Below are 144179 nucleotides of genomic sequence, written 5' to 3'. Positions count from 1 at the left end.
TATGTGTGCATAGGAAGCTCCTTATCAAAAGGAGTCAGTAAGAAGTTAGAAGAAGATGAAGCATGCATGAATGCTCACATACATGCTTGCTGTAATTCACTGCGCAGAACCAGATTTCTCATACCTGAGCTTGTTCCCGCGATAAAATAGGGGACTTTTTCGCGATGAAACTGCCCCAAACTTTGTGGGCACGTAGGGGAGGTCAAGTAGGTGGACTGTTAGGGCTCCCTTCGCTGAAAACAGTGCTGTACACAGAGTACAGTGGCTGGAAACAGAGAATTCCAGCAACCAGTCGTGAGAAAAGATGTGGTTCCTTCGACTTTTCGCGATGGAACTCTTCCACGAGCTTGCTAAGGCTGCGAGAGACCTTGCTCTAGATGAGGGGAGCGCTCTGGCTCCACATGCGTCGCAAGGGGCTGCTCTCGAGCTCCAATGGAGAGCTTCAGCGCGACGAGGAGGCTCCAGAAGGGGGAGAGACGTGCCAGACCAGCCCTGAGAATGAAGGGGGCTGGTCTATTTAAAGGAGTCAAGAAGGGGGTTGGGCGCTTTCTTGCATACTTGGAAGGGCTTTAGAGAGAGAGTGTGCCATTTGGCACACTTTCTTTTAACTAACTCTAACCCTTTAATTTAAAGTTAGGCCTAGGCCATTTTAAAGTGTGCCCCTAGGCCACTTTTAAAATGTGCACCTACACACACGTTAGGACACATTAAATATGGACCCTACTGCTAGGGTCATTACACATTCTCCGAGTCAGTGCCACACTGCACTACCTCGTCACCACCAGTTCAGACTTGTCCGGCCAGGTGCTCGGGCCAAGTGCCCGCCGGACATTTGTACTGGATTTTTAACTAAATTATCCTAAGGCCTTAATAAAATATTATAGGCCTTAGAATAACTTATTCTAGGGACCCCATCTTATTCTTGTGCTTGCACTGATGCGCGTATTTTCTGAGCCTAATATCTGAGGCTACAGTTACCCCTTTAATGAAGCTCCGATTTTCCAATCCCTGGTAGCTTCAGGGTATCTGTTCTACTAGGGTCCCCCACTAAGATGTTCTAGCCACTCATGTGGCACATCAGAGGCCCTAGTACTATTGTTCTGCTAGGATACCCCCCTCTAAGATGTTCTAACCAACAATGTATCAGGGGTCCTAGTACTATTGTTCTGCTAGGGTACCACCTCAGATGTTCTAGCCAACCTTATGGCACAACTGAGGCCCTAGTATTCTAATGTTTTGCTAGGGTACCCCCTGAGATGTTCTAGCCAACCATGTGGAACATCTGAGGCCCTAGTATTCTAATGTGCACATAACTTTAACAAGAGTACTCTTTGCTAATAAATAATTATAACCAACAATGTATCAGGGGTCCTAGTACTATTGTTCTGCTAGGGTACCACCTCAGATGTTCTAGCCAACCTTATGGCACAACTGAGGCCCTAGTATTCTAATGTTCTGCTAGGGTACCCCCTGAGATGTTCTAGCCAACCATGTGGAACATCTGAGGCCCTAGTATTCTAATGTGCACATAACTTTAACAAGAGTACTCTTTGCTAATAAATAATTATAAAAATTATTTATAAGTCTGAAATAGTTACATCCCGCTTGGTTCTAAACAGTTGACCTCAACTTAAGAGCATCAACATAACTGCGCAAGATGTCTGGGTAGTCCTTAAGATCTAACTCAGTCATCCACTTTGCATCCAAAGGGGTGTAAACTCTCTGAGTGTGGCCCATCTCATGCAAGAGATGAGGCTGGCCCATCTGATCCGGCTTTGCCTGAGGGCACACAGCGGACGGTTGGGCAGCGGGTCATACGGACTCCGTACAAGCGTCCGTACAGTACGGCCGTCACATATCTCCAAATATGTGACGGGAAGTAAAATGTTGCATCAACAATATCCTCACGTTATCCCTTTTTCACAATAGGTAAGATCTGCACCTAAAGTCACCACCAAAGAGCATAACTTTCCCACCAAACACTATATCACTTTGCATAATGTCTTTCAATGTCATGTCCAATGCTTCATATGCGTGTCAATGCATCATTGGAGCCTCATTCCAAATGATTAACCTTGCAAGCTTCAACACCTCAGACGATATGCTATTAGCTTTAATACCACATGTGTTAGAAGCATTGAGAACCAATGGGATTTTGAAACGTGAGTGTGCTATACTACCATTTGAAAGTAACAATGTAGCTATTCCAGACGATGCACATGCTAATGCAACTTGATTCTCTCCATGTAATCGAGATAGCAAGGCATTATAAAGATATGTTTTGCATGATCCACCCAATTCTTCAAGGAAAAATACACCACTGTGGTTCAAAGAAACGACCTCAAGGATAGTATCAAATGCTCTTGATTAATAGCTATTTAGACTCCTTTCCATGGAAACAGACAAATCAGCTTGTTGAACATAATCAAACATCATCTCTTCCATTAGCAAACCATTTTTTATAGTAGCAACACTTGATCTATCAGGAATAGGCAACCCTTCAAAATCATGAGCCGTTTTTCCATATTGTTGTAAGAGGTCTTGCATGTGCAATAGAGCTTGATTCTTTGCTATAGAATGATAAACACCAACATCACCACACCCTCTCTGGTAAGGTATTAAATAAATCATCTGAAAGTTCAGTAGAGAATTTGTTCCAAAGTTGTCTAGGAGATATGGGCTCACAAAAAACCAGTATAATGATAAATAGTTGGTGCAGTTGGAATCCTGTTTTTTGAAATGCAGCTTCTTGAAGACACATATACCACTCCTCATCACTCTCTCGCATTCCTCTGGCTTCACATGCAGCCTTAAAATAGGGATATAAATGTCCATTCACTGTTTGTATATCCTCAAAAGATTTACAGCCTTTGCACATTGTGAGTAACATGTGTAGGTAATATTACTCACCTGCACTCGGGCTAACATTATACATACGTCTAATCATATTTTTCCTTTTTCTTTTAGTCCATTATTGAAGCGCTATATTCCACACCCACTTGCAAGGAAAATCAACATATATCAAGATATTTGCATCTTCATACAATTGATTAGCTCTGAACCATTCGGTGAGAGGAGTTCTTTGGTTTTTGTCCCAACTAATTACATCACACAAATCATCATGGTCATTAAATATCACATTATTCTGCATTAGGAGATGAACATGAAACCTTTGTATATCTGGCTTTTCATCATGTAAGTCATATTAGTATAAGTGCTAACATGCCTCTGCTGACGCGGACACGTACCGTGCATCTAGATATTGACTAACCTCGTCAATAATCCCATGTGTATCTTGCAACTCTATAGTAGCTCTATCATGCCCTTTGTATATTTGTATACATAATTATACAAATACTTCACTGCTGCTGTAAATGGTAGAGCATACTTCTATGTTAATATGGGCTTTGTATCTCATAGAGAGAAAAGGGTTATATGGGACAACCCATTGCCTATCCACCCTATGATCATTTACTTGGATGAAACTACCATCGTCTCACCGCATGTAAGTTGGATACCCATTGTCATCAATGCGATAGTAGTCTTAGAAAACTTTTGAGGGTACAGATGCTTGCAACTCCCGTTAACCATGCAAGGAGAGCGGATATTTAGTTCCCCACATGGTCCATGGACATTACAATGACTGATTATGTTGTGCAACTCCAAAAACATCACCTTATTAGGAAGTTTAGCACATACCAACATATCATAGTGAGAAATCTCAGACGGTTTACATCCACTTTTCAATATCAATAATATATGTGCATGTGGCAAAAGTATCTTTTTAGAAATTCAATAACAGAAACAAATCCCACTACCTTTCCAAATAATGTTTTTTTCACCAATAAGTGTATCATATCCTTCTGCTTCTCATAAAATACCGGTGCCGTTAAGTCAGGTTGGCCAGCCTGACCCAACACCTGACCCAACAGTAAAGCATTGCTTATTTTATCCCACTTAGGATTGCAAGTAAAGGTAATAAAGAGGTCAGGTTTACCTATCTTCTTAATAATTGCCATTGAATATTGATGCATATATCGAGGCTCCCCAGTATATAAAGATGGTAATAAAGAGGTCAGGTTTACCCATCTTCCTAACAATTGCCATTGAATCCTGGTACAATTGATGCATATATTGAGGCCCCCCAGTATATGAAGATTGTAGAACTACCTTGCGTCCAACAATGCTCCCAGAGACTCCATTCACCCCATCACTTAAATTAACCATATTTGCAAGACCTTGGTATACTTCATCACACAATGCTTCTAGTTATTATGTATCCATACTAATGTTGATTCTTCCATGCTACTATATGCATCAACAATGTACTTTTGCAAAAGCCACCGCGTAGAAGACAGGCATTGGTTGTTAATCCAATTTTGCATTAACAAGCATGCTCCTCCAATTGAGGACATTAATAAGTGTCATGAAATGGCACTATAAAAGTTGTACATTATGAGATATTGGCCACCCAAGGCCTAGTTAAGGAAGTTTTGGATGCCCTAGTGTGAATAAGGGCCAAATGTATATAAGGCATTTTCTCATAATGAAAAGACATAATCCCCTTTTGTGCTATAGAGAGCTCTTCTTTGTGTCTTGCGAGAGATTGAGAGAGATTGAGAGAGAGAGAGAGCATTCTAGCATTGTGCCTCTTATATACTTGTGTGGGAGAGTGAGAGAGAGTGATTGCCTTATATATGCGACGGTGTGAGCGACTCTATGGTGATAGCGTGGAGGTGGAGCTTGGAGGTTTGGAGCTTAACAAGTGAGATTGGAGGCCTCAAGGGACTCAAGTTCGAAGCATTGGTAAGTGCCCTACGACGGTTGTGATCTATTACTCATTCTTTAGGTAAATGCATTGAGCTCCCTCTTGGAGGTGTGGTACCCCATAACATTTTTGGCGCCGCTGTGTCAGGGAAACACCTTTGTTTCTTCCTCCCTCCTGGAGTTTCAGCTCCCATTGCATAAGATTCATGATTGCCCTTGCATTCTGGTAGTATATTGTGTAGAAAATGAATGGATAAGATTTGTGTGGAAGTAAGAAATTGTGTGAAATTAGTTGTGTTGTTGTGTATGTGTGTGGTGGAGTGGTCTTAGAATAGAGCTTCATTGTTTTTTCTAGTTAATTTTGATATTTGCATCATTGGAAGCATCAACGTGAATAAGCAGGTTGGTGTTATGTTTTCTTCTTTTTCAAAAAATCACAACAAAAAATCACAAAAATCAAAAAATACGGTGCCATTGATTGTGCCTTGAACTTGTATTCTACTCCTTAGATGTGGCACAATCATTTTGGAAACGGTTGGATAAGTATTTTGCACCCAAAAATCATAATAGTCGACGCAAGAAGTTTCCATGTGAAAAACGTTCATGTCGTGAACCATTTTTTGTGCAACTTCACGCCGCAAGCCGCTCCCGACATCAGCGCCGCAATTAATGCCGCTCCTAACACCTATGACACCACAAGGTTTGACAAGATTAAGAACCGTGAAAGTGTAGAAATTTGTTCACGCCGTGAACTTTTTCAGAATTCTCATGGAGTGAACCAATTTGTTCATTACGTGAGCCATTTTAGAAGACCTTCATGGCATGGATCCTTTTTTGTTCACGACGTGAACTTTTTCTTGCAAACTCATGATTTAGTCCAATCCAATGCACAAGTTTGGAATAGTCACAAGCTAAGGCCACGAAGGTTGGGAAAGGAGGGACACCTACAAACAAGGACGAGGAGTTCTGACCCTAAGAGCAAAAAATTTTGAACACGTGAAAGTGCAGAAAAACATTCATGACGTGAACTATTTTCTGACACTTCACGTGGTGAACTATTCTCTATAATCTCACGGCCTCAAAAATAGATCGATAGAATCTGATCAGAACTAAATTAGGCCACCAAAGTAGCTTATCAAATCATACATACATGCACTTAAGATCTGAAAAGCTCATCGGAGACGATCTTACACTTGATGATAGTGCATCGAATCAACCAGGATTTTCCTATAAAAAAAGTGTGGGTTCAAGTCACTCAGCAAAGCACTCACCTGAGTGTCTTAAGGAACCTGACCACCATGGAAACTAGTAGTGAAGAGTCCATGGAAGAAGGGTTGAGGTACTCTGGGTTTGGGGGAAAGAGAAGAAACAACCCTCCCCAACTAGGTCCAATGGTATCATTGATATCACCCGGGGATTTTTTGGTCTCCAAAACCAGTCATGAGATAAAGAAGCATAATCTGCGGGCATGGGTCCATCAACCAGCGCTAGACTTGGTCCAAGACAAGAAGTGCCCATCCAAACATCAAATTCAAGGTTGTCGAACACTGGCACCCCCCGAATGAGACAGGACATGGAAAGTGCGGCCAAGACGGGTCAAGTATTCTTCCCCACCTTAGAGAAAGTAGAGTTAGATCTCAAAAGGAGCTGGAACGACAGCTTGCTGCGAGAGTTGAGCTTAAGGAAACAAGAGCTCAATACTCGAAGGGCCAGAGATGAACAAAAGGAGATGGGAAGTTTAAACCTACTCCAATCATGGGGTGAGGAGCCAGAATTAGTCATGGAAAAAAGTGAGGAAAAAATTCCAAACTTAGAACCCATAAATGAGGAGCCCAAAACTGAGGAAGGGTTTGTAACCCTAGAAGAAGGGGATAATCTAACAAGAGTGGCGGGTGAAGTGGAGGACCGTCTATACACCAGAAAAGATATTGAGTAGATGATCAATCATCCTACGTTCCTACAGGACATGGAACTTTTAATTCTACAAAGGCGTACAGAGGTAACTAATGATGAGCCACTCCAAGGTATAGTGGCAGGTTCATCCCATGGACCGAAGATACCTAGAAGAGCGGACACAAGAAGAAGACGAGGTCTAGGAAGGGGGGGAACAATTCCTCAAAGACCAAGGATGGATCCAACCATTGACCTTAATGCAACCACAAGGATAGATCTGTTAAACATGGCGGCAAAGATGGGCCGAGGAATGGTTAGAGAACTAGGCACTGCTCTAGAATCTCGACCCTCCCAGATAAAGCCACATATTATTTCCAAACTCGTCCAAAAATTCTCTGGGGACAGAGATCCTATCCAGCATGTGAAGCCTGCGGGCCTGTCAGTGGTGTGATAATGATTCAAGCTTTCTCACTAACCCTGGAAGGAAAAGTGCGTCAGTGATTTCGAACCCTCAAACTTGAGAATAAGGTTAACTTCACACGACTTAAGAGTGTTTTTGTGCCCAGCTTTGCCCAAAAGTGGTGATAGATGGAGCCCTGTGGGCACAATTGCATAATATTGAACAAAAGGAAATGGAGTCGATAAGAGACTATGTGTCTCTCATCGACTTAAGCACTTAAATTCAAGGTGCAAACTACGGGAGAGGTTATGTCACGTAGGCTGTAATGCCTGACCGACGGCAGACCGGATGGCCATGTCCGGGGTTCAGTGGGAGAGGACGCCCATGCGGAGTCATGGGCGGCCAGGCTAGTGTGGACGGCAGGCCACACACTATATAGCTTGGGGGATGAGGGGCAATCCTCATTCTTCCTCTATGGCTGGGTGGTGAGCCAGAGGCCGTCCCCTCTTGTGGTAATGCCCGTAGCGGCGTTACGGGAATGTAACATTGGTACCATCTATCAAGAAAAATTCCAAACTACTAATAACCACATTATCAATCCACAGATAATGACTGAGCTTGCTGCGAAGCCATAGGTTGCTAGATAATTGATGGTAATTACACAAGCTCAACAAGATTCTAGAGCATATGCTTGTGAAAAGATGTTGCATGATTAGATTGGCTCTAGTTTATTTCTCCTATGGCCGTAGAGCTTTCCAACGAGAAACTTTAATAAGTTGGTGATGCAACATAGTAGCGTAGTCTACAAATATCTAGTAGCATAGTCTAAGAACTTGAGCTACTAGAGTGCTCTCCAGTACATTAGCTTCTGTGCTAATGACATGATGCAAAATCAAGGCATGAAATTTGCCTTAAGGTTTGGTTGAAATACCAAATCATGGCTTGTGTGAGCATAATCCTGTCTTTACAGAGGTCTGGCGTGCTGTATGCGTACGCACTTTGTCACAGCCGCGCCCACCTTCCTCGCCAGCACGTAATGCTAGTCCGGAGAGACTGGCCGTAGGAGTGGAAGGTAGCGAGGCGAGAGTTAGTCCGGAGAGGCTAGCCGAGTCTTTGGGGTATAGTTTTGAGCCGGAGAGCTCAGACGTAGGCCCTTCATCACCTTTGTTTTCTGACACGGTATCAAAGGATGATGCTAAACTTCGTCAGGGGGAGAAATATGCTAATTACTCCATTGACGACGGGTACTTACTTTACAAGGGTAGAGTATGTGTACCAACTATTGGTGACTTTCGGACCCAAATTCTTAAAGAAAGTCATGATCGTCCAAGTGCGGGTCATCTTGGAATTCAGAAGACCTATGCACTAGTAAAAAGACAGTTTTATTGGCCTACTTTGTTTAAGAACGTCCAGACTTATGTGTTGAAATGCAATAAGTGCTAGGTCAATAAACATGAACGTCTTAAGGTTGGAGGACTACTCCATCCGCTGGAGATTCCTCAAGGGAAATGGGAAAGCATTTCCATGGATTTCATTACCGGTTTACCCGAGACGAGTTGAGGGAATGACTCGGTGTGGGTAGTAGTGGACAAATAAACTGGCAAAGTTTATTACCACGAAGAAACTGTAAAAACGCCAGAGTTGGCAAAACTCTTTATTGAACATCTCTACAAGCTATATGGCCTGCCCGCAGATATAGTGTGTCGGATAGAGATAGAAAGTTCAACAGTCATTTTTGGAGGGAAATCTTCAAAAAATTGGATACTACTATGAGTATGAGTATGGTAGATCATCCGGAGTCTGATGGTCAAACTGAAAAAGTTAACCAAATACTCGAGGATATGTTGCGTTCTTATGTAAGTACGAAGCAATCAAATTGGAAAGAATATTTGCCCATATTGGAGTTTGCTTATAACAACTCCAAGCATTCAGCGAACGACTGGATTTACACCATTCAGGTTAATGTATGGATTCCAGCCGAGATCTCCGATGGTTGTAGGCCTAGAAAAGGAGAAGATTCAATCTGTCAAGGATTTGCTTGAAGATATGAATGATATGCTCAAAGCTACACGCGAGAGCATTCCTAGCGCACAGGATCGCGCTAAAACATTTGCCTATAAAGGACGCAGACAAGTGACCTTTGCAGAAGGTGACTTTGTATTTTTAAAGGTTCCTGCGCAGTCAGCAACCATAAAAACGGGAAAGTGTGATAAACTTTCTCCTAGATATTGCGGTCCTTTCAAGGTCCTTAAGAAGATTGGGGACGTAGCATATAAACTTGAGTTACCGGAGAGTTCTCAAGTCCATCCTGTCTTCCATGTCAGTAAACTGAAGAAATCAGTTTACGGGTTAGAGAACGTAGTTTCTCCAGAGATTTGGTGGACTTGATAGAGCCACCAAAGATACCACATGAATCTGAAAAGATTCTACGGTATCGTGACAGACAAACCCGACATAAAGTGTACCAAGAGGTACTTGAAAAATGGACAGATAGGGATGAGGTGTAGCAACCTGGGAACGCCGTAGTGCAATTTCGAAAAGGTTTCCCCAGTTTGTTTTCGAGGACGAAAACTCTTCTTAAGGGGGGGGTAATGTCACGTAGGCTGTAATGCCTGTGAGACCGACGGCAGACCGGATGGCCATGTCCGGGGTTCAGTGGGAGAGGACGCCCATGCGGAGTCATGGGCGGCCAGGCTAGTGTGGACGGCAGGCCACACACTATATAGCTTGGGGGATGAGGGGCAATCCTCATTCTTCCTCTATGGCTGGGTGGTGAGCCAGAGGCCGTCCCCTCTTGTGGTAATGCCCGTAGCGGCGTTACGAGAATGTAACAGGTTAACTGACGATCAGTTATTACCTTGCTTCCGGAGAGGGGTTAGAGACCACAAGATGCACAATTATCTGGTAGTAGCTTGACCAGCAACTCTTGACGCTTGTTGCAAAAAAATGAAGTAGAACTTAGTGGAGAGTACTATGAGGAAACTGCAGAGGTCACGCCTGAATTCTACATCCTACAGAATAACATGCCAGTACCTGTGTTTCAAACCACGGTACAATGGAAGGGCAAGGACATGAACTCGAACATGAGGAGAGGACTGCTACAACTTTTTGGCCTTTAGAGGGCCGCATCAAATCGCTGAGTGTCCAAACAAGAATATGGTTCATATGCACTAACCCCAATAAGTGACTGCTACACCCAATGACATGCTAGTACTCACTTGCACTAAATGTGGTATTGATCATTTGATCAAGGATTGTCCATACTACACAAGTGGTTCGACTTCCACTGCTAATCAGGCCACCATCCAAACCATTAGTGTGCAGCCTCGAAATATCACACCACTCAATGTCCTGACACAAGCCCAAGCTCAATTAGGAGACAAGGGAAAGAACCGAGCAGATGCGAATATTTCCAAAACTAGCCTCGCAGAGAGGAGAAGAGTGAAAAAAGTGGGTACAAGTGACACAAGGGTCACAATCCAAGATGGATCCGAAGAAGATACGATCGACACCGGATCCACCCAATCGAGAGAAGAGAGAGATGAAAGGATCAATCACAAAGGGCTGGACCTAGAGGAGCAAAGGGAGCAACCAACAACTCCTAAAGCAGTCGGTGAGTACCCTAATTTCGATGAGGAAATAAGAAAGCTTGAAGACACCAGGGCCTTAGTAGAAGAATGCCAAGGGCTTCATGAAGACAAACTGGGTCAGGGATACAATGTAATCACGAAACGAGCCAACAAGGGAAAGGGAATTGGACGTACCTACTCCAGGTCTAGAAGAAACAGAAGAGGGATCTTAAGCAAACACAATGTTCAGAATGTTTGAGGAAAATGTGCTGGGTGAGTCCATCCATTTCTTCCCTATGGTGGATGAATGCGAGAAACACACCTAGGGGGAATCCTCAATCTCCAAAGAACCCATAGACATAGGAAGTCTCACGGCTGTACTGTTCATGCCTGTACAAATTCCATTAGGGCAACTATTACGCAATTCACCAACCCTATGGAGGATGGACATAAAAGAATGGGTAGAAGGCGACTAAAGCCAGCCAATACTATAGAGGAGGTTCTGCCGCATGTGGCATAGAAAGAACCTTAAGACACACAAGGAAAACCCGAGTCATTAAGATACCAGTTAATCAACTGGGACGTTATTACGAAAGCGACGACACAAATGCTATAATTCTGATTCATCATAGCGGGTACCAGGCACACTGGCTATCTTGGATGGTGGGGCGGGGGTTAGCATCATCACAAAACGTTGCTGGGAGAACTGGGGAAAATCCGATCTAAAAAAGGCATATCTAATTGTTAAAATGGCTGCCGGAACACCTTCAAGGCCCATTGGACTTTTGGAGAATGTGAAACTCAAACTCTTTACGTTTTGCTACCATCATACATTTGTGGTCATGGACTTCCTGCCCCAATTGGACTCATATGACATAATATTGGGGGAGACCCTTCATGAGGGAATCCAAATTGGTGCATGATTGGGCATTAGATCACGTGTATGTGTGTAGGGATTCATAAATTTTAAAGATAGATATGAGAACATGAAAAGCACATTCCACGGAAGGGTAATTGTTCGGTAATGATTCGGTAATGATTCGGTCACAAAACGGAATGGACCACATCTGTACAAATATGCCAGCCTTCGGTGGAAAATTCCAAGAAAGAAGAAGAGGAAACAGAAATGTATGCGTCACTTCCTCCTCCGGACATTGCAAACTGGATGCATGTGCTAGCTACCATAGATGTGATGCAACCCAAGGGGACCCAGTATGTGGAATCTGGAACTGTCCCCACTACCTCTGTGTCTGTATGCTTAATTGGCAAACCATTGATGAAGCATCAGATGAGGAGATCTCTAGTATAGAAGGGACCATAACACAAGGCCGTACCAATGCTCAATGCCTCAGAAGGTGGCAAAAATAGAAACGATATATTGCCCGACAAAATGCCCTATTTACGAAGAAAACCCACGGATGCCCAGTGGCTGAGATACCTTGAGGCCACTAAGGTACATGATGAGTTTTCTAAGGATTGAGGAGTTAAGATATCATTGGAAGGAAGACACAAGGAGAGAATCACCCTTCAAGAGCTAGAAACACCTAAGCTTACAAAAGCTGGGTGTCGAAAATGTAATAAAGCTTTGGCAGAAGAACGTGAGACTAGAAAGACTGACTAAAACAGAAAGTGAAAATGAGGAAAAACCAGACTTACTCTCAGTACCCGACCACTTCAAAACCTACACTGTTGAGACGAACGAAAAGTGGTTCGACTGACGGAACCAAGGGTTAAGGAGGATGGGCTGTCCACAACATACGATGGCCTGACGGAAGTTGATATTGCGAGACCATGGGAGGAAGCCATACTCGTATACATTGCTAAGGATTTGACTTCGGCTGAAGAAGATGAGCTTGTTGCCCTCCTTAAGGAATTTAAGGACTGTTTCGCCTGGAATTACAAGGAGATGAAGGAGGTACCACCTGAGGTAGTGCATCATATGATTCCAATCATGGAAGGGTCAAGGCCAACCAGGCAGAAACCATACCAGATGAATCCTAAGTATGCGGCAATTGTAAAGGAGGAAATAGACAAGCTCATTGCTGCGGATTTCATCTATGAGATAGAACATACGGATTGGTTGTCACCAATTGTAATAGTGCCAAAAAAGAATGGAAAACTTAGGGTATGTGTCGATCTTAAAAAGGTCAACACAGCTACTAGGAAAGACCATTATCCACTACACTATACGGAACATGTTTTGGAGAGAGTGGCTGGTGAAGAAGCTTACAGCTTCTTGAATGGATTCTTGGGCTACAATTAGGTGTCCATAGCACCAGAAGACCAGCATAAGACATCTTTCAATACAATGTGGGAGACATTTGCATACAAGGTTATGCCCTTCAGTCTCACCAATGTGGGAGACATTTGCATACAAGGTTATGCCCTTCGGTCTCACCAATGCCCCAACAACATTTCAACAATTTGTGCATAGCCTTCAAAGACTACTTACAGAAGTGGTTGGAGGTATTCATTAATGATCTGTGTGCACTCTCAATGGTGGGGGGACCATCTAGCTTGCTCAAGAAAAGTGTTCGAGCGATGTTGATTATATTGTATATCCCTGAACCCTTTAAAGTGTTAGTTTTGGGAGTCAAACATGGTGTGATATTGGGACACATTGTCTCAAAGAATGGTATATCCATGGACGATAGCAAAGTCAAGTTGATATTGGAGCTGCCACTGTGCTCACTAATTACAAAGGTGTGCAAAGATTTATGGGCCACGTGGGGTATTACCGCCTCTTCATAATTTTTTGAAATCGCCAGGCCATTGTACAAGCTACTCATTGACTTTGAATGGACTAAGGAATGCCAAGAAGCATATGATCGATTGAAGCATGCATTGGCTAGCACACCAATTCTACGACCCCCCAATTGGGACCTCATATTTCATGTGCATATTGATGCATCAAACTTTGCTATTGGATGCGTACTAGTCCAGCTTGGTGAGTTTAAATTGGACTATCCACCAGTCTGCTTCGCTAGTTGTTAGTTAAATGATGTAGAGGTGAACTACCTGATCACAGAGAGGAAAGGATTAGCCATGGTTTACGCTGTCAAGAAGTATCAACATTACCTATTGGACAACAAATTCATATTCTTCGTGGACCATCAAGCCTTATTGTACTTAGTGAATAAGCCTTGCACCACACGGGAAGAATCACATGATGGTTGCTATTATTGTTGGAATTCGACTTTACAATCATGGTAAGAAAAGGAACACAACATGTGTTAGTCGATCATATGTAAAGAATTCCAAATGGGGAACCAGCAAAACTAGTGTCAAAGATGATCTCCCTGATGCTTGTTTGTTCAAACTGGACATGGTACCTGAATGGAGCAAGGAAATATCAGACTATCTAGCTCATGGTTTTTTGAGGAAATACCTTTGAACAAAGATAAAATGCGGTGGCTTATCAAGCTTGCTGCACCTTATCAACTGATTACGGGAGAACTATATAAACTAGGAAAAGATAATGTGCTAGAAGATGTGTGACAGAAGATGAGTTCGTCCACGATATTGGATGAAGCTCATTCACAGGATAGCAGGCGGGTATTTTGCTGCAGAGATCACGGCTCGCAAGGTACTTCAAGCAGGATTATGATGGCATACATTATTCAGAGATGCCATAGAATTTGTCAAAAGGTGCGAATAATGTTAACGTTTTGCTATCCCACAATAAAAGGACAAGATGCCGCTTACCCCTATTATTGTAAGACAACCCTTCAAAAAATGGGAAGTAGATTTTGTTGGACCTATTAGTCCTGCAGCACATCTATCACACAAGCCCAATATGTGATTGTGGCCATGGATTATTTCACAAAATGGGCAGAAGCCAGAGCCTCGAAGTGAGCTGATGCACGAACAACATCAAAATTATTATACAAGCAAATTATCTCGAGATTCGGCTGCCCATTAGAATTAGTTAGTGATCGCAGCTCACATTTTATTAATGAGGTGATTGATCATTTTCTTACCATGAGATTCTTAGTGGTCCATTGAAAATCATCACCTTATTATCCACAGGATAATAAGTTGACCATTATCCACAGGATAATGGTCAAGTTGAGAGTACAAACAAAATTTTGTGTACTATCTTGACAAAAACCTTGGAAGCAAGTCGAACGGACTGGGAACATAAGCTGACACCAACCCTATGGGCATATCAAACATCATATAAGGTAGCGACGGGATACGCTCCCTTTCGTCTAGCTTATGGTGTTGAAGCAGTAATGCCTATGGAATACCTAGTTCCAGGCTTAAGGATTGTAGTGTAAGAACGATTGACGGAGAATGCATTAGGTGAAAGGCTAATTGACTTAGAGAAGCTTGATGAGACTAGGCTAATAGCATCGCATGGACTCATGGTCGAGAAACTACGCAGGAAACATTGGTTTGACAAAAATTTGAAACAAAAAGAACTGGAAAAAACTGGGAACCTTGTCCTCATGTATGCTGCAAGAAGCACCATACTCAAGGGTCGGTTAGAATTGAGAGAATTTACGACATACAGATGGAGGGTTACGTCAATGGAAGCAAACTCAAAAAATATTTTGGACCACTGACCCAAGAGATGTTCTTGCAAGAACATCTCTTAAAACAACAAAAATAGCTCGCAAAAGGAAAAAATCCAGCAAGCTCAAGAGGAGGCTAAGGCAAGGGGAGGCCAAAGCTAAACAATTACTCCAGAAGAGAGACTGTTACATGTCAACATGGCTTCCTTGACTGTCTTGGATGAAGAGGAACTGAACATTGAGCTAGCATGACTTAAGGTGGAACTTACTACTATAGCTAAAAGCCATGCAATGAGCATTGTACAGATACGAGATGAAGTCATAACTTGATCTCATATGAAACATGGGTAGCATTAGATAGACCACGCCTTGAACCCACTGATGCACAAGTGTACAGTATCCACTTGACAACTACGAGAGCTGAGGGATTTTTAAGTGTTAACATTTCCATCAGAAATAATTCCTTGGTTGGAAAGGTGTTTGTCATGCATGTAGGTTCCATGGAATAGGAAATGATTCTAGGATTGATCCTAGATCTGTGCTAGCAAATGCAATATCCAATGGGAAAAGAGGACATCATTGTTGAATGAGGGCGACAAGGTCATGTCCATACCCTTATGGAGCCTGACAAATAGAGGAAAACAGATCATGATTGACGAAAAAATGACACCGAATATAGTAGCATCAACTCATAAAACAGAGCAAGTATCAGTCCCACAAAACTTACATAAACAATACCCAAATTCTCAGGGTACACAGAAGTGGGTGCCCAAGGTTCAACTCCAAAACCAACCCCACAAGAAGGAGAACAAGGTTAATATGGGGACAGCAAGAAAATTCCACAAAGAAATCAAAAGTCAGACTTGGCTTACACAAACAGATTAGTAGGACTCCAGGCATACCAATAGCCCACAAGGTTTCCATAAGCAATGGGTCCAAAAAGACTTAATGCAAGCACAAGGATACTACCAAGGCAATACGGCAATATGGGTACCCAAACCCCACTTAGTGGGGCCACCACCACAAGCAGTTTCGGTAACAAAGAAAAGAGTAGTAAAAGCATACAACATCAACTCCCAATCCATGTGGGAACTTCGCCAACCTTGGTATGGAGAAAAAAGACAACTCAACAAAATGGGTTGGGAATTACCAAAGCAATGTCAATAACCACTTCGGTCACAAAACTGAATAGGGAACCTAAAGGTAGAAACAAAGAAGTTCAGCAAAGGGACACAGATAAAAGCCCTCAACCACAAGACCCAATAACAACATTGTTTAGTTGGGTGGAAGGAAGCATCAAAAACTCCCACATGGAGCTAAAACGACTACATCAACAACTACCCAGAAGTGCCAAGGTGCCACCTTGGTTTTCATGGCAATAAAAAATGAAGGTATCCCATTGTTACACAATGGGAGATACAAGGTAAGCTAGGTATCATTCACTCACTATATGCATGTTTAAATGACAGAGCATGAAGGAAAACAAAAAAATAGAAGGTATCAATCTTGCACATTCATAATCTAAATAAGTTCATGCTGTGAATAACTAATCCAAAAATGTTCACGCCGTGAACTGATTCAAACAAGTTCATGTCGTTAGCCAACACTAAAAGGTTCATGCCGTGAAATAGTCATTTCTCACGGGCCAATTAAAAAGATGCCCATGTGGTTTTCTTTAATAAGGTAGTCGTCTTGCTCGTATAAAATCAAAATTCTTTCCTTTCTCGTCATTTTGCATCGTGTGTCCATCGCTTCTCGCTTGCGCTCCCACCTTTGATCGTCGTGCATCGTCCTTCCTGGATTTTCTAGCTATAATCGACTGACATCTATCGAGGTGGGAGCTTGGTCCATTTCCTTTTCGTATTCTTTTTTCTTTTTTACTTTTTGATTTTCATGTGTATGATCAATATCTTCTCGACAATTGTTGTACATAAATAACACCCGATTCGGTGGTTATTTTGAAAATTTCTTTACGGTATCATCACTTGCCACATGAAGCGCATTCTTTAATATAACAAAAAAATGGAAACCGATACAATAACAAAAATTTACACCTTCACTAAAGTTTCATGGAACTACCACACCTGTAGTTTCACGAAACTGAAGTTTCATGAAACTACCACACCTGTAGTTTCAACGGAACCTCAGTTTCACGAAAGTGTAATTTCACGGCAAAACTAATTTCACGACACATGATTTCACAGAACCTCACTTCACGGAACCTCAGTTTCACAAAACTGTAGTTTCACGGAACCTCACTTCACGGAACCTTAGTTTCACGAAACTGTAGTTTCATAAAACCTGATTTCACAGAACCTCACTTCACAGAACTTGATTTCACGGAACCTCACATCACGGAACCTCATTTCACGGCACCTAATTTCATGGAACCTCACTTCACGGAACCTCTCTTCACACGGAACCTGATTTCACGGCACCTGATTTCACGGAACCTCACTTCACGGAACCTCAGTTTCACGAAACTGTAGTTTCATGGAGCCTCACTTCACGAAACTTGATTTCATAGAACCTCAGTTCATGTTACCACTTTTCGCGGGACAAATTCTCACAACCTGTAGGTTCACGAAACTACCCAGGACCTGCACCTTCACGCCACAGCTTTCACATGTCACTTAACGCACCTTGTGATTACTCCTACACTAACACACTTCTAATTTTAACTAATCGGCTACCCATTAACAAAAAAAGGGGGACGAAATGGTGCCTACCCCACTAATTGGGAGACTGATGTGCTTTTCATGTACAAATGTCGGCCTCAGAATCAAAAGTTGTAGAGACCCCAGCTACCAGTGCTACAGGCTTCCCAGCCAGTCAGAAAAAGAAACCAGTGCAGATACCTAAGTTGAATTTTTTGGGCCTATATGCCCAAGCCTTCCATGGGGCCATCATCAACAAAGAAGCCCTTATGGTCCATGGAAAGGTTGCACTACATTACCACAGCCTAGAGTGCCTCCAAGTTCTGGAAGAGGCAAAAGTCAAGGCAAAGAGAAAGTAGGCTTGGGGAGAATGACGCAAATACTTCCAAAAAGCATCGACACAGAGCTCTGCACCAAATACATAATAAAGACCTATGATAAAGGCACCAAATGGGGCACTATCATGAAGGCTGATGGCACTATAATAGAGCAGCTCTTGATCACAAAACTCGGGGGGTGCACTACTAGAAAACCCTAGGTATCACGTGCGTTCAAGAGGTATTAAAAAAACCCCTTAACTAAAAATTTTCCCCCAATAAAACAACCCCTCTTTACTTATGAACTAAATGATTTTTTTCTAAAGTTGAATTAAAAAACCCCTCTTGTTAATGTAATTGTGTTAATTTTTCTCAATGTATCTAATTAAAAAACCCCTCCTATTGAACTCACGTGGTACACTAACATTTTTTGAGGTAAACCCCCCGAGTCACGGAAGAACTCATACGTGATGCCCTGCAGCTCCCGTAAGTCAAAGTCCACGCCAATGCATTCGACAAAATGCCTCTGGACACAATGCTAAAGAAGAGTTCTTATAAATCCAATGGGGCACAGTACGAGAATATTTGGGATGAGGCTATAGAGAAAGCCTGCAGGGCCATGTCACTGATGATGCAGGTCAAGATGGTGGATAGACACAACAGGTCAATTGCAAGCATCATAATTCAACCTTTTACAATGTCAAGAAGGACTTAAAACATCATCAGATAAAATGAAAGAGATCCTCGTAGAGAATGTGGAGAAGGATGCAAAGATTGAAAGGCTAGAGGAACTTATCAAACGACTCAAAGCAACGCCAAAATGGTGCTCGTCTCGTGAACGCAAAAAGACATTGGCTGGTATAGAATCTCTTGCGTTTAAAGGTGGAGCACGGAAGAAAAGGTTTCGTACAACAAAGTAAGTAACATAAACTTTCATTATGCACTCGGTGATTTAAACAAAATAATCATGCTTTGTGTTCTGCCAGGAATTTTCTGCAAGAGCTGTGTGGTTCTAATGAAGAGGGATGGAAGGATTTGGTCAAAGCCATTCTGAATACCAAGGATATTCTCTCAATTATTACTGACCCTCATCATCCTAAAATATGCCAAGCTGTTGTCAGCAATGTAGTGAGCGAGATTACCACCTCCATCGATTCTTCATTAATTCAACATGCTTGTGATGCGGCTAGAATCAGCATGAAAGGGTACCAAGCAATCCGTCAGGTTGTAAAAGATGCATTTCTAAGACAAGGAATCACTGGCACTTTATTTCCTACACTCAAGGTGATTCACAATGTCAAGCGTATCAATAATGATGATATGCAACGAGCTATAGGACAGTTTTATCACGTTGAGGACACACTAACATTAGACACAGGGTCGAGCAGAAAAGCTATGGTGAAGTTCTATGGTCTTTCACCAGGTGAGAACTTGCAATTTCTACTATTCATGTTTTTTAGTAGAAAATGAAGACGATTATTTTGTTTTGAATATTGTAAATTATCGTTTATTTGTTGCAGTTTTGGGGAGCACACTTTCATTTGTGCTCAAGCTAGATGAGTGCCAAATTGTGAAAGGTCGGAAGCTAGAACATATGAGCATTACGCTCATGAATGAGGCCATGATTTGTGCATGGAAAAAGACTACCAAACCAAGTTTTAGTGTGCAATCTGAGAAAGAGGTCTGGTGGCTTGGTGCATTTGAGGTACCGAAGGAGACACATGAGGTATTGACATGGATGTTTGAAAGGGGATGCCTCAAAAGGTCCCAAGAAAGGGAAGAAACAAACGACTCAACCAATGCAAGAGAAAGATTTTCCAAAGACAGTAAAGAGATATTCCCACTTTCACAATAGTGTTTGCCCACATATTATCCAAACTTTCTCGAAGTCTCACATTTCCAAATTAGTACACCACAAAAATGGCACTTATAAGCAAGGACTCCTAGTAATGAGTGAAGAGTACAATCTCCGGAATATGCCACTAGAGTTGCTGGGTGCTCAACATTCTGAGAAAATGAAAACACGTCTTATAGAGTGACATTTGGATTTAATACTTTTCACATTGTTGAAAGCAAAACAAATAGCTTGAAAATTATCAGGAACAATCTCATCTATAGGTAGCTCATTTAAATCAAAAGAAACAGGGCCTCCTACTATATCTTTATGTGCTTGAAAATTTTGATGTTCATTGATAGTACCGTAGCATTGTGAGTTGCTCTACCATAGAATTCTCTATGATCCTCCTCATTAAAGTACTATGTTAAATTAGCAGCAATTTGTTTTCGAATGCAAATCCTTGTCCGCAAACAATTACGGCGAGACACATGTGTTGCATTCAAAATTCGAAGCCGACAAACTTGGTTCAAACTTAGGTATATACAGCTCCTAACCATCTTCATCTCCTTCACAAAAAAAATAACAAATACTAATTTGCTTTTTACAAATATTCTTAACTTCAAGTGCCATTATCACACATGTGACCATACTCTCAGATAGAATCCACACAGTAACAGACATAATTATTAGAGATATTTATAATAGATAAGTGTGTCTAACATATACAATCCATCTCCTTATGACACTAATGAGTGAAAACCTGTCTCTGTCTCTGTCGAGAGAGAGAGAGAGAGAGAGAGAGAGAGAGAACAAAATTGAAAGAGAGATGTAAATAATTTGAGAAAATGGAGGATCCATAGATATCACCACGAAGAGCCAAATCTAGAAAGTTACAATACAATTTGTCCCTTGAGCAAAAACATCATTACGCTCACAAAATCTCTAGGGAACTACCTTGGTTTCCAACATACGGCTCATCTTTTTCATAATAGCATTGAGTCGATTGACGGATATCGTTAGACTCAATACCTCCAAGCCTAATCTGCCTACTTGCTCTTTTAGAGAATCGACTTGTTCTTTACATCCCTATTACATCCACCTAGACGTTCCCCAATTTCAGCATGCATATTTTTCATGAAAGAAATCATGTCTAGTTGGTTAGCCTCCATGCGACCACTAATATCAAGAACGCGATGGAGATGATGTGTAAACTCATCTCTTAGCGTATCTCCCCTTTGGCTACCACTTGCACAGATCTCATCCCAAAGGGCATCTAAGTACTCCTTGCAAGCAACCTAATTTTTCTAGGTGCGCTCGCATATGTCCGCTAGTTTAAAGATGTATAGAGCTTGATTTTCCAGATGAAGACCTTGACTGAGCACCAAAAAAAACACAACTATGGCATCTCCTCAAAGAAGATCGTATCTGACAATTTATTATTATCATAGGTCAACTTTAAAATGTATAATGCCATGTTTAAGCATAAATTTAAGCATAAAATACAATCAAACTTCACATCAGGAAAGATCTTTTGAACAAAGAGATACAGTGTTGTTGGGAGTTTCTTGCACTTTTGAAATCCAAGCTACGTTTCTTCATTACTCACAATTACGTTGCCCAATGGCAAGCACAACAGTTTAAAGAATGTATTCAAAATTTCCATGATGATGTGGTTGTATCTAAGATCGACTTTGCTGAAAACTATGCTTTTAAAGAGAATAATGAGATCCAGTCTATGCATTGGCATTCGACACACAAGTTACCATACTTGTACACATAACTTACTAACAGGAAGGCAAGTGAACTCATCAAAACTGTCCACTTCTTCATTTTAGATGACAGAGTTCATGACACCTTGTTTGTGTAACATTGCTTTATGTTGCACTTTGAATGGTTGAGAAGGGACAAGGGGTAAAAATTAAATCACATTGGGTGTGGTCTGATGGTGCTGCTTCACACTTCAAGGCATGCAGGACATTCTATTTTGTAACAAGGTATGCAGGATACAAATGAGTCATTTCTTCTCAGCATCAGGACATGGCAAGGGAGATTATGACAGAGCAAGAGCTATGGTGAAGAGAACATTGACACATGAACAATTAAAGCAAGACGGTGCTACCTTAAAGTGTGCTGCTGATGTAGTCGCTTACTTTAGGGACAACCTATCAGAGGGTGCTGAAGCTTGCTATTCTTCAAAAAACAAAGAAACTGTGCCCGTGTTTTTTGGGAGGTCAAAGTAGGAGATGTAAATAGGGAGGTAAAATGGAATTGTGAACCTATCCCAAAGTCACGCTCTGTGCATGCCATTCGTGCTCATAACCCACGGGATTCTATAGGACTTGCCATCAGACATTTGGCTTGCTTTTGTGATGCATGTATGCATGGTCGTTGGAATAGATGTGTTAATAAAGCACATGTTCCTTCCTGGGATTATCATATTTTGCAACCCTTGCCTGATTTCGAACCCCTTGCTGATGACAAAGATGCATATGATGAAGTGTCATATGAGGGACATCATGATGTGTTGAGCAATGCACTACAAATTGGTGACACTTTTGTAGTACAACCAGATGCTGCAACCAATACAAAGGCAGTTGACTTTTATCTCATCAAATGTATTGCAAAGAAGGATGAGACTGAAGACAATTATGTGGATGAATGGCAGAATAAAATTGCTAAAGGAACATATATCATCAAGGGTTTGTATTACAAGCAGAGAGATGCATATTCCTTTAATCTTCTTTCTAATATACCCATTAACAAAACATACTCGAGTGCTAACTAACATAGCTAACTGTTGACTAGCATGCCAATGAATAGGTGACTATTAACTAAACATATTTAAGTGCTAGCTAACATGGGTGGTTGTTGGCTAGCATGCTATAGTGAACAGGTGATTGTTGGTTGTTGGCTAGCATGCTATAGTGAACAGGTGATTGTTAAATAATATATTGGAAATTGTTAACAAGCATACTAGGGAGTGTTAACTAGCATACCGAATACTAATAACTATCATGCTTGTTAATAGGTGACTGTTAACAAGCATAGTGGGCATTGTTAACTAGCATACTGATAAGTGTTAACTAGCATATTGGGGACTATAAAATAGCATAGTGGGGACTATAAACTAGCATATTGGGCACTGTTTACTATTATGGTTGTTAATAGGTGACTATTAACAAGCATACTAGGCATTATTAACTATCTTGCTTGTTAACAGCAGCAGGTGACTGTTAACAAACATACTTGGCACTATTAACTAGCATACTGGTAAGTGTTAACTAGCATACTGGGGACTATAAATTAGCATATAGGTGACTATTGAATACTATTGAATATGTGACTGCTAACTAGAAAATATTGAGTGCTAACATAGGTGACTGTTGACTAGCATGTTAGTGACTGTTAACGAGCATACTAGATCCTATCAACTATCCTACATGTGAGCGTTAACTAGCATATTGGTGACAAATTATATACATATAAAAATGAAACAAAGGTCTTTACCTGCTCTCCAAACCACTCAAATGAGCACTACGTGGAATCACCATAGTACAATAGGAAAATATACATCGATCCCTAAGAGTGCATAATGATGTAAAGCACATTGAGTGATATGTGTGCTTACATGGAAATATCACCAACATCAGGGTTTTGTTGACGTTGAAACCCTGCCCACACCTAGCACACTTTCCTGCTACTACAGTAAGGTTGTCTATGGTGTGGGAGACCAGAGAAGGTGGAGATGGGAAGAGGCACACTTAGTGGCCCGCTTCAACTCTACTAAGTATCTCTACAAGCAAAGCATGCTACATTTCTAGCTCCTTGATTACATCATCCTGTATTAGCTCCATATCAACCTGCAGCCAATCAATATCAACCTGCAGCTCCATATCAACCTGCAGCCAATCAATACAGGATGATTACATCATCCTATATTAGCTCCATATCAACCTGCAGCCAATCAATATCCATATAGAAAACACACATAAGGCAGTCAATCAAAATGTACACATACAATAAATATAAAAACGAAAAAACTTATAAATTCACCTCAATCACAGATAGGTCCACAAAATCTGTTGATCCTTCTCCAAGAACCTGCAACATCGACTCCTGTGTTGCTAGCTACTCACTAAGTGTGGTTCTTGTGAGACGGATTGTGTTGTTTCCATTTATTCTTTTAATAGCTTGAGGGCTTTGGCAAATTTCTCCTCACTCAATTTCTGAACTTTTGCAGCCTCCAATTTCTTCTCACAAATTGCATATGCATCCTTGGCCTCTCTCATTCTTATTTCTATATTTTCAATTAATGCTTTCATCTTCAAGGCCTCAGACATATAATCTGCATGTGGGAAACTTAAGCTCCTGCTTGCTTCTGCTGCTCTTGAGTTAGGAGTTTCTTCAATTTGGAGTTGTGCCCCTTTGTTGTCCTCCACGGCACTGTCCACGCCACCATTGTTTACCTTCCGCCAGCAGCACGGAGAAAATGGCTATCAAAGTAGCCGCCTTTTCGAAGATCATTGTTATGATCTTCGGCAACAACAGCCCAAGCAAAAGACATTGCCTTTCCTGCTCTAACAACACTTGGACTGAACTGCAACACATGCTCTAGAAAATGAGACGTTAAACTCCATGTTCGTAGGATGCTTCTGGTATACCTTGTTGTAACATATCAAAACGTTCTGGAACTAATCTACTCGAATACTACTGCACACACTTGATCCGATATGCACATGTCTCCCTCGTGTGCTTGAATACTGACAACCAATCAGATTCAGAGACATCTGAATACTGACACAACCAATCAAATTCAGAGACATCTGAATCCCTTAAGAGCATTGGGTCCTGGCCTTCTATGTCGAGGCCGTACTATGTGTGAAAATCCTCTTTTGTTAAGCAGAAAGCGGTTTGAAGTGGATAATATACCTTAGGGGCCTTCCATCTTGCTGTAGAAATGACATGCAAGAAACATCAATATCAAAATTATATAAATGAGAAGAAAGAAAGAGAACACATTCTATGAGTTAGAAACCTACTTCCTAAGGACAACTTGTCTTTCTTCAGCATCTTCTCCTCTTCTCTGTCTGACTCCACCTCAATTGGAGGGGCTGCTCGGGCTTGCTTCGATGTTCTTTGGCCTGATGTTTCAAATTTCTTTGCTCGCTTTGGTGTTCTCTGCTCGGTTGGAGAGCCTGCTCTTTTCCTCTGCTGCTTCATCCTTTCATAAACAGAACAACGTAAGCCCCGCGAGTGGTGCAAAATGTTACTTTTACACGAGTAGGACTTATGATTCACATTTCGATTCCCTTACTCCTCGTCATCATTAAGAATAGTGGTAGAAAACTTGAAGTGATATTTCATACATGGTAAATATACTATTAAGATTTATCACATTTTAGGCTATTATAATATCACCCCACACAACTACTATATTCTATGCTAGTTAAAGAAGCTTTTGAATTGTGCTAACAAGCATGAATAACATACTACGTTAACTTGCTTACACCCTCCTACTATTGTAAACATTCTAATGTTTTATGTTTTTAGCCACTCAAATTAATCAAGAAACAATGTGACTTACATTATCTTATATTAGATCGTATTCAATATAAGTCTTTTAAAAAAATTATTATTTACCACTTTGTACATTGAAGTCAACAAACATATGGCCACTACATCTAAAGGTAAAGAATGGAAGCGTTTTAAGACAAGACTACACCACAAGTGTTATATGACAAGGGTGGATAATAATACTCTCAAAAATTGCATAAAGGGAAAAGTTATTTCATGAAATTAATTCAATTGAACAAATGTATACAAAATTAGGGATCAAAAATCTAGGGTGTGGATGAATTTTAGAAATGAAATATTTTAAGTGTCATAAAAACTACACAATTTTATCAAATTCTAAGTAGCGATAGATGTCATGATATGGCTTCATAGTGATAAATGTCATGATATGGCTTCATAGCATCCTAGGAAACTACTTTTCTTGAAATGGATAAATTCTAGTAATTTTTTGGAGGTAGTTCTATGAATTCCTTGAAAAAAAACTCTATAAAAAATATCAAGATTTTAGGTATGTATGTGTGGGGCACAGGTTCTCCTAGATCGTGATATTTGTGTTAGGTTCACTAGATAAAGGTTGATTATGTTGGTGTTTTGTAAAAAGAGAAAAATGTGTAGAAGGGTCATAAAGTTGTGGATGGAGATAGTGTGATATGGTAACATTTGAAGCCACTTGTGTGGCAATATTTATTCCACTTATTTGTGCGTGGTTTAGACTCTCGAGCTCTCGCCAGGTATTAAGATGTACCTTGTACTTTGATTAATAAATGTGAGATTTATTTATGATTTTCTATCTTGATTTGAAAGAAGGGAGGAAAGAGAGACACTCGTTAATGTGGATTCTAGAGACACGAGATGTCATTTACATGGAAGTCTAGACATGGGTGAAGGTCACCATCATGGAAGCTTGGGCAGGAGCTCCAAGAAAACATAGATGTCTATATCATAAAAGGATTCCGAAATTGTATCATGATTCCTCCTCAGCCGTTATAACTGACGATATCTTGTTTCTTAGGTTAAGAGGGTGGATCCAAGCTTGTGACGTCTATCCTTGGCATGCTGCCCGCTACATGCTTCCGTGATCTGATAGAACGAAGACGTTGGATTGGTTGTCTTGTCAGAGCCGCTTCTTCTTTGTGTGAAAATAGAGGTGCAGCAAAAATAATGATGAAAAAATAAGAAAACAATATTTTTTTTTAAAAAGTGTTTTTTTAAAATAAATTAGGTTACCACGTTGCCTTCTATCCATGCTTGCTACCCAAGGTTTTTTTTTTTGTGTTAAATCCTCGAGTGTTGGAAGCTAGCTAACCAAAAGTTGAGCCACATTATGAGGTGAGCCTTTTGTCAAGGGCAAGTGATGTTTTTTTTTCTTTTCTTTTCTTTAGAAAAAAAATTGTTGTTGTGAACCGAGCTCGCTTCAAAGCCCAAGACACAAAGAAAGACGAAGCGGCCTCTCGTTCTACTTGTCAGGGTTGACTCTCAGGCAGCTGGTCCACGTGGAGGCGCTGGCAGAAGTCACCAATGATGTGCTGCCACGCTAGAAAACCCCTCCAACCAACCAGATTCTATTTAACCTTTTCCCGCCGCCACAGCCACAGACTTGTTGCATGCTAAGCTAGCATAAGAACCACTCTCGCATTGCCTGGTTTAAAGATGTGAAATCAAGGCAAACACATCCCCTTGGTGTAAGAACCCTCTCCCCAATGCCCCAATGAGAAGGACGAGACCAACAAACCAGAGGCAAAAATGATGTAAGTCCAAGGTATGTGCCCCTGTATATCTTTCTAAAGGAAGCTTTTACAATTGCTTTAATCACTAATCTTGTACAAGCTCTACCCTACGACCTGTTAATCATAGTGATTAAGATAGAATCCACTTAATCTTGCAACAAATGTGTCCAAATGGCTTGTTGTTAACAATTTGCTTTTCCTCGAGCATTTTTTGCTTTCTTTTCAAATTGTTTGAAACCTTGTGGTGTATGGTGCACATAGGCCTACACTTGTAGACTGGGTTCGATTCCTGGCAAGTTGCCAGTTGTATTTGTACCATTATTTGTTAATTTTTGCACACTTGCACTAAGATTCCATGAAATACACTCTGCACATCAATGTTTGCACAAATGTACACTAAAGCTGCATATTCTACACCTTTTCTTGCTAAAGATCATGCACTAAAGCATTGATGTCTAGATCTATAATAGAACAACATGCTATACATCTTTTTAATAAAAATATACAAAATAATGTAGTCCACTATGTGTGCTTGCAAATAGTGTTTTCTTAATACTTTTTCTTACTGTCTTTACTGAGTGCGCAGTATATCAAGATTTACACTAATCTGTGTCTTTACTAAGTGCAATATATTAAGATTTACACTAATTTGTATAGATTAGTATTAATCCAATAGATTTATAATCTTTGTCTAACTTCTTTGCAAGAAAGTAACAAGATCAGAAAGGTTTTGATCAAGAATTACTTCTTATTGTTCTTCTGCATCAAGATTTGATTTCTGCACAATAAACTTTGCATAGTTTATAAGCTGCTATATTCTATATTGTAGATCTGCAAACAAAACAGTACTCTGCACTATAATCTTCAATTCTATACTGATCTTCACTATTCTTCAACTCTGCACTTGAAATTGTACAACAAACTGTAATTTGCACACTTTCTTGAAAATTGCACCCATATGTTTCACAATAACCTTCTTCTTGTAGTATTCCTTCAAGAACTCAAAAATTTGGCAATCTAGGGTTTCAGTCTTGAAGAAATAAAGGCTCTAAGGATTCATCTTTGAAAAAGTATCCTCTCTAAACAAGATAATACAAATTAGTTTGCTAAAAATTTTGTAAACTCTAATTTTCAAAATCAAGAAAATTTTAAGAAATCAAGATCAAGAAAATTAAGAAATTCAAGTAGTAAAGTGTATTAAGAATTTTTAAAATAGTGATTAATATAAATTAAAAAAATAATTAATATAAATTTCATTACTAATCTTCTCAAATCAAGAAATTAGTAAATTTAAAAATCATGTAAAAATAAATTTTAAAAATGATTAAGGCTCAAATCACTTTCTAATTATAACATCAAGATCAAAACCAAAAGATAATCTATAAAATAGATGAAACTCCTAAATTTGGCAAGAAAACACAAAATTTAGGGTTTCTAAAATTTCAGGTTTCACTAATCCGAGATAAGAAAAAACCTGAACTAGGATTATAGATCAAGCGCTTTAATACCAATGAAAGAAGAGATAAAAGACAAAGACTCGTTAACGTGGAGTCTAGAGACACGAGATATCGTTTACATGGAAGCCTAGAGACATGGGTAAAGGTCACCATGGAATCTTGGGCATGAGCTCCAAAAAGAGATGAATGTCTATATCATAAAAGGGTAAAAAGGGGTACAGTATCCATGAGCCCTATGCCTAATATAGCCCAAGGCCCCTAAAAGTATACATGTAAATGACCCTACACCCAAGTGCCTAGGCCTCATCACCCATGTGCATGTGCATACCAAATCTACTTCACTATACCAATGAAAGAGGGAATAAAAGAAAGAGACTCCTCAACATGGAATCTAGAGACACAAGATGTCGTTTACATGAAAGTCTAGACAGAGGTGAAGAGGATCATCATGGAAGCTTGGGCTTAAGCTCCAAGAAGACATAGATGTCTATATCATAAAAGAGTAAAAAGGGATACAAATCCGTAAGCCTATGCCTAATATAGCATAAGGCCTCCAAAAGTACACATGTAAATAACCCTAAGCCCAAATGCCTAGACCCCATCCCCCATGTGCATGTGCATGTGCGTACCAAATCTACTTCATTATATGATTAATGATTCATTATCTTAATTAATATTTTTTTATTAAGAGTTAATCTTCATTAGCATTCAATTATGACATTTATCGCTAGCTACAAAGTCCCTTAGGCTAAGCTAGTTCTTGACATGGTATAAGAGTCTCATGGGGATTGGTCTTAGCAAGAGATTTGAAAATGTGTAAACATTAAATTAGGGAGTGATTAGTTCTTTCTTAGGGTTATTCCTCAGCTGCAACTATATTCATTAGGGTGCGAGAGAGAGAGAGAGAGAAAGAGAGAGAGAGAGAGAGAGAGAGAGAGAGAGGGGGGGGGGGGGACAACCAATGGCTTCCCAATCAAAGAGAAGTTCTTGCATTGCCTACAATAGAGCAGTAGAAGAGCAGAGCAAAATGAGAGAGGAAGGAAGGTAACAGTACTAGAGCAACTGAGTAACTAGAAGTGTGCCTCTGAAACCAAGGAGGAGGTAGCTGCATACATAAAACTACCAACGTCACCGGTGCCCTCGAGTAACATTTACAATTATTTTAATATTAAAAGTTTCCTGCGTATATTAATATTACAAGTATGAATGCCTTTTTAGTTTATACATCAAGCTTAATAAATAGATACTTGCCTCATGAGAGAGTATTAGTATGTTTTTATGATGAGCGCTCTCTCTCTCTCCCCAATATAAGCAGCCCCACGCTTGTTGCTGCTCTCACTAAACTCAATCTCGCCCATTCACATCAATATCTTCCCAGAGCTTTTAGTAGCTATGGATACACATGCTTGCATCAAAGCCACAAAAGTAAGAAGATTAGAAGGTCCAATTTCTTTCTCTTTCTTGCCTTTCATGCCTAGCCCCAAAAGCATTTTTTCAACTAATAAAAATAAGGACAACTCCTCCATCTACTCAATTTTAGTTTTGAAAATGTATACTACATGTCGGTTTTTTAACTAAAATATCCAATAAATGAATCCTTAAAAGTAATGGCAATGAAAAATCTTACGCTTTTGTTCATAATGCTGGTCGATTAAAAATACACTAACTTGCCTTTTTTTTTCGAGCACTACCCACCCTTTCAACCCAAGCCCCGTTATTTCATTTTAAGGGCAAAAAATTGGACTAACATTTATTTGGGAAGAGTAAGCGCCCTTAGGTTCTTTTTCCAAATTGAAGCCACTTTCTTTTGAAGGGTAAAATTTTTGATGCCCTTATTTGAAGGATAAAAAACCCTAAGAAGGGTTCCGCAATCTTTAAAATTGAGGATTGTGCTCCCAGTCTTTGCTACTCCATTAACAAGAGTTGGAAGAAACTAAATTGACAATCCGAATGCAAACCAGAGGTTCTTGGATGTCTCGATGGCTATGCCTTGTCATGCTACATTTCACAAGCTTTTTAGTCTCACTAAAACAACTTGGAACTCCATGTATCAAGAGAAAAAGTTTTTTACACTAAGCCTACTATGGCTCTTACAACTCCAAGTGAGATTCCTTGTCTTTTCAAGAACCGGACCCCGTTCTACACACGTGGCAAGGCCTGATTGTACCACGTGGACGTCACACTACGAACTAAAAACTTAAAGTTTTAGTAACTATTTTTTATTTTTAAAAAACACACTTCTTCAATTAGGTAGCATAGGAAGCCCAATAAAGCCCCACATTATTCAGCCTAGCAAGGGGAAAAAAAGAAATCATCGTAAGAAAAGTTGCTTTTTGACGGGCTTCAAGCCCATTTTTTTAGCATTTTAGCCGCCGTTAAATACAATCAATTATTTTTTAGAGATCATTTTGAAAAAAGTAAAATGTGAAAAATTGGGCACTATTTTTACTAAATCCATGATTTTAAAGGGAGGCCTAACCCCTCGAAAATCATCTATGGAAAAAAACCTCATTGCAAAAAACCTATAGTTGCAATCTTTATTAAAAAAGTGGCATGCTCAATTAAGTGGCAATCTCCAAGAACATGGTGCAATCTCCAAGAACATCATGGACCCAAATATAGATGGCACTTTGAGATATCCATTGACATTAAAGTAAGTGAAGAAGAGCTAGAGGTAATGCAGAGCCCACACCAAGTTCCAACCCATAAAGACATAAGGGTTTGTGTAGAGAGAGAGAGAGAGAGAGAGAGAGCAATGTATGGAAAAAAGTATTTTTCCCAAAAGTGGAAAACCTTTATCTAAGAATATCCTTAAATCCGAAGGTTTTTGTTCTATAAGTTCTCAAAATCTGGAGGTATTTGTACCTTCAAGTTTTAAATTTGAGGCAAAAGCAAACTTATACTAAACCTGGGTTTTTCTCAAACACTGATGGAGAGAATAATTGACCAAGCACCTCAATGTGCTTCATGAAACACTGGGTTCCTTGCAAAACTGCTAATGCGCTCTAGCTATTAGTGAAAATAGTAGTGCTAGACGACTATCCAACACCTAATCAGCCATAAGACGTCTGAGCCACACACACTCAACTGTAGCTGTAAAAGTTACCCTATACTCAGCTTCACAGCTAGATGTAGCCATTATAGGTGGCTTCTTCCTGAGCCATGATATACATGAATCACCAAGGCGAACGCAAAACCCACTAGTTGACACTTGTGTGTCATAACATCCAATCCAATCCGAATCACTGAAAGCATGCAGTTGTGACTCACCCCCCTTTGGATAAAATAATCCAAAATACTAAGTGCCCTGTAAATGGAAAAAAACCCACTTAACATCGTACCAATGCTTCTTACCTGGGCTATGCATAAATTTGCTCAACTGTGAGACCGCATACTGTATATCTGGCCTCGTGTTGCACACATAAAGAAGGGATCCAATAGCTTGCTGATACAAACTAGCATCAAAAGAGTCTCCTGCATCTTGAAGACTAAGTCGAGTACCTATCTCTATAGGTGTAGCCACAGGTTTACAATCTTCAAGATTAAATCTCTTCAATAGCTTTTGTATATATTTAGACTGCAACATAACAATGCCATCATTGCACTGCATAAACTAAATACCCAAATAGTAATTCAAGGGCCCCAAATTTGATATCTCAAACGATGACTGCAAACCAGTCTTAAAGGTTGAAATCTAATCTATATTGATGACCAAAAATGTGTCCTTACTCTTCACATAGAGGGTACTCTTTGTTGGACTGTTGCAAAAATCATTTGCAACCAAGTATGCATAAATCTTCTCATGCTCTAGGAGCCTGCTTAAGGCCATAAAGAGCTTTTTTCAACCTGCATACTTTAGACTCTTCTTCTTTCACAACAAAACGAGGAGGCTGCGATACATACACCTCCTCATGTAAATCACCATTCAATAATACAATCTTAATGTCCAACTGATGTACATTCCACCCATGATGTGCTGCCAAAGCAATGAGACACCTAATAGTAGTCATACGAGATGTGGGTGCAAGGTCTAATCATCAATGCCCTTTTGGTGGGCATATCCCTTTGCAACAAGTCTGGTCTTATAGTGATCAATGCTACCATCTGCTATGCGTTGTACCAATGGCCTTCTTGCCCCCATGAGATAGATCTGTCAAATACCAAGTGTCATTCTTGAGTATAGAGTTATACTCATCCTTGCATAGCATGCATCCAATGATCATCATCCTATGCTTCCTCAAAGGAAACAGGTTCCTCCTCATTACATAAAGTAGAAATAAGAACATGATCCACATGAGAATAATCTGCTAGGTAAAGGAGTTGCCAACTTGATATCCCTCAATGTCTACACAAGCCATTTTGGCATACACCTAGATTCTTCAATGGCTGATCTCTCCTCATCCACTACATCCTCAATAATTGCCTCATCAAAAGGCTGATTTGGAGGCTAATTTTACACCTACAAATGCTGAATTTCAGCACTTGGTTGAGCATTCAATTGCTCTCCATTAAACAAAGGTAGGAGCGAATCAAACATGTCTTGTGAGCATACATTATGTTGTTTTTTGCATGAAAGCATGGACTTAACTGAGTTTTCGACAAAAACAACATCTCTACCTATACCAAAATCAGCTTTGAGGCTGGATGGTAGAGTCTATAGCCCTTGCTTTTTCTGAACTGTACCCCACAAATATGCATTTAATTACCTTATCATCAAGCTTACTGTGTTGTTGCTCAGACACAAGAGCATAAGCAAGATAACCAAAAACATGTAAATGAGCCACAAAAGGCTTCCTGCCATGCCAAGCTTCATAAGGAGTTTTAGACTGCAAGGACTTGGTAGGGCATTTGTTCAACACATAGTTTGCACACATAGTTGCCTCTAACCAAAAAACATGAGGTAAATCTCGGGTTTTCACCATACATCATGCCATCTCCATGAGAGACATGTTCTTCAACCACACCATTTTGTACAAGGCTAAGGCTGAAACTGACATCAAGTTCTTCTTAATGCCTCGAACATATAAAACTTTAGAAAGAGTAAATGCGTCCCCATTTGCAGCAGTGAGCACAACTCTGCCAACTCCTTTGATGACAGGATATGAGGAACCATTTGCACATGTGACGGTTCCTACACTTGGAACAGATTCCAGAGTTGAGAACAAATGTTTTTGTGAAGTAATGTCCTTACTAGCACCACTGTCAAAGTACCAGGAATCCGATTCTACCACTGACATACATACATCATGAACAGAAGGATCATAACTGCAATGTACAATCCATGCCCAATCATCTTGAGCAAAACTTGCAGATTCCTTCTTCTTTGGACTTGGTGTAGATACATCAAACCACAGCCATGCCCGGTTCTTTCTTTTTCTCATTCTCTTAACCTTTTCTTGCATTCATTTATGTAGTACCCTGGTTTCCTGCAATAGTGACACTTGCCCTTCTTTTTAGGCTTATCACCTTCTTTCTTTGCAACCTTACCCGAGGATTTTGATTTTGGCTTATAGCCACCATGCAAACAAGCTTTACCTTTTCCTTTCTGACTGGCAACAAAAGCTTAGTCACATAATAGATCTATTTTTCCTACACTGCTCTTCTTGCAAGAGTATTGAAGCCATCTCATCAAATGTAAGGGCATTTGGATTTTTCCTCATCATGAATCTAAGGGTAGAGGTAAAACTCTGATAAGAATTCGGCAATGCATTTAGAACTGTGGGCACCAATGTACTTATATCATCCACACTAGCGAGCTGCTCCTTTCAATCTTTAATTGGTCAAGAAATGAGTCTCCCTTATTCATGTACTGAGACTCCAACTGTTTGCGCAGATATGCAACACGCGCTTCATTGTGCACGTGGTATAATGCAGCAAGTCATCTCATGCCTATTTTGAAGTCTTACATGACCAAATATGAGGAATAATGCTTCGTTTCACAGAAAGTGCAAGCAATGCATGTGCCTATGCATCTCTTCCATCCCATCTCATTTGAGCAGCAATGAGGGTTACTGGTAGTGCATGTGGCGGAGCCACATCTGTATCAGATTCTACTTCAGATGTACCTGCAGCACCTGGTTGCACTGATAGTTATGAAACAGGACGAGTTTCACTACCACTGACCACATTCCAAAGGCCTTTAGTAACCAGTACATGCCTCCTCATATAGAACCACAATGGGTAGCTAGTCCCATCAAGTTTATCCTCAGCAGACAACATGTTGAATACATCACTACTGCGCCAGAGCCATGACTGTCTTCCAAATGCAAAATCTTTCAATACACTACAAGTACTCAGTATTCATTGAATGCAACCTCGGATCGCTGCTGAATCTGCAAAGTGTATGAAAAATAACATAAGAGTAGAGAATAGAGTGTTACTAGAGCAAAAGTATGATAGTCGATGTTGAAGACATTGTAGTTGTTGCTGCACACCGAATCTTTGTCACTGTACAACCCATACACCCAAAATCGAGCAGAACCAATCCAAAATGATGCTTCTCCAAAACGTTTTTGCAAAAACCTTAGTTCCCAAAACGCACCGAAATGGCACTGCGGACCCGAAAACATTCTATGCTTCTTATACATCACACTACTGTATATACCTTCTCCTAAGAGTATCTCAATCAGAGACAAAAAAAAAAGCAAGGTCGTAAAGAGAGAGACAAACTACTAGATCAAATGTCAAGGAAGCTAGTTCTGATACCAAGGGTTAAGGTTGCAACAATGCACACACACAAGATAGAGAAGCTTGAGAGCACACAAACTCACTAGATTATAACTAACAAATGTGTGCCAAATACAAAAGATAAGTACACACCCCAAAATGAGTAGATAAGAGGGTGTATATATGCACCGGAAAAAAAAAAGCCCTAGTGAGAGAAAAAGTGCCTCGACGGTCCAAAGTGTATTCACACACATCACTACCATATAATGCTACACAATACTACCTACCATCTATATAACATATATTGTATCATGTATGTTGCATTGTTTCATCTCTATATACTTGGTTTGATCTCTTTGTATATATGTATCTTACTTAGTTTCTCCATCTAATCCAATCCATGTCGAAGTCTCACTACTATGCATATACATGTATAATGTCATCTACATGTATAGTATGTATATAAACCGTGCATTTTTAATTACATTTTATATACTTGGTATGATATCTATATGTAACATGTATGTATCTTAATGGTTTTTTCTTATGACCTCAATTTGTACATTAAGTGTGAATCTTGTCCAATTTGCTACATTATCTTATACTATTGTATGTATGTATACTATTATCTTTATCTTGCATGGTTTGGTCTTCGAATGTATGCTATGTAACTACATGTGCTAACACATCTTTGTCATATAAAATCTTCAGGTTCCTTTGCACATTAACTCTATTCAAATGCATCACATCGTTAGAGTTTATATATTAATCCTTTTACGTGTAATTGTTCGAAGGCTTACATTTGCTTAGTTTTTGTGATGCAAGGAGTTTGAAGTTGTACACTATCAATGAAATATATGAGCCGAGACTGCAATGATTCTTCACAACAACAAAGAAGCTCAAAGAGAACAAACACACGACATTATATCATGTTTGAGCATCAAGCATTGAAGTTAGGCCTTGGAAAGCTTTTAACATGTTTCTTAGTGGCTCTGTCAAAAAGATCCTTCCAGTGACGTATTTGACTCTCCCCCTCCCCTCTGCTCCCCTCGCCGTATCTCTCTCTTCTCCATGTGTTTGTGTGTGTCTATGTCAATTTTCCCTCGGGTTTTTAACTTTGAGGGCTGCTATATGAATAATTAAAAATATGGTGCATAGTAATTTGGTAGTTTTTGTTGGTGGCTTTTGCGAAGGGGTTCCTCAAGTCTAGGTATTCCTTTGTTTTATTGTTCTATTGGTACATGAAAAAGTAACTATGCTAGTGTAGTTCAATTTTTATTGTACAAAAAACTGCTACCCAAGCATACAAGTTTTGGTATGTGTTGATGAAAACCAACAGCATGCTTGAAAATTTTTCTTTTATCTTTGAAGGTGCACTTCCACAGAGATCACTTCCTCATGCAAACTAAGGATAGATTCATCCAATAGCCAAGCTATCTGAGTGTTCACATGTGCCATGACATGCAGACTCCGACTGGCCAAATACACGTTTCATACCACTGCCTCAGAGTGGAGACAAGAAGAGCTGAGCAAGGCTTCAGAGCCAAGAAGCTCATACTGATAGGAGCTCATACGAAGACCTAGGGAGGAGAGGATCTACCGATCATGCCACAGAGGCTGAGACAGAGGAGCATTACGTCGTTGCCCATAATACTATGAGATCCACCGGGGGTTTCGTTGTTTGTTCCATGAGAGATTTGTTTGTTCCGTGAGAGATTTGGCCCTCTCCAAGATCATAGACTTCCCAAACGGACAATGCCTAGGACTTTTCCTGCTCAAGCTCCACACACAGAGGGCCACTTTCTTAAGAGACCTTCGAACCCAACCACCCGACCCCTCCCTCACCAGCCAACCATCACCAACTTCTTCTGACCGAAGAGGTGGACACCCATAAAATGGATCCCTTGAACCCACCTAGGGTTTCCTCAGACCCACTTTGCTCGAAAGGAGCTACCACACCAAACCTCCACATTCCAACGTGCTTGACATCCTAGGCCCCCTGCACGTCGACCACAATCCCCTCATCACTCCAGATCCAAGACATGCTCCATCGCCATCAAGCTACTTTCCACATGATGCAAACCATAATCGTTATCCCCATGCGTGGTATTTTGGAGAGAGCTATACAACCTAATGGGTAATGATGGTCCTCTCATGTTTCATGTTCCTAGTAGTCCATAATGAGATTCCCATAGACAGTTTTGTATCGCTCAAGTGAAATAGTTTGGTTCTCTTACTATTTTATTTCCATTCCATGAGATATGTCATGGACTTTTTTGTATCACTTTGGTCTAATAGGCCCATTGGGTCTTTAGTAGACGTTATGCCTTCTTTCTTTCTCTTTTCCATCTTTCTTTTTGCATGGGTATTTTCATACATAATGCAACGATTTTTCTTAAAAACAATTCCTTAGTTCAAAAACTAGGAAAAGTGAATCAAAAGCAAACTGGCTTAAATTTGGCAATCCATACTGTGCACCCCAATTTTCTTATCAACAATTTGAAAAGATCAGTTTAAATGTTTTTGAGACAATACGACAATTTAGGAAAATGAACTATCTCAACTGTGATTCAAATATACCTATGCTAATTATGCCAATCCTTAGTCAACACAAGATTTAGTGATTTTCTATAACAATCTCCACTGTGATTCATGTGAACAAGTCCTTGGCAAACCTGAAATTGGTTGTCCGTTGCTATAAACTTACGATGATGTAACGTTTCTCTAGAACAGTGGGTCATTCTTACCCCTTGTAATCATACCCACAACTTCAAAGATGAATCAATCCAATGCAAACCATACTTACCTCTAATTTTTATTTAAAAAAAATCTGCAGTGATCAAAACTGGACAGTGGTCTAGAAGAACCATTTTATTTCCAGAAGCTAACACTTGAAGAACCTGATTTGCAACATTCACAACTGCCTCACAAGAACTTGCAGTGTACGACCTCAATACAAACTTGTCACTGACAGTCACACCTAGCTTCTGTATAAATACAGAGATCAAGAAGGCCACCTCAAAAGTTTTCAAAAGAATGCATACCCTCAAAATGTATGAGGGTGAGCAACTTATGGCTCCGACCTGTTTACCCTTATTTATTGCAGGAGTGGTATCACCAAACATTGGAAGCACAATACACTCCAAATAATCTCAAGTCGCATTGATCCTCCACACTTGGTTCTATGCTGTGGCTCTCAGAGGAACAGATCGGTAACACACTCGCTTGACAGCACGCACAACGTCGTCAATCTGCGCCAGCCAGATAACCAGGTTCTCAAGTAAATGTTAATCGAACCTGATGTCCTTAGGAACCAATTTGATGAAAACAATATGCCTAAAGAAGCCTTTTGCTAGTACAAAACGAGGCAGTACCTGAGGCACAGCCATGCGTTCCAAGTTTGCAGCATATGGCATTGGCACATCAGCACCTGTTATCCGTTCCACAGGTGCATCTAAATACTCAAAACTTTCTTCAACAACACTCATGCTGTGAAACAACGTTCAGCTGTTAGGATGATAACTTGACCATTTACTCTCATTACCCAAAATTTATGCATTGAATCACAATTCTGATTCACATATCAAACATAAAATCTTGCACTTGCACTTTTGCTAAAATATTCAAGAAACAAAATGGAAGCCCAAAAGAAACTTTTTGCATCAAAATTAAATTAACGGTTTACAAATCTGAGGGTAAGGGTTTTTAACTAGCCCAGGCTTGAATCATCTTCTTACATATTTCCTACTCAACTGACGCCACAAAGCAAGTTCTATGAACAACAATCTTATTGTAACAACTTACAAGGGTAACCTCTAAGTCGGCCTTCATAACATTCCAAACGGCCCCATTGACAGTGTTGCTTTCCTCAAGACAATCTTCACCAATATATCCTCCCGAATATCCTCATCAAAACATGAGAGCTCTTGGTCTACATACAAGCTACCAAGACTGTGCAAACCCCCCAATGTGTTCATAGTAATGTCGTCACAAGTAGAGAGACAGTCATCAAATCCATGTGTGACCTCATCTGCATCTGTAATATGAGCAAGAAAATCTTGAATGATTCGTGTCATGTGCACAGTGTGTATCTACCGTGTGCTACACGCACACAAGACTAGCTTCGAGATTTGAGGAAGGCTGTCATGGTTGGGAGGTGAGTCAGGCCTACACCCCCTTGTTGTTTGTTTGTTTGCAGGATTCGAGTCTCGTACCAGGAGTGTTCCACGAGGAGATCCGGTGGGGATTTGACAGTGGTATCAGAGCATGCCTCGTGAACGAGCAAGTCGGTAGGTAGAGAAGATGAGGTCGAAGAAAGGTATGTGTTCAAAAAGCTTGCTGTTTTTCTGTGCATACTGCTGTTTTTCAGATTCAGTATGTTGTTTTTTTCATCATAGGAACCCGTGATGATAGTGACTGTGGTCTAGAAAGGGTTGTTTGCTTTGCAAAGAAGAGAAAAGATGTTTTTGAACTGTCTAAACAGTTTCAGGTGAGAGAAAACAGAAAAAAAAAAAGCACGCTTGCTTTTGGGTGTTCGCGAGAGAGAGAGAGAGAGAGAGAGAGAGAGCGAGAGAAGCGACTGCTGGTCGTGTACGGCTGGCCGGGTACTGTTGTACTGGTTGTTGGAGGCGCACGCATTCAATAGGCCAGGCCTATGTAGGCAGTCGGCCAAGCCTACGTAGGCAGGCGAGCCCAGGCCAGGCCTACGCAGGCAGGCGCCTAGGCCACGCCAGCAAGCGCCCAGGCCTACCCCGCCTTGTGGCCAGGCCTACGCAGGGGCCATGCCTACGTAGGCAAGCTGGCGTAGACAGCCACGCCAACCTATATACAGGCAGCGCCGGCAATACGTGAGGCGACAGGAGCAAGGTGAGCGACTGCAGGCTCACGCTGGTAGCCAACGGCGCTAATCCAGAAGGGAAGGAGAAAAAAAAAAGCATTCGGCGCTTTTGTTTTTTTTTTAGATTAAACTTTTTTTTAAAAAAAAGTTTAAAGGCCCCTCCAAGGTTTAAATGTGTTGTTTTTTTTTAAAAGAAAACAGAATATATATATATATATATATATATATATATATATATATATATATATATATATAAACACAAAAGCAAAAGCTCAAGTAGCCTTTGGTGATAGTTATATAAACCCCTTAAGTGGGCTTCTTGCCACACATTTGTGGTGGCAGATGCGCTCAACAGAAAAACCTCCTTGCTTGCAATTACCGTGGTGTCAAATCCATTGATCAGTGAAGCAAAGGAGAAAATCATGCAGGACAAATTCTTTGCCCCTATTGCTACCCTTTGGATGCAGGAAAGCAAGACTCCTTAGGAAATGAGTTGAGTTCTTGGGTAAAATTGGATGAAGGATGCATGTATTATAATAATCGGCTATGTATCCCCAATGATGGAGGGAATAAAGGGAAGAATTCTAAGAGAAGCCCATGATAGCCTGATAGCTGGACATCCAAGGTTTATAAAAACCTATATGTCTGTGAAGAAAAGCTTCTTTTGGCCAGGACTCAAAAAGGATGTACTTGATCATGTGTGGAAAAACTTAATGTGTCAGAGAGTCAAGGTAGAGAGAGTCAAGATGCCAGGGAAACTGCAGCCTCTAGACATTCCACAGATGAAGTGGGAATGTATCAGTATGGACTTTGTCACTGGATTACCTTCAGTGCAATCAGGTTACAACTTCATTTTTGTGGTAGTTGCGAGGCTAACCAAAGTTGCCCATTTGATTCCAGTGAAAGAAACATACACTGCAGTGGATGTTGCCAGAGTTTTCCTTAAAGAAATCTTCATTGCATGGCTTACCCAAGAGGATAGTAAGTGACAGAGATCCCAAATTCACATCGACATTTTGGACTGCATTCTTTGAAGCAGTAGGAACTTTCTTGGATTTCAACACAACTTATCACTCCGAAACAGATGGCCAAACTGAAAGAGTGAACCAGGTAATAAGAATTTTCTCTCCACTTGCCCTCTTCACGATGTCCACCCAAGAATCGGAGTTGGAGCCCCTTGTCGAACGCGAAGGCTTGCCGGCTACGGAAGATACCGATGCCGATCTTTTTGACGATTATGTGTCAAAATCAGATTTCCAAGAGTTCAAAGTAGCTATCGAAGCTTCTTCTTCGGAACATCAGGCACGAATTGCCGCCCAGACGCAAGCGTTGTAGAACTCCATCTCTCTCTTGACCACTACCCTCTCTACTCCTTCGGGCTTTAGGTCCCAATATTACTCTGGAACCGTTCGGGGGAGATCGTGGACACTTGGCTACATAAGTGGAAGATCCATTTTCAGTTTCATCCATATGATGATGGAAAAAAGATCCAGTTAGCAGTAGGTTTCCTCTCCGGCAAAGCCTTGCTTTGGTGGAAGGAACTCAACCCTAAGCCAACAACTTGGGTACAATTCAAAGACATCTTCAAGAAGAAATTCCTCAAGAAAGAGGAGGATTATGATGTTGTTGCCCGGTTTTCAGCTTTGACCATGACCTCGCAGCACCTCACTTATGAGGTCTACCTCCAGAAGTTTAGGGACTTCCAAATGAAAGCTACAAAGATGGATCCCACTACTCTTTTGGGGTTCTTTGTAGCTAGTTTACCAGACTCATACCGTTTACAAGTTAAAAATAACAAATGCAAAACATTGGACGAAGCCATTCATTCAGCTCGTATCTATGATGATACAATGGTCTCTTCCAAGTCGAAACTCGTTACCGAGCAGGGGAACAAGCATAAAAGAAAGTTCTCTGCACCTATGGCTAACACGATTGAAGGAAAGTCTTCCGACCAACCTTCAAAGAATTCCAGTTCGACACTAGCGAAGAAGAAACGACTCCTTAGGGCTTTAAAGCTCAAGGAAGGAAGGACGTTGTTTTATCTGCGAAGAAAAAGGACACATGCGTAACGAGTGCCCAAAGCAAAAGGGTGCAAAGACCAACGTAGGACCCAAGCCAAAGACAGCTAACCAGTTGTCTTTGACAGGTACGTCAATTACTGTACTTTCTCGCCCTAGTACATGTTCTGATTGTCTGTCAGTATTCCACCTTACAGGATGAGCCAAGCTGAGGAAGATGAGTTGGCTAAACAACTCGAAGATTATTTGAGGATGGGCCAAATCCGTCCAAGTAAATCACCTTGGGGTGCATCTATGTTGCTTAGGAGAAAGAAGAACAACACCTGGAGAATGTGTATAGATTACAAGAGATTGAACAAGCTGACAATTAAGAACCGTTATCCTCTCCCTAGATCAGATGACCTGATTGACCGATTAGTAGGAGCGAAATATTTCACGAAGATAGATTTACGTACTGGCTATCGCCAGATACGTATTCATGAAAGGCATGTCGAAAGAACCGCCTTTCGGACTAGGTATGGCCATTACGAGTTTCTCGTATTACCTTTTGGGTTAACCAATGCTCCAGCCACTTTCCAGCAAATGATGAACGATCTTTTTCATGAACATTTGGGAAAATTTGTGGTGGTGTTCCTGGATGATATTTTGATACATAGTCGTACTCTTGAGGATAATGTTAGCCACCTTACGGTTGTCTTATCTATTTTAAGACAGAATCGACTATATGCTAAGTTAAGTAAATGTGAGTTTTTTATGACAGACATCATTTACTTGGGGCACAAGATCACTAAAGATGGACTGAGCATTGACTATGACCGAGTTCATAAGGTTCTAGACTGGCCTATACCGCGAACAGTGAAACAACTTTGTTCTTTTCTCGGTTTTGTTGTTTTTCTTCTGTACGCGAGTACTCTCAGCTCACACTACCGATGATGACTGACTTATTGAAAGGTCGTGGACGTAAGTCAAATCAGCCTATCACTTGGAATAACGATTTGGATATGGCCTTCAGACTTTTAAAAGATAAAGTCAAGGAAGCACCTATCTTAGCATTACCCGATCCTAATCGGCCAGAGATAGGTTTTATTCTGATAGACATCGTTCACCCAAAAAGTTCTCTGAAGGAACGATGGTGTATTTGCAAGTTCCGAAAGATTCCGAGACTTTACGGACAGGTCGATCTCCGAAATTATCCCCTAGATACTGTGGACCATTTCGTATTACACGAAGAATTGATTCAGTTGCATATGAATTGGATTTGCCTTCTCATGTGAAAGTTCATCCTGTATTTCATGTCAGTAGACTTAAGGAAGTACTGGGTGGAACAGACCAGTTAGTTACTCCTCAAGAAATTATAGATGTCGAGGACATGACATTTGTTCCGCACAAACCTGAAAAGATTCTTGGATTTCGTGAAAGAAGATTGCGTAATATGCTTATCACGGAATACAAGATCAAGTGGAAGGATCATGTTGAGGAGGACGCTACATGGGAGACATTGACTACTCTTCAGAGAGATTACCCTGGCTTTTTAGTGAGCTCAGGAGTGAGCTCTTAGAGGAAGGGGAGTATGTCATGTGCACACGGTGTATCTATCGTGTGCTACACGCACACAAGACTAGCTTCGAGGTTTGAGGAAGCTTGGAGCTAGGCAGGCAGATTGGCGAGCTGAGTTAGGGATAGACTAACGGGCGGGCACCCAAGGATGGACGGGTGAACGCCCAAGTGTGGACGCCTGATGACCGACCAAGAGTCTATAAAAGGGTGGCCAAGGTTAGTCATTAGTTATAAAGAGTCTCGCGAGATTTGTGAGAGCTCTATGGTCTTGGAGCCTGGATCTAGTGCAGATGTGCACCTGCTTTACGCAGCCGAGGCCGGCAGCAATCTCAAGGCTCGCGAGGGTAGCTTCGTGGCGGTATGGGACGCTGCGAGGAGGAGATTGGTCGGTACGTCAACCTAGTTAGCTCAGCTCGTGGCTTGGTGGGGACAGCCAAGACTGTGGGCTTGCCCACGGCTGTCATGGTTGGGAGGTGAGTCAAGCTTGCACCCCCTTGTTGTTTGTTTGTTTGCAGGATTCGAGTCTCGTACCAGGAGCGTTCCACGAGGAGATCCGGTGGGGATTTGACAATTCGCTCGTCCTCCTCAACAATGTTAGCCACAAGAAACTCATATGTATCTTCAATGTTGGCCAAGAAATCCCCAATAGGATCCTCGTCCTTAGCAACTGTGTTGCTAAAAAACCCTTAGGCATTCTCACTATCCACAACAAACCATGTGAACCACATAAAGACACTTTCTTGAAGCACAAGCCATAGAAAGACACTTTCTTGTCCCCATTGGGCTTCGAGCACAAAGACACTTTCTTGAAGCACAAGCCAAACAAAGACTTCATCCTCAAAAATGATACATCTAACCACACGAAACTCGTAAGCATATACTTAATCCCAGATCTAAGGCCCAAGATCTTGTGAGGACCAAATAAAGAACATGAGCTTTTGAAGTTCGAACGTGCCATCATATTGTCAAAACCATGTCTTGTTGAAGAAGAAAGAAACATACCATGCATCATCATCAAGTGTAGTATCCAGACCATATACCAATCCCCCAATTTATCGATGAAGGTCACTTCATGAAATCCAAGAACTTGTCCACGATCAAACATAGAACATAATGACATCACAATATCCCCTTTATGGAATCCAAGCAAATAACCATGTAGAAGCTCATCAATCAATCCGTCTCAAAGGCTTGTAATCTCTATCCATGTGATCACCAACATGCATCAAGTCATAAGGTGCTTGGACTACCAATTCTATCACCATTTGGTCCCTTCACCAGTCTTGATCAGTGTTTCACACACTGAATGGAGCTAAGGTGTGGACGGGGATTTCCCACAGAAGAAAGCTGAAGCATTCACTGGCATATTTTGGCCTAAAATGTGACTACAGAGCATGAGCAACATGGGATATTATTTCCTGATGTGACTTATAAGGCTCATAAGGCAACAGGTTCACACATCATTAAAGTTTGGCCGAACATATTATTATTTGGAGTTGATAGTTATATAGTTTTGTGGGTTGACTACCATGAGTATATAACATGCACGTTCCTAAAAGGTGAATTTGGGCATGTTCCTGGATTCATCTAGGTATGTAATTCAGCCGTATTAGCGTACATGCAAATTTCACATTGTGAAGTTTTCGTCCGAGTTGCGGCCAGTTGATATTGTACTAATTCTTTCTATCTTTAGCGGTGCATTTGCCCTATCAAGTACTTATTTGCTGTACTAATTCTTTCTATTTGCTACTTCCCTTAGTGCTAGGCTTCATTATGGTTAGTGCTAGGCTTCATTATGGTTGAGTCTGCCCGTGTGTGTGTGTGTGTGTGTGTGTGTGTGTGTGTGTGTGTGTAGAGTGCGTGTGTGTGAGCATATCTTGATACAGAGTTCTACATCCACTATTGGGCAGCATTGATGACGTTAGTAGGGATGTCGTAGTTTCTAGTCCATACTATGCATAATGGAGTTGATCGTTATATAGTCTTTTGGGTTGACTACCATGAGTATATAACATGCACGTTCCTAAAAGGTGAATTTGGACATGTTCATGGATTCATCTAGGTATGTATATGTACATATATACCTATATATATAGGTATATATATATATATATACATATACATATATACATATATATATATATATATATATATATATATATATATATATATATACATATATATATATACATATATATATATACATATATATATATACATATATATATATACATATATATATATATATACATACATATATATATATACATACATATATATATATACATACATATATATATATACCTATATATATAGGTATATATACATATATACATATATACATATATATATATATGTATATATATGTATGTATGTATATGTATATATATACATATACATACATACATATATATATATATATATATATATATATATATATATATATATATATATATATATATATATATATATACACATCAAGGTAGGTCCATACGTACGGTACGTACGGTACGGTACGCAGTACAGTACGGTCTTCGAGCAAAAGTACGTAAAGTACGTCAATATAATATATATATATAAATTAGATCCACTAGTACATATCATTGAATGTCATTCATGAAACATAAACTTTGAATGGTTTAAACTTTAAACATTGAACATTGAAAGAGTAGAGATTCAAGAAGGATACAAATGAACATAAGGTAAAATCATGATTACGGCAACTCTGAGCATGCGCAAAGCGCTACAAGTAAAGAAATCGATACAAAGGACACGGGGGAAAAAACCTCTCCTAAAGAGAGTAAAAAGTGCCCCGGTCAACCTAGGTCCTGCAAAGGCTACTCATCATCATCAACACCTGATGATGAAGCTGAATCAGATGGGACGTCTCCATCGGTAAGGACATTCCCATCAGAATCATACTCAGGCTCTACATAGGGTACTCTCTCATGATCATCTAGCATCTCCTATGTAGCTACTGTCGATGTCTCCGCATGTGATGTGGTAGATGTGCGTCGTCCTCGTCCTCGACGAGTCCCGTGCCTAGCGCCTCGTCTACCTCGCCCGCTCGACTGCACAACATGCGCATCACCACTGGGCTCAATGTCATACGCCCTGGAAGAAGCCCGAGTCACCCTGCGGTCTATACTCTCCAGCTCTCTGTGCAACATGCGAATTATCTCCTCCTGCTCGTTTCTCAATGCGGTCTGCGCCTCTTCTGCGGTAGCAACGTGCTCCAGAGATAGAGGATCAACCTGTCAACAACAATAAACATGTTCAATGCGAATTGTCTGTGACCATGGCATGCGCACCATGCTGGCAGCTGCATGCATCATAATATTGTTACTTGTATATACTAATGTCTAGACTCTATGACACAATCAGTCACCTACATAGGATGCTCAAGTTTCTTAAGATTTTGAACCAATCGAAGATTGGCTCGGCAATAAACCAAGCGTTCCAACTGGCTGGTCTTGAGTTTATTGCGGATCTTTGTATGAATAAGAGAGTAGGCACTCCAATTACGCTCACACGCACCAGCTGAACAATCCTTTTTTTTTTTTTTCCGAGAGAGAGATCCTACTAATAGTTAACATTACAACTCGCTCAACGTCCTAGCCACGCTAGTGTCGTGAGCTACAAGACCATCTACGCAGCCCTCTGAAGAGGGCGACGAGCACACTCGACCACAGAGAGCGGAGGGGCTACACTGGAGTCCTCCTGGGAAAGGCGGCCAGAACACGATCGACGCCGAAAGGGAAGCTTATGGAGAGCGCGGATGAGAGGTGCAGCCGAGGGGTCCAAGCAGGGTTTGAACCCAAGACCTTTCGGTCCTAGGCAAACACTTTACCACTTGGACTATCACCTCTTTGGCCCAGCTGAACAATCCTACAAGTAATAAAAGTTTTAAAGTAATCAAAACCTATTTATTATCACACATCGTTTTCCATTTAGGGAGTTATTGTCACTCACTTGAGAGAGGATGCGCAATGCCACTTGTTGGAGTTGGAATGATTGATAACCATAAATCAACCACCAGTTAATCGGGGCCTTTGCCTCGTCTTCCTTGTTGCATGAGGTTCTGCTAAAAGCGGCACCCAAGCTATGCATGTAGGATACCATGGAGTTGTTTACCTCTGACTGCTGCTCCATATCAAGCCCGGGGCTCTTGCTGCGAAAGAGCGCCAATGCTTTGTGTTTTTTTCTGAAAAAGGTGGTGATGCGATTGGCATCCGCCAACACTGGCTGCACCCAAGTAAGCTTCCCCACATCCTCCATTAATAAATCCAAGCAATGTGCAGCACATGGAGTCCACACAATGCTTGGGAACTCACCTTCTACCAACTCACCCATCCTCCTACAGTTGGAGGCATTGTCAGTGACCACCTGTACAACATTTTCTGGACCCACCTCTATGATGGCTTGCCTAATGTGCTGATATATAAATTCAGCTGTAACACTCTCACCTGCCTTACCAGCATCCACCGCACGCAAGAAATAGGTGCCAAAACATGATGATACAAGAATGTTTATCATGTGGCGCCTTCGGATGTCGGCCCATCCATCAGACAAGATGGTGCAGCCGAACTTTCTCCAGCTGTCTTGTATTGGTTGCAGCGCCACATCTATCCTGGCTTTCTCCTCATCTAGCATGCGTGTCCTCATTTGTTTCTATTCGACCCCGTGCCAATCCTTGCACGAACCCACAGCGGCTATTGCTTGAACCATCTTCTTCCATTGGTCCGTGCGAAGCACATTGAAGGAGATATTGCATTGTATAAGTGTGCGTGCAATCTCTATCTCGGCAACCCTTTGCCGCTCCTTTACCCATGCGGTGCTAAAGATGCGAGATGGGAGAGTGGTCTACTGTTTAGAAGAACTATCACAATGCATGTCGGAACCTGCACCTTCCTCCATAATGCTCTCCTCTACTCTTGCCCTCTTTCTACTAGGCTGCCCCATTGCAATCGAGGCACTAGAGGATCCTGTAGCAGCCGTTGGATTAACAAATGCAGCTCGAGGAGGAAGAGGATCCAACAAATCCTCGTCTTCAGCTGCCATGGCTGCACCCTGTGAAGCCTTCAAATTTTGCTCGGCTATCACCTTATTTGCTATGTCGCGTGGCACAGATTTGCAAGCTGAAATGCCATCGCCACCGAGACCTGGTACATGAGAGATGAGGCGAGTAACTGAACTTTTGAAGTCACCTCCACAATACCGGCATCTCCATTGGTTGCTCTTCTCATCATCTTGGAGTGTGTGAAGCTTCCAATAGGCATGTCGTTTCTTGCCCATGGCACAGAGAGAGAGAGAGAGAGAGAGAGAGAGAGAGAGAGAGAGAGATGTGTGTGTGTTATTTTGGAATTTGGATGTGTATGTGTACACGCTTGTCACTATGTGTGTGTGTGTGTGGGGGGGGGGGGGGGGGTGGGGTTTACAATGAGGCTATGAGCTCTTCAATGTCATGTGAATGTCAAATAAAAAGGTTGAATTTTCATGTTGACAGTGTATAATGTAGAGGTATATGGAGAGAGAGAGAGAGAGAGAGAGAGAGAGAGAGAGAGAGATTATTCAACCTTCAGTCGTGTGTGTGTGTGTGTGTGACATGTTTGTGTGTGTGTGTGTGTGTGTGTGTGTGTGTGTGAGAGAGAGAGAGAGAGAGAGAGAGAGAGAGATTGCTTGCAGCCTTGCTGAGTGTGTGTGTGTGCGCTCAATAGTCTGCGCGCTGCTGGCTGCATGTGCGCGTTGTTTTTTTTTTCATTTTTTCCCCTGTTTTTTTTTCTTTCTCCCGTTTATTTTTTCGTTTTTTAATTGGGCCCGTTTTCTGCAGCCCGCCGAACCCGTTTTTTTTTTTTCTACTTTAAGTTTGGCCCTTTATTTGGGCCATGCCTTATAAATAATAAAGGCTAATGAGCCTAGCCCAGCCCCAAAAAAATGACCACCGACGCTCAGCATTAAAGAGACGACGCCGACCTGCAGATTGAAAAAAAAACTGCAGCCATCTTACACGTGGAAAAAAAATTAGCACACGCCCTTAATGTTCCGTACGTAAAAAACGCACGTACGTCTAGAACGCCTCACATCCAAGTGTACGCGTACCTGACCCAACCTTGATATATATATATATATATATATATATATATATATATATATATATATATATACATATATACATATATACCTATATATATACATATATATATACATGTATACATATAGGTATATATGTGTGTGTGTGTGTATATATATATATATATGTATATGTATATATATATAGGTATATATATACATATATACATATATATAGGTATACATATATATACATATATAGGTATATAGGTATATATATATGTATATACATATATATAGGTATATATATATATATATACATATATATATGTATATACATATATATAGGTATATATATATATATATAGGTATATATATATATATATGTATATATATATATATATGTATATGTATATATATAGGTATATACCTATATATACCTATATATATGTATATATATGTATAGGTATATACCTATACATAGGTATATATAGGTATATACCTATATATATACATATATATATATATATATATATATATATATATATAATTGTGGCCCAAAAAGTCAATAAAAGCCAGGCGCCCACCTTTTATGAGATATTTTTATAGTCTAGACACTAAAGATGGCAAGTTTGGTCATTTATCGAGTGATGGGCTTAAAAAAAGAACGAGCTTGGATATTTTTAGCAAGAAAGGCCACTTTTGGCAAGAAAGGAAAAGCATGGGGGCTTCTATTAGGCTGGTCAACTTCATCTTAAGAGGCAGGGCTGAATCATGAAAAGCAAGGAGGAAGGGACTGTTTTTGGGGATGCGCACAAGAGGGGCTGCTCTCTCTTGAAGATTTGCGCACAGGCTGGCTGCAGTAAAATTTCTCTTCCCTTCTTTGCTGGTCGCCTACAGAAGCTGGTCATACTACTATTCTCTCTCTCTTCCCTTGTTATGGAGCAGGTTGCCTGCAGTGCTGTGCTCTATCTCTGCTGGTCGTCGCCCACAGGCTGACCGTACAGTGTCTCTTCTCTCTATTGGCCGAGACTCTTTCCTGCAGGCTGCTCTCCAAGCTGACGGTACAGCAGCATTTTCTCTCCCCCTCTGCTGGTCGACACCTACACGCCGACAGCAGGCTGTGGCGTTCTCTCAGTTGGCTACTATTTATGGCAGTTTGTACAAGCTGATTTTACAGTTTGTTTCAATCTCGTGGCCAGAACAAGCTCTCAACAATGGGCTGTTTTGGATCTGATTTGAAAACCGATTGGAAGAGCTTGGCCTGAGTCTCATGTGTGTTTTGGTGGAAAGTTGCTCAGGAGCTGTGGAGAATCCAATGCAAGTTTGCACCCGCACCTTGGCTTGTTGTAAAAGCTTCTTCCTTGAATAAAGAAGTTCCTACAGAGGACCGGCTGTTCCGGCTCAGTGCTGTGTTTTGGTATTGTTTGTGGTTCTTCCGCTGTGTTTCAAAGGTTTGTATCTGGTACTGAAGTGTTTGTTTATTGCCCAAGTTTCCCAGATTGGTTTCAAATTCACCATCAACATCGGGCTTCACATGCACACTATTCTCAAGAACTTTATGCACCCAAATTCCTCATTGGAAAATAAAGTAGACAACATCATATGCATTGTCCTCATCATCAGATGTAGCAAATAAAAAGAGCAAACCATCATACGCGTCAAAGTCCAATAGGCCCCAAAGCGTGGAACCCCCGCAGGTATTTATTTCTCTCTTGAAGTCGGCGTAGCCTTTGTACAACTTCCAGGAGAGAACTCCTTGTTTCACGTAGAGGGAGTCTCTTCGAAGCTTTCACCCAATTTCTTTCGCGGGTTACAATGGGCCTTGGCCCCCTTTTTATACAAATTTTGGCTAAAAAGCCCAGCTTTATCTTTTATTATGAAATCTCATCGAATGCTTTTGTTTTATTTTAAAAAAAACTTGCACACAGGAGATTTTTTTTTAACGCTGCTTTTCTCTTTTCTTTCTGCGTTTTGGTTTCAGCGCTTCTCTCTCTCTATGTTTAGGTTTCAGCGCTGCTCTCTCTCTCTCTCCCCTGTTCTGCTGCAGCCTGGCGCCCCTGCCACGTGGCAGTGCCACGTCATCTGGACGGGCTGCCTGGCCTGTTGGGCTGCGCTGCATGGCTGGCTTTGCTGTTGCGTTATCATACTGCTCTCTCGTCGCTGCCCTTGGCCACCCCAATGCTGTCCCGCCAGGCTGCCCCTTAACCGCTCCTTGTGCAGTCCTTTGGGTTACCCTTGGGCTGCCTTTTGGGTGGCCCTAGGGTAGCCCCTTGGGCTGCCCTTGACTGCCCAACAAGAGAGAGATGGTCTCAGCTGCAACTGCAACACAGTAAGAGAAACATACCAAAAACACATATATACACATACACACAACACACACATGTACATGTACATACTTATGAGCATGCACACACATGTACACACACACACACACACCAAGCATGTATCTGTATCCACACACGTGTACAAACTTACACATGCACATACAGAGTAAAACATGATCAGTGAATGTTAAACATGCTTAAAACATAATCACAGTGCTTAAGAAAAGAGGTAAAATACTCTGTCCTGTAACACCGATATCCATCTATGTTTTTTGAGGAAAAACATATTGTTGTTGTTGTTGTGTGTGTGTGTGAAGCAAAACGGCCATGGAGATCCCCGCTAGGGCCTGGCCAAGCCCTTGTGTACACTCCACAGAAACAGGCCCCCAACCACGCGGTCGTGGCTTGCCAACCAGCCAAGCGACCATACAACCAGAACGGGCGCTGGCCACACTAAGGTATGGCCACCACACAACCCAACAAACAAGGCCACATGATCACGTGTGCTTGCTTAGCCTTTGGTTAGGCTTGAATGGCAGCTATCTTCACTTATCACATCCTCTACACGTTTAGCCACGCATCACCTACTTGGAGGTGATGAAGACAGCGATGATTCCAACAATCTTGCCCATGATGAGGTGCAACAAAACGACGCTCTCTCTCCCCTATTAACAGAAGCTCCATCTTTCATTAGTCTCTCCTCGCCATCTTTCATTCTTCGTGTGTGATATACAACAAGACCTTAATGGGCTTTATATGACCTTAAAAACAATGCTTAAAAACGCAAAGCTTAAATAGCTTAGGGTGAGTTCTTTAAAAATAAAATAAAAATCTTCCTTCCACCTACGTTTCACACAAAAAGTGAATAAGCTTGAAAATAATCCAGACAATGTGAAGACCCGGGAAAAAGATTGCTCCATGGAAGCCCATCAAGATCCAAAAAAAACCCACATCTGCACCAATGTCACCATACACGACACAAAAATAGATGAAAACACAACCGAAGCCGGAACTTCATGGCACACACACGCGTATCCGGATGAACACACGTGAAAAACCCAAGCGAAAATTCTCCGTCAAAACATTTACTATAGCAAGAAAGCTACAGAAGCAATGATAGAATCTACTATAGCAAGACAGCTATAGAGGAGGTGATGCGTACTATAGCAAGACATCTATGAAGCAATGAATGGACCTACTATGCAAGACAACTTTATAGGAGATGAGGCTTACTATGGCAAAATAGCTACAAAACTCAGATCTATTGATATGAGGTCCTCTTAATTGAGGACAATTGCTTAGCTTGGAAGACGCAAGATTGTCCCATCAACAATGCACATTACAAATGTTTGTTTGGCAAGGACTTGCACACATGAACTTGTTTTCTAGTGTGAACATTGCCTCCATTTTAGTGTTGTGAACATCCACAGGGCTCAGACAACTCAAAACCCCGTAGGCACGAGTGCTTGCACCTATTTGAGGCCTAACAAGTGAATTTCATGGGTTTTGTATGTAGCAAGTATGCTTCCAAGCCCCATTTTATTATTGCTGAAGTTTTATAGCCAAGGTGTAAGTGGCAGGTTCACATAACACTTGAATGAGTACGAACAAGTTATATAACATGGGCGAACAACTTAGATCTTGGGCTCCTCAAGTTAAATATGAGCGTGGGCAACTTAAGTGCATGTGGGTAGTCCACCACACTACATGATAGAGATTTCCTTCTCCATCAGAAACTAATAGATGGTCATAGTGTGATTGGTGTTGATGAACCTTGGCCTTCAATGTGTGTTCAGAAGGATAGTAAGAGTCAATGTGTGATCGATGTTGATGAACCAAGACCCTAAAATATGATGGCCACATTTGGACAAGACCAACCACAGCCAACATGTCTATCAAATGCACGATAAGAGTGAGCTAATACTTGTCCAAAGGCTGCCTACAGCAAGGTAGCTACCACTTTTCAGCACATGGGCTGCCCACTACCATCTATAAGGAGCCGACTCTCCACCACTCTATTGTAAAGCCGCAGTCACACAAAGGGTTAGAGTTTTGGTTGACAATACAGAGAATGGAGCATTACATCAACTATCACTGTATTATCAGAGTGAAGGCTCAGCCCAAAGTACAATGCAATGGCGCCAACGTCGGCACTCTCCTCTGTGGAGGTGATAGAGTCAACCTTCCACATATGTGGAGGTGATAGAATCAACCTTCCACATATATTCATCCATAATAATAATGTGAAAGTACAAAGCAATATATAGAGTGTCCTTTGACACTGGATATCCAAGGGGAAAAACTACATGGAAAAAAGTGCCCTTGGTTAGGTCATGTTCACACGTAGCACTACCATAACTGTGCATTTGCCTTCAAATCCAACCCTGTAGTGTAAGAAAGGTAGAAGATCACTCTATGTATGAGAGAAAGCCTAAAGCTTTTCGAAAAGCCTTTGTAAATAGATCTGCAACATTATCTTGTGTAGGGGGGCAATAAGATAAATTGATCTCCCCTGCATGTAATCTCTCTACGTGCATGAAATACGAGATTTTGTGCCACGGCCATAGCACCCTAGCTATCAGTGAGAATAGTAGTGGATGTCTCCTCACACTTACGAAGATCAGTCAATAATCTCCTCAGCCATACACAATCTATCGTAGCAGTGAAGGTTGCCCTAAACTCAGCCTCACAGGTAGATGTGGCAATAATGGGTTGCTTTTTTACTCAACCAAGATATGCATGAACTGCTAAGAAAAAAACAATTCCCACTAGTGGATTGCCTGGTATCATAATCAACAGCCCAGTCTGAATCACTGTATGCATAAAGCTACAAGTTGCCCCCCTACAATAGAACAAACCAAGATCCAGGGTACCCTAATAATGGAAAATGCATTTCAAGACTTGCCAATGCTTTGTGCCTAGTTCGCTCAACAGACACCCCATGGCAAATGCAGACTCCCCATGCTGCTCCTTGTATGGCTGTTTGCTCTGCCTTGACAACATCTTCAACCTCTTCCATAGAAGGGGGCTGATTCGCTGGTTGTTCCATGTCTTACATGTCGGTCAACTCCAGACATATCCTGAATAGGGACTGGCTGAACTAAATCCCCACTAATGGCTATGGGTAAAAGCCCATCAAACATATCCTATGAGCCTATAACATGACTCTTATACCAGCTGAGCATGGGCTGAACTGAATTTTCAGCTAATACATCTATACTGACAAAACTCCAGCTTGTCACTCGATTATAGAGGCGGTATCCCTTGCTCTCATTACAAAGATGCATTTGATCGCTTTATCATCTAGCTTCGTTCTGAGTTGCTCTGGCACATGAGCATATGCCAAACACCCAAATGCATGCATTTAATCCACTTTTGGCTTTCTATTTTACCAAGCCTCAAATGGTGTTATGGTCTTCAAAGCTTTTGTTGGGCACCTGCTCAACACATGGGTTGCACATATGATGGCTTCCATCCAAAAAGTCTAAGGCAACTTCTGTGCTTTCACCATATATCTTGCCATCTCCATGAGAGACCTGTTCTGTCTCTCAACTACACAATTCTATCCTGGTGTATAAGGCATAGTGCAATAATGTTTGATGCCCTTCTTAAGCAAATAATTATTGAATGCATTAGACATGTGGTCTCCCTCTCTATCTAAGTCGAGTGTATGTACTTTACATCCAGACATATTTTCAGCCATTGCCACAAAGTGTTGAAAGCACGTAAACACATCTGCTTTTACTTTCAAAGGATATACCGAAGCAAACCTTGAGTAGTCATCAATGAATGTGGCAAAGTAAAGATGCCCCCGGGCCCCCCTCCGCATCAGACCACATACATCACTATGTATGAGCTGTTATTTATTTTCAGCTCTAAAAGCTCCATCCTTGGGAATACCAAAATACACCCCCCACATACATGTCTTGTTGGAGACTCAAGAGGCGGCATATTGTCATCACTTGATTCTTCTGCAAAAGCATCAAATCCCCAAAGTTTACATGCCCAAAACGAGCATTGTTGGTGATGTCCACCTGGCCACTCCCAACTAGTTCAGGAGTGAGCCCAACTTACTCACGGGCATTTTTTCCATGTGGCTGGACACAAGTTTTTTCCTCGTGTGAACACACTCATGTGTTGGGCACTTAGCCCAAGGCTTTTAGTACTCTTATCTTTTGTACTTTCATCATACATTATTATCGAGTACGTTTCTAGCAGCTCGCTCTCTCCTTCACGTTTTCTGTCTGAGAGGTTCTCTGTGTGCAGGCTTGCTCCCCCAACCCCAACAATGGTATCCAAGCACGGGGCTTCTCCTTGCTCCTTGCCCTTAAGCTTTTGCCTATTGTGCCCACACAACACAACTTCTCCCTACTCTCTTTGCTGCCGTACAGGTCATATCTGTCGTACAGCTCTGCGCACTACTGCTCTTGCTGTCTGTACATGACGTGCTGCTGAACTGCTTGCATGCTCCGGTTTGCACACATCTGCTGCAGATCTGACTGCTGTACGACCTGCTGTTGTACGCTGTCGTCATTTCTGCTGCTGCTCTTTGTGCTGCTGCTGCGTGCGCTGCTGAGCTACTCAAGGTGTTAGTGCCGCTACTATTGTGCACGCATCCATTGCTTGTTTCAGCCCGCTCATCACCGATCTCACCTTGCATATTCAATCCTGCATATTCAGTGCGTGCAGGCTTGCACATTGAGCAAAGCTCCGTGTCTTTTGCGACAGTTTAAAATCAACAGATTCGTTACATTAAATTTGGGGGTTTTCCATTAAACCCTAAATTTGTGACATTGTTTCGCTTCTGAACTTTCGTGCACATTTGCACCCGAAATTCCGGGATTTTGTTAGAAATTGACAATTTTAGAGGTCACTATTAGCAGTCATATCCTGTTTGTATATTTACACCAAAGCCTCTATTGTGGGTGTGCCTGCCTGGTTTAGGTGTTTTCTCATTTTTCCCCTCTCCATATTTTTTCCCCATTTTTCGCTATTTCTCCTTGGTGTGGGAGGCTGTCATGTGCCTGTTGGCTATTCCAGATGCTGGCCAACTAGACTCTGCTGCCCCCAAGCTGTCCCCTGTATGCTGGCCAACTAGAGGAGAGCAGGTCGAGAGCATTTGAGGTGGCTGTCGGCTGTTTTTCAGCAGGCCGACTAATCATATGGGGCCATATAAAATGGCCCCTTGCCCCCCCCCCCCCCCCCCCCCCCCCCCACACACACACACACACACTTCTCATCTTGTATCCGGGATTTTCTTGTGTATATCCAGGAGTTATACGCTTCTCTCTATCTTTTTCTCATTTCTGCCTTTTTTTGCTGTGCACTTGCTCTAGGTGTTTTCAGATCTTGTCTTCATCTCCGCTGCATATTCTGACATGGTATCATAGCTCTAGGCTCTTGGAAGATCTTGGGAACTGTGTGAGCAAGGGGGGGTTTTTTTGTGTTGCTGATTGGAGGACTGTTTTGGGCCGTACGAGAAGAGGAGAAGCAAGCGAAAGGCGGGCCTCGTTGCTGGACTGCCACTTGCAGGTTTAGTTCTTCATTTTTTCCCACCCACCCTCCCTTTTCAGTTACACCCCCGCAATGGCAGATTTACTTGAGATGGCTCAGAAGCACGTGAAGATCCCGACACTCCCCACGTTCCCAGTGGACCGTCAGTTGGACGGGAACAACTACGGCATATAGAAGGTATTGATGGAATCTGTTTTGGAGTCTTACGACCTTGCTGCTTTCATTGTTGTTGGGATTCCACGGCCGAAGTTAGAGGAAGGGGAGTTACCCTCTATTCGGAACGAACGGGAGGCACAAGCACAGTTATGGGACCGTGTCAATGCTAGAGTTCGTTCTTTCATCTTCCTCAATTGCACACCACAGGTAATCAATAATATCAAGCATATGACGCTGGCCAAAGGAATTTGGTAACATTTGGCTTCTCTCTACAACAGGCTATCACCCATGAAGAGAATCTCCTTGGAAGTTCAGATGCGGGTGATGAATCCTCCAAAGTCGTCAACGATGCGGGAGCACATCAACAAGCCGCAAGCTCTTCAGCAAGAAGTTCTCCAAGCAGGGAAAGAGATATCATCATAGGATATGGCCATAACCTTGTTGTCACATTTTCCCTCTTAGTACTCAGCCTTTTACTCTTCGTTGATTACTAGTGGCAGGCTCAGCACCATCACATGGGAGGAGCTTGTGTCCATGGTCTTGGACCAAGAAGAGCAATTCACGAACCCTCCACAGGGCGGAGGTTCTAAGGACTTAACTGGCCAATGGTCGAAAGGCCATAATAACAACAACAAGGGCAAAGGCAAGGCTTCATCGGAGAAGTCTTCTGAGCAGAAGTCCGACTCAAACCGAGAGAAACTGAAGGCCGAGAGGACCTATAATAATTGTGGCAAGAAAGGCCACTATTGAAGGAAGTGTCCTAAGCGGAGCACCGAGAAGGGTGCGGAATCCTCAGCACCAACCGTGAAGACTCCAGCTTTTGTGCAGCACCTAGAGATTATGGACACCGGTGTTTCATCTTCTTCGTGCAGGGAGGAGGTTGGAGGACCCTCCGCTATGGATACTCACGAGTGGATTCTAGTCAGTGGTGCTTCAAGGCACATGACTCCTCCCCGCACGGCTTTACAAGATCTTTGCAGGTATTCTCGTCACATCCTTATTGGGGATACATCCACTATCCCAATTCATAGTGAGGGCAGGTTGGAGATAGTTCCCGATGGCAGAGGGGGAAAGCATTCCTCCCAAGTGTTGTATGTTCCACCACTTGGTTTTCATCTGTTGTCATTGCATCAGGTTTGCAAGGCTGGCATACGGGTGGAGTTTGATGAGCATTTTGTTGCTCTCCAGGACAAAGCAACAAGCCAAGTAGTTTGGGAAGGCGGAGTGGAGAATGGAGTTTACAAACTTTCAGCACTCTCTCTCCCAGGTCCTCAGTTTTGTGAAGAGTGGCAGTCTCGTAATGGCCACTTAAGTGTGGATACGTTGCAGGTGCAGGCTTTCCCGAACCAGATGGTGGATGGCTTGCCAGATGATGGCAGCAGTTGGCAGGAACTTTCCGGTACAGATGTTGGTCGTTCTTGTGTTCGAAAGTCAGAGGAAACTTCACAGGTAACCTATGCTCAGATGTCTCGTAGCATTCGAGACAAAGAAACTCATGTAGTTGAGGAAGCTCTTTCCACGGGGACCTATTGGAAGGCCAGGCAGGTGGCAGTTGATTACTTGCAGGAGGAGGTGGATGTTGCACATTCTCCAGGCTTTGTGGTTCCGGATTCAGAGGGGGTGGTTACAGGTTTTCGAAGGCCTTGAGTGATCTTCAGCAGGTTTCCAGGACTTGGAATCCCACCGTAACAGTTGTTGATCCTTGTGAGCAGTATGATGCCTCCTTGATTCGGAAGCAGAATGGTTCATTGTCTTGGTTGATGCATACCAAATTGGACGGGAGCTTCTTGATGAGGCTGTTTAGCTCATGTTTGCAGAGGACTCTTTGCGGGGCAGGATTGCGTATCTTGTGGTTTCTACAGCATGCGAAGGATCTTGGACTCTTTTACACACGAGGGGGATTGATGGACAGAGTCTGACTCCGAAGTTGGAGTGACTAAGTTTGGAGCAGAGAGCCAGAGACGAGAACCTTGACATCAGGCTACAGTTTTTCCCTTGGCTCACGAGCGGTTTCATGGAGCAATAAGAGGCAGCCAACTATTGCCTTGTCATCGACAAAGGCAGAGTATCGGGCTGTTGGTTGCAGAGGTTACTTGGCGGGATTGGGGTTCCATTGGTGGAACCCGCGGTCATCAAGAGGCATTTTGTTCGTGAAAAGATTGTTGCTGATGACATCTTGCTAGAGTTATGTTCGACGGAGGACAATGCGATGGACCTCTTCACAAAGTCTCTACCTCAGACTATGCTCCGACGGCACTCCAACTCACTAGGGTTGGTTCCACATCCAGGAGCTGAGAGGGGGTGTTAGCAGTCATCTCCTGTCTGTATATTTACACCAGGGCCTCTGTTGTGGGTGTGCCCGCCCGATTCAGGTGTTTTCTCGTTTTTCCCCACTCTCCATATTTTTTTCCCATTTTTCCCTATTTTTCCTTGGTGTGGGAGGCTATCCTGTGCCTGTCGGCTGTTCCACATCCTGGCCGACTAGACTCTACTGCCCCCAGGCTGTCCCCTGTATGCTAACCGACTGGCTACTGCTGGCCGACTGGTGTTTTTGCTGGCCGACTGGAGGAGAGCAGGTCGTGAACATTTATGGTGGCTGTCAGCTATTTTTCAACAGGCCGACTGGTCATCTGGGGCCATATAAAATGGCCCCTTGCCCCCCCACACTTCTCATCCTGTATCCGGGAATTTCTTGTGCATATAGCAAAGTTATACGCTTCTCTCTCTCTCTCTCTCTCTCTCTCTCTCTCTCTCTCTCTCTCTCTCTCTCTCATTTCTGCGTTTTTCTGCTGCGCACTTGCTCTAGATGTTTTCAGATCTTGTCTTCATCTCTGCTGCATATTCTGACAGTCACCTACAAGTGCGGGTGCTTTATAGGTAGTGGAGGTGCTTTACAAGTAGTCTACCCCGACATTTTGGCATTTTCTCAAATTTCTCCTTCCGAAATCGTGACATTGAGCAAATTTTCATCATTCAAAATTTGGGGCTTTTCAAAATTAAGCCCACATTTGTGACACTGCTCCTGTCTGGCACTGATTTCCATGGGATTCTTGCACATATGTATTGCAAATTTAGGGATTTTTGACAGTGTAGCACATTTGCAGATTTGAGACGGGTATATGTATTTCTTGCGCAATGTATTGCAATTTTGGGGATTTTCGACAGTGCGACACATTTGCAGATTTGAGACGGGTATATGTATTTCTTGTGGTGAAGGCGCTCCCTTCCAGTCCATTTGTTTTCCCTTTGTTTACTTTCCCGCATTCCTACAGGTTTATAGGTATTTCCGTGGATTGCAGACATTGATGCACATGTGTATGTATTCATTTCAGAATTGCTTGACACTTGGTCCAGATTCACATTTGCTAGACTCTACTTATTCTTGGGGTGACCATTGACGTATTATTGGTCTACTTGCAACACATGTATTGACTTTTCATTTGCAATCTTGCTGAGTTATTTCCTTGTCAATTTTTTGTTGTGTTGCCATGGCCGGCAATAATAATGATCTTTTTGGTATGTTGCCCCAAGAAGATAAACTCAATCCCTATGTGGGCTTATATGATGCGTCATGTATTGGTTACCAAGAATGTATGGCTATATGTGGATGGCACAAAGGAGCATTCTCTCGCACCTGCTCGAGTGGAAGGTGAAGTGATCCCCGCTCACCCTCCTGCAAGTCAACCTTCTCGTCGTCCTCCTACCCAGCAGAAGCAGCGTACTTGGGATGCTAGGGATGCTCAAGCCCATGCGTTGATTGCTCTCTCATGCCGCAGGCATATCATTCCACACATTCGTTCTTGCACCACCGCTAAGGGTGCTTGGGATACCTTGGCAGAGTTGTATTCAGGTCGCAATGAGGCTCGTGTAGCTTACCTTCGGATAAACTTGAGACTGACCGCATGCTTGAAGGTGACTCTATTGATCAGTACCTTACACATGTTAAAGATCTTCAAGAGCAGCTCATCGATATTGATGAGGTCTTGACCGATGGCTATCTTGTTCAGACAATCTTGTGTAATTTGCCCGACTCTTATCAGACATTTGGGACTACATTGCGGTTGTTGAGTGGTAATGCACCTAATGCGGTCACTTTTGACAACCTTGTGACTCTCTTGCTCAATGAAGAGCAATCCCATACCAACAGGAACAACATGATGCCTACTGAGTTAACAATGACTGCTACCTTTCGTGGGAATCGATCTGGGCCTAAACCTAGCCCATCGGATCCTCCAAGAAAGAGGACAAGGCTGAAAAGAAAAAGCGTTGTAATTATTGCAGGAAAATAGGGCATACCATAGAGGAATGCAAGAAGCATATTGAGAGTGAGAGAAAGAAGAAGCTAGCATCTTCTTCAATAGGTGCACACGAGGCCAATTTGACTAAAAATATGAAAACCTTGGCCATTTCATCTTCTTCACCTGCAGAGATGTCTTCTGACGCGGTTGCTTTTGATGACTATGCTATATAGTCAATACTTCTTGATATGCTTTGTCTGGTAGGTGCATTTCAGGGGAGGATTTTACTTGCCCACTGATGTCTACTAGAGATGTCTTTTATGCTGCTTTCCCTTGCAGTGTTGATATTGTCACTTTCTCACATGTGATGTTTACTGGGAGTGCCTTCTACACACTTGGCCAATGTTGGCTTGCCCTCATGGTTTTGACATGTCACATGTATATTATTTACTGTGGGATTATGCATCTTTACACTGGCCATACATGCCACTAATCATGGCATCGCTAAGAGTCTACCCATCCTCTCATAGCATTGGCTGATGCCCGCCTCGAGCCCCCACTTTTTCTCCCGATTTCTAGCTTTCCCCCATTGCTGGATTTTTATTTTTATCACCCCTACCATTGCTGATTTTTCCTCATCGGACCCTCCATTGATGAGTTTATCTCTTGCAGCTTACATTGCATGTCTCACAGGCATGACTTCTAGATCTTGTTGCCTTTACACATGCGTATATCTGCTACTTCTTCTACTGCTTATCACTGGTACCGTTAGAGAGCTATGATTTGCTCTCTTGTTGTCATTGATGTGGATTACATGCAATTCAATTTGGCATTTGGTGGAGAGATTTTGAGGTTTTTAAAAACTGTTTCGATGTTTTGAGGTTTCGAAAGCTAGAAACTTTTTTTTTTTGAACCCCTTTAGTTGTACAAGAACCCTAAATTCTAACGTGGTGGTGTTTAAAACCCAAATTTGTTGTTAAAAAAAACCCTAATTTATTGTTGCTGCATGGAAACCCAAATCTGAAACTGATGTAACGGCTTCATTTGGGGCATTTAAAGCTGCCCCACGGATGCCCATGACCTGTGAACAGATTTGGGGCATTTCAAGAGGCCGAGTGGCTGTCCAAAACCTGTGGAAAATTTTGGGAGGCGTGTGGGACTGTTTAGAGAAGGATAAAGCCACCCGGGAAGCTCTACAAGCTGCCCATCATCCATGAGGATCCCACTCTCCAAAGTTTATGTTAAAACAAATTCGGGACTACACAACTTTGGCATTCTCGCACCTCCAACAAACTACTTTTGTTTAGAAACCTTGAACTACAGCTTCTGTACGAAAACCCTATTTTGAGTTGTTGTTGTTTAAAACCCCTAATTTATGAGGTATTATTAATTAAGAACCCTAATTTGCAGCTGTGGTAAAGAAACCCTCAATGGTGTTGTATAAAGCCCTAATTTGTAGCTCTTGTTCATTAAAAATTCCTAATTTGTTGTTTGCTGCATGGAAACCCAAATCTAAAGTTGTTGTTACATACCTAATACTAACTGTCGAGATTAGGACCTAATATGGCAAGGTTAGGGGAGCCCTGAGACTAGTGGAAGGAGACTAATATACAAGTGGCTAGGGTTCATTATTAATAAATCAACGGATATTGGCTATTTATGACTAGATGGTTATTTATAGTTGCAGTAGTCACGATATAAGTGACTTATGCGTTAAAGCAGGTGCCAAGCACATGTAAAATTTATGGGCACATTTTTTGTCATGCTATTTTAATAAAATTAGAGTGTTGTTTTTTTCCCAAAAAAAGGTGAGCAAGGGAGGACTATTTCTCTAGCGCATATCTAAAAAAGCCCTTAGTTGATTTTTTTAAAAGACCAAAAACTCAGGTTTTTTTCTTATAAAATAGAGAGTATACCCAGCCAATCTCACCGAGAGCATGACAAAAACCAAAGGGGACAACAGCTTACCGAGATAATCACAGCAAAACATTGGAGGATGCCATCCGGTATGCTAAGGTATATAATGAGACCATGGCTAGCTAGACTCAGAGAATGTCTCCAAGAAACCTCAGACCATGTGTAATTCCAAACAGGATTCCCAACTTAAATGAAAGTCTTCAGATAACCAAAACCAAACCCACACTTTGGGTGAAACCAATCCGAAGAAAGACACGAAGAACCAACAGAACCTCTAGAACATTTGGGAGGGCTAGAGTTTCATTTGCCGTTATTGTACATTAGCATAAACAAATTGTAACCGATAGCCGAATGCTTAGCACTATTGTAGTGCAAACTCGACCACTGGGATATACCTCTCTCAATCAGATGGTCAACTAGAGACGAATGCACATAGCATATCCTCCAGAACTTGATTCACCCTCTCCGTCTGCCCATCTCACCAAGGATGATAAGAGGAACTCATACTCAACATAGTCTCCAATTTTCAGAAAACTAGCTGCCATAAGTGTCCAGAAAACTTTGAATCCTTGTTCACTCACTATCTTACAAGGAAACCCATACAACCTCAAAAGCTGCTCAAGAAACTGTTGCACCAAATCACTTGCTCTAACAATTGACCTTGTAGGTAAAAACCTCGCCATTTTTATCAATCTATCTACCACCACCCAGATAGCATCATGCCCTCTGCTGGTCCGTGGCAATTCGACAATTAAATCCATGGAAATACTTTCCCACTTCCCAAAAGGGACCTCTAGAGGATGTAACAACCCTCCAACTCTAAGGCGCTCTACCTTATTCACTTGACATTGATAACATTTCACCACATAGTCTTAGGCCAATAAAACGTCCGTTTGATCCACTATAGGAGAGTCATGATATTCATAAAGGATCCTTTTCCTAACCTCAACGCAATCCGGTACACAGACCCTATCATCCCGGAACAATAACCCATGGAGTCCTAACTAAAACCGTGGAGCTCCCTACCTAAACCTGCTGTCAATACCATCTCAGGATTGAAATGCCCATCAGTTCGACATAGCCCTCTCAAGGAATCATACAAGTCACCACTAATCTTGGTGAAACTCAAAAGATTCACCTCCCTAAGCTTCTTGCTTTCAAATACCACACAAGCTACATCAAATCTCTCATTCTAGGTAATAGGACTATTGGACTTTTGTCCCTGTCAAGGTTCGTGAAAGGAATAGTCAGATTCGAATAATCCTTCACTGACTTTTTGAGAAATCAGTGAATCCCAAGAATGCCCGAAGTTGCCTCACTGTCCGAGAAACCGGCCAATCCAACCATAGTAGCAGGGGAACCCCGTTCCCCCCCATTGGGAACGGTGGAACGCGTTCCCCCATCGCGTGGACCAGTGGAACGCTGGAAACGAATGGTGGAACGTTGAGGTGGTCGAAAAGAGGTGGAACGGCAGGGAACGGTGGTCGAACGAGAGATGGAACGGGCGAGGGAACGCGAGCCTACCGTTCCCCCACGTGGGAACGTGCTGATGACGTGGATTTTTTTCAAAAAAATTGAAGCCTGTAAGCCTTGCGCCAGGCGCTTTTCGAAAATTCGCACCGGTCCCGTACGCCTTTCGCCGCCCGTCGCTTTTCGAAGTTCACGCCTGTACCGCCGTTGCTCTCCACGACTCCACGAGTCCACTGCCCGTACTCTCCTACCCGTACGGCAGCTATTCTGACATTCTGTACGACATAGTACAGTCGCCCCAGCCACTGGCAGCCAGGCCCCCAGCCCTTGCACTGTGCAGACTTCCAGTGTACACTGTACACTACACACAGTGACTACATTCATCTAAAAGGCAAGGCAGCAAGAAGCTTTTCTCTTTCTTCTCTCTCTCTCTTTTTGTTTGAACTTTGAACTTTTGGTGTTTTAAAAATTACCTATGGTGAATCACAATCTAGACTGCACACTGCACAGTGCACAGTCTCTCCCCATTAAACAGAAGAAAAAAAAAGGACTCATTTCTCTGTAATGGTTAACTTTGAAAGCCTATTCAACTTTTTGCCCGAATTTGCAGACATCATGGCTTACTCGGGTTCAAAGCGATCGGCTTCGAATGCTACTTGGTGGGACGACGTTGAAAGGCTAGAAAGGTATTCATCTAAGGGAGGTGCAACACGATGGAAATGCAAGCAATGTAACAAAGAGAAGTCAGGAGGAGCAAACCGTGTGAGAGCACATCTATGCCATGTGAACAATGAAAAAGCACAAGTGAACAAATGCCCAGGGACAACACTTGAAATGCGTAGAGAGCTTTTGGCAAAGTACCCAAGTGAAGAGGAGAAAGCATGTGCACGAAAGAAACCGGCAATTGATGCATCTTACTTCAGTAGACAAGGGGAAGATGTACACTTGGGAGATGGACAACAGTATGGAGGACTTGGGAGCTTTGCATTTTCCCAAGATTCGCAATCTATGGGTGCAAGTTCCGGTAAGCAGCAAACCTTGGGAGCAGCTTGGGATCCCCGCAAGAAAGAGAGGGTAGATGCAGCTGTTGCAAGGTTCTTTTATCATGATCATGTAGCATTCAATGTTGCCAGGTCTCCATATTTCATTGAAATGGTCCAGGAGATTGCACGGTATGGCCCAACATACAAGCCTCCTTCATATGAGACCATACGCACCACCTTGTTGCAAAAGGAGAAAGCTGCAATTGAATGTGCTTTAGAGTCTGTGCATGAAAGTTGGGCAAAGAATGGTGTGTCACTTATTGCAGATGGTTGGAGTGACACTCGAAAAAGGTCCATTCATGGCATGGTTGCTTATTCTCGAGGAAGAATGCAATTCATTTCCTCACATGATGCTTCTGGGACTGGAAAAACTGCAGATCAGCTTGTGGAAGACTGGGCCGAAGGTATTGAGAAAGTTGGACCGGAGAATGTTATTCAGTTCTTAGCTGATGGTGAGGCAACAAATAGAGCAGCTGGTCTTAAGCTTGAAGACAGGTATCCGCATATCACATTCAGTCCATGCTTTGCTCATTGTTTGAGCAACTTATTGAAGGATGTTGGCAGCTTGCCATGGATTGATCCACACATTCAAAAAGGCAAGGAGATAATAAGCTTCATTCAAAACCATCAGTTTATTTTGAATGAATTCCGCAAGAGATCGGCCAAAAAGGATCTCTTGAAGTACTCAGAGACACGCTTTGGTTATAACTTTCTCATGATGAAGAGGTTATCCAAAGTGCAATTGCCTTTGAAGCAGTTGGTTGTATGCAATGAGTGGATGGGATGGGCACTTTCTCGCTCAAGAGCCGGCATAGAGGTTGCAAGAACCATACAAGACTTCACATTTTGGGATGAAGTCAATACTATCAATGCTATGATGAAGCCGATCATGCGCTTGATGCGGATTGCAGATGGACGGGAGCCATGCATTGGCAAGGTTTATGAGGGGGCCGACCGAATGATCGAGAAAATAGGGGAAATGGGCTTGTCTGATGAGAAATATGCAGAGGTTCGAGAATTATGTGAAGCACGATGGAATGGTTATCATTCTCCTATGCATGCTGCAGCGTATGTCTTGGATCCCGAGTTCCAAGGATGTGGACAAGAGGCCGCTGATGAGGTGATGGATGGTTGGGAGACAGTGCTTTCTAGGCTGATTCGTGATGCAGATAAACGAAGGTTGGTGAAAGACCAACTTGGATTTTATCGCAGCAAGTTGGGAAGGTTTGGATCGGCTGATGCACAGAGAGATAGGTTTAAGATAGGGGCTGCTTTATGGTGGGAGGATTATGGGGCTCGTACACCACAGCTTCAATCATTGGCAGTAAGGATCTTGTCTCAAGGTGCAAGCTCCTCTCCGATTGAGCAGCTATGGAGTGTGTTCGGCCATGTTGCATCCAAGAAGAGGAACAAATTTGGAACAAAACAAGTCAATGACTTGATTTTTGTAAGTGCTAATTTGCACTTGCTTGGTGATATGGCATCTCCCAAACCAGAGAAGTTTATATTGCTTGATGAGGAGTCCTCGAATGATGAGGAGACACATGGACTTGCAGATCCTGGTCAGGATGGGATTGAAGATTTGGATGCTGCAGATGTTGGTCTTGATGATATGGCTTTCTTGGATGACATAGATGATAGTCTCCTTGATGGCATCACTGGCAGTAGCCATGCATGATCATTGATATCTCCTTACTATTTGCATGTCACCTTGAGGCTTGGACTTTGGACTTGGATTGTTTCTTTTATCTAGGCTGTGCCATGTGGGCCACATTTTGTGCTTTTTGTCACTTATGTCATGTATGATGTGGGCTAATTTATTTTGACTTGTGAGATCTATTCAGTGTTAGTATCTAGCCATGCAAATTATGGTGCACTAGACTTCAGTGTGTCTCTGATTTGGTTATATAAATGAGCATTGTATGTTAAGATTTATCGTCATTTCTAGGAATTATCTAGGTCGTTCCCTGTTTCCGTTCCCCCTCGTTCCCGTTCCCCCTTTTTCTCGTTCCCGTTCCCCTGGTGGTGCTTTCGTTCCGTTCCCGTTCCCGTTCCGTTGCTACTATGAATCCAACACCTCTATAAGGAGCTTATATACCTAGGTCATCATATTTCTCAGCATGGTATGAGCATTGATCTTGAGCGGATCTAGAAGGTGTTGGATTGGGCAAAATCCTCAAAGAGTGAATCCTAAGAATGCCCGAAGTTTGCCTCATTGTCCGAGGAACCGGCCAATCCAACACCTTCTGAATCCGCTCAAGATCAATGCTCATACCATCCCAAGAAATCTGATGACCTAGGTATGTGAGCTCCTTACAAAAGAACTCACAATTAGAGAGTTTAGCATACAGTCGTTCCCGTCTTAGAATACCCAAAACTAAACTAAGATGCTCAACCTGCTCATCGAGGGTACGACTATAAACTAAAATATAATACCACAACGAACTTCCCCAAAATGGATTCTAAGAGTGGGGGAAAGATGTGAGAATCGCACGTTTAGATGTGCAGAGAACCCTTACGAAGCCCTAATTTCTCTCAGGTTTAACTCCCATATGGGCTATGTTTTTGCTTAGCTATCTATCCTTGACACGTACTATCTATCTGTGGGCAAGGGGCTGAGTTTGGTGCCCTAAAACTGTGGCAGAGGGCTGTTACAGCCTACATACAGTGGTTATGATGGAGGAGGAGGAATGATTGAAGAGACGAATTGGGAGAGGGAAAGGAAGGGAAAGGGGGGTGAGAAAGGGAGTATCAGTAGCCCCATCAGCCCCTTACAATGCTGATTGGCCCGCTGCCTGACCAGCCCACCTGGCTGCACATTTTTCCTGCCACCAATCTAGCACCCAAATGCTGCTGTCTAGTGCCCAATCACACCATATGTGGTCCTGCCCTGCCCAACAAAATTCTTCAGATCTCGAGGGCAGCCTGCCCCTGATGGAGGCTGCCTAAACTGGCCCCAAACAACCCTTTCACTTAGATAGAAGTAACTTGATGCCAAGAAGCTTAAGGATCACTCTTCCCTCTTGTCTCTCAATCCATCACTTAACCACAACTTGTGCAACCATGTACTAGCGTTTCCGCACATTAGCAATGCATTGAAACCCTAGATTTCAGCAAGAAGGTGTGCAACCACATGCTACAAGCCTTCTCACATTTTGAGGAGAAAACTACGTCCAAAATTCTAAGATCTGTCCAAAAGGATATCAAACACTCTCATGAAAGACGAGTGAAACACACACGAGATCATTTAATCCAAAATGACTAACACATTGACAAAGAACAGTTATCAAGCACAGTTTTCTTGCGGGAGGGACACTCTATCACACCAAAGTTGATCCACATTGCATCATAGTCAAAAGAAACGTTTCGAGGTTTTTGGGGTTTTCTTTCAAAATGTTTTGTCCTAGCTAAGAAACCGCAAGGTTTCAAAAAATCACCATCATTGTATATTGTAAATATTTTAAAAACTTATAGAATAGACTCTTAAATATATTCATAAATTATCAATATTCAATTAAAGAACAAATTGAAAAAAAGAAGGGAGAAATTGAGCAAGATTCAAGGCATTGAAGAATGGGGAAAGAAGAGAAAGGGGAAAGAAGAGGGGAGAAGAAGAGCCGATGGGGTTGTAGCCTTCCAATGTGGGTTTGTGACCGGGAGGGGGAGGTCTTGGATTCAAATCCAAGCGGCCATAATTGTACTCCCTTTAGGCAAGACCAAGCCGCCTTTGGGTGGGCACTGAAGTTGCTACTACATAAGGATCTACTCAATGAAAAAAAAGAGAGCAAGGGAGAAGAAGAGAGAAGAAGAGAAAGGGAGAAAAAGAAGAGAAGCCTGTGGTGGTGGCTATTCCTGGGCAACAGAGGGTGTCGTCAAAATGTTGCAGACCTTGCTGGTATAAGCAAAAAAAAGGAGGGTGGGGGGTGTGGGGGGAACAGCAACAAATCATTCTTTTCTTTTTTTTTAGTATGAACAAAAATTTTCAGAAGTTTTGAAACATTTTGCCCTAGAAATGTTTCGAACATTTTGTTTGCTCGAAAAGCATTTTTTTGTGACTATGCACTGCATTATGAACAACTTTATGTGTAAGACATAAAGCTACAATCATATCATTCCTATAAATCTGTAGAAGGAAAAAAAAAATATGAAGGATAACCAATATATATATATATATATATACCTAGATGAATCCAGGAACATGCCCAAATTCACCTTTTACGACCGTGCATGTTATATACTCATGCCACATGGTAGTCAACCCACAAGACTATATAACTATCAACTCCATTATGCATAGTATGGACCGAATACTACGACATCCCCACTAATGTCATCACTGCCCAATAGTGGGTGTAGAACTCTGTATCAAGATATGCTCTCACACACGCACTCCACACGCACACACACACACACACATAAGAGCATATATTCACACAAAGCCCTTCGTATACTGAGTTTCTGTCAAGCCTCCAGAGATGCAGGGCAGACTCAACCATAATGAAGCCTAGCAATAAGGGAAGTAGCAAATAGAAAGAATTAGTACAGCAAATAAGTAGTTGATAGGGCAAATGCACCGCTGAAGATAGAAAGAATAAGCACAATATCAATTGGCTCTCAAGCAACTACCATACCCTGCTAAGAAGGGTAGATCGTGCAATAAAATGCAACCTCCCTAAGTCTAGTTGATACCAATATGTCTATCCGTAGCTCTCAAGCAGCTACCATACCCTGCTAAGAAGGGTAGATCATGCAATAAAATGCAACCTCCCTAAGTCTAGTAACTATACCCAGGTAACCAGCAAGAAGGTTGAATGCCCTCACCATTCCCTTTAATCCGACCTGTACTCCTCATTCACAAAAAACTACCATCAATGAAGACATTCAAAGGTCACTTTCTAGAACTACACTTTTTCCATACTGAAAACAATGTTGTTAAGTGTCTAACTCTCCCATACAATGTCCTGGGTCTTTACGTTTCTTGGTAGTTGCCCAAAGTCAATGCAATTCTGTGCTTGTGGGAGAATGCTCACCATATTTCAGCACCAATACCATGCTGAGGCCAGCCTTCTTCTACAGTTACAAGTCTGTTAGTTTTTCTAACAGAGCTGTTGATTGCTGCTCTATCCAATGGCCTGATTGACCGTAGGTTTATCACCTGCAAAAGCCAAGGAAAATCATCAGAAACACCATTTGCACGCCTCTCCTGATGGGTGTTTCTTGAAAATTGCACTGAAAATACTTTCAAGTCGGTAAGAAAATCACTAGGAGGGAGCTTCACCTCAGCACTGATCCCTTCTTTGGCCAAGAGCTCTGCAGCCTGCAGCCAAAGACAAGCATGTAATTAATAAATATTATTCCCTTATGTAAAGGGGCAATAATTGCACACGTGCACTCAGGTACATGGTGTGCACACTGCATACACAAGCAATAACAACACAAACACCCATTTCAACAGGAGCATGGCAGCTATATTGAGATGGATCGAGCTAAAAATATGCCGAAGTATTATTACAAACAAGAGCATCTGCCTTCCAACCCCTTTCAATTCAACCTACTCCTGAATGTACCTTTATGACATAATTAATTAGTGCTTTATTTTTCTCTCTTCTTTTAAGGCACATAGATAACAAATCACCACACAGGCACAGCTCTGCAGCCTTGGCATTTGTAAGCAACCCCTCACACAAACAGTCTCAGCTGAGGTAAGCTGCCTAAACGTGCAGCTGATGTACAGGAATCTTCTGTGCAGATCCAGACTGTATTTTGTGCAGATCCAGGCTACTGCATGTGAAACACTCATGAACCCATTAAAAAGTTGATGCAGGGCTGATTGAAAACTCTATTTATACAATGGTATCATTGATAACTGAGCCACGGAAGACCTGAAAAGGAAATGAAAAAAAAAAAGGAAAATATGCATCCAGATAGAAGATGATTATCCTATGAAAGAAAGAGAAAGAAAAGACCCGATGGGTCTACAAGAGAGAGAGAGAGAGAGAGAGAGAGAGAGAGAGATGTTGGGTATTCAGAGCCTCATGTGTGTGTAAAACAGCCGTTAGATGGCTTCGTATGTTTGTGTGTGTGGATAACCTCTTATAGCCACTTTTAAGTGTGAATACCATATGCAGTGATGTCATAAGCACTTGCCATGTGTCATTGCCCCCATAATCATTGAGTCGTGCAAATTTGTCGAGTACTTGTGCTTCGCTCTCTCTCTAGAGCGTAGATAGCGGAGTTTTGCCAGGTCATTCTCTGGAGTGTTCTTCCCATAGGCTATCGGAGGCCTCCGATGTTTCATCACGAATAGTTGGACGAACAGACAGTGCTGGATCATGCCAGAGTTGGTCATCCACACAGTTCTTTGCAAGTCTTTGTGCTAACGCGACGAGGACGGAATGTGAGCGGACGCAGAGTGGTCTCACAGTATCTAGGATCTTGAGTACTATGGATGAGCTTTGCTTGGATCTTTTCATTTTATGAAAGGGCACTTTACATGAACAACGTGCAGCCAAGGGCAGCTGCAATGCAAGTGGGGGAGAATGTGGCACACCTTACATGCAAGGACACATGCCTGACCGGTACAAGCCACACAGCAAACAGCGTGTAGGCATATCCCATGGGTATGGGCACGTGATATGTGGCAAGTGATGACATGGCAGGTGATGGCATAGCAAGCCGTGAACATTGACAGCATTTTATGTTGGCCGAACAGCACATTAAGGTGCTATATATATGCATATTCGTAAATCATCAAAATCATCTGCATTTCTCAACATTGGACTTCACAAAGCGTTTCCAAATGCTAGCCATGAGCATTCTGCAGGTCCGAGGGCTGTAGTTGACATTTTCACTCAGTGATATCTCTCGTATTTTCAGGAATTTAGTTGTAAACTATTTCTTGGAAGACATTTCTGTTCATAATGCATAACAGTAGCTTTAGGACTCCTGTGTGTGCTCTGTGTGTTGATTCCGCTGCATTTTACTCTCAAACCCTAGCACATAGACACGAGCGTTCTCTACATAAGGTGTTGTCTATATACCAATGGAAAGTTCACGATATTTCCCAAAAGTTTACAAAAACCAAAGTGCAACCTTGAATTCACTCGAGTCTACTCACAAAGCTTCAATTAATGAACTCCATCATGCAGCTATGGTATCCGTGCTATGGCTCCCCACTGTCATTAGCACCCACGAGCAAGTGCAGACTCATGCATAGGGATACGTCACCCTAGTGCCCAAATCTTCATAGATAAACCATTGAACTGAGTTTCTATCACTTCTTTGGAGGTGATGGGAAAACCCAACCATGATGAAGGCTTGCAATAGAGAACGCGCACATGCGCCCACACACACACGGGATAATTGGTTGGGCAAATCACACCACTAAGGCCCAAAAAAGCCAGGCAAATAAGGCCCAAAATTCACTTTTTTTTAGCTGACTAAAAAAATGTTTCCAACGTTGGAAACATATCATTTTCTACGGAAGCTAGGAAACGCATTTCCTTGCTACTATGTACCTGTGATTAGATTCAGAACTAGTGGAGACTTTTTGCTCTTGTGAATTTTTCTTGGCTGGTTACACCGTTACTGATTGCTTTTCTCCTTTAATCTCCTTGTGTTTGTAGAAGTGGCTTATTTTTTATTGCTTTTTTTTGCATGCAGTTTCAGTAGTGTTGCTCCTGTCTTAAGTTGCTTCTTTGTGGTGTTTGATCAAATATTGCAGGTCTAGGGGGCCAATCCGTTACACATGGCCAACACCACACAAGAATTGGAATCTCCTTGGTGTACTTTGTTGAGATAGACAGCCACCCAATCTTTACCACCACATCCAAAGCATTCCATTGTCCTTCTCAAAAAGTTAAGCTTTGCAAGAAGCAGGAACCTAATTACATTCGACCACCAATGTTCCAAGGATCCCAATGGTATGGTCACATTTGTTTACATAAATCAGATGTGGAAAAAGTTTCTTGTTAGGCTACATGGGTGTTTACCCAGCCTTATCCAAGGATAGAGCGATTGGGCCCTCAATAAAAAGTCAGGTACTTTGCAACCTTGGAACACCAGCACCGGAGATCTTTCTTTGAGAGGACAACCGCTCATACATGAGAGTGCTAAAGAAGGAAATCCAATATGTCTTCTAAGTAGACAAGCTACCTGTGATAGTTTATGATGCAGCATCCATACAAAAGAATATGCATTAAGCTCCTCTATGATGATGTGATGTGAGATGGGCGACCTAGAATAGATAAGAAAAGAAAGCATCATGATAGATTGCTTTCAATCTGAACACACCCAATGTGCGGTGGGTCAATTGTCAAAAAAGGATGCATTACATAACCCTGCTGGACATGAGTATTGTCTATAATAAGAGAGGGAGAAAAAGAGAGAGGGAGAATCTATTTGAATTTTTTTCCCAAAACGTATTTTTCAAATTTAGGGTCACTGAGAAAAACTTACAAGTAACTAAGGCCTACATTTTTACAAAGGCAGGACAGAAAGAAAAAAGAAAAGCACGACGATTTTACCTTCAAAGCATAACCAACCATTTTAGAGAAAGCTGTGATGGTTACATCAGTTCCCTCGCGCTCAATCTGCCCCCATACAAAGAAGAGTTTGACGAATCAAATAAGTCAATGAGCAGTAAACTTTCATAAGCACATGATTCCACTTCCTAAATCTCCTCACCTTAGCCTTCCCTATAGGAAGAACAAAACTAGGATCAAGTACTTCAGCTGAAACTGGAAATGTTTCTCCATATCTGCACACTCAAAATAATGTTTAGGACCAGAGAGAGTGTTTCATAGCTGACAGAATCATGAGCATATGGACTTCATTCATTGCTAGGGAGATTAATTTCAGATGATGTGAAAAATTGCACACATGCAGTAGGTGCCCAAATAGGCATGAATGTGCATATTCATTCTTTACAACAAACAAATGAAGGATTAAGAGGAGAGATTAAGATGTTCGCATGGAGATTAAAAAAGGATTAATAACATGAACGTGCATGTTCATTCTTTACAAGAAACAAATGAAGGATTGAGAGGAGAGATTAAGATGTCATGGAGGATCAAAAAGGAATAATAACATTATTAGTGAAACAAGAAATTAAAGTGCTAATGACACTTAATCACACATTTGAGACAAGAGCAATAGGTTAATCCCACATAATTTTCTTTTTTGTTTTCCGAGCAAAAGATCCTTCTATTAGTTACCAAGAAAAACACAGCCAAGATGACTAAGTACTATTCCATCCCCAAAGGGGAAACGCGAGTCAAGAAGAACAAAGGGGAGGATGCACTTCTCCTCCAGCTGGCTGCTCTAGTAGGAGAAGGTTATCTCATACAATGGGAGGAGGGGAAATAAACACACAAGTGGTCTGTAATGCCAAGTGGACTCACCACCACTATCTGTAAGAAAGGGATAGTGACGCCAGATCCTGAGGAAGGCCTCCCGACGCTTCCTCATGCAGTCTGAGCCGCCTTGAAGCTGCCCCCATTGACCTCCGAGGGTATGAATGATATCGAGCCAAATGCTCCGGATAGACTCCGATGGTGGGGTGAGGGTGCCTTCGATGGCTTCGCTGCATCGAGCTCTCCATATATGCCACGTGGCTATAATACTACAAATCCCCCATCTCTAGCTAGAACCTAGGGTCCAACGATCAGTAGGCGAACCTGGAACTGGCACACTGGAAATACAAAGGTGAGAGACTTAAAGGGCTAGTCCCCCAGCTTTCTCCTCACATGGTACGATGATCAATGCCTCAGTGGCCCAAGCAACAATGCCCCATGTAGCCCGATCCATAGTGAAAATGCATAGAATCCTCTTCCAGACCTGCTGGGCCTTTGGGCAATCCCAAAAGACAGTGACGCTGAGACTCCTAGGGATGGCCACACCTCTGACATAATGTTGGTCTGCCCCCAAGTGCCAACTACTAAGCTCCTATGTGCCAACTACTAAGCTCCTATGTGCCAGCTCCCACATAAAAAGAGAGACCTTTTGCGGACGACAGCTGTCCCACAGCCGCTTCCAAAAATCTAAGAGAAAATGCGGCGGGAGGCCCTGGGACTGCCAATGTACTCTTGCTACTAGAGTGGCCTCCACCTTTGACATCTGAATCTTGCAGCCCAACCGTGCAATCTAAGCAAAAAAGGGGGTACCATGCGACTCCTCTCTGTCCTCTGAATCTTGACATGTCCATTCTCCCGGGTCCCATTGGAAACTCGTAATAGGCCGGCCCTCCCACATCCATAGCCACTATAGTCTCTCTCTAGCCACCTTGGCTGTCAATGTGCCACTCATGTGCATGAAAACCAATCACCCTCACCCTCTACAAGGTGCATCCCCTGAGGTCCTCTACGAGGGTCTCTAATCTCTCCAATCTGCCATGAAGCCCAGTAGAGAAGGTCTGTAAAGTGGAGTAGTCATCCGCACCATGAACTACCATGGGTATACCATGCTTAGTAAACATTCCTAGCCACAGTGTAGGAGAAGGATCTAGTATTGAGGCTAGCCACTCCAGAGTGATGTCGAGGCTAAGTCGGTCTCTGCCCCGGATCCCAATAAGGCCTCTCTCTTGAGCCTCTGGGGGTAGCTGTTTGAATGCAAGCCAATCTCAAAGTGACCTAGGGGGGGCCGTACTCAAGGCTCCCCACGATACGAACGAGCAAGCCTCGGGCATGTGACCACTAGGGAGATGGACCACAGGATTCCAGATCAGAGGCTGTCGAAGCTGCTCCTCAGAGGCTACTGGGGCTGACTGCTGTGCAGGGCCAGCCCGAGATGATCCCAAGCACGCAAGAGATGCGATTCTGTCCTCAAATGTTGGGCTAAAGCCACGTGCACACATCTTTGTGAAGATCCATCTCATGATGTGAGGCCAAGGGAACCCCAGGATCAGAGTGCATGCAGAGATCCTAGTCCTTCCAAGGCTCACAGCCCGGAAGAAGACCTCAACAGTCAACTTGCCCAACAGGGTCCAGCTCTGAATAAAGGGGTCTATGATGCCAAGCCTCCTTTGCGTCACGACTGAATGATCACTTTCTAAGCCACATTGGCCCTTGTCGGTCCTCCTATCACTGCCAGCCCACAAAAAGCTCTGGATCAAATGCTAAACCTGACCAATACATGTCCGAGAGAAAGACTAGCAGGAGGTAATGCACCACATGGTGGCAAGAAGAACCTAGTTCGCCACCACTGCCCGGCCAGCTAGGGAAAGCAGGGCCGAACTCCAATATAACAGCTTCTTCCGAATGCTCAGAAGAAGGGGGGCGAGCTGCTGCTCAAGGCAGATATCAATGCCAACCTAGCCTCCAAGATAGCAAACTAGAGGTTCCCCTCAGGATCCACTGAAAAGCCTCAAGTGGATGCCAAACAAGTGATGAGCCAACCCAAAATCCACACGACTTGTGCCAGTTGATATCTGCTCCAAATGCATGAGCAAAAACCTCAATCACCTAAACAAATCTCTGGAGGTATATTATTGCGTCATCAACAAACTCGAAATCAAGAAGCTCCTCCTACACTCGGATGGGGAGACGCACTCCCTAGAGTCCGGTCTCTAGGACAGAGAGAAAACTACTCATGGCCTCAGCGACAAACAGGAAGAGACATGGTGCTAGAGGGCACCCTTGCCGCCTTGAGCATGAAAGCGGAATCTGTCACCTCCAGCACCCTGAATAAGGACCTGGCTATGAGAAGCTAAGTAGTGTCTTGAAACACCCTGGACCCACTCCTCCAAGAAACCCATCCTGCACATCATCCCATACAGAAATCCCCAATCTACTTTGTCATAGGCTTTTTCAAAATTGAGAAGGAGCACAATTGGATCCTATTGCCGCATGCAGTCGCCTCTCCCAAAAGGTGAGAATGTTGTCCAGAATACTCCAATCCTAGACGAAACTGGTCTGTGTGCCATGAATCAAGCTAGGGAGAAAGGGCAGCAATTTCAGCAATGGTCATCTCTACTGGCTCCAAAAAATGATGAATCAATCGGCGAGCGGACGTGGCCAACTGCTGCCGCTCCGGATCAGGCACAGCTAGAGGGCGGCGGGAGTGCTCTCTAAAGGCTAAGGAGGGGGAGGGTTCTGATAGAGCCGAAGCAAAGAGAGCTCGAGAGGGGAAAGTCGGAGCAGACGTTGGCGGGGGGGCGACGGGGGGGAGAGGGGTTCACCTACGGAGGGGGCCGCGAGGCCGGGCCCGATGCATGCTCTGGAGGGTCAACGATCCCCATGCGAGCCTGAAAACTTGGAGAGGGATCTCGACGAGGTAACAATCTTTAGAAAAACTTGGAGGAGGATCTCGACGAGGGGGTTGGGGGGGAGACCGCGAGTGGGTTCCTCAAAGGAACAAAGGGAGGCCCATCACCGTCGGGGGGCTGCTCAGATAAATGCTCAAAACGGTTCTCTAAATGCTCAAAACGGTTCTCTTACACAACCGGATCCTCTTGGATTCTACCAACCTGACACGCTTATCAATGTTGATCGATGGTCCCACCTCGGGCCAACGGCCTGCCACTCTCTTGCATCAGCCTTCGCCAAGGCTTGGTGCTCTGGTACATCGAGGGCGATGTCTAGCCCGCCCCCTAGGGAAGGTCTGAAATGGGGCCCGCTGGGGGGGGGGGGGGGGGGGGGGGGGGGGGGGGGGGGGGGGACTCCTGGACTATCGATGAGAGCAGACTCTAGCAAGGTGTGGCCCATCTGGCGACAGATGGTACATTGGCTTGGAAGGCCAAAGTACTCAACTCTCTGCAAAATCGGGTCTCCCTGTAGACTAGGGAGCGAAATGGTGTGGGACACTGAGCCTAGGGAGGCGATGCAGATACGCAATAGTGGGGAAGAGGGTACAATAGAAAGTTGGATGTCGCCAGAAAGAATTATTCGGTTTATGACAAAGAGCTTTTGGGTGTGATCACAACGCTCAAACATTGGAAGCCTTTCCTTTATGGACAGATTTTCACAATCAAAACAGACCACCAAGCACTTAAGTGGCTTCAAACCATGCCAAGTGCCTAGTGGAGTGATCGGCAAGCCAAATGGAGTCAACTCTTCCAACAATTTGGAGGAATGATCGAGTACATCCCTGGTGAGCATAACCCAGTTGCAAATGCTCTTAGTCGAAAGGCCAACATCCAGGCAGTGTAGGAGTCTACCATTCTCGAAATCACGGAGAAAGACTTAGATAGCATGAAGGACCACTATGTCGACTCCCCTGAGTTTGATACTCAATACAATTTGGCCCTCACTTCTGAGCCTGGCCATTACTCAGTGCAGAACGGTTGGTCGTTCTACAAGAACCATCTCTGTGTCATTCGGGAAAAGCAAGCAGCTCTTTTCCATGATGCCCATGACTCCTTAGTTGGAGGACATAGAGGTATCAACAGTACCCTCCAGAAATTGGAACGATCCTTTTATTGGCCAAAAATGAGGCGTAATGTATATTCACATGTTCAAGCCTGTAAGATTTGTCAAAAAGTTAAGGTTCCACATACAAAAAAGGCTAGGTTACTTCAACCTCTGTCTAGCCCCGACGGACCTTTCATCGACATTTCTATGGACTTTGTAGGACCTCTACCAGAATCCACCAGATCCCATAACACTGTTTTTTACCATTGTGCTTCAGTGAGTTCTGCATGCTCATTCCATGCAAGCATACGGCCACTGCTGGACGTAGCCCGTCTTTTTCTCAAACATTGGTACTCCATTTATGGTTTGCCTAGCACCATTGTATTATTCGAAAACTTTGAAACCAAGTTACAGTTGTCTAGTGCATTCCATCCACAGACAGACGGCCAGACAGAAATCTATAACCAGTTGGCCTTTGATATTCTCAAGTCATATTGTCATGACCAGCAATCCAAATGGAAACATTATCTTCCATTGATTCAAGCCATCTTGAACGATACTCATTCATCCAGTGTCGGACAAACTCCGTATGAAGGAGCCTTTGGCCGCCGTTTCTCTTCTCTTTTGACGAGATTAGTGTCTCCATCTCTTGACGCTAACAAAACGACATAAGCATTTTCCGAAATCATTTGAGTCAGGTAAAGCAGAGGAAGCTTATAGCAGACAAGCAAATAAGTCTAGACGAGATGTCCACTTCAAGGAAGGGGATTGGGCCTATCTACACATCATGAAACAGAGATTGAAACAAGTGGGCAAACGTTGTTCCAAGCTTTCTTTCCGTAGTTTTGGACCTTTTCCAATAGTTAAAAAGATAAGTGATGTCTCCATGAAGTTAAAGTTGCCTACCAGTTGGACAATGGATGATGTTTTCCATGTTTCTTGGCTAAAACCAAGTGTTTGATGTTTTAGATGAATAGCAACCCGACGTGGTAGATGAAGCAGAAGTCATTGAGCCTGAGCAAATCCTTCTTCATCGTTGAAAGCATGGTTTCGGTCGAAGAATACGTCAGTTCTATACGAAGTTCCGAGATCGAGGTACCCGCGAAGCCGTTTGGCTAGACGACGAGTTCTTTCAAGAGTACCCCCAATTGTTGGTGACTACTTGGAAGCCATGAACCTGCCGCCAAACTAAGCACGCCAAACTAAGCAGGAGGGAATGTCACATGCACTCTGCACTGTAGTGCATGGTGACAAGATGGCTCATCATCATCAGTGCAACATTGTCCAGTATTAGTATCCTTTAGGATATATTTGTCGTACTACACCGTGACTCCATTGTAATCTTCAGTCCAGGATATATGTCAGACACAAGCTACATAGATCATTCCTCAGCCTTAGGCAAATAGTCAGTCAGTCAGTCGAAGTCCCTTGACCCATTTGGAGAGAATCATTCATGCATATAAAAGTCATAGAAGCCTTAGGATTTGCTTCACTTCATGGTTGCATTTTGTATATCATCCATCCCATACGCACATAAGACCGCATAGACCATGGCAGAAGCATCAGAATATTATTCAACATTATACCAATACTTTTTTCATATTTATTAGTATTTAATTACAAATACTTCCGCTGCATGTTACAGTTCAAGACCAAAAGATATCAAAACTTGCCACGGATTAAAAAACCCTGTGAGCGATAAACACCTTCATGGGAAGACGAGAGAGGGTAAGGAGGGGGGAGTCAGCGAAAGCATGGAGGTCATTCCTCAACCTTAGATAGTCAATCCGTCAATCAATCGAAGTCCCTTAACCCATTTGGAGAGAATCATTCATGCATATAGAAGTCATAGAAGCCTTAGAATTTGCATCAGTTCATGGTTGCATTTTGCATATCATCCATCCCATAGGCACGTAAGACCACATAGACCATGGCAGAAGCATCACAATATTATTCAGCATTATTCCAATATTTTTTCCATGTTTATTAGTATTTAATTACGAATACTTCTGCTGCATGTTACAGTTCAAGACCAAAAGATGTCAAAACTTGCCATGGATTTAAAAAAACCCGAGAGCGATAAACACCTGGCTGCAGGTGGAAGGGGAGCATGCGAGAGGCGAGAGACACTTGCCGGAGAAAGCGAGAGGGGGGGGGCGCTTTGAACAAGGGCAAGAGGGCAGGGCAATGGCGAGAGGGTACTAGGCGCACGCAAGGAGAGGGGGGGAGCTCTAGCTTCAACTCGCTAGTCCACAAGTACGGACTGATAAAGCCTCTTATATATGCTTGAAGTACAAGATGAGTGACATCATTGATGAGATCAAAAGGTTCCCCTACATTCTCTCCCATGGTTCTAGGGCCCATGTGGATTCAAGGTCACCATATTATTGTGCAATAGATGCTTTTTCTCTCCCACTTGTGTTAGACGAACACTTCTAGTAGAATCTTGAGCTTTTACTTGAGTTACTAAAATCAATCTCTAATGTCTAAGACCATCACCATTACCCAATGTCCATACAAAAACCATAATTGAAGATGGCCATTGGGAGCCAACTTCCATCACCCCCCTTGGTTCCTACATGGCCAAATTTTGGGCTCTATGTGGACTCTCATATGGAAAAACCATTAAGGGTTAACAAAAACACACCATTACATTATATCCATAAAAGTCATGAATTAAAAGGCCATTCATCATCATAGTAGGTGAGATTAGCCTCTTTTGTGGGGACTTCTCCAATCATATTAGCTTTGACTTCTTCAACAATGTTGACTTTGGCTTTGTTTTTGTGGTAGGATCTATCTTCAAGGCGTCCAAGTTTTCCACAATAGGTGCATTCCAACTTTGGTTTGTCTTTGAACTTGCAATCCTCGAGCATGTGCCCAAGCCTACTACAATGAATATATTTTGTACCATTTCCAATACTCCTTGTTTGGAATTTAGTGTAGAAGGCATTAAGATCTCCAAAACTTGAATTGGTTTTGATCCTTTTTCCTTCTTCATGCAAGACACTTTCTATGTCTTTTAGTGTGGGATCCTTCATGTACTTCAAAATAGGCAAAACATTTTCAAATTCCGGTGCCATAGACTTAAGTAACATGGCAATTGCATCACTCTCTTTTACCTCTTCCTTAATGGCACCTAGCTAGGCCATCAAACTCTTCATTTTGTTAATGTGAGATGCTCATGCTTTCTCCATCTTCATGCCTAGGCTGTAGAACTCCACCTTCAAGCTTATTTTGTTGTTAAGTCCTTGGGCTCTAAAAGCTTTGTCCAAATATTTCAAAGCAACTTGAGATGACTCACAATCCCCAGCATGATGGATATAGCTATCATCAAGTCCTAGTACAATCATTCATGGCTAATGCTTTATCATCCTTTATTCGCCATGCAAATTCTCCATCTCTAGTTTGAGGCTTAGGAACTTGACCTTTAACTATGCCCAAAAAACACTTCTTTCATTAAGAGAACTTTAATTTTGAGTTGCCAAGTGCAAAATGCATGACCTGAAAACTTTTCAATGGAAAACGGTGTGGATGTCATCTTTGAGAGGGTCTTATCTTTGACTCAAAGGCAGTGTCTTGCTCTCTTATAAAAATATCGAATCTTAGCTTCTAGGATCCTCCCTCACTATCCATATGCATGTTATTGTAAAGAAAGTATGAAAAACCTAAAGCCTCGGTGTAATTGTAATAATGTGGCTTAGGCTTAGTCCTTTTGGTTTTCTTTTTAATAATCTTAGGTTTTTGATGTGAAGATTCTTTTTAATAATCTTAGGTTTTTGATTCTCCATCTCTAGTTTGAGGCTTATTAATTACAGATGGTCTAAAGTTGAACCCTACATCTTTGGCATGTATGAAAACCTGATCACCATGAGCGTGTACCACGCAACATAGAAACCTACTACGAGCAATTAATAGAACAAAAGGTGTGAAAACCTAAGCCTTGGTATAATTGTAATAATGTGGCTTAGACTTGGTCCTTTTTGTTTTCTCTTTAATAATCTGTCACGTGCATCCCGCACTTGGATGCCACGTAGACATTTCTGTATAGAAGGTGCAGGACCTGGCCAGTCCGGGACGAGTCAGCCAGGGATCCATCTCAGTCGTCCGAGGTCAGGTGTGCATTGTCCTGCACATGAGTCCAAGGTCAGGTGTGCATTGTCCTGCACATGAAACAATGCCAGTCTGCGCTGTGAGTCTCCCTCTAGAATGATGTCAATGGTTCTGTATATCTGGTATGGTACCGGATGCCAGATCACTGAGTAGATAGTGGTTAAGACAAGGGGCCAGCCCATCGGGTTACCCCGGATCTGAGTGTGGGCATGGGAATGGTGTAGAACCACCCCCGTGAGGGCCAGGAAGGCCCAGGCTAAACCCACCAGCCATGGAAGGGCTGTAGGACAGCCCTAGGGCAAAGATAAGGCTATTTTCATGAGGTTACAGCCTTCATAGGGCTGTAGGGCAAGTATGGGGCAGCCTATACAGGCTGCCCAGCCCATGGATTGTGGCCAAAGGCTATGCCCAGCCTTCTAGAAGCAAGCGCCTTGTCATGTGCACAGTGTGTATCTACCGTGTGCTACACACATGCAAGACTAGTTTCAAGGCTTGGGGAAGCTTGGAACTAGGCAGGCTGCTTGACAAGCTGAGTTAGGGAAATACTAACGGGCAGGCACCCAAGTATGGACGGGCATGCGCCCAAGTGTGGACGCCCGATGACCGGCCAAGAGCCTATAAAAGGGTGGCCAAGGTTAGTTATTGGGATATGGAGAGTCTCACGAATTTGTGAGAGCTCTATGGTCTTGGAGCTTGGATCTAGTGCAAACGTGCACCTACTTTGCGCAGCCGAGGCCGGCAGCAGTCTCGAGGCCCGCGAGGGCAGCTTCGTGGCGGTATGGGACGTCGCGAGGAGGAGATTGGTCGGTACGTCATCCTAGTTAGCTCAGCTCGTGGCTCGGTGGGGACAGCCAAGACTGTGGGCTTGCCCACGGCTGTCATGGTTGGGAGGTGAGTCAGGCCTGCACCCCCTTTGTTGTTTGTTTGTTCGTTTGTTTGCAAGATTCAAGTTTCGAACCAAGATCGATCACGAGGGGATCCGTGGGGATTTGACAGTGGTATCAGAGCATACCTCGTGAACGAGCAAGTCAATAGGTAGAGAAGATGAGGTCAAAGAAAGGTATGTGTTAAAAAGCTTGCTGTTTTTTCTGTGCATACTGCAGATTTCAGAATAGTATGTGTTTTTCTTCATCAAAGAGACCCATGTTGATGGGAGATGGTCGTCTTAGAAGGGTCTTTTGCTTGGCAAAGAAGAGGAGAGTCGTTTGTGCAGTCATATGCATGAGCAAGTCGGGTGAGAAGCAGAAGACAGCAAAGCACGATGCTTTTACATTGTAAGAGAGAGAGAGCGAGAGTATTGCTGGTTGACGCGTTGCTGGCGGGTGTGCGTACTAGTCGAAAGAGGCCTTGTTGGCAAGCGCCTAAGGCCGTGTAGGCAGGTGCGTAGCCAGGCAGCCTAGGCCTGCATGACCAGGCGGCCAGGCCTGCCAGGCATACGGCCAGGCCTGCGCAGCCAGCCCAGGCAGCGCCCGACAGGCGCCCAGGCCCACGTGGCCTTATGGTCACGCCTACATGGGGCTGTCGCAAGCGATGGTTGGCAAGAAAGCACCGGTAGATGCAGCTGTCGGCAGTCAAGCACGCGCCGGCAAGAAAGCTAGCGCCGGCAGCACTCGACGTCAGCAACGCAGCAAGACAGCGCCGGCTATTCCACGAGGAAAAAAAACAAGAAAAGCCACGTTTTTTTTAGAGCTTTCATTTTTTTTGGAGTTTAAAATTATTATTTTTTTAAGGTTTAAAAGTCATCTCCTCTCCAAGGTTTAAAAGTGTTTTTTTTTTAAGAACTTAGAATATATATATATATATATATATATATATATACACACACACACACACACAAAAGCAAAGGTAAAAGCCAAAGTTAGCTTTTGGGGACTTTTAGTTTTTTTGAAAACCTTTATAAACCCCCTCAAGTGGGCTTCTTGCCACACATCCCACTACTCTTTTGGGGTTTTTCGTAGCCAGTTTACCAGACTCGTACCGATTACAGGTTAAAAATAATAAATGTAAAACATTGGACGAGGCCATTCATTCAGCTCGTATCTATGATGATACGATGGTCTCTTCCAAGTTGAAACCCGTTACCAAGTAGGGGAACAAGCATAAAAGAAAGTTCTCCGCACCTATGGCTAACACGACTGAAGGCAAGTCTTCGGACCAACCTTCGAAGAATTCCAGTTCGACACCAGCAAAGAAGAAACGACTCCTTAGGGCTTTAAAGCTCAAGAAGGAAGGACGTTGTTTTATCTGCGAGAAGGAAAAGGACACATGCGTAACGAGTGCCCAAAGAAAAAGGGTACCAAGGCAAACGCAGGACCCAAGCCAAAGGCAACTAACCAATTGTCTTCGACAGGTACGTCAATTACTGTACTTTCTCGCCCTAGTACTTGTTCTGATTGTCTGTTCAATTCTAAATATTTGGCTTGCATGATCTTCTCCGAGTTTATGGAGATGTGAATGGCCATAAAATTCACATTCTTTTAGACCCTGGCAGTTCGCATAACTTTGTTAACTACAAACTTGTGCAGAAATTGAGTCTTGATACGACACTCAACGACCATACCTATGAGGTACGTCTACCTGCGGGAAGGCAAGTTTGGGATCGCAAGGTGGAGATGCTTCCAATCCAGATTCAGGAATACAAAGATACTCTGGAATGCTATGTTATGCATCTGGAAAATGTAGACTTGTTATTAGGAATTGAGTGGTTTAAGACTCTTGACGTCCAGATAGATTGGTGTAGTCATATTTTTTCTTTTCAACATAGGGACACCAAGTATAGTATTTTAGGTGATTGTATTCATCCCTCTTAGGGACCTCTTGTAAATACAATTGATTTTGGAAATATAATGGATTCTTCTTTGTATACCGCTTTCCATTGTGTATTGATTCCACTTTCTTCCTTTCTCATCCCTTCTTTGGATGTAAATGAATTAAGTGTATTTGAAAGCAAAGAATTACAGAAGATACTTGATTCATTTCAAGATGTATTTCCTAAGGAACTGCCATCAGGTTTACCACCTGAACGGGCAGTAGATCATCGTATTGATTTGATCCGTCGTGCTCATCCTGTCAGTATTCCACCTTATAGGATGAGCCAAGCTGAGAAAGATGAGTTGGCTAAATAACTCAAAGATTATTTGAGGATGGGCCAGATCCATCCAAGTAACTAACCGTGGGGTGCACCTGTGTTGCTTAGGAGAAAGAAGGACAACACTTGGAGAATGTGTAAAGATTACAAAAGATTGAACAAGCTGACAATTAAGAACCGTTATCCTCTCCCTAGATCAAATGACCTGATTGACCAGTTAGCAGGAGCAAAATATTTCACGAAGATAGATTTACGTACTGGCTATCACCAGATACGTATTCATGAAAGGCATGTCGAAAGAACCGCCTTTCGGACTAGGTATACGAGTTTCTCGTATTACCTTTTGGGTTAACCAATGCTCCAGCCACTTTTCAGCAAATGATGAACGATCTTTTTCATGAACATTTGGGAAAATTTGTGGTGGTGTTCCTGGATGATATTTTGATTTATAGTCGTACTCTTGAAAATCATGTAAGACACCTCACGATTGTCTTATCTATTTTGAGACAGAATCGACTATATGCTAAGTTAAGTAAATGTGAGTTCTTTATGATGACTGACATCATTTACTTGGGACACAAGATCACTAGAGATGGATTGAGCATTGACTATGATCGAGTTCAGAACGTTTTGGACTGGCCTATAAGGCGAACAATGAAACAGCTTCGTTCTTTTCTCGGTTTTGTTGTTTTTCTTCGGAACTCTGCACGGGAGTACTCTCAGCTCACACTACCGATGACCAACTTATTGAAAGGTCGTGGACGTAAGTCAAATCAGCCTATCACTTGGAATAACGATTTGGATATAGCCTTCAGACTTTTGAAAGATAAAGTCAAGTCTATCTTAGCATTACCGATCCTAGTCGGCCTTATGTTCTTGAAACTGATGCCAGTGACTATGCTATCGGGGCTGCTCTATTTCAAGATGGTAGACCGGTTGCTTTTGAAAGTAAAAAGCTAGACGACACTCAATCTCGTTGGCCAACCCTCGAGAAGGAGCTTTATGCTGTGATTCATGCTCTCAAGTTTGGAGACATTATTTATATGGCTCCAAGTTTGTGGTATTGACTGATCGTCAGTCAATCAAGTATGTGTGTGATGCGGATGATTTGAGAGGAAGGAAAGCTCGTTGGACAGAGTTAATGCAAGATTTTGATTTTGAGATCCGTTATCGGAGAGGGTCCATGAATAGTATTGCAGATGCGCTTAGTCGGATTAGAGAGGTGAATACTTTGTCGTTCACCGAGATTTCTACTGACTTATTTCAGTCATTGAGGGGGCTTTTCAGGACTGATAGTTATTTTGGTCCATTTTGGCAGAAGATCCAAGATGGGAGCTCATTGATTGACCAAGACTCGATGACTGAGCAGTCTACCATTCAGGCTGCAAGAGGCCAATGGATGATTCAGAATGGTTTGCTATTCCGTAATGACAAAATTTGTGTACCACAGATCCCGGACATTAGGTCCAAGATTCTTAAGGAGTGTCACGACGCCCCTTCTGTTGGACACCCTGGGGTACACAGGACACTATCGTTAGTGAAACACACTTTTTATTGGCCGAAGATGAAAGGGTATGTAGAAAATTATGTTCTCAAGTGTCAAATTTGTCAGGCAAATAAAGCTGAACGCTTTAGACAGGCTGGGTTGTTGCATCCTTTGCAAATCCCAGGTAATAAATGGGAAAGTATTTCCATGGATTTTATTACCGGATTGCCAAGAACACATCAAGGCCACAATTCTATTTGGGTTGTGGTAGATCGCTTGACAAAAATGGCTAGATTTTTACCAACCCGGAAGACTATTACAGCTACGCAATTAGCACGGTAGTTTATTGAGCAATTGTTTAGACTGTACGGGTTACCGCAGGACATAGTCAGTGATAGGGACTCTAAGTTTACGAGTGATTTTTGGAAACTTGTTTTTGAGAAGTTGGAAACAACTTTGAATTTGAGTTCCTCTGATCATCCTCAATCTGATGGCCAGACTGAAAGAGTGAATCAGTTTTTGGAGGATATGCTTCGAGCATATGTATCCAAAAGACAGAGTTCATGGGACGATTATCTTCCTATGTTAGAATTTGTATATAACAGTACTAAGCATACGAGTACAGGGTTTAGTCCTTTCATGCTTATGTATGGTTTTCAACCAAGATCACCTGTTACAGTAGGATTTCAGGACTTCAGCATGATGCAGCACGTAATTTTTTACAAGATATGCAGGAAATGTTACAAGTTGCAGAGGAATCTATTAGAAGTGCTCAAGACCAAGACAACTTTTATTCTAATAGACATCGTTCACCGAGAGAGTTCTCTGAAGGAACGATGGTGTATTTGCAAGTTCCGAAAAATTCCGAGACTTTACGGACAGGTAGATCTCCGAAATTATCCCCTAGATACTGTGGACCATTTCGTGTTACACGACGGATTGGTTCAGTTGCATATGAATTGGATTTGCCTTCTCATGTGAAAGTTCATCCTGTATTTCATGTCAATAGACTTAAGGAAGTACTGGGTGGAGCAGATCAGTTAAGAACTCCTCAAGAAATTATAGATGTCGAGGACATGACATTTGTTCCGCACGAACCTAAAAAGATTCTTGGATTTCGTGAACGAAGATTGCGTAATACGCTTATCACGGAATACAAGATCAAGTGGAAGGATCGTGTTGAGAAGGACGCTACATGGGAGACATTGACTACTCTTCAGAGAGATCACCCTGGCTTTTTAGTGAGCTCAGGAGTGAGCTCTTAGAGGAAGGGGAGTATGTCATGTGCACAATGTGTATCTACCGTGTGCTACACGCATGCAAGACTAGTTTCGAGGCTTGGGGAACCTTGGAACTAGGCAGGCTGATTGACGAGCTGAGTTAGGCAAATACTAACGCGCGGGCACCCAAGTATAGACAGGCGGGCGCCCAAGTGTGGACGCCCGATGACCCGCCAAGAGCCTACAAAAGGGTGGCCAAGGTTAGTTATTGGGATATGGAGAGTCTTGCGAATTTGTGAGAGCTCTATGGTCTTGGAGCCTGGATCTAGTGCAGACGTGCACCTGCTTTGCACAGCCGAGGCCGGCAGAGCAGTCTCGAGGCCCACGAGGGCAGCTTCGTGGCGGTATGGGACGTCGCAAGAAGGAGATTGGTCGGTACGTCATCCTAGTTACCTCAGCTCGTGGCTCGGTGGGGACAGCCAAGACTGTGGGCTTCCCACGGCTGTCATGGTTGGGAGGTGAGTCAGGCCTGCACTCCCTTTGTTGTTTGTTTGTTCGTTTGTTTGCAGGATTCGAGTTTCGAACCAAGATCGATCACGAGGGGATCCGTGGGGATTTGACACGCCTGCCTCCCCAGTTTGCTAAGGGAAAATACGCAGCATTTATTAGAATTTTTTTGAGCATTTAATGCTGAATTTACTCAGTCGTGGCATTTGTCTGCTGGCCGCCTGCTCTTATACTGGCCGACTGCTGCTGTAGGGTAGTATAAATAGGAGAGGTCCACAATCCCATCATTCATCTCATTATTTCACCAAGAGCTCAAGCCAATCAAGGGCTAGACAAGCCAAGGAGATTGCTAAGCAAAGGGGTGGACTTCTGAAGATCAAGGGCAGGGATTTCCCAGCCAAGAAAGGTCAAGAATTCTGTATGTGTTTTCAGATTTACATCATTCTAATAAAGCAAATACACCATCCGTGGTGGGGGCCCTACAGACGGTAATTGGGACCCAATACTGTGTCCTCTCCATCCCCCAGTTCGCATCTGCCCGCCGTTCGCCTCTGCTTACCCCTTCCGCCCAGTTCGCCTGTGCCCCCCAGTTCGCATTTGCCCGCCATTGTGCCTCTGCTTACCCCTTCCGCCCAGTTCGCCTGTGCCCCCCAGTTCGCATCTGCCCGCCGTTCGCCTCTGCTTACCCCTTCCGCCCAGTTCGCCTGTGCCCCCCAGTTCGCATCTGCCCGCCATTGTGCCTCTGCTTACCCCTTCCGCCCAGTTCGCCTGTGCCCCCCAGTTCGCATCTGCCCGCCGTTCGCCTCTGCTTACCCCTTCCGCCCAGTTCGCCTGTGCCCCCCAGTTCGCATCTGCCCGCCGTTCGCCTCTGCTTACCCCTTCCGCCCAGTTCGCCTGTGCCCCCCAGTTCGCATCTGCCCGCCATTGTGCCTCTGCTTACCCCTTCCGCCCAGTTCGCCTGTGCCCCCCAGTTCGCATCTGCCCGCCGTTCGCCTCTGCTTACCCCTTCCGCCCAATTCGCCTGTGCCCCCCAGTTCGCATCTGCCCGCCATTGTGCCTCTGCTTACCCCTTCCGCCCAGTTCGCCTGTGCCCCCCAGTTCGCATCTGCCCGCCGTTCACCTCTGCTTACCCCTTCCGCCCCCCTTTCCCCACGCACCCTAGCTCAGGCCCCCAAGGCAGCAACATAACTCTCTCTCTCTCTCTCTCTCTCCTCCCTACCTGTGGGAAGGACTGCAGAGTGATTTGGAGGAATGGCCCCGAGTCTCCAAGAGAAACTCGAGGCCCTCGAGATGGCAATGAAGGCATTAATCAAGGAGAACAAGAAGACATCCGATTCCAACCTCAATGAGGTGGAAAACAAACTACACAAGCACATCATAGCTCTCGAAGCACGGGTCACGAACCTCGAACAAGAGAACACGGCACTCAAGGAAGAGGTGAGTGCATTGAAAGTGGAAATGGTAGCCATCAAGAATGCTGAGAAGGAAGAAGGGGAGATCAATGACAACACTCTCACGGCCATCAAAGAAGAGATCTCCAAGGAGATCACAAAGGACATGGAGGGAAAGCTCGAAGCCAAGCAGTCAGGATGGGTCGAGGTGGTGAAGAAGAACATCCGCAAAGAAGTGAGGGAGGAAACTCAAAGGGAAGAAAACCAAATCATTCACACCACCATTGAGGAGGAGAAGATGAGGCATGCCCGCCGCCTCAACATTCGAGTCACAGGTATAGCCGAGACACCCGACTCCACTCCCGAGAAAGATGGACAGCTTCTATGCATGAAGCTCGGCTACAAGGAAGAGCACCCTCTCCCCTTCACCAAAGCATGGAGAGCCGGGAAAGACTCAACACGCAAGCGAGCCCTCATCCTACAGTTTGCAGGAGAGACGGAGAGGGTCACCTTCATGAGGAAGAGGGTCATACTACGGGGTTTAGAGGGTGCTCCTTTTTTCTTGGATGATGATCTCACGAGGATGCAGCTTGAGCATAGGAGAACTTGCATGCCACGAGTCTTACACGCGAGGAGAGAAGGCAAGAAGGCCTTCTATCGAGATGGTCGGGTCATCATTGATGGCCGGCCCATGGATTAGCGGTTTGGGGCCTATGGGACACAGACCAGGCCACTGACAGAGATACACATTGCAGTATGGAACTGTAATGGTTCACTATGGGTGCAGCCTGGACGACTGGAGCATGTTATGGTGGGGAGAGACATCATACTTCTGACAGAGACACATCAGAGCCCAGAGAGAGGGCTACCTCGAGTAGAGGGATTCCAGTGGGAGTCAGCATACAGGAGGACCACACGCCAGGGTACCTCGAGAGGGTCGGGGGGAGTAGCAGTCCTATTCAGACGGGAGCTACAGGGGAGACTAAGAGTGGTAGCACAGGATCCAGAGGCCAGATACATGTGGATCAGCTTACAGCTCTCACAGGACAGGGTTATATACATAGCTCTATGTTACTTTTCTCCATCAGGATCCTCCTATGTCATTACAGAGGACATGCCACAGGAGGAGGAGATAGGAGCCTCGCCATACACTTGTCTGTCAGAGGAGATTATGCATTATTCTACACTAGGGGAAGTATTTCTTACGGGCGACTTCAATGCCCACACACAGAGCAGACAGTGTGAGGTGTATGACTATGATGACATGGAGATCCTCCACCCTGTGGATCCAGAGGAGATAGGGGCTAGTCGGGCATCAGAGGACACTGGGCGAGACAGAGGACATTATGGAGACCACTTACTAGAGTTGGGAGCCAGGCATCGTCTCGTTATTTATAACGGGATGCTACAGTGGCCGGGATCAGGAGGGCTGACATGCTTCCCACATGGGGGTCATACACGGACTGGAGGCACGGTGGTAGACTACATTATGGGGTCTTTGGAGGCATCACAGCTTGTCACCTCATTCTCCATTCCACCTCGTCTTATTGGGGCAGATCATACATACTTGGCATTTTCACTAGCCGGATCACCAGTATCACCAGCCCCCACATACCGACGCCATACACTACCATCTACTTCACACATGACATGGCAGACATATACACTGGCAGAGTAGAGGATGGGCTCCTACTCATGGATCCCCTGGCATCTATGGATACCATTACAACCCAGCTCGCATCACTCCTACACACGGCTGCATTACAAAGCTTCCCACATTGTGTACACTCAGGAGAGCCTGCGAGACCTGGGACTATGCCCCAGAACAGATGGTATGATGACGAGTGCAGAGCCCTATACTCACGACTCCGCATACAGAGAGCCTTGGGAGCCATCACAGAGCACGAGGCGAGGAGAGAGATGAGGAGACTTACTCGCCGCAAAAGGCGGGCCTTCGCAGAGATACAGGAGCTAGAGATCTTTCATTTCTTCATGAGTAGAGATAGCCCTGTCTCATGGCGGCACTTCAGAGAGCCCCGGACCCCGACACCTATTGCAGACCCACAGACATGGCACACATATGCAGAGGGTCTATACCATGCCCCACAGCAGCCACCTATACCTCAGCCACAGGAGCCTCGACCTACCACAGCTAGCTTCTTTACCCACTCGATGGTTCAGGAAGCTATCCGCCGCCTACAGCATGGACGGGCCGCCGACCATATGGGCCTGCAGGGTGAGCATCTCATATATGCAGTAGATTCTTTAGCTCCTTTTCTTGCACACCTGTTTAACAGGGCACTAGCAGAGGGTTTGCCTGCGGAGTGGACGATGCATACCATTGTGCCGATTCACAAAACAGGGGATATGCTCGATCCGAGCAACTACAGGACGGTTATGGTTGGCCACGTGCTGGCCAAACTCTATGGTGCAGTGCTGGAGCAGGAGCTTAGCTTATATGCTGAGCGAGCAGGTTTACGCTCATCAGGGCAGGCAGGCTTCAGGAGAGCTTTCTCTACCACTGACCATGTATTCACTTTGAGATGTATGATTGATCAGGCCAGAGTGAGGAAGAGAAAGCTCTATTGCTGCTTTGTGGATTTTCGCAAGGCATTTGACACAGTACCACGAGAGAGGCTCTTTCAGCGCCTGCAGTCTCTTGGCATACCAGCAGATATGACATGGGGCATCTATGCATTATATGAGCAGGTTTTTGGGCGAGTCAGATGTCCAGGAGGTATGTCCGAGACTATTGCTAGCACCATTGGTGTGAAGCAAGGATGCCCACTTTCCCCCACGCTATTTGGGTTATACATTGATGAGGTGGCTGACTTCATTACACGGGGAGGCGGAGATGGAGTTGATTTAGCAGGTACCTCAGTACATATTATGCTCTATGCTGATGATATTGTATTAGTGTCTGAGTCCCCAGGTGGTCTACAGCAGCATCTACATGCCCTCCATGATTTCTGCACACAGAGGGGTCTTACTGTGAACCTTGGGAAAACCAAGGTTATGGTCTTTCATACATCGAGACATGGCAGGAGTCAGCTGACATTCACTCTCGCAGGATGCCAGGTGGAGGTGGTGACATCATACGTGTACCTAGAGGTTACCTTCTCTGCAGCACCCACACGCTTTACCATGGGTTCAGCAGCCAGAGCTAGATTGACACGGGGATATGCAGCATTGGCTATGCTAGAGAGACAGTGCCACCAGGCGCATTTTCAGGAGCCCCGGACGAAGGGGTGACTATTTGACACATTAGTCACACCGGCATTGATGTATGGAGCAGCAGTATGGGCGCCAGGCCTTGCTACCCATTGGTGGACACAGATAGAGAGACCACAGGCCCTCATGATGGCACGCATGATACGCAGCAAACCGTCAGTACCTCATGACATTATCCGAGCAGAGTTTGCTGCACCTCCTATGATGGTAGAGGCCATATTTCAGACTATATGCCTGCTAGACAGATTCAGAGAGATGCCACAGGACAGATTATCATACAGAGCTTTTCAGGCATCTAGACAGTTGGCTGAGGCAGGAGACAGAGGATCATGGTATGCACAGGTCACACATTGGTTCTCACAGCATGGCCTAGACATGGATCATCTACCACCATTCCAGTATGATAGGGATGCACCACATATCCGTCTCTCTCATAGTGAGAGGAACAGAGTATTGAGACAGGATCTATGGCAGCTCTATACACGAGAGACATGGATATCGCCTACACAGCCTCTTCCACCGAAGATGCTATACTACAAAGATCACTTCATGAGTATCACTGATGATGGATTTATAGAGAGGCCGAGATACATGGAGGGGTTTTTACCACACGGCTCCCGAGTGGCTATTGGTCAGCTCAGAGTTTCATCACACCGATTGGAGATTGAGACTGGCAGAGCAGCACGGATCCCCCGAGAGGAGAGGGTATGCAGATTGTACAGAGAGGAGGTGGAGAGTGAGGAGCATTATGTATGCAGATGCAGAGCATATACAGCCATCAGAGAGAGATATCCCATTTTATTCAGAGAGCCACATTCCCTACGCCAGATCTTTGAGACAGCAGACCAGCGCATACTGGGGAGATACATTCTAGACATACAGTGCCACAGAGAGACATTATTACAGGCTCAGACAGCTCCAGAGGGGGGGCGACAGACACAGATTACTACATTTTTTCAGAGATCCATACCCCTCCCAGCCCCTACACGGCAGGGAATTACTCTTCAGAGAGCAGAGACACTTAGAGCCCGCAGGAGACAGAGGACACCTGGCTTTCGGACACCACGCCTATACCAGAGAGAGATGACAGAGATCAGAGCTCAGTTTCACAGAGAGGGTGCGGAGCGACTGGCTCGCTTCAGAGCACACCCAGGCATGTTCTTCAGGGAGCTGTGGACACCCCCTTCACTGATGTATACCATTTTATACCCCCAGTATGGTACAGGATGGAGCTAGCTAGGTTGCATATCATGATTGTATACTCCATGCATATAGCTTTGCATTATCCTAGTAATAGAGCTCCATCCCCTGCACACCCAGATTCAGCTTTTTTATTCAGTACTTTTTCATTTTGTTGGGATGACAGAGGATACCCCATACAAGTACTCCGATTTGTCTCATAGGCCGAGTTCGGTCTTTTGGAAGACGTTAATAAAATCTTTCTTTCTTTCTTTCTTTCTCATTCCTCAAGGCTCAAGAGTCAGATCCACCATGATGTAACTTTTGGTCTCATAGGTCATTATGGCCTTTTGAAGACGTTAATATAACATTTCATTTCATTTCATTTCATTTCTCTCTCTCTCTCTCTCTCATTCCTCAAGGCTCAAGAGTCAAGCGGCAAGCCATCTTCATCCATGGCATCCTCCTCACGTGCCGGGGCTTCTCGTAGAAGGACAACGGGATGGACATGGTGGGAGGAGGTAAACTACACCACATCCGTTCATGGAGGCGGTTCTCGGCCATGGGTATGCAAGCTTTGCCCGTACCGGCGAACGGGTGGCGCCGACAAAGTGCGAGCCCACCTCTTGCATGAGAGTGGGCATGAGGTGAGGTTTTGCACGAATGTCACGCCCCAGAAGAGACGGGAACTTCTTGACAAGCTTAGCGTCTACGAAGCGGTCGAAGTGACAAGAAGGACACCACGAGTGGCCGTGGATCCCGCGACGATGGGGAGAGGAACTCAAGCCTCTACCATGGAGTCATGTGGTGGATCGGGATCATGCACACCATCACCTTCGCCATCAAGTCGGAATGTTACTCCATCCACGACACCGGCACCCTCCATCTCCACGGCCTCTCAATCATTACGTGGCCCACGGCGACAATCTACACTTGGGGAGAATTGGAACCCCAAGTTGAAGGAGGAGGTGGATATGGCGGTGGCCCGCTTCTTCTTCCACGACCACATTGCCTTTCAAGCGGCTAGGTAAGTGCAATCGATCATTGCCAATTCATCATTCATGTTTTCATCATCCTAGTCTCCTTCTCATTAGTAAATTACTTTCTTGAATAGGTCGGAATACTTCAAGGTAATGGTTAAGAAGATTGGGAAGTATGGCTCAACCTATACGCCCCCCTCATCCGAGAGCTTGCGCACTACATTGCTCGACAAGGAGAAGCGCATTGTAGAGCAAGCGACCGACAACACAAAGCGGCAATGGGAGAGGAACGGAGTCTCCCTCATTGTGGATGGATGGAGTGACACCCGCAAGAGGAGTATTCACGGCATGGTTGCATATTCCCGTGGAGAGATGTACTTCATCTCATCTCATGATGCATCCGGCACTGGGAAGAGCGCGGATGTGCTTGCGGCAGAGTGGGCTACCACCATGGAGATCGTTGGTCCCGAGCATGTAGTGGGCTTTGTTGCGGATGGGGAGCCTTCCAATAGGGCGGTGGGAGCTATTCTCCAAAGTATGTATGGACATGTCACGGTGTCCTTTTGTATGGCTCATTGCCTAAACAACCTCCTCAAGGACATCGGGGCATTACCATGGATCAACCCGCTCGTTGAGGAGGCCAACACCATGGTCTCCTTTGTCCTCAACCACCAAAGACTTCGGCATGAGTTCAACAAGAGGTCCTGTCTCTCTCTCCTCAAATATTCCGACACCCGGTTTGCCTACAACTTTCTCATGTTGGGCCGGTTGAAGGATTGTAGTGGTGCTTTGAGGGGGCTTTTCCTTAGCAACGAGTTTGTCGCCATGCAAGAGTCCCATACAAACACTGGCCAAGAGTGTAGGCTACGGGCGGATGACGCCTCTTGGTGGGAGCGTGTGAAGACCACAGATGCTATGGTGAGGCCCATAGTCCACCTGTTGAGGATTGTAGACGCTATGCAGCCATGCATAGGCAAGGTCTACGAGGCCATGGATCGCATGATAGAGAAGTTGAAAGACTTCGTGCCTGACGAAGACAGATACGAGGAGATCCATGCCTTGTGTCTAGGAAGGTGGAATTCCTACTACTCTCCATTGCATGCAGCAGCTTATGTGGTGGACCCAGAATTCCAAGGCAACAAGCAAGAGAGCGACCGGGAGGTGAGCGCTGGATGGAGGATCATCTTGGATCGTCTTGTGCCTGATGCATCGGTTAGGCGCAAGATCAGGGACCAGCTTTCGATGTACAGGTCATTTCATGGCTCCTATGGCTGTCATGATGCACAGGTTGACCGCTCCAAAGTTGGTGCTGCTCTATGGTGGGAGGACTTTGGTTCAGATGGACCGGAGCTGCAGCAGCTTGCCATCCGCATACTTAGCCATGCCGTCAGCTCCTCTTGCTTGGAGCAACTTTGGAGTACCTACAGCCACATTGCCTCTAGGAAGAGGAACCGACTCGGGGTAGAGCGTGCCAATGACCTTGTCTTCGTCAGCGCGAACTTGCGAATGCTTTGCAAGAGCGTGACCAAGAAGGCAGATTCCTTCACCGAGTGGGAGATGAGTCAACAAGAAGAGCAACGGGAGGATGAGGTGCAGGAGCAGCATGCCAGTGAGGATGAGACTGAGGATGAGCTTGATGCTTCTTTGGCAGCCGCACAAGCTACCCATGACCATGAGGCGAGCACTTCACGTGGATGATCATTCATGGATCATGATTCATGGGCCTTACTACTTAGCTCTAGCCTCTAGCCTCTAGTCTTCAGCACTTTTTTGTCATTGACTCATTTGAGTCCGTCCTTGTATTTTGCCTCCTTAAGGCTTAGTCCTGACTCCTGACTCCTGAGTCCTGACTCTTGAGTCATGACTCATTTTGTATCTACTTAATTATTAATATGACTCAAAATCTTAGCATTTTAGTGTAAATTTGTGCTCATTTTGATGTACTTCCAAAGTAGAATAAGTGCAGAGTAGAAAAATTAAAAAAAAGTATTTTTTGAGTGTCGTTCCCTCCCCCGTCCCCGTTTCCTACTTATGGCCGTCCCCCGTCCCGTCCCGTCCCCGTCCCCGTCCCCCGTCACCGTCCCCCGTCCCTTGTGACTATGCTCTGGCTCCAAGAACTCGAACAATGCGTCTAAGCTTACTCCAGACCAAAAAGTGGAGGCAGGCAAGACAGGTGGCAAGTTGAGTGCTGAGGAGCTTTCTCAGTACAAGAAGGAGGATAGATGTTTCTTTTGTCATACAAAAGGACATACTTCTCGGGATTGTCCGAAGAAGCCTCCAAAGGCCGCCGCCGCCTCCACAGCCTTCGTGGTGAGCTCAGCTCCCACACAGACCCCAGCGGCTAACCCTAGTTCTTCAAACCCCGGTGCTTCAGCTGGAGCAATTATTAGCCGGGAGCTCGAAGATAAGCAGAAGGGCGCCCATGACCAGGAGTATGAGCGCAACGAATTGCTCAAGTCCTTTGGCTACATAGGTGGCCAGAGAGTCGTTGTCTTGTTTGACAGCGGCAGCACAGAGGATGTGGTCACGGAACAGGCCGCTAGGCGTGCCCGTTTCGAGCTCACTCCGGTGGACAAACAAGTTGAGGGTTTTAGCACAGATATAACAACGAGCGTCAAGTATGAAGCTCTAGGTGCTAAGTTAGTGATTCAGGGCATAGAGTTTGTGCGTGACTTTATGGTTGTCCCTCTTGTAGGAGCAAACATAATTTTGGGTATCCAGTGGTTTCACAAGTTTCTTCCTGATGTCAAGTGGGACAAGCACACGTTCCAGATCAATCGGAATGTGTCAAACACCCCGGTGACCATTAAGTGTGAGCCAGGTATTCCAATCTTTCCGCTCATAAGCCACTTGCAGGCTAAGCCAGCAGTTAGGAAAGGCGCACAGTGTGCGATGATTTACATCCAGACAGCCCAGATGGTGGCCAGTGCTTCCGAGAAGTACTCGGTTCTCCATGAAAAGTTTCAGAAGATTTTTCTTCGGGACAGCCTCCCTCCCCAGCTCCCCCCGTCCAGACCGGAGGATCAGAGGATTGACCTCCTCCTAGGCTCGAAACCCCCAAGCAAGTTTCCGTATCGCCTTTCTAAGGCAATGGAATCGGAGTTGGACCGCCAACTCCAAGAATTGTTGCAAGCTGGCTTCATCCGCCCCAGCGTGTGATGATGGGTGTTTTCCGGGAGTTGATTGGAGAGTGTGTGTTCATATTTCTGGACGACATACTCATATTTTCAGCTACAGTTGAGCAAGATGACATTGATGTGGAGAAAGTCCTTAAGTTGCTGGAAAGCAACGAGCTCTACGTCAATGAAAAGAAGTCAAAATTTTATCTGTTCCAGGTGCATTACTTGGGATATATAATTAGTGCTGAAGGCATTCGACTTGATCCGGCTAAAGTGGCCGAGATTGTTAACTGGGAAGTACCTCAGACAGCTTATGACATTAGATCATTTGTGGGTATATGCCAGGCATATTCCACCCACATTGACAGGTTTTCTAATCTCTCGGCAGATCTCACCGATCTGCTCTAAAGGGAGTGAAAACAAGAAGGCAAAAGATTCGAATGACTCCACGAGCGTTGGAGGCATTCCAAAACCTCAAGGTGGCGCCTTGTTTAGCCCTTGCCTCGTGGGACGAACCGTTTGTCAGTGGTATGATTGAGTACCTTCCAGGAACGGCCAATCCAGTGGCCGATGCTTTAAGCAGGAAGGGACAAGTATCTACGATTCAGACCACTAGACTTGACCTTGTTGGTACAGGACTAGAGGATATGAAGCACATGTACGCGGATTCCGAGGAATTCGGTACTCAGTGGGAACAGGCATTGGATGCCACAGGACCATGCCATTTTTTGATACGCGATGGTTGGCTTTTCTACAAAGGCCGACTATGTGTCATGAAGTCATTCCGGGCAGCTCTTCTCCATGATGCCCATGACGCCATTACAGGTGGTCATAGGGGCATGAATTTGACTCTGGAGAAATTAGAACGGCAATACTATTGGCCAAAGATGAGGCGTGATGTGTTTACATATGTACAACGCTGTGACATTTATCAAAAGGTGAAAGCTCCTCGTGGAAAGAAGATAGGATTGTTACAGCCCTTGCCAATTCCTGAGGGTCCTTTCCAGACATTTCGATGGACTTTCACAAATCTGTGTCCCAGTCCGAGTAAGCGTAATACGCAGAGCTTAACTGTTGTTGATAGGTTTAGCAAATTTGTTATGCTTATTCCTTGCACAGGGCCAATGTGACTGCCGAGGATGTTGCCCAGTTATTCATTCGGCATTGGTACCCGATTGGCGGGATTCCTAGAACAATAGTGTCAGACCGAGATGCCAAGTTTACCAGTCATTTTTGGAGGACATTGTTTGATAATTTTGGTACTAAGTTGAATTTTTCCAGTGCATTCCACCCACAGACAGACGGCCAGACAGAGATATACAACCAGTTGGCCTTTGATGTGCTGAACGATCAACAAGGTAAGTGGGAATCGTTTTTGCCTTCAGTTCAAGCTGTTCTAAATGACTCTTTTTCTTCAGCTATTGGCAGGACTCCATATGAGGCAGCGTTTGGAAGACCTTTCCAATCGTCGTTAACCAGGACTTCGTCTTCAGTACCGGAGGCGAACAGAGTGAAGGAGTCTTACCAGGAGATCTTGGAGTCAGTAAAAGACAGATTGGCTAAAGCGCAAGAGGCCTACACTCGATAGGCCAATAAAGACCGAAGGGATATGAAGTTTTCGAAAGGGGATTGGGTTTATCTTCGGATAATGAAGCATAATGAAGCAAAGATTGAAGCAGGTGGGCAAGCGATGCCCAAAGTTGTCTTTCAGAAGCTTCGGATCTTTTCCCATCCGGAAAAAGAATAATGAAGTGTCTGTGCAGTAAAAGCTACCTCCGAGTTGGACTATGCACGATGTATTTCATGTCAGTTGGTTAAAGCCATATGCAGGTCCACCCTCTTCAAAGGTCAAAGACGAAGCGGAACCAGACATTGTGGATGAAGCAGAAGTAATGGTTCCAGAACAGATCCTTCTGCACCGTTTCAAGCATGGCTCAGGCCGACGACTACGACAGTTCCTCACGAAGTTTCAGGACCGAGGAACTCACGAAGTTTCAGGACCGAGGAACTCATGAAGCGGTATGGCTCAACAAAGAGTTCTTTGAAGACTATCCGGCATTATTGACCGATTATTTGGAGGCTATGCAGCTTCCGTCAAGTTAAGCAGAAGGGGATGTCACGTGCATCCCGCACTTGGATGCCACGTAGACATTTCTGTACAGAAGGTGCAGGACCTGGGATGGTGAACTGGTCCCATGTGAGCCCAGTCCGGGACGAGTCAGCCAAGGATCCATCTCAGTCGTCCGAGGTCAGGTGTGCATTGTCCTACACATGAGTCCAAGGTCAGGTGTGCATTGTCCTACACATGAAACAGTGCCAGTCCGCGCTGTGAGTCTCCCTCTAGAATGATGTCAATGGTTCTGTGTATCTGGTATGGTACCGGATGCCAGATCACTGAGTAGATAGTGGTTAAGACAAGGGGCCAGCCCATTGGGCTACCCCGGATCTGAGTGTGGGCATGGAAATGGTGTAGAACCGCCCCCATGAGGGCCAGGAAGGCCCAAGCTGAACCCACCAGCCATGGAAGGGCTATAGAACAGCCCTAGGGCAAAGATAAGGCTATTTTCAGGAGGTTACAGCCTTCATAGGACTGTAGGGCAAGTATGGGGCAGCCCATATAGGCTGCCCAGCCTATGGATTGTGGGCAAAGGCTCTGCCCAGCCTTCTAGAAGCAAGCGCTTGCCTCCCCAGTTTGCTAGGGAGAATACACAGCATTTATTAGGATTTTTTTTATTTGCTGAATTTACTCAGTCGTGGGATTTGTCTGCTGGCCGCCTGCTCTTATACTGGCCGACTACTGCTGTAGGGTAGTATAAATAGGAGAGGTCCACAATCCGATCATTCATCTCATTATTTCACCAAGAGCTCAAGCCAATCAAGGGCTAGACAAGCCAAGGAGATTGCTAAGCAAAGGGGTGGACTTCTGAAGGTCAAGGGCAGGGATTTCCCAGCCAAGAAAGGTCAAGAATTCTGTATTTGTTTTCAGATTTACATCATTCTAATAAAGCAAATACACCATCCGTGGTGGGGACCCTACAGAGGGTAATTGGGACCCAATACTATGTCCTCTCCATCTCTCTCTCTCTCTCTATTTTCTGCACTTCTCCTTTCAAGTGTTGTGCGTTAATTTCCGTCGCAAAAAGAGTGCTGAATTCTGAGTTTTGAAGTTACCGATCTTTCTCTGAATCTTCCGCATATTACATAATCTCAGGTTTTTTATTTGAAGATTCATATGAAGAGAGCATGGTGATATTACATGAGTGATTTACTCATCACAAAGCATTTACTATGATTTAACGACACATTAATTAGAGATGTTCCGAAGTTGATCCCTACATCTTTGGCATGTATGAAAAACTCATCACCATGAGTGTGCACCACGCAGCATAGAAACCTACTATGAGCAATTAATAGAACAAAAGGTGAGAGCGATGATTGGTTTCACCACTTCTATTGAAGCACATAATGATCCAAGAGGCTACTGTATGCAACATACAATGGTCTACATGGATCATTATGTGCTCCAATGTAAGTGGTGAAACCAATCATCGCTCTCACCTCTTGTTCTATGAATTGCCCGTAGTTGGTTTCTGTGTTGTGTGGTACACACTCATGGTGATCATTTTTTCTTACACGCCAAAGATGTAAGGATGGACTTCGAACCATCTCCAATTAATGTGTCATTAAATCATAGTAAATGCTTTGTGATAAGTAATTCACTCATGTAATATTACCATGCCCTCTTCATATGAACCTTCAAATAAAAAACCTAAGATTATTAAAAAGAAAACAAAAAGAATTAAGCCTAAGCCACATTATTACAATTATAGCAAGGCTTTAAGTTTTTCAGACTTTCTTTGCAATAATATGCACACGTATGGTGAGGGAGGAACCTAGAAGCCAAGATTTGATAGTTTTGTAAGAGAGCTAAACAATGCCTTTGAGTCAAAGATAAGACCCTCTCAAAAATGGCATTCAGTACGGTAAATTTTCATATTCCAAAATTTATTATGGTACGACGAATTTTCGTATGGTCTCGTACCATATCGTACGATCGTACGTCAACAACTATGATTTGAATGACCCTATCAAGCTACAAGAGCTGGACATCACTGACACGGAGTCCCGTGTTACAAAGATCATCACAGAACCATGAGAAGGTGTATGCGAGACATTTCTTAGAGCTAGGAGCTGCACATGGTCTTATTATCTATAACGGGACATCTCAATGGCCTTCCTCAACCACCCTCACCTCCTTCCCTTACTCAAGAGATACCAACATCATGGATTACTTGATGGGATATCCGGCTTTGGCACACCTTCTCCCCAACTTCTCCATCCCGCCATCCCCCTTTGAAGTTGACCATGCCTGCCTCTCTTCGACTCTTACTTACCCACCACCCCCCATCTCACATTACATGCAAGTCCATTTTGATCACGAGCTTGATAACCACATCAAATTCCCAAATGTGGATCCTATTGTCCCCCTACCCGCCCTCACATCAGAGCTCACCACCATACTCCACACATCTGCCACCACTTCTTTCATCTACACACAGAGGTCTTAACACCAAGCCACTTAGTGATTCCATGCCCCAAAACTGCTAGTGAATGCCGACCCACACGCTCCCGTCTTAAGCATGAGGTACGAATTGGAAAAATCATGGAAAAATCACAAAGCGCCAACCGCAATGGATTTCGCAACACCTCAGCTAACGCAAGAAACAAGAATTCTGCACTCGGAAAGAGAATGAGTTATGCATTTCCACCCTGTTGGTCCGCTAACACCATCACCTGCATCCGCAAAGCTAGAGATTGGAAAGAGGATGAGTTACAGATTTCCACGCTCTTGGTCCGCTAACACCATCACCCGCATCCTCAAACCTGAAGATTCACTTGATCCTAATAATTATACGACGATCATGATTGGCCACACGTCGACCAAACTCTCTATGGATCGGTGCTAGAGGTGGAGCTCAGTTCATTTGCAAAGAGCCAGGGATGTACAGCCTCAGAATAGGTGCCATGATTGAGGAGGACAGAGCACAACATCAAAGGATTTACTCTTGCTTTGTGAATTTCCACAAAGCTTTTGATACTCTACCCCAAGCCCACCTCACACGGCCTCTACACGAGACGGGAGTCCCCAAGAGGTACATTACAGGAGATTTCCAGCACTGTGCAAGTGAAACAGGGCTGTTGTCTATCACCCACTCTTTTTGGCCTCTACATTGAAAAGATCTCGAGCTTCCTTAATAGATTAGGCAGGGCTAGTCCAACACTAACACCGCATATTGATCCCCCTACTACTTTATACACATAACATCGTCCTCCTTTCAAAATTAGATGAGGGGCTTCAGAGACATCTGGATGCCTTACAAGACTTTTGCACTCAACCGGACCTCACTATTAACCTTGGTAAAACCAAGGTAATGGTCTTCAATACTTCCCGCCCCTTCACATCCAGATTGAGCTTCACATACACAGGGGATCCTCTGGGGATTCTCATCCTATGTCTACCTCGGTGTCACTTTTAGTGGCCCACATTTCACCATGCTTTCTACATCACATGCCAAAGTGACATGGGGATATGCAATGTTGCACTATGGTGTGGCAACTCGTCGACGACGAACAAGGAGAGCTATGGATCACCACCCAGCCATAGAGGGAATGACGGTAAGGTTCCCCATTGTCGGGTATATATGGTGGCCTACCTTCCCACACATACTCGGCCGCCCGCGGATCTATGCCCGAGCGTCCTCTCTCCTGAACCCCAACTCGCTCGCTCGCTACCCATTGGAGTTCGGTCAAGCTCCCCGTAGCTGCTATACGGACGACATAACATTACTCCCCCCTTGAGAAGAGTTTTCATCCACGAAAACGAACTTCGAAAAGTTCTTGGTTAACGTACTCAAGCGCTCCCACGTGGACGCCGCATCCTCACAATCCTTCCACTTAGCAAGTGCCTCTCAATACACAGTATGCCTCCAGTTCCGATCTCTAAATCCGAGAATCCTCCGAGGTTAATGTTGAAGGGATGGTGGTTCTAGATAAGCAAGTGAGAATCGCCATCCTTCCACTTAACAAGTGCCTCTCGCTTCAGTGTGCCTCGAAATCCAATCTCTAAATCCGAGAATCCTCTCATGTTCAAAACGTTTCACTATCGAAACGAAACGATGTTGAAACGATTTATTTTAGAACAAAACGTTTCAACACCAGGTAGGTGGACAATGAAACGTTGGAGCAAAACGATCATATACATAAAATGTGAAGGTATTGGCCAATAGTTATAAGATGATATTAGCATATTTATCATCAGTAAACAAATAAGACATACAAAAGAGAAGAGAAAAGAACAAATAGGATGAAAGAACGAAAGAGAAAGAATTATAAAAGCTAAAAAGTACACAAAATCACAACCTTTTTTCCCACATGGTTTCAATGTGCGCATGAAACGTTTCAATACTGAAACGTGAAACGAGCTTCAAAGTCACCAAAACGAGTTTCATGGCGACCATGCTCAAGTTCATGTGGAAGAGATGGTGGTTCTAGACAAGCAAGTGAGAATCGACAAGCTGCAGCCCCCTCGTACTGAGATCTGTCATCGCCACGCCCTCCCTCCTTTCTATGCACAGCCCTCCCTTTTCTCCGCCTTCTCCTTCCCTCCACTTCGACTCTTTCCTCGCTGCCTCCCTTGGGCCGATTCTCTTGAACCCTCCGCCTTTGCTGCCCTCTGCACCCTATCTTCTTTCTCCCCCCTCTCTTCCACCTATGCCTTCGATGGCATTCGTAGGTTGCGTGGAATAGATGCAGCTATTGTTTCCGACCCCCCCCCGCACGGGTCCTGTGACAGCCATCGCCACTGATTTTTTCCAATCTCTCCTCACGGGTGCCCCATTATCCCCATAGGTGATGGACGTGCGCGAGAGAGTCTAGCGACACACGAGAGAGGTGGTTCCTCTCACTATTCGGTACTTCTTATTGACTCCCTTCACAATAGAGGAGCTGGCAGAGGCATTGACGACTCTTCCTAGGAGCAAATGCCCGGGGGCGGACGGGCTTCCAATTTCTTTCTTTCTTTGCCACTGGGAACTCATGGAAGGCGAGCTTCGAGTTGTCTTCAATAAGATTATGACCACAAGTGTCATGCCAGAGAGGCTTCGGAGGGTTTGATACACTTGATTCCTAAGGAGGGTGACAGATTAGAGATCCGACAGTGGAGACTTATCACCCTTCCGGAAACCGCCTACAAGATCTTGGCCAAGGCCATCAGTCGAAGACTTCAGCCTCCCTGACTTGATCCATGACACTCTCACAGGTTTTGTTCAGGATCGGAGCATTCTGGACAACATCTTCACCTTCTGGGACACAACAACTTCGGCCAGGATGTGGCAACAGGACCTCATAGTGCTACTCCTAGACTTTCAGAAAGCTTATGATAGGGTTGATTGGAGCTTTCTGGAGGGCACGATGAGCCGAATCGGGTTCCCCGTGGAGTGGATCCGTGGTGTTCCAAGACTTTACTCAACCTCTAACAGTCATGTTCTCATTTAGGGAGCCCGTGGCGACAGATTCCTCCTTTCCCGCTCGGTTCAGCAGGGCTGTCCTCCGGCATCTTACCTTTTCTTATTCGTTACCGAGGCCATGAGAAATTTTCTCTCAACCTAGGTGACGGGGCTCCAGGGATTGCGTCTCCCCCTCCGTACTCAAGAGGAGCTCCTAGACTCACAGTTTACAAATAACACGGCAGCTTACCTATCAAGAGATGTGGTAATCTCCAGAAATTCGCTGAGGCAATCAATATATTTTGTCGCGCATCAAGAGCATAGATCAACTAGCACAAGTTGTATGGTTTTTGGGTAGGCTCTGCACCCGCCCCAATTTGACACCCAATTGAGGCTTTCCAGTGGATCTCAAGGGGCACTCCAGTTCGCTGTCTTGGATGTCAAGTGGGCATCGACATCTCTCCATAGCAGCAGCTCGCCCCTCTTCATATGAGCATTCGGAAGAATGCTTTTGTACTCGAGTTCTGCGAGGCTCTCCCTAGCTGGTAGAGTGGTGATGGCAAACCATGTCCTTACCACCATGTGGTACCAACATTACTTCTTGTTGGACCTTCTCCCGAGCATGTATTAGTCAACTACAACGGTTGATCTGGAACTTCTTGTGGACTGGCAGTGATGACAGTATATACATTGGACTGGTGTCCATGGCAATTGTATATACCGAGGATTGATGCCACTCATGTGATACTGTGGACTTGGCTTTCCGTTCGGACTTGTGCCTGTGTACATGCCCGGAAATGCCTGGTGGATTGGTGTTCCATTGGGTCTGGTACTTCGTGTACTTGCCTGGAGCACGTCTATTTTGGTATAGTCTCATGAACGAGGATTGTCCATACCAATGCTACATTGCATAGCATCTTTATGTACTTGCTTGCAATTGAAATTGCATGCTGTTTTCATGCTTACTTGACCAATGTGTAGTTCCGGGTAAGGGGACGCCCGCCCGTTAACCGTGCGTGTGAAACTGTCTGCTGACATGGTTATGTGGCATGTGAGAGGTGGTAAGTATTGGTCATAAACCTAGCCTTCGGAGTTAACACTAATTTATAAGTGAGTGTGTACACACTTCATTAAGTTTTGGGCGACCAAAACTCACTTATAAATTATGACCAACCCAGTGTTCACACACACTGATATCCCGAGGTGGACAAAACCCAATGTCCACCGCCTAGACCTTATCCCCTTTGTACAAAGGGAGTAACCAACCATGTGTCTACTCTCGCTTGCTCCACAAAGCACCTGTCTGCCACTTACAATGGACAACTCACTATCTCACTCCTCTCTCTAGAGATAGGCGCCTCCTTCATGAGGGACTTTAGGCTGTATTTTCTGCACTATCTCCTTCCCAACTCCATATCAAAGCTTGCTAAGGTGTTTCCCAAGCTTCCAAGAGTGTTTCCGGGTGCTAATCACTCTCCTACACACTCTCAATGATTGAAATTCAGCAAAACATCTCTTTATTGTTGTAATTTCTGGTCTTTTTGCTGAAAACCCTAATTTCAGCCCTCCTTTCTCAAGTTAAACCATAGGGGAAGCTTGAGTGTAACCCTCACGTTAAAAAAAGAAAGCAAGATCGTCATCAAGATAAACCTAATGCACTTAAGGCACTCAGCATTTGCAAAATAAGTACAGAAAACCACCCTTTTGCACAGTAAGTAGAGAAAAACCACCCTGAAGGAACACCAGATGTCCAGAATTTTGTTTCACATCACTACATTAATATAATTTGATAGAGCACAGAAATAAAAGGAAAAAATACATACAGTAGCTCATTTTCTAAGAATACTACAGGATCAGGATCCCGAATCGCTGCCTTCAACAAGCCACGTGCATCCTCTGAGGAGTAAGGAGAGAGAACCTTGAGCCCTGGACATGAGCCATACCATGCAGCAAAGCACTGCACATACAAGCAAAAAAAGTCAACCATGTGTAACTATAAGACTCCTGCACCAAATGACAATAAGAATCAAGTAAAATCACCTGTGAATGCTGAGCAGCAACACCTGCAGCAGCCCCATTTGGCCCTCTAAACACAATAGGGACAGAAATCTGCCCTGCAGACATGTAGTTTGTCTTGGCCGAAGAATTGATTATGTGATCAATTGCCTAGAAAAAACTCACCCCCAGGATCACATTAGGAGTGTGCATTCCAGTTGCTTAAGAACACACAGAAAACAAAACCACATCCAGCAGTGGAAGAACTTTCATAAAAAATGTTGAATGTTTCATAAAACAGCAATCTTCTTGACCTCAAAAACAATAAGCAAGATCCCTATGGACAATACATGGATTCATTATCACCAATGATGCATGGATTATTCCCTACTTGAATGAGCAAAATTATGTACTCTTAACTTCATGGCAAAAAGCTTCAGATCATCCTTCACACTATACATTGTGTGCTAACCATTATCAGAACCCAAGACTAGGAGAAGACTAAAGAATGCAAGATGCCCAACTTCTCAGTGGTCATATCTTCATACATATTCAGTTTCAACCACTTCTCAACAAGTGAAATGCAAACCAAGCCATGATGAAGGTTGCAAAGCCCACTGAAGTGCAGTTGTTTTGTTCATCATGAATGGTGTGACCTAGAAGTTCAAATGATTGTTGTGTGCTGTATAAACTTGTCAATACTTCAACACACAAGTGAACAAGCGACAAATGAACACAGACCTCATTTCAAAATTCAGTGAATCAACTTCTCAGAGATGACATTCTGTAGGCTGCTCGAACGCCAAATTGTTGTCTAACAAGGTTCAAGGCAAGCCTAAGGCAAAAAGTTGAAGTCAATGGGGATGGTAGAAAAACTAAAATCCCTACTGCCACAACCTACAAGCTGGCTCAACATTCAGAATGAGAAATGCCTAAAAGCCAATCGTGCATAGATATAGAAAAGACTATAGGCAAAGATGTAATTGCTTCTAGAACTTCCACCACAACTTGGACATTTGGACATGTGGCACTACTCATAGCATATATGCCAATATGGATGTTATGACACAAGAGTGTCCACGAGTGGTTTTTGCTTTCGCCTTGGTGATTCATGCATATCATGACTTAGCAAGAAGCAACCCACTGTGGCCACTTCTAGCTGTGAAGTTGAGTACAGGGCAACGTTTACGGATACAGTTAAGTGTGTTTAGCTCAGACGCCTTATTGCTGCCAACACAAGACAACATGGTAGATTTATTCACAAAGGCTCTCTCACGAGAAAAGTTTGAAGCTTTTCGCAAAGCTTTGAACTTACTTCACTTTGGGGATTAGTCCGGGCTCCCTCTCATAGTCCAAAGAGCTTGACACATCTCTATACTTTTCGTGCCAGCTCACCTCTTGTTCACATCATCACTTCCAAAGGGAATTTGTAGCTATTTGGTAGTAGTAATGTGTGTGAACACACTAGGACTAGTCGAGCACTTTTTCTCTCTTCAGGAGGTTTTTTTCCCCGAGCTAGTATACACTTATCTTGGGGTATACTTATCATCTTTGAACAACACACATTCATTATCTATCTATCTATTATCTTTGAACGACACACATTCATTATCTATCTATTATCTCATTGTGTGCTCCCTTAAGCTTCTCCACCATGTGCATGCGCGCGCGTATTCCTGCAACCCTGTTTCCAACATTTATGACTTTTTATGGCCTGAAAAGGATTGGCCAAACTGAATATTGCTATTCAAAATCCCTATATAACGATAGGTCAAGGATCATTTATGAGCATTCAAGACAAGGGATGGAGAACAAAGACCAAGGGCATGAAGTTACAATGCTTGGGAGACACAAGTGTTAGGAAGCACCAAGGCATATTTCACCGATGTTTTTCCTGTTTAATTACCTTATGATCTTCCGTCTATTCGGTCAATTGATCATGAGAGAATTTGATTCCAACACCTCAGACTATGAGTATTGCACCTTTCAAGGATGAGTCAGTTGGAGGAGGGTGAGATTGCAAAACAGTTGTCTCGGAATATCTCAAGATGGGACAGATTCATAAAAAGAAATCTCCTTGGGAAGCTCCAATGCTTTTGAAGCACAAGAAGAAAAGGAGTTGGCAAATGTGCAATGTGCATGAATTATAAGAGTTAAACAAAGTTGCGATAAGGCATGTCTAGGCACCATTGAAGCTGTCAAAACAATCCCAAACATGCTATATCCTACCTCTTTGCAACAAGAAAGCATGTCCACGTGGTACACAGATATGATGCACATCACATCCCCTCCTACTAAACTTGTAGCAGTAGGTTGCTCCATTCACCTTTGCTCCGATTCAACTCCAATCTCCTTTTGTAGGCTTTGCTCCATCTACTCAATCACATATAGCCTCATCCTTCTTCTCAAGAGACTATTCTAAAGCTCCTCTAAAATTGTCATCGTCCCCCAAACACAATTCAAAGACATCCACCTCCTCAAGATTTGACGAGTTGATCTCCTCCTTTGTAAGTCCCCCAAGATCTCCTAAACACAAGACAATAAGATTAGTACCAAATCAATGGGATGCAGTATTAAGAATCCTACTATGGGATTGATCATGGTGATTAGCATAGATTAAGCATAAAGATTAAGGTGGGTTGAAGCACACTAAGAAAGCCATTGTTGGAGAGAGAGAGAGAGAGAGAGAGAGAGAGAGAGAGAGAGAGTAGCACACTCAACAATCAATTCTATCGCATATGTTATATGAACCATACAAATGAGAGGCTTCTAATATAGATAGCCTCAAGCCCAAATATCCATACATGTGTCCACCTATGTAGCACTCTTATCCATACACACTCAACATAATATCTAGCACCTCTAGGGTGCGTTCACACTCAAAAGCCCAAGATTCACTCACACATTGCACATTTCAACACCCCTCTTCAATGTAAACTTGGGTGTGTGCATACAATCTCTCCAACCAATTTGACCAACTCGCCTCTAACCCCCAACCATTTGGCATTGCCAATCTCAACACTCCCTCTCAATGCAAATTGCAATGCAAATTGGAGTGTTCAACAAGTGTGGGTGGGTGTATCTAGCCAGCCTAGACACAAAGTTCATTTTGAGCCCACTTGCTCACAACGGAACCACAGAGTCCAATTTGAACATATATGTTCGGGTGGGAACCTGTCAAAATATGCAACGGAGATGAAGACAAAATTTGAAAACACAAGAGCAAGTGCACTACAAAAAAACACAGCAATAGAGAGGGAGAGAGAGGCGTGTAACTCTACTATATACACAAGAGAAAACCCGAATACCCAATACAAACTGTGGGGGGGCTAGGGGCCATTTTATATGGCCCCTAAGAGCCAATCCGCCAACCTAAAAAGCAGCCGACAGTAGCTAGAAGCTCATGACCTGCTCCCACCTCTAGTCGGCCAGCAAACCTTTGTCGGCCAGCACTCAACGAAGGTCAGGGAGAGACAGAGACAGTCGGCCAGCATACAAAACACTCAGACCAACAGTCGGCCAGTGTCTGGATCAACCACGAGCCACAGAACAGTCTCCCACACCTGGTAAAAATAGGAAAAAAAATAGGAAAAAATATGGAGAGCGGGGAAAAATCAGAAAACACCTAAATCGGACGGGCACACCCACAACAGAGGCCCTGGTGTAAATATACAGACAGGAAATGACTGCTAACAGCCCCTCTCAGCTCCTGGATGTGGAACCAATCCCAGGGAGTTGGAGTGCCGCCGGAGCAAAGCCTGAGATAAAGACTTCGTGAGAAAAGAGGTCCACCGCACTGTCCTCCGTCAAACAGAACTCTAGCAAGATGTCATCAACAACGATCTTTTCACGAACAAAATGCCTCTGGATGACCGTGGGTTTCACCTATGGAAACCCAATCTCGCCAAGTAACCTCTGCAACCTCATCACCACACAAACAGTGTCACCAATTGGCTAACCATTTGGTCCATCTCCAGTTTTCGCGTCTCATTCACTTGAGGCCAGGCCGGTGTCTCATGTGAAGAGGCCAGTATTTTGCTGACATGGACGGGAGCCAGACTGGTGCCACCCGTGTGTTAGCAGGATGGTGTCGTATGGACGGGAGCCAGACTGGTGCCACCCGTGTATGACCTGGACTGTGTTCGACCCATGGGATTGTCACGCCATGGAAGAGCCAGTATTCGTGCCGTGTTTTGCCTATGGGACTGTCACACCATAGGGAGACTCGTGCCTGGAACTGTGTCTTACCTATGGGACTGTCACTCCATAGGAAGACCAGGTTTTTATGTTTTATGTCGTGCCAGTTTTGTGCCGACAAATATTTTGTACTTGTTCCATGAACGGGAGATATGTCCATGTTACTATTTGCACATGCACACATATTTTGCATGTTTGAAACTGTTTTCGCATGACATGTATTTTTGTGTTTGCCTGCTTGACGTGTTACTTACTGAGCGGGGACGCCTGCCAGTGAGTCGTGAAGTGTGCTCTGTATTCTGACGAGTTTGAGCGCATGTGAACAAGTGGTAAGTATATTGCACATGTTGTTTTTAATATTTTATTTCTAACCTTTTGTTTTATAAGGTCTTTTGTTCACACATTTAAATGTGGGCCACTTTGGGCACCCACTTAGGGGCCAAGGTGGGGAGCCCCACTTTAAGTGTGTGGGAGTGGGCATGGTCACCTACCACATCCCCATAGAACTGGCCGCCCACATGCAAGCGTGGGGGGGCCAGCCAAATCAAAATGTTAAACTCCACTTTAATTTTATAAAAAAAGGCTCCCTCCTTCAAGCGTTGACATCACCGCTTCCACCTTCTTTCGTGAGAACCGGCGAACATCTCTTCAGGCTGCGCACGTATACGGATCCTGTGCACCTTCATCACCCTGTGCTTCATCGCGTGCTGCCGGTTGAGCCAAATCAAAGGCGGCTGTTTATGCTACTGCGGGCTGCGCATGAACAACTACAGGCGGCTGCTTACTCCACGCTACCTTCTCCTGCAGGCTGCTCTTCCTACGCAAAGGCGGCTGCCATATTTTACTGTACGGCTGCGCTTACTTTACCAGGCGGTTGCTGAATCATCCACGCTGCTCCTCTACAGGCGATTGGCCGCCACTCCACAGGCTGCGAATACCCACATAGGCTGCAGCCAGGCGCCTGTGTACAGCAGCCAGGCACCCCTTTTCTCACAGGCGGCTAAACCCTTTATCTGGCGGCTGTTTACACACAGGCTGCGTTGCCTTGTTCTTTTGCAAGCGAACGTGGGCCATCTTCAGCAGCATACAATAGCAGCCAGTTGTGTGACCTTCACCAGTAGACCGTGGGTGTACTTCTTTAATATGCTGCACTCTGCAGCCGGGCTGTTGTTCCACCACCAGCAGGCCACGCTCCAGCTACTCAGGCGGCAGCTCCATCTTCTTTTTGGCAAAAGGTTGCACTTCCTTTCCAAAGGCGGTGTTTTCTTTCTTCAAGTGGCTTCATCTCGGTGTCTCTCTCATGTAACTGTACACATGGGTATTGGACTTCCTCAGCCATCCACAAGTAAGTGAATTTCAGATTTAAGTAAAGTATTTTTGTGTTAAATCTGATAAGGGATTCCCGACTCCCTATACGGCCAACACCCGTTCGGTGTCGGGTTGTCCAAGCTCTATTGGAGAACCTCGGTCCAAAGGTGCTGAGATCGGGAGAGCCAGGCGTTAGTACGAGAGCGCCTGGTTGTGCGTGGTCTCGGAACACCAGTGAGGCGCTCTCCTGCGGAGTCGAGTGAAAGCACAGGACCGTAGAGACTGGACCACGCTAGTGGTCATTCTGCTTCGAGCATCTGCATCGAATTTCGACTTCGAGCCTATTTGTTTGGTACTGTTTTCATATGTACATGGACATCATCTGGTTCTTGGAACCCATGGAGCATTGTATTTATTAAATACTCCCAATAAATATATCATATATTGAGGGGGGGGTCGGCCCGTTCCGGCCCTAGTGCTAGTGTCCATCTTTCCATTTCATTTCATTTCAATTTCAAGTTGTATTAAGTTGTCCATTTCAAATTTGTGGTTTTAAAGTTGTGCTATTAAGCATGTGGGTGTCCAACGGAGTCTTCCCACTTGACGGGATCGGTTTCATTGGTATCAGAGCACAGTTGTTTCCCTCTTCCTAGTGGGAAACGAACCTGTGTACTGGACATCCCGCTTTTAGCAAACTTAAAACACAATGGACAGCCAAGGTAACTCTTTGGAAGTGCCAAATTCGAGGGGTCCATCTAGTGCCTCTTGTGGGTCTGATGCCTTACGAGGTAGACACAAGCCCCTTGAAAGGGTTAATGATAGTGAATCAAAGGGTCAACTGTCTCCAGGAAAGACAGTTATGCTTGAACAAGAGCCTGATGCTATGAGGGCTGAAATGGAACATATGAGAAAACTTTTGCAAGCTCAAGAGCAAGAGTTAAAGTTTTTGCATGAAGATCCCCATCTGCAAAGTGCTATTGAAGCCAGGAAGGCTGATGCAATGGTAGATGTAACTTTTGAATCAATGGCACGGGAAGTGGGCAAGAAACCAAGGGAGTTGGCACTTGCCTACCTCCTCCGCAATGGTGATATCAAAGAGGGGGATGACGGAGAGCTGAAATTCAGAAATCCACCTCGTTTGAAGCATGGAGATCCCGCATCTCAAAGGCTGAAATCTTTTATGCAAAAGGAAGAGGTGACAGTCACCTCTCGACATGCATCTTCTCCACAAGGCACAAAGCCTGACAGATATATGTATACCAGTGCTTATGGAGGGCATGAAAGTCACATGCATGCAAGACATGTATCTCATGGTGACAGGTCTGCTTCCAGAAAAATTTTGCCTTCTGAGTTGTCTCATGGAGAGACATTGCCATATGCAGGTAAGTCACATGCATCTGAGTTTCGAGTTCGTGGAGCACATGCCACCGTGCCCCATGGAACTTCTATGACGGCCCATGAAGCCCATGCAGATAGGGCTGCCCCGTTGGATAAGGGGAAAAGAAAAAGAGAAGACCATGAGCCTCATGCCAGAAAGCTCAAGGAATTCAAAGCAGGTGACAAATCTGTTAAATTTGATGGATCCCATCTCCACTTGGAAGGAATTTAAAGACAGATTCTATGTTCAGTTTTTGCCACCAAATGTGGAGCAAACTCTCACTCAAAAGTGGGACAGGCTGGAACAAAGAGATAATGAAAGTGTGCAACAGTATGTTAACAAATTCTGAAAAGTGTTGCTGAAAGTGACTCCCTTTATGCAAATCACTAAGGATGAAAGAAAGAGGAAGTTTCGTTCTGGACTGCAACCAGCATATCGTTCGAGCATTGAATTGCACCCGAAACATACGTTGCAACAGCTCACAGCTTCTGCTCTTGCTACGGAGCAATTGGTGCTGAAGATTAAACAGGATCAAGGAGGTTCAAAGGGGAAAGACAAGGCTGTCCCAAATCAGCAAAAGGATGGACAACCACCTAAAAAGAACTTCTGGGACACCTACAAGGGTGGTAAAGCTGAAAATAACACATCTAAAGATCAGGGCCCAAGGAAGAACAAATTCGGCTTAACCCCGGAGCAAAGACAGCAATATGCCAAGGATGGAAAATGCTTTTCTTGTGGTAGCATAGACTACATGTTTCGACAATGCCCAGATCGCAAACCAAAGCACGAGGACAAGCAGACCAAAGCTAATGTACATGCAGTTCCTGATGTGCAAGGAAATACAGGTCATGATACAAAAGAGCGAATGGTTTGCAAGGCTTGGGGGCAAATCAAGGATCAGCCCGCACTATTCATGTTTGATGACTGTGCAACTGACAACTTCATCTCTATGCAAATGGCAGCTGCATTGGGTATTGAGATTGAGAACATGGGACCTCAGATTGAAGCCGAAGCTGCATTTACTGGTAAAGAGGTGCAGGTTACCCCTTTGATAGGGAAGTTGCGCATCCATATCCAGGGCTACCTTGATAATGAGCATTTCCTAGTTGCTCCACTGAACGGATGTGATGTATTGTTGGGCAAGCCGTGGCACCATAGGCTTGAGCCCCGCAAAGACTACAAGTCCATTATGATTTCTTTTATGCATAAAGGCCGCATGCATTTTATTGATGCTGGCAAAGAAGGGGATTCCATCCCACTTGTATCACACATCCAAATTAATAAAGCAATGAAAAAGAGTCTTTCAGCGTACTTGGTTTTTGTTCGTGATAGCCTTGTGCCAAATCATCAAAATGTGGATGCTATGTCTAATGATAGGCTGAATTTTCTTAATGCATTCAACGACTGTTTTGCTGATTCATTGCCAGGTGAATTACCTCCCAAAGGCCCGAAGATCATCGCATAGATCTTGTGCCAGGTAGTTCTCCACCTAACAAACCCGCATACCGAGTGAGTGCTGCACAACAAGAAGAAATCATGAAGCAGGTAAACGAGTTTTTAGAGAAAGGTTTGGTTCAGCCCAGTTCCTCACCTTACTGCTCTCCTGTGCTTCTTGTTCAAAAGAAGGACGGATCATTCCGTATGTGTGTGGACTATAGAGCTTTGAACAAGCTTACCATCAAGAACAGATTCCCAATTCCGCGAATTGATGATATCTTGGATAAGCTTGATGGCTCAGCTTGCTTTAGCAAACTTGATTTGAAGAGTGGTTATCACCAGATACACGTGGTGCCACAAGATGTCCATGAGACTGCATTCAGGACAGCCTTCGGATTATATGAATTCTTGGTAATGCCTTTTGGTCTCACCAATGCTCCTGCTACTTTTAATCGAATGATGGATAGGATATTCCGACCCCATCGCAAGTTCACAGGAGTCTTCTTTGATGACATCTTGGTTTTCTCCAAGAATGAGCAGGAACACAGAACTCATTGGTCACAGTGTTCGAAGAGTTGCGGAAGCATTAACTTTTAGTAAATGCCAAGAAAAGTGAGTTTTTCCTTTCAGAGATTCATTATCTGGGTCATATTGTATCCAAAGATGGAGTTACAATGGATCCTGCAAAGATAGAGACTATTCGAAATTGGCCCGAATTGCAAAACGTACATCAAGTACGTAGTTTTCTGGGATTATGTTCGTATTACAGGCGTTTCATAAGGCATTTTGCTATGATTGCCACTCCTCTACATGATCTCACAAAGAAGAAAACTGCTTTCAAATGGACTGCAAAGGAACAGGATGCTTTCTTGCAACTCAAGCATGCTATTATATGTGTCCAGTAATGATTGTTCTCCTGACTTGCACAAGTCATTCATGGTTGAATGTGATGCTTGTGGTGATTGCATAGGAGCTGTCCTAAATCAAGAAGAGCATGCAGTTGCATACGAGAGCCGTCGTTTGCATGATGCTGAGCTTCATATGGATATCTATGAGAAAGAGCTCTTGGCTGTAATTCACACCTTAAAGATATGGAAACATTATCTTCTTGGGGCTGAATTTATAGTCAAGACGAATCATCAAAGCTTGAGATACTTTCTATCTCAAACAAAGCTTTCAGAGAAGCAGATGAGAATGGCAAATTTTCTTTCCATGTTTCATTTTCAGATTGTGCATACTCCAGGAAAGAAATATGTGGTGGCCGATGCACTATCCAGGAGGCCTTATGTTGCTGCAATCTCAGTGGCCTCTCATGGAGACTTATCTGCTATGCGTGATTTGTATCATTTGGATGCTGATTTTTGCCATATATGGACTGATTTGATGGCTGGTCATTCACATGCCTCTTATGTTATCAACGAGGGTTATCTTATGAAGGATACTTGCCTATGTGTGGTGAAGGATTTGCGTCCAAAGGTTATGGACGAATGTCACGCTCCACCATATGCTGGTCATCGAGGTATCATGCCTACTACTCGCATGATTCAGAGGTATTTCTTTTGGCCGAGCATGCGTAAAGACATTGAGGCTTATGTGCGTGCATGTATTACTTGCCAAAAGGTGAAATTTGATAGGCAAAAACCTCCAGGTTTGCTTCAGCCATTGCCTATTCCCTCGCAACCTTGGGAAAGCATTACTATGGATTTTATTATGGATTTGCCTAGATCCCAGCATGGGAATGATGCTATTTGGACCATTGTGGACAGGTTTAGCAAGCAAGCTCATTTCTTGCCCGTCAAGAAAACCATCAAAGCTGATCATATGGTAAAGCTTTTTCTTGCTAATATTTTCAAGCATCATAGTATGCCTAAATCCATTGTTAGGGATAGAGATCCCAGGCCAGGACTACAAGCCTCTTTTGGATGGCTTTATTTGATAATATGGGTACTAAGCTTGAGTTTTCATCAGCTTATCATCCCCAAACGGATGGCCAAAGTGAAGCTGCAAATTTAGCCGTGTTGGATTTACTGAAGTGTTATGTGGCAGATCAAAAGAGTGCATGGGAGAAGTATCTTCCACTTGTTGAGTTTGCCTACAACAATACGATCCATGCTTCCACGGGAAAGGCTCCGTTTGAGATTATCTATGGCAGAGTGGTATTGCCACCCATCCTTCGTACCAAGGATGAGATATCTGCAGAGCTGATGAATATGTTCGTGACTTGGATGTTGCCTTTGGTCAAGTGCGGACAGCCATTGCAAGATCTCAGGATAAGCATAAAATGGCCTGCTGACAAGCACAAAAGGGACATGGAAGTCAAAGAAGGTGATTGGGTTTTGCTGAAATTTGAGAAGGCTAGGCTTCGGAAGAGGCCAGGACGAGAAGGATTATATCCTAAGCTTTCTCCTCGCTATTATGGACCCTTCAAGGTGATTCACAAGATCAATGAAGAGTCATACAAGCTTGCTTTACCTAGTCATTGGAAGATTCACAATGCTTTCCATGTGAGTCTATTTCGGAAATATGTGGGGCCAGATCTTGATGAGCCTATCACAGAAGACCCACCAGAGATTGAAGAGCTTGAGGAGATTCTCCAGCCAGAACAGATTGTTTTTCACAAGGACAGAAAGCTGCCTGCAAGAAAGCTTTCCAGGAGATACCTTGTGAAGTTTAAGAATTATTTGCCTATTGATGCAAAATGGATAAATGAGGACTATTTTGTTGATTACCCACAGTTGTTGCAGGCATATCTTGAGGCTTTTCAGTTGAGGTCAACTCTTTAGAAGCCCGGGGGGATGTCACCAATTGGCCGACCATTTGGTCCATCTCCAGTTTTCGCATCTCATTCACTTGAGGCCAAGCCGGTGTCTCATGTGAAGAGGCCAGTATTTTGCTGACATGGACAAGAGCCAGACTGGTGCCACCCGTGTGTTAGCAGGATGGTGTCGTATGGACGGGAGCCAGACTGGTGCCACCTGTGTATGACCTGGACTGTGTTCGACCCATGGGATTGTCACCCCATGGAAGAGCCAGTATTCGTGCCGTGTTTTGCCTATGGGACTGTCACACCATAGGGAGACTCGTGCCTGGAACTGTGTCTTACCTATGGGACTGTCACTCCATAGGAAGACCAGGTTTTTATGTTTTATGTCGTGCCAGTTTTGAGCCGACAAATATTTTGTACTTGTTCCATGAACGGGAGATATGTCCATGTTACTATTTGCACATGCACACATATTTTGCATGTTTGAAACTGTTTTCGCATGACATGTATTTTTGTGTTTGCCTGCTTGACGTGTTACTTACTGAGCGGGGACGCCTGCCAGTGAGTCGTGAAGTGTGCTCTATATTCTGACGAGTTTGAGCGCATGTGAACAGGTGGTAAGTATATCGCACATGTTGTTTTTAATATTTTATTTCTAACCTTTTGTTTTATAAGGTCTTTTGTTCACACATTTAAATGTGGGCACCACTTTGGGCACCCACTAAGGGGCCAAGGTGGGGAGCCCCACTTTAAGTGAGTGTGGGAGTGGGCATGGTCACCTACCACATCCCCATAGAACTGGCCGCCCACATGCAAGCGTGGGGGGGCCAGCCAAATCAAAATGTTATACTCCACTTTAATTTTATAAAAAAAGGCTCCCTCCTTCAAGCGTTGGCATCACCGCTTCCACCTTCTTTCGTGAGAACCGGCGAACATCTCTTCAGGTTGCGCACGTATACGGATTCTGTGCGCCTTCATCACCCTGTGCTTCATCGCGTGCTGCCGGTTGAGCCAAATCAAAGGCGGCTGTTTATGCTACTGCGGGCTGCGCATGAACAACTACAGGCGGCTGCTTACTCCACGCTACCTTCTCCTGCAGGCTGCTCTTCCTACGCAAAGGCGGCTGCCATATTTTACTGTACGGCTGCGCTTACTTTACCAGGCGGTTGCTGAATCATCCACGCTGCTCCTCTACGGGCGATTGGCCGCCACTCCACAGGCTGTGAATACCCACATAGGCTTAGGCTGCAGCCAGGCGCCTGTGTACAGCAGCCAGGCACCCCTTTTCTCACAGGCGGCTAAACCCTTTATCTGGCGGCTGTTTACACACAGGCTGCGTTGCCTTGTTCTTTTGCAAGCAAACGTGGGCCATCTTCAGCAGCATACAATAGCAGCCAGTTGTGTGACCTTCACCAGTAGACCGTGGGTGTACTTTTTTAATACGCTGCACTCTCCAGCCGGGCTGTTGTTCCACCGCCAGCAGGCCACGCTCCAGCTACTCAGGCGGCAGCTCCATCTTCTTTTTGGCAAAAGGTTGCACTTCCTTTCCAAAGGCGGTGTTCTCTTTCTTCAAGTGGCTTCATCTCGGTGTCTCTCTCATGTAACTGTACACATGGGTATTGGACTTCCTCAGCCATCCACAAGTAAGTGAATTTCAGATTTAAGTAAAGTATTTTTGTGTTAAATCTGATAAGGGATTCCCGACTCCCTATACGGCCAACACCCGTTCGGTGCCGGGTTGTCCAAGCTCTATTGGAGAACCTCGGTCCAAAGGTGCTGAGATCGGGAGAGCCAGGCGTTAGTACAAGAGCGCCTGTTTGTGCGTGGTCTCGGAACACCAGTGTGGCGCTCTCCGCGGAGTCTAGTGAAAGCACAGGACCGTAGTGGTCATTCTGCTTCGAGCATCTGCATCGAATTTCGAACTTCGAGCCTATTTGTTTGGTACTGTTTTCATATGTACATGGACATCATCTGGTTCTTGGAACCCATGGAGCATTGTATTTATTAAATACTCCCAATAAATATATCATATATTGAGGGGGGGGTCGGCCCGTTCCGGCGTTTTGGCCCCAGTGCTGGTGTCCATCTTTCCATTTCATTTCAATTCAATTTCAAGTTGTATTAAGTTGTCCATTTCATTTCAATTCAATTTCAAGTTGTATTAAGTTGTCCATTTCAAATTTGTAGTTTTAAAGTTGTGCTATTAAGCGTGTGGGTGTCCAACAGAGTCTTCCCACTTGACGGGATCGATTTCAAGCAACACCACAAGCAGCCCGGTACTCTGCCTCTATCCACGACAAGGCAATAGATGGCTGCCTCTTACTGCTCCATAAAACTGCTCCTGAGCCAAGGGAAAAACTGTAGCCTAATGTCAAGGTCCTCGTGTCTGGCTCTCCTCCCAATCTGAGTCACTCCGACCTTGGAGTCTGACTCCATCCATCAATCCCCCTCCTGTGTAAAAGACTCCAAGATCCTTCGCATGCTGCTAAAACCACAAGATACGCAATCATGCCTCCCAAAGAGTCCTCTGCAAACATGAGCTCAACAACCTCATCAGGAAGCTCCCGTCCAATCTGGTATGCATCAACCAAAGCAATGAACCATTTTGCTTCCGAGTCAAGGAGACATCATACTCCTCACAAGGATCAACACCTATTACAGTGGGATGCCAAGTCCTGGAAACCTGCTAAAGACCACTCAAGGCCTTCGTAAACCTGTAAACCACCCCCTCTGAATCCGGAACCACAAAGCTTGGAGAATGTGCAACATCCACCTCCACCTGCAGGCTGCAAGTAATCAATTGCCACCTGCCTGGCCTTCCAATAGGTCCCCGTGGAAAGAGCTTTCTCAACTAGAGGAATTTCTTTGTCCCGAATGCTACGAGACATCAGAGCATAAGTTACCTGTAACGTTTCCTCTGCCTGACGAACACAAGAACTACCATCATCTGTACTAGAAAGTTTCTGCCAACTGCTGCCATCAACTGGCAAGCTATCCATCATCTAGTCCGGGAAAGCCTGCACCTACAACATATCCACACTTAAATGGCCATTACCAAACTACCACTCATCACAAAACTAAGGACCTGGGAGAGAGAGTGCTGAAAGTTTGTAAACTCCATTCTCCACTCAGCTTTCCCAAACTACCTGGCCTGTTGCTTTGTCCCGGAGAGCAACAAAATGCTCATCAAACTCCACCCGTACACTAGTCTTGCAAACCTGATGCACTGACAACAACAGATGAAAACCAAGTGATGGAACATACAACACTTGGGAGGAATGCTTCCCCCCTCTGCCATCGGGAACTATCTCGAGCCTGCCCTCACTGTGAACTTGGATAGTGGATGTATCCCTAGTAAGAATGTGACCAGAATACCTGCAGAGATCCCGTAAATTTGAACGGAAAGGAGTCATGTGCCTAGAAGCACCACTGTCTAGAATCTCCCGGGTATCCGTAGCGAAGAGTCCTCCAACCTCCTCCCTGCCCAAAGAAAATGAAACATCGGTGTCCATCACCTGCAAGTGCACAAACGTTGGAGTCTTCACGGTTGCTCTGCTAAGGATTTTGTACCCTTCTCGGTGCTCCGCTTGGGACACTGCCTCCAATAGTGGCCTTTCTCGCCACAATCATTACATGTCCTCTCTACCTTGAGTTTCTCGCGGTCTGAGTCGGAGATCTTCTCAGAAGACTTCTCCGATGAAGCCTTCCCTTTGCTCTTGTTACGGCCTTTCGACCGTCGGCCAATTAAGGCCTCCGAACCTCCGCCCTATGGAGGGTTCGTGAATCTTTCCTCCTGGTCCAAGACCATGGACACAAGCTCCTCCCATGTGATGGTGATGAGCCTGCCACTAGTAATCAAAGAAGTGTAAAATGTTGACTACTGAGAGAGCAAATGCGACAGCAACTTGATGGCCATATCCTCTTATTATATCTCTTTCCCAGCCTGGAGAACTTCCTGCTGAAGAGCCTGCAGCTTGTTAATGTGCTCCCACATCGTCAATGACTTTGCAGGATTCATCACCCGCATCTGTACTTCCAAGGAAATCCTCTTCATGGGCGATACCCTGTTAATGCTACCATATATCTCTGGCGAGTGTCATATGCTTGATATGATTGATTACCTGCGATGTGCAGTTGAGGAAAATGAAAGAACGGACCTTGGTGTTGACACGATCCCACAATTGTGCCTGTGCCTCGCGTTCCTTCCGAATCGAGGGTAACTCCCCTTCCTCTAACTCCGGCTGTGGAACCCCAATAACAATGAAATCAGCAAGGTCGTAAGACTCCAAAACAAATTCTATCATTACCTTCCATATGCTGTAGTTATTCCCGTCCAACTGACGGTCCACTGGGAACGTGGGGAGTGTCGGGATCTTCACGTGCCTCTCAACCATCTCAAGTAAATCTACCATTGCGGGAGTGTGGGTAGGTAGGAAAAAAGAAGAACTTAAACCTGCAAGTGGCTGTCCAGCAAATCAGCCCGCCTTCCTCTTGCTTCTCCTCTTCTCCAACGGTCCAAAACAATCCACCAATCAGCAACAAAACAGCCCCCCTCTTGCTCACACAGTTCCCAAAATTTATCAAGAGCCCAAAGCTCTCATACCATGTCAGAATATGCAGCGGAGATGAAGACAAAATCTGAAAACACAAGAGCAAGTGCAGTGGGGAGTGTCGGGATCTTCATGTGCCTCTCAGCCATCTCAAGTAAATCTGCCATTGCGGGAGTGTAACTGAAAAGGGTGGGTCGGTGGGAAAAAAGAAGAACTTAAACCTGCAAGTGGCTGTCCAGCAAATCAGCCCGCCTTCCTCTTGCTTCTCCTCTTCCTGAACGGTCCAAAACAGTCCACCAATCAGCAACAAAACAACCCCACTCTTGCTCACACAATTCCCAAGATTTATCAAGAGCCCAAAGCTCTGATACCATGTCAGAATATGCAACGGAGATGAAGACAAAATCTGAAAACACAAGAGCAAGTGCACTGCAGAAAAACACAGCAATAGAGAGGGGGAGAGAGAAAGAAAGAAAGAAAGAAAGATTTTATTAACGTCTTCCAAAAGACCGAACTCGGCCTATGAGACAAATCGGAGTACCTGTATGGGGTATCCTCTGTCATCCCAACAAAATGAAAAAGTACTGAATAAAAAAGCTGAATCTGGGTGTGCAGGGGATGGAGCTCTATTACTAGGAGAATGCAAAGCTATATGCATGGAGTATACAATCATGATATGCAACCTAGCTAGCTCCATCCTGTACCATACTGGGGGTATAAAATGGTATACATCAGTGAAGGGGGTGTCCACAGCTCCCTGAAGAACATGCCTGGGTGTGCTCTGAAGCGAGCCAGTCGCTCAACACCCTCTCTGTGAAACTGAGCTCTAATCTCTGTCATCTCTCTCTGGTATAGGCGTGGAACTCTACTATATACACAAAAGAAAACCCGAATACCCAAAAATGGCCCCTAAGAGCCAGTCGGCCAGCCCAAAAAGCAGCCGACAATAGCTACAGGCTCACGACCTGCTCCCACCTCCAGTCGGCCAGCAAACCTTCGTCGGCCAGCACTCAGGGAAGGTCAAGGAGAGGCAGAGACAGTCAGCCAGCATACAGAACACTCAGACCAGCAGTCGGCCAGTGTCTAGATTAGCCAGGAGCCACAGAACAACCTCCCACACCTGCTAAAATAGGAAAAAAATAGGGAAAAATAGGGAGAGTGGGGAAAAATGAGAAAACACCTAAATCGAGCGGGCACACCCACAACAGAGGCCCTCGTGTAAATATACAAACAAGAGATGACTGCTAACACAGAACCAACCCATGAAGTGCGATGCCTATGCATGCACAACTCAACGCACACCACATTTACGAATCATTTCGTGCACCCATGGGCTTGGACAAGGGACCCTCATAAATCTGGGTGAGAGAGAGAATACAATCACTTTGGCCGAAGCCGAGCCGTAAACCCGATGTGAGACAATCATCCACACCTAATAGTAAAGTTAATATTTGCCCAATATTTCAGGGCATTACATGAGTGAATTAGTTTTACAATTCCATTTTGACCTTAGTCAAGCAGAGGGACGTGTGTGTACATCGTCTTTTTATACAAATTTTACGTGTATGAAACCACCCTTATATGAACTAAGGGGTATGTGTGGTTTAAAACTTTAAAGAAAATCAAATCTGCTCTTTGTTTCCTGCACGCTGAATGAAACAGATGTGGTTTCTCCTCGCTTTGGCAACAGTAGGTGTAGAGTGCTCCTGCGCGGAGCTGGTTTACTCCTCTACGGCTTCTTCATTCAGCCATTTGGCTTTGCTACTTTTCATAGCTTCGTTTCTGCTCTCACCATTTGATGTCGTCGTTGCTGCTTGCTTTCTCTACAGCTTCCACCTCCTCACTGCCCTGCTACCTTCAAAGCTCCTATGACCTTTCTTATCTGCCGTTCTCTGCTGCTCGTTGATGTTGGCTCTTGATTGAGCACTGGTTGTTGTGCTGCCCTCTGCAAAAATTGCTGCCTCAGCTATCTTCTCTGCAGCAGTCGTGCCTGCTACTCTTTGTTTGTTGTTCCTACTGCTCAAGGCGTTGGCTTGCTCATCTCTCAACACCATGGCCTTTTCTAACTGTGCCATGGCCTCTCAAGCTGCTCTTTACACTACTAGCTTTGCACCATAGCTAGAGCTTCTCTTTGCTACTGCATCTTGCTCTTCCAATGGCTGGTTTAGACCAGTGATCTCCTTCAACCCATAAAGATGCAATTTGTTTTGCGAGATGGCTTCTTCCAACTCTGCTGTAGTTATCTCCTTCTTGAAGTTCTCACATAGTTTCATGGGTGACCTCTTTTGGCCACTTTACTTCCTTATCTGCAACCCATTTGCTACAAACTCTTGCCTTCATAACTTCTTGAGGCTTCAACGATGACCGTCAAAATGGCCATTGAGCTTCTTATGAGCTCCTTATGCAGCTCTCTCTTTACTGCTACTCCAGCCTTGCCTTGACCTCGCTTCTTGAGGTTTCAAGTAACCATTGTCATGGCTACATTGAGCTCCAAAATGCATAGCATCTCCCATAACAAGCCATTAGCACATGACCTTGCAAGCTCCCAAATGGACTTGCAACTTTGCATGCTTCTCCTTGCATACAATACTTTAAGGGTGCTCTCACAGGTTTCTTTTGAGAAACCAAAGGTACACAACATTGTGAAAGTCTTCCATTGCTTCCACATAACATTGCTCTTCTTTCATGAGCAAATCAGCACATCCCTCCATTTGATGTGCACAAACGTAAGCTCTATTACTTAGCCCATAACCGTTGATTCCTCTTGGATAAGCATGCACCTTCTCATGCTCTTTGCCCAAGTGCAAAGAACCATGGAATCCTCTCATCCCATAAATCAGCAACCCTTCTTTACATTTGATGTGCACAAACATAAGCTCTATTACTTAGCCCATAACCGTTGATTCCTCTTGGATAAGCTTACACCTTCTCATGCTCTTTGCCCAAGTGCAAAGAACCATGGAATCCTCTCATCCCATAAATCAGCAACCCTTCTTTACATTGAGCATTCTCTCATGCTCAAACCAAAAAGTTTCGAGGCAAAACTACAAACCAACCTTATCTTGAGACACCATTGTCTCCTTGGCAGCTCCTTGTTGACGATGTAGACTCCAAAGGTCTTCATATTGTTGAAATCTCCATTTACAACTTTGTATGCAGCTTCCTGATCTCTCAAATCACCAACAACATAATCTCTCTCCAAATGCAATATTAATGACAATGAGTGTTTAATTTTTTTCATAATAAAATGGAAGTAATGCTTAATCAAATAACCTCATAAACAAGAAAACTATACATAGATATGCACCATGATCAAGAGCCCATCCTAGCTCTAATACCATGTTAAGAATCCTACTATAGGATTGATCCTCGTGATTAGCAAAGATTAAGCATAAAGATTAAGGTGGATTGAACCACACTAAGAAAGCCATTACTAGAGAGAGAGAGAGAGAGAGAGACTCAACAATCAATTCTATTAAATATGTTATATGAACCATACAAATGAGAGGCTTCTAATATAGATGGCCTCAAGCCCACCTATGTGGCACTCTTATCCATACACACTAAAGATAATATCTAGCACCTCTAGGTTGCGTTCACAACTTCACACACTCAAGCCCAAGATTCACTCTCACACATTTTACATTGCACGTTTCAACATGCAAGCTAGCTCACCTCCAACCATAAGTCTAAATCCATAGACCACCCGTGTGTCAGAATGCAGAGCGGAAATGAAGACAACTGCTGTAGAGAACAATACACAAATGAAAGAGAGAGAGAAACTGTGTAACTCTACTATATACACCAATAAAATCCCGGAAATATACAAGAGGGAGAGTGTGGGCAGGGGCCATTTTACATGGTCCCTAGCTGCTGGTCGGCCAACCCATAAACAGGCCGACAGCAACCTCCTAACTGCTCACGACCAGCAAATAGGTCAGTCGGCTAGCACTGTAAGAGTAGTCGGGTATCAACAGAGCAGTCGGGCATCTCCTGCAGGCAGCCAACAGCCCATACACACGTCCAGAAAAAATAGGGAAAAAATACCGAGAGTGAGGAAAAATGGGAAGACACTAAATATGGGTGAGCACACCCACAACAAAGGCCCTGACATAGTGTACAAACAGGAGATGATTGCTAACACCCCCTCTCAGCTCCTGGATATGGAACCAACCCCAATGAGCTGGAGTGCCACCAGAGCATAGCCTGAGGTAGAGACTTCGTGAAGAGGTCCGCCGCATTGTCCTCTCCTCGAACAATAAAGAAGCAAGATGTCACCAGCCAAGATCTTCTCACGAACAAAGTGATATTGTATCTCTATGTGCTTGGTCCGAGCATGGAAGACCGGGTTCCGAGTAGTAGCGATACACCTCTAGTTATCGCACTGGATGACTGTGGGCTCCTTTTGTGGAAACCCAATCTCGCCAAGCAACCTCCGCAGCCACACAATCTCACAAGCAACCCAGTACTCTGCCTCTGTAGATGACAAGGTAATAGTTAGCTCCCTCTTGCTCCTCCATGAAACAGCTCCTGAGCCGAGGGTAAAACTGTAGCTTGATGTAGATCTCCTCGTGTCTAGATCTCCTCCCCAATCTGAGTCACTCCAACCTCGGAGTCGAACTCGTTCCTTCGTTTCACCTCCGGCGGTGTAGAAGAGTCCAAGATCCTTCGTACCTTGCAAATACCGCAAGATCCACAATCCTGCGTCCCAATGAGACTTCAACGACGTCTGCATAAACGAGCTCAATAGCCCCACAGGAAAGCTCAAGTCCAATCTGGTGTTCAGCAACTAGATCAATGAACCAACCAGCTTCCGGTACAGAGAGGCATCAACTGGCTCACAAGGATCATTCATTGTAAGATTCGTGTTCGGGTCCATCGGTGACGTGATAGGCTTGCATTCCAAAGGCCTCAAGCAACTCATGGACATACCATTGCCGCAAGACAAAGAACCCCCTCAGGGTCTGCCAGATCTCCAATCCCAAGAAAAAGTGGAGTAAGCCTAAATTGGTCATCTCAAACTCCTTTGATAAGACAGCCTTCGTCACTGCAATGTGCTCCATATGACCGCCGGTGAGAATGAGGTCATCCACATAAAGGATGATCAACATGACCATGCCACGTTCCCAAAAGAGATATAGGTTAGGATCTGCAACCAATCTTTGAAATCCAGTTCGTAGAAAGAAGGAATCAATCTTCTGATTCCAAGCCCTGGGAGCCTGCTTAAGACCATACAAGGCCTTCCGCAGCCTATAAACCATCCCCTTTGATCCTAGAGTCTCAAAGCCTGGAGGCTACTCAACATACACCTCCTCCTGCAGGTCACCATTAAGGAACGCAAATTTAACATCCATCTAAAATATGGGCCACTGCTGAGAAGAAGCAAGGGCAAGAACGGTCTGAATCGTGGTCATCCTCGCTGTCAGTGCAAAGGTATCCTCATAGTCGATGCCAAGCCGCTGAGCATAACCCTTAGCCACAAGTCTGGCTTTGTGTTTGTCCACCGACCCATCTGACGTATACTTGGTCTTAAAGACCCACTTGACACCAATGAGACAGACCGTTTTGACGGCCTCGAAACCAACTCCCAAGTGTTATTCTTCTCTATGGCATCCAGTTCCACTTGCATGGCTTTCTTCCAAGTATCCTATGCAAGGGCTTCCTTGACGGAAGTGGGCTCTTTGTCCCGCATGATATGAGACATCAAAGCATAGTTTACATGTAAAAGCTCCGCTGAATGACTTTTGTCACGAACTCTATGCGAGCTTCGAGGTCCGTTCTCTGTGGTCCATTCAGAGAGAAGCTCCGTAACACCTGACTCCCGATGGGTGTCTACCGACCACCTGGGTACTCGAACAAAACGCATAGCCTCCTGCTGCTACGAGGGCTCCATCTCCAGCTGCGGGCTCAACCTCTTCAACTGACTGAGGTTGTCTAGGTGAGAATCGACTGGGAATCATCATCAGAATCATCTAGGTCTCCAAGAAGTGGCGGCTCATCAACAGTGGAAACTGGAACATGCTCATCAAAAACCACATCCCTGCTCACGACAACCTCGTTCCTTTCTGGATCATATAACCTGTATCCCTTGGAAAGAGAGTTATATCCCACAAAGACAAGCTTTTGGAACTTTAAGTCAACCTTCCCCCTTTTCTTCTTTGGAATGTGAACATATGCATTACTCCCAAACACACGGAAATGGAAGACATCTAGTTTCTTGCCAAAATACGCCTCAAAGGGAGTCGTGTTCAGTAGTATTGAAGTCGTCAGAGAACGGTTGAGGATATGGACAGCCGAAGCCACAGCCTCTCCCCAAAGTGGACGAGGAAGATCACGATGCTCCGGCATCGTCCTCGCCATCTCCACCACAGTCCTGTTCTTACGCTCAACTACTCCATTCTCTGACGGTGAACCTGTATTGGCCAGCTCCCGCTTGATGCCATGTTCCACACAAAACCGCACGAATGCATTGGAAGAAAACTCTGTTCCTTTGTCAGCCCTAAGAGTCTTTATTTGCAAGCCAGACTCTTTCTCCACCATCACATGCCACTTCTTGAACCAAGCAAAAGCTTGGTTCTTCTGTGAAAGAAAATAAACCCAAGAGAATCTGGTACAATCATCAAGCAGCATGAAGTACAAAGAACCTCCCAAGGAAGGCGTCTGCATAGGTCCACACAAGTCAGTGTACCAACTCCAAAGGTTTCGAAGCCCGCCTGGAAGCCTGGTTCGAAAAAGATTCCTTGTGCTGCTTACCACAAATGCAAGAACTGCACTCACAACATATGAAAACCAAGTGCGGGGACATAAAGAACACAAGAGGAATGCTTCCCCCCTCTGCCATCGGGAATGATCTCCATCCAGTCCTCTCACTGTGAATCGGTATGGTGAAATTGTCGCCAATGAAAATGCGACCTGACTGTCGTTTCAGATCTTGAAAGAAGTCACGGGAAGGAGTCATGTGCCTAGAAGCACCACTATCAAGAATCCATTCATGAGTATCCTTGGCGGTGAAGCCAACTGCCTCCTCGCTCGAAGAAGATGAAGCATCAGTGTCCAACATCTCCAAGTGCACAAAGATTGGAGTCTTTGCAGCTGAAGCTGAAGAATGAGTACTCTTCCCAGTTCGCTTAGGACACTTCCTCCAATAGTGGCCTTTCTCACCATAATCATTACAAGTCGTCTCGGCCTTCAATTTCTCACGGTCTGAATCGGGCTTCTTCTCAAAAGACTTCTCCGATGAAGACTTCCATTTGCCCTTGTTGTTGTTGTTATGGTCTTTTGACCGTTGGCCAGTCAAGGCCTTAGAACCTCCGCCCTATGGAGGGTTCGTAAATCGCTCTTCCGGGTCCAAGACCATGGGCGCGAGCTCCTCCCATATGATGGTGCTGAGCCTGCCACCACTGGTGATCACAGAGGAGTAAAATGTTGAGTACTCAGAGAGCAAGTGTGACAACAACGTTATGGCCATATCCTCTGACGATCTCTTTTCCGTCTTGGAGAACCTCCTGCTGAAGAGCCTGCAACTTGTTGATGTGCTTCTGCATCGTCGACGACTTTGCAAGATTCATCACCCGCATCTGAACTTCCAAGGAGGTCCTCTTCATGAGTGATACCCTGTTGTAGAGAGAAGCCAAATGCTACCAAATCCCTATGGACAGCATCTTATGCTTTATGTGATTGATCACCTATGGTGTGTAATTGCAGAAGATGAAAGAACGGACTCAGGCATTAACACAATCCCATAATTGTGCATGTGCCTGTGCCTCCCGTTCCTTCCGTATAGAGGGTAACTCCCCACCTTCCAACTCCGGCTGTGAACCCCAACAACAATGAAATCAGCCAAGTCATAGGACACCAAAACAAATTCCATTATTACCTTCCATATGCCGTAGTTGTTCCCATCCACCTGTCGGTCCACCGGGAACCTGGGGAGTGTCGGGATCTTCGCATGCTTCTCAACCATCTCAAGCAAATCTGCCATCTCAAGGGTTCACAAGGTCTTGTGAAGGGAGGGTCGGTGGGAAAAAAGAAGAAGAAGAGGCTGCAAATAGAATGCAAGGTGGCTGTCCAACGGTGATGGCTGCCTTCTACCCGATCTCCAAGTCTCGTATAGCCCAAACAATCTCCAATCAGCACCTCAATCAGAAAACCCTCGACCTCCCACTGTCTCCAAGCTTCAAGCCACCTGGGGCTCTGATACCATATCAGAATGCATAGCGGAAATGAAGACGACTGCTGTAGAGAGCAATACACAGATGAAAGAGAGAGAGAAGCTATGTAACTCTGCTATATACACCAATAAAATCCCAAAAATATACAAGATGGAGTGTGTGGGCAAGGGGCCATTTTATGGCCCCTAGCTGTTGGTCGGCCAGCCCATAAACAGGCCGACAACAGCCTGACTGCTCACGACCAGCAAATAGGTCAGTCGGCCAGAATAAATCCAGTCGGCCAGCATTGTAAGAGTGGTCAGGTATCAACAGAGTAGTCGGGCAGCCGACAGCCCATACACACGTCCAAAAAAAATAGGGAAAAAATACAAACAGTGAGGAAAAATGGGAAGACACTAAATACGGGCGGGCACACCCACAACAAAGGCCCTTACATTGTGTACAGACAGGAGATGACTGCTAACACCCTGAACCCAAAGGCTAAGGCTTCTGTGGACTGTGTCAAAGGCCTAAGCACAAGCCTTCTATCATCTTACTACACTAGTAGAATACAATATGACAATAGACTTATCCCACTTATATAGCCTCATTCAACCTATAAATAGCCTTTGACTCATAAATAGCTATACTTTATGGAATAACACTTACAAACACCTTAACCCTTGTAAGCCTACTACACTAATCCTATGGGTTCCTAACCCCAAATTAGGCCCAACAGCTATACTTTATGGGATAACACTTACAAACACCTTAACCCTTGTAAGCCTACTACACTAATCCTATGGGTTCCTAACCCCAAATTAGGCCCAACTGACCATGTGGTAAGCATCACGTATGTAACATACTTCCCCACTTGATACATTTCCACTCTCGATCAAACACTGACTATTGAAGTGTCCAAAATCTTCGAGTTCCTCTCGGTCACTATCTCAAGGTAATCGTAATGCGAGATTGCATCATGGCCTCAACTAGGCTCTCAGTAAATTAGTATAATACTCCACCGATACCACATTACCACATAGTCCCGGACATCCGCCACATTAGCGGCTAAAATATAAGCCTCATCAAGGCTAATAAAACAACACATATGGTAGATCCTAGCGTCCCATACCACCAAGATATGCCCCATAGACATTCTACAAATCCATCAATCACCACTTAGACTCCTAAATGTTCCATCGAGGTATAATAAAGTTGACAGCAATTCTCCAACATCATCCCCGTGGAACACAAACAATGTCACCTCAAAAGAATAAACCAAACCGAGAAATCAACTAATCTCAACATCAGTGATACGTATTCTGAGTAGGGATCTCTAGAAAATAGATGATATGCCCACACGTCCAAATCCAATGGCTAACCTAGTCAATGCACCTTTCGGTTTCCCAACACCACTCAAAACTAGCTAAACATAATAACTTCACCATACCAGTGACGAAACAAATTGTTTCATCAATCATAGTTGCAATCAACAAGCAACAACGCTCCAATCATCAGCCATCCTTAATCTAATTCTTTATCCCTTCCTTATGGTTGATTCAAAAATCAACAATTCTCACCTTCAGTCAACTAATAACCAACCACAAACATAGATGCATCAAGAAACCCTCCATGGGGCAGATCTTAGCATTCTGTACCACCAGACCACCACAATCTACTCCTACCACCTCCATCAACCCTGGGGCTACCATTAGTGCATAGCACTGAAAAGCAACAACCATGTTAGCCCTTGAATAACATTGTGCCTCTAGCTTCTCACTAGCACAAATAACAACCAAAAATGGCTAGCCAGTCTCAGTCTCTGAGTACCGCTACGGCAGCAAAGTCCTAAACACGAATCTCATGAAGAGCATCAAGTGTTCGTCATTCCAATCAAAGGACCCATGGACAACTGTCCAAATCACAGGAGAAGAATCTTAGGAAAACCCAAATATGAATCTTAGGGAAACCCAAATATTACCCAGAATAGTATCATACTGCTATAGAAATATTTGAATAGCTGCTCAAGAATTGAAAGTGTCAAGTTACGGGTTGGTGGACTTGATGCTTGTAAGTTGAATACCCATTTGTGTATTTTTGCCCTATTTCTAACGTCCAAGCCTTGTAAGCACAAAATGCATTTCAACAGAACATGGCATGCTTTAGTACAACGCTTCACTGTACAAACACATAACTAGATATGGCTTCCACAGGAAATGAACATGAACAAAATCCAAGTGTTGCACTTTGTCGTGCTCACTAATCGATCTCCCCCGGTATGAATTGTAGCCTTAGCCAAAGTTTCCCCCTAGCAGTTTTCAATCAAAGCCAGGACCTGATAAAATTAGCATCATACTTTAAAAGACACCATCTCGAAGGTTTCAAAAGTTGAATTTAGAAGACATATTGATTCTCAAAGAGAAACACACACCAGATTACCTGCATGGCAAAGTTGAAAGTCATGAACTCTACAATAGGTTTGAGGCCATAGAAAGCTGAGCCCACACCAATACCCGTAAACCCAGCCTGCAAGTTTCCCACGTCCCCTAGATCAACAACTCACATGCAGCCAAAATAGTCAACAACCAGAAGAATATGAGGATGCATCGTGTGCCTAATAGAAGCCTCGGACCAGTGCCAACTGCATCATGGACTTCGCTAATACCTCTGTGATAGGAGTATCAAGCACTCTGTCAGGTCCAAATTTCTGCAGAAGGCCTTTAGATACCTATATTGAAAACAAGAACTTTTTTCACAAACTGCAAGAAGCTTACATAAATCCAATCCAAAACAGGGTCCATGCTAAGTTATCTCTCAAGACAAGTTTCTGAAAATAAAAGATATACCTTATATGCACCTTGGTACTCTCCAACCTAAAACCCATCATTTATGTAAATCAATGCATAAAGTCAGAAAAAAAAATGGGTCAAAATTTATGATGTGAAAATTGCCACCATCTTTAAAAGTTTTCCTAAGGAAAAAACAACCTCTTCACCCATGAGGTAGACTTTTGAGTCTGTAGTCATCTCCTCGTCAATAGCAGAATTAAGTGCATCACGAACATTCATCTATATCACAAAGTCCGTCAAGATAAGCCCATTTAGCCACAAGACAGATCAACTCATAGCCCTTACAAGAGGCAAACCTCTTTAGCTGCAGCACAAAAGCTCCTCCAGCCAGCTGGTGCACATATTTGACCAACTACTCTTTTGGACTGCTGCCAAGTAGACAGAGATGAGATCACAAAATCGCCCAATTCTCTTAAAAACAATCACAATCTCTTCGTGGTCTCCAGCTCAATCCTATAATTAATCTTGCAATGCTCAGGCACCTAATAAGGCAGGTCAGCAGCCAAAGGAGCTGAATATTAAAAATGAAGTCTATCTAGCACACAGCAGCATCTGCAACTTCAGATTGAATAGTCACTAGCTCAATCCTTTTATGAATCTTGAGATGTTCATGCAACTAATAGGGTAGGGGAGTAGCCAGGCACTTGTTAGTACAAATAAAGTTTATATAACAGACAGCAGCATCTGCAGACTTGGATTACAGTCACCTTTGTCATGTCAAGAGCATAATGTAGTGGAACGAATATTGCAAATCACAACATTTCTTACAAAGAGAAATATGCATACATGCTCAAGAATAAGTAACAGCATTATTTTTGTTCTATCCAGCTAAAATGGTATACATCAGAGAAAGAAAACAATTCCTCAAATTTGAGTTAACATCAGCGACTTTAAACGCTATTCTATACCCCAAGTCATGGAAAAACATCACTACATCTGCTTAGCAAAAGATAAAAACCTGAGAAAACTTGTAAGGTCCAAATACACATTCACCAAATTGGAAAGCTATGACTTTGAATTATTGACCCAAAACAGAAGTGTTGTCTTAACTTAGTGGGAGTCTACCTGCAAAGCTTTGAGACTGTGACTCCATCATCCAGAGCATGATTACATGCTATAGCATCCGTACTCACCGAAAAAGTATACATATAGAGAAAACTTTGGTGCACAAGACTTCATACGTCACTTATTGAGAGGTAAGGGGCAAACTCAGCCATGACTAAGAATAGCACTCGAGCAAAGCAAATCAAATGTAGCCGATTTCATTTAACTCCAACAACAGCAAGGAATTTAGCTTGCTAGAAAGTGGTAAACTATGACAATACTAGCCTTGCAATGGGCCGTTCGTAGTTACACCTCAAAAAATTTGCCCCAATCTACCACTAGCAAGTGTGGCCTCCATTATCATTCCTAGACTGCAAAGCAGACTTCGTCGTCATCTATCCTGGTTATTGTGAGCAAGATGAGATGCTTTCCCAGTGGTCAACCGTTTATGCACACCAAATTGCACGTGATGAGTGCAGGAAATGAAAGAATTATTCAAATCTATGCGCCAAAATGAAGCCACCAGTCCCGTATCTCATTACGTCTTGCAGCACTAAATGAAGGCCAGGGGCTGCGACTGATGTGTGAAAATCCTTGTTCAGATGTGGAGACTAAAGCAAGGCTCTGATCCAAAAAAAACAAGATCCAAAGCTCCAAGCAACGACATCCAGCAGAAGTTTCAACACAAACCATAACCCTAACAAAGAAAATCTGCTATGAAACCTGCGGCAAAAAGAAGGAGAAGTGAACGCTGAGATGCGACGGCAAACACAATTTCCATTTGTCACGGAGCATGAAACCCTATACAAGCAAATTGCACCACGCAAGACAAAGAAATGAAGGTGAACCATCAGAAAAACAGCGTTGTGATGCCCCAACCCGAAATTTTTCGCGAAGCAAAAGGAAATGAGATGTATGATTGAGATCATAAAGGACCAAAATCTGACACTGGCCCTAACCCTAATCGTGAAATGAAATGTGAGAAGCACCATTGAAAAGAGTGTGTACGAGAGAGAGAGAGAGAGAGAGAGAGAGAGAGAGAGAGAGAGAGGGGCGGGGGGAGCAAACCAGGAGAGAAGAAGCGCGTCCTCTGAGAGCGCCGAGAACGCCAGAGGAAATCATGGCGATGGCGTCTTCCTCTTCTCGTTTCTGCTCTGCAGCTGCTGCTCCTAGCTTCTTTTTACACAGAAACGCACAAGAAAGACGGAAGAAAAAAATGCATGTGTTACATCTGCAACTTATTTCTCATTTTTTAATTAAAGATCAAATAATTCAAAGAAAAAAAAACATTTTTCCAAATGTGATATAAATGTATAAATTATTTTTCTTTGAATTAATTTAGATATAATTTTAAAGAATAATATCAATATTTAAATCTAATCCTCCTCCTTAAATGTGCACTCTATTATTTATTTAAGTCTAATCCTCCTCCTATCATTATTTTTTTTCCACATACATCTTCATTATTCATATTTTCTCTTTTAGTTTTGTAATAAAGAAGGAATTCCTCAAAGGGTAAGTCCAATGGAAACCGTTGGATTTTGTAGTTTCAAACAGTGCTCGAAAAAAGTGTTTTTTTCAACCCTTAAAATTAAAGGCAATGCTCCCCCAAACAAAATCATTGCCTTTAATTCTAAGGGTTGAAAAAACCACTTTTTGTAAAGGTCGTTTATAGGTAATATTATATATATATATATATATATCTATTTTCCAAAAAAAAATTAAAGGCAATGCTTATGCTTAACCAAGATTTAGACTTGAAAATCACTAAAAATCATACAAATGTCAGGATTTATAACTGAAATATACAAATTTCAACCCTTAAAATGAAAGGCAATGTCGAATTCCAATCGAGATTTCAAAATTTCAACCGGAAAAATTACGCTATAAACCGGGTTATGTGAGCGATCAACAATATTTTGGTTTAAAATCTTACTTTTTGCTTGTTTTTTTCAACCCTTTGATTTATATCCATACTTTTACACACCTTGCCCATCTTGTATGATATATCCATTGAGAATTTCACACACTTCTCTTTTTTTTTCACACATGGGCTTCATTCACTAGTGGGATTGTGTCCAAGTATATGAGAAGAACTTCTAATTATATTGTTATAGTTTTAAATACTAAATTTTATCCTTTTTTTAATAAGCGTTGTTTCTTTTTCTTTTGCATTCTTAAATGGTGAGCTTTACATAATTTGATCACTTTTCCCTTTTTTTTTCTTAAAATTGATGATATGCAATATGCTACTTGTTTAGTTAGTATCCCTCTCTTTTTTCTTTTTTTTTGGGCTTGACTAGAAATTTGAAAGTACACTACTCAAGCATTATCTCGTTTTTGCCAATTTTGGAAGGGGAGAGTATAACTTTTTAATTAAGACATCATGATTGAAATTTTGCCTTTTCTTTTTTGAGTTTGTTGTTGTGAAAATTGTACCTCTATTTCTTCTTAATAAATGTTTAGCTCTGTGGTGTTTGCTAATATTTTGTATGTGTTTTTTTCTTTTAAGATTGTATATTTTCTTTTTCTCTTAACTCTTCAGTCACAACATCCACCCTAGCAACCATTTCTCTAACAAAGCTGCCATATGGTAGGAAAGATTGCTAGTCTAGAGAGGGGTAGCATCAAGATGCCACCATGTAATGCATGCCTCCCTACAATATTGCCTATCTATTTGTTGCCTTATGTTTACTTAGTTAGCAAAAAAGCTAGTCAAACACACTTAATTAGAAAAAAATGACATCATCTTGGAAGAAATTGTTCATCTTTTTCATTTTCATATTTTAGAATGTGTGGCTCCTTGTCTGTTGGCTTGTTTTCCCTTTGTTTTTATAAAGCGATTGCATCTTTTTCATTTTCATATTTTAGAATGTGTGGCTCCTTGTCTGTTGGCTTGTTTTCCCTTTGTTTTTATAAAGCGATTGCATCTTTTTCATTTTCATATTTTAGAATGTGTGGCTCCTTGTCTGTTGGCTTGTTTTCCCTTTGTTTTTATAAAGCGATTGCATCTTTTTCTTTTCTTTTCTCAAATGTCTAGCTACTTGTTTCTTAATCTTATAGTTGGCTAATTTTAGATAGAGACTAATCCTTTGGCCAAAGGATAGTCAACTTTGTGCTTCTCCATCAAATAAAAAGAATAAAAATGTTTTGCAAGCAATTACCATTGACCATTATCATGATGGGATGGCACATGGACCCACTTCCCACAAGAAGCACAAAGTAAAGCCCATGTGCTAAACTTATATGTGTTAGTATAGAAAAAAAAGCTCAGGTTTCACACGTATCACAAGGAACTTCAAAAGTTTATGAAAAGAAATCAACATAACATCAAAAGTTTAAGCACCACTTGAGTCACTACTTTAAATGTGAAAAAATGTTCTATAAAGAAATATTTTATGTTTGTGTACATTAAGGAGAAAAAGTAGATGATAACTACCATCTAAATGTAATATTATAACAATTGTTCATAAAAAGCGTCATCCCTTGAGGTAGCTTTCTTTGTGATGAACATCAACAACCACCTAAGATAATATATTGGAATAGTTCCTTTGCTAGCGTAACAATAATCTTCATGGCTTGCAAAGTCTTTAAATTCATAAGTGAATTACTAGCCTGAAAATTTTGCAATGAAGTCTTGCATGTAGCACCCACCACCTCACCTTTTTTGTGACAATGTGATATTGACGGATGAAATTATTTAACTGGATTAATAAGGCTCATGAAGCTAGATTCAAATCATAGGTGCATATTAAGTCACTGATAAGGAATCATAAATTCACCAGGATAGGACTTATCAATGCATAACAAAGATGATTACAATTGACTAGTCATGATTAATGCTTTTATAACCATACATCAAAGTACAACATAATACATAAGGGGGCTATACACAAACTTGTTCTTTAGGTCCTTTGATAATATCATCTAACTAAAAATGTAATGTACTTAATATTTCACACAATACTATAAATCTAGTTACTTTCACAACAAACTAGAAAGGTATAGGATACAAATTACCATTAGCCTTATATACATCCAATGGATTCAAAGTACCATGATGCATTTGACCATTTCCAAGAAAAGACATGGATACAACATGATACATTAGGGAGCTATACACAAACTTGTTCTTTTTTTGTGTCCTTTAATAATATCGTCTAATTAAAAATGTATGTACTAAATATTTCAGACTTTTAAAACTAAAAATGTAATGCACTAAATATTTAGCTAAATACTATAAAACTACAAGTGTAATGTACTAAATATTTAACAAAATACTATAAAACTAAAAGTGTAATGTGCTAAATATTTTGCATAATGCTTTAAATCTAGTTGCTTTTATAGCAAACTAGCAAAGTATACAATGCATTACCATTATCTTTTTATTCTATCCTTTTGTGCATCCAAGAGATTCAATGCACTACAATGCATTTTGCCATCTCGGGGGGTGCACTACTAAGAAACCCTATGTATCACGTGCATTCAAGGGGTGTTTAAAAACCCCCTTACGTATAAAATTTTCATGAATAAAATGACCCCTTTTTCTTTATGAACTTACGAGTTTTTTAAATTGATTAAAAAAACCCTTTTGTAAATATATTTTTGTAAATTTACCTGAAACTTTTGAATTTATAAACCCCTTCATTTAAACTCACGTGGTATACTTACATATTTTTATGTGAACCCCCTGAGTTTGCCATTTTCATGATTAAATATGGGATCATTATACATATGAAATACAATAAAAATTTTAAGTGCATTGTTGAATATCTTCTAGAAATGCATTCCTTTGTTACAAGTTAAAATTCAACCACAATCATCAAAATCTCCATGATTTTGAGGTTTAAATCACCAATTACATGCTTTTTATGCTTCTACTTCTTGACTAGTCAAATATTTTTTCGCGAGCTTATCATGCCAGCATTTTAGAGCATCTAATAGGAGGAAGGCCTCATGTTTTTCTTCCAAATATTTTAGTAGGATACCTCAATTCAATAAACATTATTCAACACCATGGTACCTCTGAAACAAATATATTTTGCATATTAGAAAAACATTACAAAATGGCAAATGGATATCTAGATCTACATAATCAAAAACCTAATAACAAAGCTTATATAATCCAATAATTTATTAATACCATGCTACCTTTGAAGCAAATATATTATTTTCGTATTGAAAAAACATGGCAATGGCAAGTGGATAGATCTACATAATCAAAAACATAATAACAAGGCTTATGTTATTCAAAAATGTATTCAACTATAAGTGTCGCAATATCATATCTACATTATCCAAAAAACTATGCAATGCAAAAAAAAAAAATCCAATCAGTGTAAGTGTCATAAGAGTAGATCTTCTATTTTCCACCAAGTGTAAAATCACGGATAGCCCCTGGATGGGATAGAGTCATGACCCAAGAGCCATATCATGAACAGGTCCATGGATGGGAGAGAGCTTCCCTCACATTATGATTAGGTATCTTTGGCTCATATAAAAACATGTTTTCATTTTGATGAAGCCCTAAAACTCACATAAATATGTAGTCAATGTGTTTGCATGCCACATGAGACTTTTTCTCGTGTACATGTTTCTAAAAATATGGGCATATACAGTAAGGTTGAGATTGTATATGCACTTCATAAGACTTCTTATCTGGTCCATCTGCCATTATCTCAAAAATGTCATACTCATATTGATTAACAACCTTTTCAATCAGTACTACTCGGTCCATTGTTAATGTAGAATTTATTCTCTTTTTTGCTTCTCTGGAAATGCATGTTTGCCATTTTATGTGAACTCCGCTTCTCCCAAGTGAGTCCATGCCCATCTTGTTGAGTTTACTCACAAGAGTCTTTGATGTAGCACTAGCCTTTACTTATGATGTTTGATGTTTCCATCTGGGGATGCAGTGACATTTTAGTATTTACGCAATAGTGGCCAACCTAAATCTAATGTATTTGCCACTTCCTAAGTCAATTTTGTTCCCTCCTCATTGGGCTAAATAGAAGGCAAAAGTAGTATGGGTGAGATATCAAAATCTAGGTGCCAAGAGTGCATTACATCATTGGGGAAAAATCACATGAATTGTGGCCTTTTGCCTCCTGGTCCTGGGTGATTTCTCTTTAAAAAGAAACATGGACATGGCACACCTATAGAACAATTATGGATCATTTTATTGCACTTTGTCCTCCTTATTTCTTCTATGATCCACCCTAGGCATTTCACTTGACTATTTAAAGGTGTCCTCCTAATTACCCACTATATAGTTGTGCTATAGGTGTGTCATGTTAAAGTGTTGTATCTTGCTTTGTGAAAAAGATTCTCCTTAGTTGGCCCCGTGGTTGTCTATTTCTATTTTCATAATTATACTTGGTACAATGGGAATTGTTATCCTCCACACTAACCATACGAAATGACCTTTTTGTGATGCACTTCTCGGAGCAATCTACTTCACCTTGCAGCCTTTGTTGCTTCCACGGGTTTGGGCTGGGAAGGTCTTAACATACTTGTCTAAGACAAGTACGTAGAGACAAGTACTTGTCTAAGACAAGTACGTAGAGATCTCTGTGTTACCGTTTACTGCACGAGGGAAGATATTGGTAAACGCGATAGTATTGATCACGGAAAGCCACGCCTTCTTGGATAGACTCTTGAAAGTGACTTACAGCCAGAGGTTAAAAGAAGTGTGCGAGAGAAACCCCAAAATTTGAATGTCATATAAAGACTTCCCTAGTCGAAACCTGTAAAGCTAGGAAAGCTTCGCGCCCACTCCGAGAGTGAAAGGAACAAAAGTTGTGGAATGGGGGGGA

The 144179-nt window shown here is 43.4% G+C and overlaps 3 protein-coding genes across 4 annotated transcripts in view; all 3 read right to left on the bottom strand.

Annotated features, from left to right (window-relative positions):
• The window catches only part of LOC147630446 (uncharacterized), a 4387-nt gene extending 4261 nt beyond the window's left edge, over nucleotides 1-126 (bottom strand). The window contains exon 1 of the mRNA XM_086810315.1: nucleotides 1-126. This exon is cut by the window's left edge and continues 4261 nt beyond it. The gene's annotated coding sequence lies outside the window, so the exon portion shown is untranslated.
• The window catches only part of LOC147630445 (uncharacterized), a 14174-nt gene extending 13671 nt beyond the window's left edge, over nucleotides 1-503 (bottom strand). The window contains exon 1 of the mRNA XM_086810813.1: nucleotides 125-503. The gene's annotated coding sequence lies outside the window, so the exon portion shown is untranslated. The remainder of the gene's footprint in view (nucleotides 1-124) is intronic.
• A 37734-nt stretch (nucleotides 504-38237) lies between these two features.
• LOC147630444 (pyruvate dehydrogenase E1 component subunit beta-1, mitochondrial-like) lies at nucleotides 38238-138588 on the bottom strand. Of its 2 annotated transcripts, none has more exons than XM_086810313.1 (14): nucleotides 138433-138588; nucleotides 136617-136688; nucleotides 136459-136539; nucleotides 136318-136344; nucleotides 136137-136199; nucleotides 135911-135997; nucleotides 109733-109858; nucleotides 109516-109649; nucleotides 75213-75285; nucleotides 75053-75118; nucleotides 71806-71844; nucleotides 71558-71682; nucleotides 38756-38870; nucleotides 38238-38632 (listed from the first exon to the last, which is right to left on the bottom strand). In XM_086810313.1, exons 1-14 carry the CDS (start codon nucleotides 138484-138486, stop codon nucleotides 38564-38566), a joined length of 1131 nt encoding a protein of 376 aa, XP_086666439.1. In that variant the 5' UTR covers nucleotides 138487-138588; the 3' UTR covers nucleotides 38238-38563. The 2 variants fall into 2 exon arrangements, with proteins under 2 accessions (XP_086666439.1, XP_086666440.1); XM_086810314.1 differs by having other exon boundaries at nucleotides 136617-136685.
• Between the last annotated feature and the right edge of the window lie 5591 nt (nucleotides 138589-144179).

Source organism: Cibotium barometz, chromosome 16 (genome assembly GCF_041138505.1).
Source record: "Cibotium barometz isolate CiBa-2024 chromosome 16, ASM4113850v1, whole genome shotgun sequence".
NCBI lineage: Eukaryota > Viridiplantae > Streptophyta > Polypodiopsida > Cyatheales > Cibotiaceae > Cibotium > Cibotium barometz.
This window is presented reverse-complemented; position numbering and strand designations above follow the sequence as displayed.

Coding starts and splice junctions, on each gene's coding strand:
- LOC147630444 (XM_086810313.1), bottom strand. CDS start 138,486: ATGATTTCCTCTGGCGTTCTCGGCGCTCTCAGAGGACGCGCTTCTTCT. Junction 136,689..138,432: donor GACGCGCTTCTTCTCTCCTG/GTTTGCTCCCCC, acceptor TCTACTTGGCAG/CAGTCCAAAAGAGTAGTTGG. Junction 136,540..136,616: donor TTTGTGCTGCAGCTAAAGAG/GTTTGCCTCTTG, acceptor TTTGTGATATAG/ATGAATGTTCGTGATGCACT.